General features: G+C 51.6%; 2 protein-coding genes across 9 annotated transcripts; one reads left to right on the forward strand and one right to left on the reverse strand.

Moving 5' to 3' along the window:
* The first annotated feature begins 20,825 nt into the window (after positions 1–20,825).
* PDE2A (phosphodiesterase 2A) lies at positions 20,826–85,156 on the forward strand. Of its 7 annotated transcripts, none has more exons than XM_036861955.1 (31): positions 20,835–20,989; positions 31,944–32,005; positions 53,666–53,755; positions 57,111–57,199; positions 64,258–64,367; positions 65,127–65,182; positions 70,481–70,540; positions 71,148–71,301; positions 71,455–71,507; positions 71,705–71,779; positions 71,882–71,923; positions 72,457–72,525; positions 72,780–72,910; positions 75,559–75,670; positions 76,150–76,189; positions 76,331–76,394; positions 76,854–76,926; positions 77,075–77,252; positions 77,475–77,587; positions 78,269–78,346; positions 79,222–79,344; positions 79,804–79,874; positions 80,155–80,277; positions 80,604–80,691; positions 80,923–80,970; positions 81,999–82,073; positions 82,243–82,342; positions 82,600–82,712; positions 83,101–83,139; positions 83,276–83,382; positions 83,728–85,156. In XM_036861955.1, exons 1-31 carry the CDS (start codon positions 20,971–20,973, stop codon positions 83,936–83,938), a joined length of 2,766 nt encoding a protein of 921 aa, XP_036717850.1. In that variant the 5' UTR covers positions 20,835–20,970; the 3' UTR covers positions 83,939–85,156. The 7 variants fall into 7 exon arrangements, with proteins under 7 accessions (XP_036717848.1, XP_036717847.1, XP_036717850.1 ...); XM_036861954.1 differs by lacking the exon at positions 65,127–65,182 and adding an exon at positions 69,360–69,418 and having other exon boundaries at positions 20,871–20,989; XM_036861953.1 differs by lacking the exon at positions 31,944–32,005 and having other exon boundaries at positions 20,826–20,989.
* A 36,492-nt stretch (positions 85,157–121,648) lies between these two features.
* Positions 121,649–128,972, reverse strand: LOC118899688 (T-cell ecto-ADP-ribosyltransferase 1-like). 2 transcript variants are annotated; one of them, XM_036861539.1, is made up of 4 exons: positions 128,774–128,972; positions 126,650–126,730; positions 125,054–125,792; positions 121,649–122,352 (listed from the first exon to the last, which is right to left on the reverse strand). In XM_036861539.1, the coding sequence occupies exons 2-4, from the start codon at positions 126,710–126,712 to the stop codon at positions 122,276–122,278; spliced, it is 879 nt and encodes a 292-aa protein (XP_036717434.1). In that variant the 5' UTR covers positions 126,713–126,730; positions 128,774–128,972; the 3' UTR covers positions 121,649–122,275. The 2 variants fall into 2 exon arrangements, with proteins under 2 accessions (XP_036717434.1, XP_036717435.1); XM_036861540.1 differs by having other exon boundaries at positions 126,650–126,748.
* Positions 128,973–140,960: the final 11,988 nt, after the last annotated feature.

The raw sequence follows: 140,960 nt of genomic DNA on the forward strand, positions 1-140,960 counted from the left end.
TTTGCAGTGAGTACATTTTGTACTGCCACCTTGGATCCAAATCCACACCCTGCTGCTGAGGCTGGTGGGGCAGGCCCTGGTGAATGTTGGAATATTCGAGGCCCAAAGGTGAAGCAGCCTCCATCCCTTCCCTCAGGAATCGCTCAGCCTGCTGTGTGTTGGCGGGTGCAGGGATAAAAGGATTAAGCCATAATTATGACTCTTCACACGTTCACACAGAAGTTTACAGCTTCCAGAGTACTGTTTTCACATCTATGATCTCATTTAATCCTCACCACAAACCCCAGAGACTGCTGTCTTCTGGATGAAGAGACAGGATCTGAGAGGGGAAAATAACTTGCCCAGAGGTATTCAGCTAATACCGAGAGAACAGGTCTATCTGCCCCCCCAAAGCTCCTGCCCTTTCCATGGATTATTGTCCCAGATGGCAAAGACCAGGCCTCGAAGGACAGGCAAGATATGGAAAATTAGACATCTCAGCAAAGGAGCATCTGAGCAAAGACCTGGCTCGAAAGTAAGAAGCAAGGGCTGGGCTCTTTGGGATATGAGACTAAGAGATGGACTGGCCAGCCCCAGAGACCTAACTCCAGGCTGAGTTTGGACTTCTTGCTGTGACCCACTAGGACTTACCCAAGGTTTTGAGCAGAGGCAGGACCTGATTAGAGCTGGGCTTTGGGAGAATTGAGCTTGCAGTCCTGGACTGATTGGACTGGAGTAGAGAAACCCAAGAGAGCCTGAGGCTTCTGAACTCCATTCTTGATGCTCCCAGAATTTTGCTCCTCTTCTTCCAGCACATTTCTTCTCAAGTTCTCCTTCTTCCTCTCCCCCTTCCTCTTCTTCCTCTCCCTTCTACCTATTCCCCTCCACCACAGCCTGGGGAGTGATGACCATGTGTCATAGAGCTGTGCTGTAATGCTACATATCTCCAGCAGGGGTGCTGTCACACACAGTCCATTCTAGCCGCCTTTATGTTTGAAGAGGCTGGATAAGGAGCAGAGATGAAGGGTGGGGAGAGGGCAACCCACTGTTCTCCACTTGTGTTGTGCTGGGAGTGAGAGAGCCCTGCTGAAATGGCATAGGGAGGAAGTAGGCTGGAGAGACTGGACCCCACACGGCAGGGACAGACGCTGGAGGGGTTGAACCTAAAAACAAGAAATTTTTTCCTCACAGTTCTGGGGCAGGCTTAGATTTGGAAATGGATTTAGATTGACATTGCAGTTGGTGTCTGGATTTCTACTGGATGATGATTTTCTTGATACTGAGATGGGGGCGAGATTGGTTGGTTTCTTTGTGTTTCTGTGTGTGTGTATGTGTGAATGTGAACTTCCAGTTGTACATGTGTGTATATGGTTCTGAGAGGGTGAGAGTGTGTGGATCAGTGTTTGTATAAAAGTGTGGACATATTCATATGTGTGAACATGTGAGTGTCCATTTTTATGCCCAAGTTATTGGTAGATGGTGGCTTGTTTGTATGTGTGCCTGTGTGTAGAGTGTTATGTACATTGTTCTAATAACACTGTGTAGATGTATATGTCTGTGTATGTGGGTGAACGTGTCCGAGTGGGAGAGCACAGATGAGTGGATGTGTGTGAAGGTAGCTGCTCTGCTGACAGCAAGGCCATGCCCAAGGTATAGCTACTCAACACTTTCTCTCCTGGGTACCACCTGCCTAAAGGGAGAGACAAGATGTGTGTGGACTTAGGCTGAAGGGGCTGTCATGTGTGGGGCTGGGCTTCCCCCCGGGGACTCTGGCCCGCTTCTAGTCAGTGAGGGCCCTGGAAGGAACAGATTGTCTCTGTGTCCAGGCTCAGGTGGGGCCAGCCAGGATCCTGGGCCATCAGACTGAGATGCTGGACATGGCTGAGAGGTGTCTAGCTTCCATTCTCCCTGGGAGTTCTTAATGTCTGTACCTGTTCCCCGCTAGAGAGTTTCAGGGACTCTCAGTCCAGTCTTCTCATCTTATAGATGCAAATATTGAAGTCCCAGAGTGGGGTTAGTGATTAGGCCAAGGTTACACAGCAGGATCCAGGGAGGGATGGCAGGGCTTGGAGCAGAGAGAGGGAGTATGTCTGGCCTGGAAGGCCTCCCTCCCTCCAGCCTCTGGAGCAGGCAGGGAGCTCAGAGTAGAGATTCAAGTCTGTGACATGAGGCCACCTCCTGTACCTGGGCATTTCCACTCCTCCTGGGCCTCAGATCTCCTTTGAAGTTTCTACCAGAGCTTCTGCTTGCTGTGAGACTTCTCCCAGGAGCTTGTGAAGTCTGTCATTCCGTGGAGTATGGAGACTCGATGGAGAAGAGTCCAGCAGTGGGGTGGAACCAGGGAGGGGCCTCCTCTAGAAGCCTCAATGTCCTTATCTTTGTATCAGATGTCTTTTTAGGTTTCTATTGTTCTAACATTCAAGGCTTTCCCTAAAATCTCTCCTTGGTCTCCTAGTACTGAGACTTTGCTGGGATTTGGGGGAGTCCTGGAGGCCCAGCTTGGCTCAATGTGAGGGGGCCAGGGTAGCCCCGTAGGGAAGGGGCTGCCCTGGGAAAGAAGGATGAGCTTCCTGTCCATGGGGTAGGGAGGTGAGAGCAGGGGCTGGGCAGCCTGGTTAGGGACGTGGAAGATGAGACTCCTGCCCTAGCAGGGAAGTTGGTGGCAAACTCTCTGAAGTTTGTTAATCTGTAGCTGCCCTGGAGGGAACAGAGGACATGCCTCTGCCCATTCTGCAAGGGGAGGTTTGAGCCCCAGAGTGCTCCCCCTGACGGCCTGGGCAGTGGGAAGGTGTGAGGTTAGACCATCCAGCTGGAGGCAGGGAGATACCCTTCCTAGGGGGAGCTGGAGAGAAATTTGTCTTCCTGGAGATTTGGGATTGGAGGCAGGGGGCTGGATGTGAGGACACTCTGGTGGAGATAAGAGTGGGATGGGTAGGACTGGCCAACTCTGCGGTGGTTTTGCTGGTTCAGCACTGGTGGGGAGGGAGCAGACAGGCAGACAGACACGCAGCTTCCTTTGTGCTGAGTCGTTGGGGGCCTAGGGTGGGAAGCCCCTGGCTGGGGGCTCAGACATTGGATCTGGGTGGAGCAGGGATGGAGGCTTTCTGTTGCTGGGGGCTGGGCGGGAATTAGGGTAGCAGAGGAGAGGAGCAGGCAGCCCAGTATTGCATCCTTCCAAAACCAGAGAATTATCTTTTCTTTTTTATAAATTTATTTGTTTATTTTATTTTTGGCTGCATTGGGTCTTTGTTGCGTTGTGCGGGCTTCTCATTGTGGTGGCTTCTCTTGCTGCGGAGCATGGGCTCTAGGTGCGTGGGCTTCAGTAGTTGCAGCATGCGGGCTCAGTAGTTGTGGTGCATGGGCTTAGTTGCTCCGTGGCATGTGGGATCTTCCCTTACCAGGGCTTGAACCTGTGTCCCCTGCATTGGCAGGCAGATTCTTAACCACTGTGCCACCAGGGAAGTCCCCAAGTTATCTTAAAACTTCAAGTGGGGTGGGGTTTAGGGACTAGATGGAGAGAACAATGTTTACAGAGTGCCCTTTATGCAGTTGTCCCTCGATATCCTGGTCCCTCTGTGAACACCAAGCTCCGAGAATGCTTAAGTCCCTTATTTAAAATGGCATAGTATTTGCATATAACCTCCATGTACTTTAAATCATCTCTAGATTACTTATAATACCTAATATAATGTAAATGATCTGTAAGTAGTTGTAAATACAATGTAAATGCTATGTAAATGGCAAATTCAAGTTTTGCTTTGTGGAACTTTCTGGAATTTTATTTTTTTTCAAATATTTCTGATCCATGGTTGGTTGAATCCAGGGATGCAGAACCTGCAGATTGGAGGGCCAACTGTATGTTCAAGTCACCTCCTTCAGTCACCTCAACTAGCCTTCAAGGAGCTAGCCCTATTTTGTAGAGGGGAAACAGATGACACACTCAAATGGTTTAAATGAAGGCAGTTTGATGCAGCAACGATTACAGAGGTGGGGTAGGATTAAGGGAACCAACAGGGCATGTGGAGGCACTTAGGACTAGCATCTGAGAGGCCCAAGGAGCAAGGAGAGTGCTCCAGATCCAAGCCGGGTCCCGGATGAGGGCTGCCCTACAGAGGCTGTCAGAGGAGGTGGGGTGGGAGAGGGTGTAAATACCCTGAGCCCCCTCACTTCTCTCTCTGCTCTCCTGCCCTCACTGGCAGAACTGGATTGGAGGCTAGAGGGCAAGGGAGCTTGACAAAGCCGCGTTAGAAGTCATCCTCTGGGGCACAGAGAATGGCAGAAAAGGGTGGAGATTTGGAGGGACAAATGGGTGATGGGAAACTGAAGCCCAGAGAGGGTGCCGACTTGCCCAAGGTCACACAGCCAGTAGGTCTCAGAGCTGGAGCCAGAAGTCAAGCCCTGCCTCTGAATACCCACTTTGTCATGTCCAGTGAGGCCTGGTGAGTGTACCCAGTCGTCTGCTGTTGGGTTGGAACTACTTCCTGCCATGACTGCCCTGCTCCCTGTCTGGGCAGCACTGGGGCTGCTGCAGAATGTCACTCAGGCCATGGTCAACTTCAGGTTTAGGAAGCTCCAAGTGAAGGGTGAGTTAGAGGGGCCAGTGAGGAGGCTGGTGTGGAGACCCAAGTGAGAGGCAAGAAGGCTGCATCAGGGGTGGCAGAGGATGTGAGTTGCATCAACAGGTCAGGGGAGGAGTGACAACGCCCACCCCCCAGCTCACCTGCCTCAGCTATGGCCCTAGTTCCCCAGTGTCTGCCCACCTATGCAGCGATGCGTGACAACTCTAGATCCCCCTCCAGGGGCATTCCTCCCCGCCTCATCCTCCCTGAGGCTTCCACACTCCAGAGCACCCATCCATGGCACCCATAAGCCATCCCCTCAGACCGTGGCCCCCGAGAGTAAAGCTGTGTCACTGCTGCCTCATCTCTTAATAACACTTATGACCTGTCTACTGCCAAGTCTAATTAAAGTCCTCCCTTTTGAGACCTTCATGCTGGAGTTTGATCTCAGTCCTTCTTGCTGTTCAGAGCTTGGGCCTCGGGCCTCCCTGGGGGATGAGTCAGGGAGGTGGCCCCTCCTGGTGCTGGGGCAGTTAGGGGCCTTGACCAGCCAGCTCATCCGAGTGCCCTGTGCCAGTGGGGACCCACTTTCAGCCTCTGCTGGACCTCAGGCTGCTGACTCATTATCAGTGGTAATTAGTATCTCCAGTGCAACTTTCCACCCTACTAAGTGCTTGACAGTCGTTAGGTGCTATTGTGAGCGGCTGCATGCCGGCTCTAGCACCCCTGGCCCAGGCTTCTTCTCAGGGACCAAGTGCCCTGACCACAAAAACACAGCTCCAGGCATGGGAGAAACAAACCCAAACAAAGAGAAAAACAGACACAGAAGCCAACATACAGAGAAGCAGACCGCAGACCACAGCCCACAGACATGGAGAGTCCCACGACACAAACACACAACACAAATATCAATACACACTGAGAAACAGACACAGGATGAGTCTAAAGGTCGACCTAGACACGGAAGAAACAGAATGAGCCACAGTACCCTTGCATATAACCCAGACATACAGACCGCAGACATGCAACACAGATGCGGATTCAGCACATGCATGGTGCACAACCACAGAAACACTCATGCTAAGCATAAACACAGAACACCCATCAGGTAGCCAGATCGAGCTACCTTGGATTCCCCACCTCTTACCTCTGGACTGTTGCATATGCTGTTCCTTTGGCCTGGAACACCCTTCCTCGACGCCCCCTCCCTTCACTGGCTAACTCCTATCATTCAATAGGTCTTGGTGGTCCTTCCATACTCCCCAACCTCGGAGCTCTCCTGTGCCACATGGCATCACTGCTATGTTTTCCAACCAGTCTTTACAAGTTTGGGGATGAAGGCTTTTGGCCTGTGCCCCGTGAGATGGTGACTGAGTTCTGAGTGGGCTATTAGGGCCGAGAAACTAGGCAGAGAAAAACTTTGGGGGGAGTGAGTCAGGAATAGCAGCGAGGAGCCCTGGCTACTCAGGGCCTGAGCAGGCATTTAACTCACTGGCTGGCACAGCTGGATGCCCTCTGCCTCATTTTTTCAGACTCTGATTGCTTTTGCATTTCTTCCAGGCTTGTTACCTGACCCAGTTCCCTCCTTCCCAAAGGTGGCTCTGCCTCTTGCCACCTCTCCGAGCTCACACACACACGATCACTTGCCATCTTTGCTTGGGTGTGCTCCCCTCTACTTCTAAGCCTAGTGAAAACCTCATTATTGGAGGCCTGGGGTCAGAGGCACGACTTCCGTGCATGGCTTCCTAACCCATGCCACTTAGTGTGGGAAAGGGAGGTGGTAGAGGCGAGTGATTATGAGCCCAAGCCTTGGGGACTGCCTCCTGGTTCAGCTCTCAGCTCCTCCACTTCTTAGCAGCAGGACCTGTGCTGAGTTCTACCACCTTTGTCTCCTTGTCTGTAAAAGGGGGATGATAATAGAGCCCATCTCATTAGGGCTGCTGCGAGGATTAACTGAGACAAAGCTTGTGATGCACATGGCGCGCGGTTCAGCTCCCTCCCTGGGCCACGTGAGAGCAGGAGGAGAGCTAATGAGATCAAGTCAAGTGCACCCAGGAGGTGTCTAGTGAGTCCTTGCTAATTGGAACTGAATGAAACCAACATCTACAGTGTGAGCACCTACTATGTGCCCTCTGTAGCTGGTTCTCTGCACCTCCCTGCCTCAGTTTCTGCATGGCTGCCAATTTTGCACAGCTGTTATGCGATGGGGACCCAGAAGGTGGGGGTGTGACTGCTTTTAAAAAATTTTTTTACATTCATTTTATTGAGGTATAATTTACATACAATAAAATCACCAATTTAAAGTATATGATTCAATGAGTTTTGGTAAATCTCTACAGTCATATAACCACCCTTTCAATCAAGAAAAGCATATTTTTATCATCCCCCAAGACTTCCCTTGTGCCCTTTGCAGTCATTCCCCATTGGAGGTGACTTCATCTAGGGCTGTGAGAGGTGCTGGGGTTTCCTTGAGCTGACAACCTGGGCACAGAGAGGGGACTGCCTCTGTATGCTGGGAGACACCAAGGAACGGCTTGCCCTTTCTGAGCCTTGGTTCCCGTGGACTGGTAGAGGCCAAGAGGCAAGAGGCCAGGGAAAGGAAGGGATGCTTAGGCCATAGTATCCTGAGGGCAGGCTCTGGGTCTGAGGGCTGGGTCAGCTGGGAGTGGTGGCCTCAGAAATCTACAGAGTGGGTGACAGAGATGAGGGGGTTGGTGTTCCCCAAAACCCGCCCCTGCACGGATCAGGTGTGCCCTGTGGCCCAGGTGGAAATGGCCATATATATTGGTCCAGACTGGAGCAGGGGCTTGTCCGACATGATTCCACTTGTTTCCTTATCTCCACCAGGGGCCATAAACTCCCCTGGGGACTAGCAATTCCCCTAAAAGAAGGGGAGCTCTTTTACTCCCCAGTCCTAGACCCAAATATTAAAGCAATTATGTAACTAGCAATAAATTACTTAAAGTAATGACTCACTCAGCTTAATTAGAGCACGAGCAGGGAGGGATTAAGGTATTTTTAGAGCACGCACCTCACTCCCTCCTGTGGAGGGAGACCTCTGTGCAAGGTAGGGGTGGAGAAAGGGCTGGGAGCTCATGGAAGGACCCCAGGTGTCTGCAAGGGGATGAAAGCTGGTCCTCTGCCCCACTGAGGTCCCAACAAAGAGAGGGCAAGTCAGAGCTGCAGCAGGAGGGATTCAGGTAAGACTCAAGGAACACTTTCCAGTGGTGCTGATTGGAGAACTGGGGCAGGTAAACTAGATTACGAACTCTTTGTGGGCAGGGACTATGTCTGTGACCCCTTCTCCACCTAGGAACAGAATAAGAATGAGACTTGGGGTCAGTCAAGCCTCAGTTTGAATCCCACCTTTACTCGATACTAGCTGTGTGGCCTTGGACAGTTCCTTTATCACCCTAAGCTTCCATTTCCTTCACTGTAAAATGGGCATAATAATATCCACCTTTGTATATATTGTAAGGATCAAATGGGTTAATGTGACATGTAAAACAAACCACAGTACTGACTTTACAGAACCAAAATCTCCAAAAGGGCAGGAATTAGGTCTGTTTTGTTTACTATTGTATCCCAAGCTCCATTCACAGGGCCACGCGTAGTAGGTGTTCAATAAATGCTTGTTGAGTGAATGCATGTTAGTTTCATTTCCATTCTCCAGCTCCATATGGGTTCCTTGTTTCAAGGTTTTGTGAATAAAGGAACTAGGTGAGAGGAGGGCAGAGGTACCTCACAGGTGGCATCTGACCTTTCTCTCGCAGGCTGAGAGGAACAGGTGACTTCCAACAGAAAGAACCAGACTTTCAGGGAAAGGCCTCGGAGGGTTCAGGACCACGGACAGCCCCAGCCTCTGTCTTCCGGTTGCCAGGAGAGTTGCTGGGATGAAAGGGTCCACCGTGTGTGCCTTACACAACCCTGGCTGGGAGGAGGAGCCAGCAGTCCAGTCTGACTGGGGAGACCAGAGCCTTCACTCACCATCACTGGGAGTTCAGAGGAGGGGGTATGAGTGCTGTGTGGGGCATCCTGAAAGGCTTCCCAGAGGAGGGGATGGAACTGGCCGGAAGGATTTAGACAGAGAGAACATCCAGGCATCTGCAAAATGCAGTAATAATTCCGACCCTGTAGGTTTTCTGGGAGGATTAAATGAGTTACTTCTTAGGAATGCGTGCTTGGAGAGGGCACAACATATGGGTTTACTTCCTTCCACCCCTTCTCAACCCCTGTGACATGAGGAGGGATGTCCCCCTGCTCTACTGAGGACAGCAGGGCCTGGACACTGCTCACAAGCCCTGGGGTGGGGACTTCCTATTCCAGCCTTCACTGACCCCCACCTCTGAGGTTGGACTGAGATGGACAAACAGAAGGTGCACAGGACAGACTGGGGAAAGGTCTGGGCCCCTCCTTCCTACCAGGGCATTGGGAGGCTGAGGGAAGGACACAGCTGGATCGGGCCGTTAAAGTTTAATCCCTGACCCTCCCCCAGGCCCACAGCCCCAAGGCTCCTGCCCCAAGTGGCCACTCTGATCAGTTCTGACCAGCTCTCCTCACACCTCACTGGCTTCCCAGGGCCTGGGCGATGAATTACTGATGACAGCATCGCAGCATCACTATGACGACCAGGCATTTTCTTAGCCTCCAGTCAGAATGCAGCGGCAGAGGCCAGAGACCTCTTTGACTCTGGGCCTTTGTACTGGTGTGTGTGACAGGGGCCAAAGGGGAGTGGGAGATGGGGCAGGACCAGGCATGGGGGCTCCATCTGGAGTGGACTAGAGTTCATTCAGAGTGTTAGATCCAAGGGGACCTTGAGGACAGTTGTATCTCTCTGTCCCTCCTTTCTTATCTCTTTCTTTTCATTCCTCCCTCCCTTCCTCCTTCCTTTCTTCCATGTCCCTAAGCCCCTTCCCTGTTGGAGGCCCTGAGCTGCCCACCACCTTCATCCCCTGGGAATGAGGCCCAGCCTGACCCTCACCCTTGGGAGCTCAGAGTGAAATGGGGACATAGACACTTCCTGGTCTAGGCTCCAGAGAAGGTGTGTCAGCCACTGGTGGCTCTGTTTGGGGGGTCTGGCTTAGCTCTGCCAGGGGCTGTGCAAAAGGCTTTGCAGAGGGGGTGATACTTCTTCTAGCCCTATTGAGCGAGGAGGGGATTTTCCAGTGGAGAGACAGAGGTCCAGGGAATTCCCTGGCTGTCCAGTCTTTAGGGCGCAGTGCTTTCACTGCCGGGACCTGGGTTCAATCCCTGGTCAGGGAACTAAGATTCTGCAAGCCAAAAAAAAAAAAAGAGAGAGAGAGAGAGACAGAAGTCTGGAGGTGAACTGGTGAACCACAAGGCACGAGTCCAGAGGTGAAACCTAAAGAGGGACGAGAGATTGATAAAAGTCCAGAACAGCCTAAGTGTGGGGTCTGCAGTGGGGAGCACGAGAGGAGTGGAGCCTGGGGAAGGACTGGGAAGGAGTGGACACAGTGAGGAGTTTGCAGTTTTTCCCACAGGGTAAGAGGAGCCCCTGAAGAATTTTATTGTTGTTGCTTGTTTAATTTTAGGGATGGGAAAACTGAGCCTCCGAGAGGGAAAGTGACTTGATTAAGCTCAATGAGGTCCTTAGAGACAGACTGAGACTATGGGCTCTGCCAGGGTCCAGCTAGACCCCAGCTAGGACCTCTTGCCCCAGATTTGCTGGCCAGAATTTTTCCAGGTAACCACTACCTCCAGTGGGTGGGGAGGGTCCATGGGTGACTTTACCCTCAGTTTTAATGAAATTTGCATAGGCAAGGGCTGTGCTTATGGCCCTTCCTGCCTTGGAAGGATTGGGTGTGGGTGGGAAGTTAGTTGGGGAGGGCATCCAGGGAAGGACCTGGAGAAGTCAGGGGCTTGGCTAGGGTCAGCAAGAGATTAGGGTCAGAAATTGAATCAAACTTGGGTCTTTGGGCTGCCAGCCCTGACACAGTGCCACATCCCCTTACTCCACACCCTCAGGGATCCTTGACTGAGTTGGGCACTGGTATAAGAGGTAAGGGCATCTCTGAGCTCCTCACATTCTCCCCAGGGCTCTCCCTGGCCCTCGCGTCTGATATTGGGCCTGCTGAGGCTGGAACTTATCTGGGCAGAGAGAGACATTTAGCCCCATTTTTCTGATGAAGAAATTGAGGTCCCAAGATAATCACTCAGTAACGGGTCAGCACTAGACTGGGCCTGGCTGCCTGGCCCTTGGCTCGTCTACACTTCCCCTACCTGAAGCTGTCCCTTGCTTCTCTCCGTCCCGCTGTGCAGCATTGCTGGGCCTGCCAGCTTTGATGGATGGCCCCATGGCTCAGTCTCCCTCCCATTCCTTTCCGGATGCTGGGCCGTTAGCCTCCTAATCACCAGTCCTACCTGGTGGCCGCCAAGCCATCCATCTCTCCTGCACAGCCTCACCCAGCACAGGTGGGTTTTTTGGGGTGCAGCAGTTCTCCCTTCTCTGAGACTGAGCTGAAAGTGTGGCTGCAGACCCTACTCTAGGGGAGTCAAGGGTTAGGGAGCAGTTTACACCCCCTTGCTAGAGTGCCAGAAATCCCCCCTGGACCTTCCAAGGGAACCTACACATGCATACATGTGTATATACGCGCATACACGCTCACAGTAACAGTATTAAAAGCTTTCATGTATCAAAAAATACTGTATGCCAAGCATTGTGCCAGAGCTCTGCATGTATAATCTCATTCATCCTGTTAGTTGAGTACTATTGGTAACCCCACTGTACAGATAAGGAAATTGAGGCTCAGAGAGGTTAAGTAACTTGCACAGGGTCACATATCCAGAAGATGGAGGAACTGGGATTTGAACCCAGGTCGCATGGCTCACTTTTGTATTTGCAACTCCTCTCTTCTACTGACTTAGCACATGCACACACCAGCCTCCATGTCAGCCCCTGCACTGCCCATCTACCTGGACCAGGTTCCTGAGGAATAGGGAGAGTGCTGGGCTGAGGAAGAGATGAGGGGGCACTGCTTATTGTCCAAAGGCGGCCCCCAGACTCTCACCCTGGCAGTGACACTGATCAGCCTGAGAGGCTGCATGGAGGAGGCAGCCTCCAGGCAGCAGGAAGAGGTTGAGAGGCAGTCGATCGATCATCCCTGCAGCGCTGCCTTCCAGGAACTTAGGCCCAGGGGAGTGTGGCGCCGTGGGTCAATCATCCGGGCTGTGGCCCAGGTTCAGTGTGCGGGGGGTGTGCATGTGGAGTGAGGCTGGCGTGGGTCCCCTGCCCGCCCCTCCCCCTGCTTTCCCTTTCCCCTCCCTCTCACCTTCAGCCTGCCGACCCTGCACCTTCCCCTTGCTCTCCCCACTGCCCCCCACCGTGGGCCCTGCAGCTGAGAATGAAACTACCAGTTCCCAGACACCTATGTGTACCTATTGCTGTGGGGTTACCCTGCCCCAGAGGCTGATCCTGGGGTGGGTGCTGCGAAGTTGGGGGAGGGCAGGCAGGGAGGCCAGGGGTCAGGAGCTGCAGGAGGTGGAGGCGAGCCTTCAGAGACCTCAATGGACAATTTAATGAGATAATGAATGTAGAGTGCTTCTTATCACCAGGGCATGCAGTAGGCACTTAGTCTTTGCTGGTTCCTCCCTCAGGAGTCTGGAGAGAGTGAGGCTGATGGGGGCAGATGGGGCGCCTCTGAGGGCACACGAGCTCCCAGAGTAGCTGCCAGGTGCCACTGACAGTGTTAACAATCACAGGAAAAATTAGCTCTGAGAGAGAGAGAGATTAGTACCTGACAGGTGACAGAGTCTAGCCAAGCACTATCATCTTTCTGACATGGGGAGAGGGACAGCTGGTGCTGGGAGGAGTGGTGGCCAGAGCAGGGCTTGGGACCCTCCCCACATTCCTACTGGGAAGTACCCCTGAACAGGCCTAGATAGCGCCCCCTTCCTGGAGCAGCTGCTTCCGCCCTGGCAGAGGGGCTTCCGCCAGGCCCTCCAACTTTCACTAACCCCAAAACACCTGGATTCAAGTCCTGGTTCAGGCACCTGCTGGCTGGTAGTGGTTAGGGCAGTCGCTTTCCTGTCTTCTCATCTGTAACAGGTTACAGTGAGGATTAAATGAGATGTTCCCTGTCCAGTTCCAGCCATTTCCCTGCCCCCAAGGGGCCATGCCCTTCTGAGTTCCCCAGAGCCTGTCTTCCCTAGTTGCAGCCCTGAGAGGGAGAGCTGTGGGCCATCTCTCCACTGGATGCTGTCTGCTCCATCCTTGGGTCCCCACTGCCCTGACACAGGGCCTGTTGTTGAGGAAGAGGGAAGTAAAGGGGGTTCCATATTAGGCTCTGTCATCTTCTCAGTCACTCTGGTAGGGGGACAAGTGTGCCTCTCTGTACTGATGGTGCCTCCACAGGTAACCAAGGCCTAGTCTGACTCAGATGGGGGTGGGGAGTGGGCTCTGGACTGGGATTCCCAAGGCCTGACTTCCTGCTGTTCCAGATACTGCCTCACTGTACGAGCTTGCACGTGACCTGTCCCTGGGGAGTAAGAGACACATGGAACCTTTCTGACCAGCCTCTTTTCTGAGCGTCTGTTCCTAGATGATTCTGTGTTCTGGGGGAGAGGCAGGGTGGTGGGCTGGTGGTACAAGTCTGGTGACGCCCATGCCACAGATGGGCAGACCCAGGAGGAGGGGCTCAGGACGGGGGCCAGCCCAGGACTCTGTGCTCTTGGTGCCCTTGTCCTCGTACTGCCCCTGCCGCTGTCTGCTCTGCCTTCCAGTCCACGTTGTGTTGCCCCGCCTGCCCCTCCATTTCTGGTCCTCTCTTGCTTTATTATCTGTCTCTCTATTGCCTCCTGCCTCAGGCTTATCTCCTCCTGTCACACTTCCATCCATCTCTCTCATTCCCCTGTGGCTTCCTCCCTCTCCCTCCCCAGGAGTTGGGCTTGTCTGGGAGTCAGTCCCTCTCTGCCGCTTGTCTGTCTCAGTGGTCTCTGAGTCTCAGCTCTTGTCTTCTTCCACCTTCCTGAATCTCCCTCTCTCTGATGGTGTCTCTGCCTTTCGCTGTCTCTGAACCCCCTTAGTCTATCTCTGTAAGTCTCTCTCTGCCCTTACCTCTGGGTCTCTGTCTCTCAGAACCTGCCTGGTCCTGCCCCCTCTGCCTCCCTTCCTCCCCTTGCCAGCCCAGCCAGGGCAGTGGGTCCAGCCTTCCCGCCAGGAGAGCGGAGTGGTCCACCCTCCCTCTCTTGCTGGCAGCCTCCGAAGCCCCTGACAATTGCCCTCCGCCCTGCACCACGCGGGGCCTCGTTGCTAGGCCTTGGGCTGGCAGCACCTGGCTTCCATAGCGACGGGTGCCTAGAAACAAAACGCCAAGTCTCCCGGTCCCACACGGAGTCTTTGCAGATTGAGCTCCTTTTGATCAATCAGGACAGGAAACGTGGCCGACTCTGGGCTGCCTCCAGCTTGGAGAGGCGAGAAGAGGAGACCACGGTCTCTGCCTTCTGGAGCTTGGGGGGCTGCTGGGGTGGGAGGAGCTGCTCCAGTGTGGCCCTGAAGCCAAAGAGGGAGCCCCCTCCCCCCAGGCTCTTCTCAGGAGTTGGCCTGCTACTGGGAGGCATGGGTTTGCAAGGGACCGGGTTTGGATCGCTGTTCTACTGTTTCTAGCTGTGAGACTTTAGACAAATGGCCTCATGTCCCGGGACCTCAGTTTTATCAACTGTAAAGTTGGGCTAATAATATCGTAAGAATTAAATAAGAGAATCACCCGGGTGGCCCTGGCACTCAGTAGGTAGTCCCTGACGGCATTGCCCTCCCTTGCCCCTTTAAAGTTGTCTAAGATTTAATTAGCAGAGAGGAGGGCGATGGAACCCTAGGCCTGGACAGTAGTGTGAGCAAAAGGTGGAGGGTGGAAGGCAAGTGCAGGGGCTCACAGGGGCCCTCACCTCACCAGGTATTCACAGAGACGCAGCCCACAGACCATCAGGCTCTGAGGGCTGTGGAAACCCTGGAGCTAGAATCCTGGAGTCCCGGCACTACAGGCAGTTAGAGTAATAGAATGTTAGAATCTTGGGCTCCTCCATTCTCAGGACTCCAGGCTCTCACATTCATAGAATGTAAAAAGCACAGACTCTTCTAATAATGGGATTTATAATAGAGGCTCTGATTTTCTTAGATCACAAAGCTCTGGGAGTTCTTGGAACCTGGAAGCCACAGACTGGGGCTCCCTCTATGACAGTGTCTGAACTGGCAGGGAGTTTTCAGAGCATGGCGCCTCGCGTCCCTGTTGCTTAGAATTTCTTGTGCCTTGGCATTCCTCATGGGCTCAGCTCTGAGCAGTCCTGGGGTGTGTGTGTGTGTGTGTGTGTGTGTGTGTGTGCGCGTGCGTGCACGCATGGGGGACTGGGGTCAGTGACCAACTGCAGCCTGAGGCACCTCTGGAGCAGGGCCAGCCCAGGAATAGCTGGTGAAGGAAAGCTGGGCAGCTTGTGGGCTGCAGCTGTTCAGGCAGGGCTGGGTGGGACTCTGGCAGCCAGCCTTGGCTGAGGACCTACTCGCCTTCATCCACCCAGCCTGCCCAACAGGGCTCAGGAGGAGGCATCTCCATGGGACACTAGAGGGCTGGAGTTAGAGCAGTCCCGCAAGGTCCTGTAGACTGGAGGGCAAGAGGCCCCGGTGAGGGGAGGAGATGGGGTGTGGGGCGGCTTGAGGGATGAGAGAAAGAGTGCGCTCAGTGAGGGGATGCGGCTCAGTGGAGTCTGCTGAAGAGTTTCTCAGCACTGCACTCTCTCTGCACTGCCCCAGACTCCTGGGGAGAGTGGTTGGTGTTGCGGAAGCCTGAGCACCTTGAACCTACTTGCCTATAGTAGCCTGGCGCAGGCTGAGAGCCAAGAGCTCCTTTTCCCACCTCTGCCCAAAGCTGGGAAGGCTGGTAGAGCTGTTGGGAAAGCTGGGATCTGCTGCTCCTTTTGCTCATCTTCCTTCCCGTTTTCCATGGGAATCATGGCTCAGGATGATCAGGATTTGACAGGATGGCGCTGTGGGAGGAGTCAGCACCAGGCAGAGCCATCCCACATGGGAAGGGGTTGGCTGCAAAGAAAGTGAGCTCCCTGTCCCTGGGAGTGTGCAAGCAGAGGCTGGATTGCCAGTCAGGGTGACTTCAGAAAGGGGCTCGGATGGGGGAAGGTGGTCAGGAGGGCTCTTCTCCGGGAAAGGTGGGCTTTGTGTGATTGGCCAAGGTGGCCGCCCCTTCTAGACATCCCTGTGTCTCGTTTAGGGTGTCACCATCTGCCCCCCGTACCCCACTCCTGCTGTGTGTGCCTGGCCCCATGCTGGATATGCTGCATACGGACACGTGGAGCTGAATCAGACCCAGTCTCTTTTGGGTCTGATGGGGGAGGCACATAGGGAAACAAATACAGTTGGGCAGGTCCTCCATAAGGAGGCAGATCAGGTTGGAAGGAGGGTTCTACCACTGATTCCTATAGTCCACAGATGTCTTCTTGAGCAATTCCTCTGGGTCAAGCCTTGTTCTAGGTGCTGGGGCCACAGCGATGAGCAAAATGGAAAAAGAGTCCTGCCCCCTGGAGCTGACAGCATAGTGGGGAGGTCAAGTGCCTCGTAAAAGTACAGAAGTGCTGGTTGGAGGATTGGTGAGCAGTGAGGGGTGTGGCCAGAAGGCAGAGTGTGGGGCATGAAAGGATGGTTTGGAGGCGGGATTAAGGACCAAGAAGGCCAGGACCGGGACTCCAACTTTATCCTGCGGGCAGTGGGGACCCGTGCGGGTATGGGTGAGGCAGGGTCAGACTTGAGTGAAGAAAAGATTACTACAGCTGGTATGGGCATCGGGGAGAAGGAGACACAGTGGTCCCTGAAGGAGGTACTAGGGCAGGTGTGCCCACCAGTGTTCTATGTGCAGGAGCTGTGTGAGCAGGCATATAGGGATGTGAGTCTGTGTGTAGGAGTGTGTGTGTGTAGGAGTGATGGGAGTGTGTGTATCTATGGAAAGACAGTGAGTGTGTGGATGATTGTGTGGCCTGCGGCAGCCTTGTGTGCAAAAGGCTCTTGGGGTTTGCAGAGGATAAGGAGCAGATACCAAGGTGTGCCAAGGCCTGAGTCCCCTGGACCTCAGCCCCGATGTGAGCTGGCAGGTCCTGGACTAGTCCTGGACTAGAATCCTCCAGGCTCCCTTCCCCCGCTAGGGTCGTGCAGCTGGCCATCTGCTGCAGACAAGATAAATGTGTATGCAAATAACATGGAAATGGACGAGACCTGTGGTTGACCCACCCCTCTCCCCTCATCCCTTGAGCCTGAGCTCACTCAGCCTGTGCTCTTTCCCAGTTAGAGCTGCTGCGGGGGCTCTGGGAGCAGGCCCTGCCCACTCGGAGCCCAAATCCACATTGTCCCCAACACCTGCCTGCGGCCAGATCCTTTCTCTGTAAGGGCCACTGCCACATCTGGAGCCAATGCCAGCGGACACACAGAGCTGACCGGGGCTAGTGGCCATGAGCAGCACCTCTGTTAGTTGTGAATTTGAGTACATGCAGACTCACACATTTGCATCTATGTGCCATACTTGGACTCTTATGCACACACACAATGGTATACACATACTTACATGTGTGCATACACACACCTGTGCACACATACCTGTCTGCACACACACACACATGCACATTCCTGTAGATACACACACATCTGTATACATACACACAAGCTCAGCTGTACAATGAAAGCATCACATATCCTTACAAAGATACAAACTTACAAAACTGTACTCTGCCTTCACCCACATCATGCTCACAGACCTGCACGCAGGACCTTACACACATGCACACACCAGGGCTAACTAAGGGTGGCTCACAACCGTGCCCTCTCCGGGGCTGAACACTGCAGATGGGCTCTAGCTGGACACAGAACCCACAGAGATGTCAACTTCCTCCTGGGCCCTTCTTGGACTGTCCCCGGGCAGGGCCCCTCGGATGGTGGAACCCTCTTTTAGTCCATGGGCTCCACCTCAAGTCATGGAGACACTGAGCCACACACACTGCCTCCTGAGGAGCCCCCATGTTGGGATCTGGCCCTCGCTCACAGTCCTTGGGCCTGGCATGCCCGGGCAGGCCTGCCTGCCCCAGAGAGCTGCCTTCTGCCCTGCTGGGCCTACCTGGATCCTGCCTTCCTCCACCCGAGCTGCCTGAGTCCTCAGAGAGAACCAGGCCAACCTTCACAGGGCCAGAGCCTTGCATGAGGTCACCCAGCATGTCAGGGCAGGGCTCAGGTTTGAACTTGGGCTTCTGGGAGTCTGACCATGGCTAGCAGCAAGAGGATAGAGGCACGTCAGGCACACAGACAGGCTCCTGGAAGCAGGACACATGGTCATGGAGGATGGGAACAGATTTGGGGTCTTTGGAGGGCCTGCTGGTGTCACGCTCTTATATGGAGAGATGACGAGCATGAAAGTCTGCTCACCAGTCCTGGGTGAGGAAGTAATTTGTAAGCACAGTGGTCCAGAGAGGGGTCATTGTTAGGAACAAGGAAGGGCTGGTTCTTGGACAGGGCCTGAGGTTGAAGGGCCCAGTACCCAGGTTGACAGGCTGTCAGCTGAGTCACCTTTTCCTAAGATACCGAGTCTGAGGTAGCTGGGCCACTGGACAGCTTAATGTGGCCTGTAAGGTGGGGAGATGAAAAGAGGTGGCTGTGGAGCTGAGCCAGGTACCCCTGAAGCTGGGCTTCCTCATGGCAAAGGCGGGCCGAGGGTTCAGGGGCTGGGAGTGTAGGACACTGACTGCATTCTTGGGGACAAAAGGAGAGGTGGGTGAGAGTTTTTCTCACGTGCCTTTCCTCAAGAGGCAGAGAATGAATATAAAGCACAGATTGGAGCCAGATGGCCTGGGTTTGAATTTTGGCTCTACTACTTATTAGTTGTGTGACTGTGGGCAAGTTACTTAGTGCTCTGTGCCTCAGTTTTCCTTATCTGTAAAATGTGGCTAATAATGGGTCCTACCTTATAGTGTTGTTGAGAAGATGAACTGTGAGTCACAGAGTAAGTGCTCAGCAAATGTTAAAGCCCAAGAGATGCTGGCCGTGCCAGGCCAGGGTTGGCCCTTGACTGTGAGCTCTGAGATGGCCTCTCCTGAAGAACAAACACCTCTGGCGAGTGGCTGTAACAGATGCCTCCTGGATGCCTTTGTCCCACCCGCACTATCCGGAGCCCAAGACTGAGCTGATGACAGATGCTCAGGATTTACCAAGAGATTTGTGCACTGGCCTCAGACTCAGTCCTTATAATAGCCCTTACATTGGTCACTCCCTTTACAGAGCAAGAAACTGAGGCCAAAAAAAGAGAAGGGAGGCCCTTTTCTGGGCCAGAACCTTTACATATCTTAGCCCATGTAATGTTTTCTACAGCGTTAGTAAGTAGGACAAATTGCCCCCAATTTGAAGATGCAGTAAAATAAGATGCGGTAAAATTGCCCCCAGACGTGACTCTTAGGAAAGATGCAAGAAGGGGGACCCAGAGGACTGAGGTAGCATTCAGGGAAGGCCTCCTGGAGGAGGTGGGCCTCTGACTGGCCCCTGAAAGATAAGCAGGCTGATAGGATCTAGAGGACATTAGGGTTGGGGTGGCTGGGTAAAAGCCTGAAGGTGAGAATGAGTCAGTCACCCATCTGAGTAGAGCAGGAAGTATAAATTTAAGGAACGGTGGCAAGAGGGTCAAAGCTGAAAAAACAAGTTGGGGCTAAGTCATAGAGGATCTGCCATGTCAGGCTGAGGGTTGGGACTTTATTGTGCTGATGGTAGGGAGCCACTGAAGGTGTATGAGCAGGGGAAGAGGCATTGTCCAGAGTTGGCCCTCAGAAAGAGAGGTGGGAGAACTCTTGGCATGGAGGGCTTCCCCCTGAGTTGTGACACAGCTAGGACTCTGCCCAGCCTGTGTGCCAGGTGCCTGGACTGTGCCCAGGACTGGGCTCAATGACTCAACCTTGAGGAAATCACTCCCCAGGGAGAAAGGGCCCCGATGAATCAGCCCAGTGAGGTGGGGAGCTGGGAAGCTGGAGGGTCACTGAGTCACCCTCCAAGAGGGGTGGCGGGTGAGGGTTAAGGGGAGAATTGCAGAGAGAGGGGACCGCAGTACATGGGAAGGATTCAGGTCAGACCACAGCGAGGGCTGTCAGGGGACTCTGGCTGCCTTCGCACCATTGTGGGGTTGATTCTCCTGGCAGTCTTGTGAAAGAGATGGGAAGACTGAAGCCCAGAAACCAACTGGGGAGGGGATCTGACCAAGGTCATGCAGTAAGTAGCTAGCCGGCAATGGCCAGGAGACACCCAAGAGCACCCTCCAGTCCAGACACGTCCCACCGCCCCAGCCGACCTCATGCCAAGCGGAGGCTAGGAACCGGTTGGGTCCAGGCAGGGAGCTGGCCCAGGTGACCCCTTTCCCCTCCGACACCCGCCCCTCCCGCGCAGATGGCAAATCGGGCCTGGCTGCGCCGCCGCGCTGGGACAGCAGGGGGCGCAGGAGCGTCACGGCTGCAGCGGGCGCCTGAGCACAGAGGCCGCTCTGCGGTGAATTGCGCTTCGGGGTCGCAAGTCCCACCGCGGAACTGTGGACTGTGTGGCCCTGGGGCCTGCACCCTCTCTGGCTTGCGGGGACGCCAACGCAGACCTGCCTGCCCAGTGCCCCTACCCACAACTTGGGAATGGTGCGCCTGTGTGTGCGCTCGCGTGTCTGTGCGCACGTGTCTCCCTCTCAGATTTGCTACTGCTCCCAGGGCCTGTCAGACTCGGAGCGACCTCTAAAATTTCCCCTGATTTCCCCCCTTTTTCCTGGAAGAAGAGCAAGCCCAGGGCTCCTTGTTCGTGCCAGTGGTCCCTTCCCCTCTATCTCCCCCTCCGGACCGCCCCCCCCCCCCGCCCCCTCACTGCGCTGGTCTCTGCCTTGGGACTGTAGCCTGGCTTCAGGACTTTATAAGTAAGTGGTGGAGGGAGAGGATGTGATCAGGAGAGAGGCTCAGAGAGGCGACCCTTGAGAGGTAGTGAAAGGAGTGGCGAAGGGGCAAGAGAAGGGAGCGAAGGCTGAGAGCCGGCTATCAGGCGGGGGATCCTAATAGCGCACAAGCTGGAAGAATCTTGAGAGCGGAGAGATAAGGGAAGTGAGAGCTGGTGGGGGGCCCTGGTGGGGGTGGGAAGATTGGACGAGCTAAGAGGTGCTGTCCACGGTTGCGGAAGGTGGGCGGGGCCGGGGCGGTCGGGGGGCGGGAAGTGGGCGGTTCGGGGCGGGGCCAGGGCGGACACTCGCGCGGACCAGGCGAAGCTGTCGCGGACGCCCTGGCCAAGCGCAGCGGCCAGGCCGGCGGGCGGGCGGGCGGCTGTGAGCATGGTCCTGGTGCTGCACCACATCCTCATCGCTGTTGTCCAATTCCTCAGGCGGGGCCAGCAGGTCTTCCTCAAGCCGGACGAGCCGCCGCCGCCGCAGCCATGCGCCGACAGCCTGCAGGTAGGGCCCCCCCCCGCCGGCTCTGGGCACGAGGGGAACGGGGTGTTGGGTGAGCGCCCAGCCGGGTCCTCCGCGGAGCGTGCTGTCGCCGGTCCCATGGTCTACCCCGTCCCTGAACCCTCCTAGGGTGGGGACCCCTCCCCTAGCTGAAAATCCCACTTCTGTGCTGGGACTGCAGCCCATACCCAGAGACATTGAGTCCTCAGCTCACAGTTCAAAACCTCACGCCAGACTCTGAACCCTCTTCAGATCTGGGACTCCACCCCCAAGCACTGAACTCCCAATCCACAATGGGACCCCTGTCCACACCCAAGAGTTCTGTTTGAGCCTGGAACCCCCTGCCTCCCAGATTAGTAGAGGACCCCTGCCCATACCCCTGGACCCCCAATATATTTATCAGACTCCAGGCACACCCAGAACACCTGAACCCCCGACTCTCAACCAGGACCCCACCTCAGAGCTGGGGCCTCATCTCAAGCCCCTGAACCCCTACTCCACAGGCCTCATCTGTGCCCTCACCCAGATTCCCACTCAAACACCTGGACTTCAGTCCTCACACCAGACCCCACCCAGGGTCCAAATGCCTCTTTCCATTACAGTTTGTCTCTCCTTCTCTGCAGGATCCCCCTCCCACCCTCTTCCTGCTTTCCCTCCTCCCTCCTGTATAGAAGATCCTAGTCTTTTCCGGCTTGTCTCACCCTCTCCTCTTGTTTCTCTCTGGGTATGGTGGCCCCAGTTTCTCCTCCGGCTTCTCTGAGTCTTTCTGGGCATCTTCCCCCTCTGCTCCTCTATTTCTTTCTTGTTTGGTCTCTTTTGCCCACGTGCCCGCCTCTCTCAGTCTGCCCATCACTCCCCCAATTTCTCTAGGTTTCTGTCTTTGTTCTAGGGCCTTTCCCTGTGGTCATCCTTCCCCTTATATCAGCCTCTACTTTGGGGTGGTGAGGGGACAGGCTCAGAATGCCACGCTGGTGTCCCCAGGACCTCTACCCCCCCCCTGTTGTCAGGCATGGCATGGTGTGGGTGCTGGTGGAAGGGGCTAAACATGGAGCAAGCAGCCCTTGGGCGGTACCAAGGGATTTAAGGTGGGTGGGGATTGTGCAGTGAGGCACTGGGGTTCATAACTTATAAACCCCCTCATCCCTGCTGAACTGGACTTGGGAAGCCGGGGGCTTGGGATGAGGGAGGGGAGGAATAGCCTGCAACCTGGTGTCAGTCACCTGTGGTGGGAGGTGTCCAGGGCTGGGCGAGTCTGGGTGGTATGTGTTTGAGTAGGATGAGCTGGGTTGTGTGTGTTGGGTGTGCCTTGTGTGTGATCATGTGTGTTGTGTCATGTAGTATTGTGTGTGTCATCAGCAGTGGGATTATTTGGGGGAATCTGGGGGGGCTTATGATGAGTGTGAGGACTGTGAGTGTAATGGCGTTGCATGGCGTGTGCAGCTAGGGAGGCCGAGTTGTGAGTGTGGAGTGGTAGATGTATGTATGACTGTTGTGTGTGAGGGGAACTTATGTGTATGTGGTTATGTGTCATCGTGGGGTGGAGTAGTTGTAGGGGCAGCTTATATGGGGGATTGTGTGTGTATTTGTGTGTGTTATGGACTGTTGTGTGTAACCAGGAAGAGCCACTGGAGGGGTCTGATGAAAGGTTTCATTGGATGTCTTGGTAGAGGGGAGTTGGGGTGGGAGAGCTGTGTCTGAGTGCGTTTGCAGCCTAGGTGACTGGCTTCGAGTCACCGAGTTACATCCTGGAGTTGCTCGGGAAATATATTGGGACGTGTGTGTTGGTGTTTGAGTGTCATGTGTCTGTGTGATGACTGTTTGTACAGCTCTGGGTAGGAAGTGTGCAGCAGCCAGGGTCCAGGGGGCCAAGGCAAGAACTTGTTGACTACGTGTGTGTGTGTGTGTGTGTATGTGTGTGTGTGTGCGTGCCCAAGTGCATGTGGGGAGGAGGCAGTGTGCAGGCAGGACTGTCTGTGCTAAGGAGCTGTGTGTGCCCACAAACATTTGACATTTTGGTGTGACATTAGGTGTGCACATTATCTATGCAGGGTGTGTCTCTATGCCTAGGTGATGTGTGTGTATTGAATTTAATTGGAACTGTGTGTCTGTGCTTGGAGAGGTGAGTGTCAGGTGTGTGAGGTGCGCGTGGGAGGTTGAGTGTGAGTGTGGCATGAAGTGTGGGTGTGTGAGCTGGCTGGCTTTTCGGTGTGACACGTGGATTATGTGATCTTCTCTCCCTGTGAGCTGTTTACGTGTGAAGGGTATCCAGTTAGCTAGGGTATGTGTGGAGGGAGGGGGGGTGGAGGGCTGTGGAAGGTGCTGCAGGGGGTGAGGGAGTGGGTGTATAAGGTGTGTGGGGTGAGGAATGAGGTATGTGACGTTCGGGTGTGTAGAATACAGCAGGTGTCCCATAAATGTTTGTGGAGTGACGTGTGTGTGCAGGGAAAGCTTGGCTGCCATCCTGTTCTCGCTTCCCTCCCAGTTAGGTCCCCTGAGATGCCCAAGCCAGGCTGCCTCTACCCTTTGCCCTTCATCCTCCTCGCTTTCACCAAGGCCTTTGTCTTGGATTTCCGGCTGAACAGGCGCTGGACAGGCGGGCGGCGGGCGACGTGGAGGTCCTGGAACCTTTGTTCTTTTCCTCTTAGCCTGTCTCATGTTTTGGGCCGGGATTGGAAGGGGCGGAGAGAGGATGCACGTGTCTCGGGCTCACTGTGTTTACTACCACCTCATGGTTCTCCGCAGAGGGTGGGGGTCCAGGCACAGGCGCTGAGGCCTGGGTGGTATCCCCGGTGGCGCCTCCTCGGCGCAAGAGCAGCTGGGGCTGGGCTGGGAGTTAGGCAAGTTTGCCAACCATGATGTCTTAGTCCCAAGTGTGGCCCAGTGCCCTTCCTTCTGTCATCTCCGGGGTGCTGAGAAGCCAAGTGCCCCCTTCTGCATGCTGCCCGGTCCTCTTCCCTTCTCTGTGTGGCGCCCAGAGAGGGTCACTGGGCTGGGAGGCAACCAGGAAGACCTCAATCTATCTCCACTTGTTGACCCCATATCTGATGGGGGGATAGTTCCTTTCCTCACAGAGACCTTTTTCTGAAAAATGAAGCCAGATCACACCTTTGGGGACCCTCTAGTCTGATCGACCCAGTAGGAGGATCCAGGTCATACCCTCCAGAGAAAGCTATGGGGAGACCTTAGTGGACAGCCTGCCAACAAGGACTCGAGAACATGAAAGGCCAGGACTCCTTGTGGTTGGAAGGCACAGAAACCATCACAGTCAGTCAGGGGAAGGGGCTCGGGGCCAATGCCTCAGCACCACATTCCAGAAGGTTCTCTGAAGTGAGTGGGCTTGAGCTGAGCCTTGAAGGGGGTGTTGGATGGGCAGAGAAATGTGGCCTGAGGCTGAGGAAAATTCTAGCCCAACTGGAAGAAGGAATCTTGAAGGCTGTTGATCATTCCCAAGCAATACTGTCTGGTTTTGGATGGCCATCCCTGGGCCTCCTACCTTCTCAAGCTTTCATGTCCAACCTTTTCCCATCCTGTTGTCTTTGGGCAGAATCATCATTGTCATCATCTTCATCATCACCGTTTAGGCAGCTCTTTCCAAATTCCAAGCTCCTTTCACAAATGTCTCCTTTAACAGGAGCTCATTCTGTTGTCTGAAAGCATTTATTGAGCACCTGCTATGCACCAGGCAGGCACAGTGTTAAGTGCTGCAGTCATAGCAGTGACTAAATAAGCCTCATGGGGGTCCCATTTTCTGTGTCTAAGAAACCCCATCTTCGTGGCCCAGCCACACTGTCAGCCCCTCAGGCCTTGGGCAGACGGCCCTCCCTTCTGTTTCCCGCAGCCTGACATGCACATGATATGCTCCAGGCATGCATCCCATGGTGTTGGGGTCTGGCTCCTGCCAGAATTCGAGCTCTTGAGAGGCTGGGCTGGGTCTGCCCATCCCATGTGTCCTGAGTTGGGCTCAACATAGATGCTCATATTGATCATCAGAGGTCCCTATCCCCCTGTAGGGGTGGCAGCCCTGCTGCCATCTAGGGAAACTGAGGCCCAGAGCAGGGAGATCTTTAGGGAGCCTCCTCTTAAGACCCTCCTTTGACCAGCGTTACCAGAGACCAAGAGAGGCCAGGTGACTTGTCCTGGTTTCACAGCAAGGTGGCAGGACTGGTCCTAGAATACAGCTCTCCTGGCTGCCAGGCTGGGCTCCGGCCCCAGCTCCATGCTGCTCCCTGGCTAGCCTCCGTGCTGCCTGTGGCGGGTAAATGATTATTAATGACACCCCTGGCAAGGAGACAGGAAACGTTTCCCAACCACAGCTGGGAACCTGCTCCCTGCCAGCCCCAGCCACCCATACCCACCCTGGCCATGGTGTCAGCACTGATGTTATCTCCATGCCGCCTTGGCCTTCTTTCTTTCCTCTTGCCCATCCGAATCCCACCTCCCTTTCCTTTAAGGGGTAAAGGACAAGAAGGAACAGAGCTTTCTCTTTCACATCTCTGTCTCCAACCTGCTTCATCTCCACCGTCTCCCCTGCCCCAAACCAGCCAGAAGTAGCCCCTCCTCCAGGAAGTCTTCCCCTAATGCACCACCAGCCCCTCCAGTGGCCCTGTCCTGGGCTCTGGTCACTGAATCTCCCTCATTGCAGACTCTGGTCCCACTCTGATGGTTTGCCCTGATGGCCCTAAGGCTGGCTGGGGACTTCCTGTGGCCTGTCCTCAATTGCTGTGTTAGGACTGACATGTGGAGGATCATCCCAAATGCTTCCTCCAGGAAGTCCCCAGCCCAGCCCAGGGACTCTCACTTCCTCTGAGCACCCCAGCCCTCCCTGTCCGTGCCACACACTGTGTACTGCCAGGCCTTAATAGGTAGACAGTTAGTGAGCACCTACTCTGTGCTCAGCAGAGAGGGTAGGTAGAGAGAGCATGGTGGGGGCCTTAAATTTCGGCCACACATTCTGCCAAGTCTGAGCAACAAAGCGTCTGCCTCTTGGCAGGTAGGCAGACCCAGGCACCAGGGCCAAGGGTGGACAGGTGATAGGGTGGCGGAGGGGCACAGACAAAGATTGATGCTGGTAGATTGTGTGGGGGGAAGGCAGCGATGGGGAGAAACTTGGGGGCCATGGTGGGACAGAGCAGGGGCCCCGAATTCAGCCCAGGATGGGAGGGAGGGCAAGTTGGGAAGCTTCCAGGAGGAAACATTTAAAGTGAGAGCTGAGGAATGAGCCAGGAGAAAGTTCTGGACAGAGAGAAGGAGAGAATGGCGAATGTGAAGGCTTGCTGGTGACAGACAGAGGGAGGGAAGCATTCCATGGAGCTGGGTGCTGGACAGCCAGGGCGGCTGAGTGATGGAATTGGTGTGTGTGTGTGTGTGTGTGTGTGTGTGTATAGCATAGGAGACGAAGCTAGTGAGGCTGGCAGGGGCCAAATTGTGCAGGACTTTTGTGCCATGTCAAGGAATTTGGACTTTCTCCAGAGGGAACTGGGCACTAGGGGAAGAGATGAAAGCAGGCCAGGGACTGTTCAGACCTGCGTGTTATGAAGCTCCCTGGGCCATGGGGTGGGGAGCACATAGAAGGAGTGAGGCAGGAGGCTGAGGCAGTGTGGTTCAGACATGGGATGATGAGGCTGAACAGGGAAAAGCCAAAGTTGGAGGGGAGGGGACAGAGGGGGCAGAGGTAGAGGAGGGAGCCGGTCAGCTGTAGAGGTGAAGGGAGAGAGAGCGCCACCCCGGGGTCTGGGTGGCCACATGAGGGAAAACAGGGTTTGAGGGCACATGCCTGGGCCTGGGTCAGGGCCCTCTAAGGAGCAGAAGGTCTCAGAACGGCGTCCCAGGTCAGGAGCTTTGAGGCTAAACAGAAACCAGGGGACCTGGATCCCACTGGGGGCTGCTGCGTCCTTGTCTGTAGCGTGGGGATGTGGGATCTGCCCTGGGCGAAGAGCGTTCAGAATTCAAAAATTAAAACAATCTGTAAAATATAATATTTAATAAAATTCAAATTCAAAAATGTATGAGTACATTCCAAAACGAGTTAAAATGTAAATTTATGAAAACGCTAAACATACATCCCTGATGGTTTAATATCAGCGGTAAGCCTTCACTGCTTCCCTCCTCTTTGATTCCAGCTTCCTTGAAGCTGCTGCTTCTGGTGCGGCTGGACCCCCAGGGGGTCCAGGACGTTCTGGTCTCTTGTTCAGGGCACCTCCTCTGGGGAGCCTGCTCTCTGGCTGGTAGCTTCAGGGGGCAGGCATTTTGCTTTTCTTGTCCTCCACCCTGAGGGACTTGACCCCTCGAACTTCACCCATCTATTGTTGTGTTTATTTGAGGGGCCTGAGTACAGACCCAGGGAGGGGGAAAGGTGAGGGAGTTGCAGGAACCAAGGGTAAGAGGGGTGGAGAGATGAAGTGCCAGCTGCAGGGCCCAGTGGGGGTGAGGTTGGGAGGGAGGAGAAATGAGCAAAGCTAAAAGAGCAGCATCACTCCAGCTTGAATATCTGTATTCCCGAAAGTAAAAGTTGCGCCATTTCCGGAAGACTGGGTTACTGAGGTCCCATCTTGCAATCTCGGATCTGGGCATTGCTTGGCTCCTACTGTCCAGTGATCTTGCATAAGGCCACTTTCTGGGCTGCATTTTCTCACCTGTAAAAGGAGGAAGTTGCGGTGGATGAGCTCTCTGGAGAATCTGGCATTGTCAGTTTGTGGGGTTCCAGCCTTCCATGACTTTCAGCTCCCGGCCAGGGCTGTGTGGATGCGTGGTTGTGTGATTCCGACATTCTGTGACTTTAAGTTGCTGAGACTCTAGGAGCCGAAGAAGCAGACGTTCTGTGATTCCAGGATTCTAGGATTTGATGATTTGATGATTCAATGATTCTAAATGGGGTTGCTGGGAAGAGCTGCAACCACCTGCCTTGTTAATGTCGATGTTCAGTTATTAAAAACATAGCAAAAAGCAATGGAGACAGCTTGGGGGCGGCGGGGTGGCCCCCACCCCCAGGGAGGGAGGGGAGGAGGGGCTGGCTTGGTGTCAGTGGGGAAGGAGACCGTCTCAACCTGGGTTGCACAGATAGTTTCTCCTGCCACAGCAGAACTGGTGTGCGTGCGTGTGCAAGATCCACCACTCCCTAAGCTTTCAGGGTAAGGGGTCATTTCCTTCATCCCTCTGCCTCCAATCTTCAGTCATTTCAGACTATGGCAGAGAGAGGAGTACCCTTTCCTTCCAGCCCCTAAAGCCTCTGGGAGAAATGACCACAGTGGAGGAAGGAGAGGCCTGCTTACCCCCACCCTCTCCTTCCCTGGCAGCCTCGGCCTGAGGGGGAAAACAGGACATGAACACTTCCTGGACACAGACACGGGAATGCACGAAGCCCTGCCTGTGAGGGCCCAAGTACAAAGGGCCTCCGCCTAGGGCAGAGGCCAGGCAGCCAGAGGGGCAGTGTGGACATCGGCTAGGGGCCCATCGGCACCCCTTGAGCGCAGGCCAAGGAGGGAGGACCCTGCTTGTGCCCTGGGGGTGGCTGTGAGAAGGGCTTACGGAAGGGAGGTCCCAGGCCAGGGGGCCTGGAGGGCTGATGACCGATGGGGGCTCCCTTGTAGCACAGGCCTCCCGCCCAGCACAAGGCCAGCTCCTTTGTCCAGCGGCTTGCTGCCTCTTGGATTGTGCACAGTCTCAGCACCCACATCAGAGGTGGGGAAAGAACCTCCAGGCAGGAGAGAAGGATCTCAGCCCTCTAGAGAGCCCGCCCTGGCTGGGTCCCTCAGAACCCAGTACTGCTGTGCAAGACCCAGCCTGCTGGGTTCACAGATCAAGTGATGGAGGCTGGGAGTTGGCCCCGATCCCACAGCGCAGCAGGGCCTGAAACACGGCTTCCTGATTCCCAGTCCTGGGAGCTCCCCTTTGCCTGCAGCTCCCCCCTTTCCCCTGGAACACCTGGAGAGCTGGAGTGGAGGCAGGACTCAGGTCAGGGGGGCAGAACATTTGTCTGTTACCCACCATCTTTCTCCTCCCACAGACCAGGAGACAGGTGGGGTGGTGACAACTGCTCCCTGTCATGCTCAAGGCTGCATTGTCTACCACGTCCTGTCTTGGCCCTGAGGACAGGGTCCCCAGCAGGGAACCCCTCCCCAGCTCCCTGACCCACGATGGGCCTCCCTGGGGTTCTCCTCTCTCGTCCTCCTGCCATCCCACCCCTCGCTCTCGTCTCTTCTTCCTTTTGGGCTCTCTCCCCATCTCTATAAGGTTCCATCTCTGGCTGTCTTTGTGTGTCAGTCTCTCCAAAAGATTGTTAGACTTGTAAGGGCCCTAGGAGGTCATCAAGTCCATTCCTTTTATTCTTCAGATGAAGACAGTAGCTCAGAGAGGGGAAGGTCCTGTCCAAAGTTGCACAGTAGGCTGTGGCAGAGCCCAGGTCACGGAAGCACCCTGTCTTGGCATCAGGCATCTAGGGTTTGAGGACTGACTGTGTCATGACCAACCCGACAGGCTTCTCTCCTCAGCCCTGAGCTGTTCTCCCTTCTTTTTCTTTGTCTTCTTCTCTGCTGCCTGGCTGACCCCTACCTCAGGCAGACCCTGCCCTTGGGACACAGACCAGAGCTGGGGACTCCATGACTGGGATGCACACCCATGCACACATGGACACAAAGACACTTGCAACTACATACAGGTCCCAGGTACAAACCTATACCACGTAGTTAGGAAGCTGTCCTGGAACCTAGTGTTCTCTTCCTGTGAGGTACCACACACCTCCTCCAGGAAGCCCCCCAGGACCTCTCTGCAGAGTCTCCATCCCACCAGCCCCTTTGTGACAACTGAGCCCTGTTGAGCCTAGATTCCTCCTCTGTGATCGCAAGGGCACGGCTGAGTCTCTCTCTGGTCCTGGAGCCCCTCCTTCAGTGTTCCCTCCTTCTGTCTCAGGAGGGGCTTAGCTTCCTGTGGCTGGGTGGGGAGAGTCCTGAGGTCCCCAGAGGACAGTGGGACAATGGGGAGGCGGTGACAGATGAGACATTGCGTCTTTCCCAAAGTAGGCTCCACCCTACCCTGACCTCCTGGCTGGTGTCTGGGGCACAGTCCTGGCCTGTGGACCTCTTAGGACTAGGGTCCTGGTCTGACACGCCACCCCCTGCCCTTTCAGTGCAGAGATCAGAGCATCAGAGCCCCTGACCTCCAGCAGCAGCTCTCTAATTGGAAGCTGTGGAGTCCAGGTCCCCATGGTACCAGCAGCGTATTAACAGAGTGGTGTAGATTCTTGGGGCCTCTGGGAGGGGTGAGCTGCTCTGAGTATGGGGTAGGCAGGCGGGTGGTAAACGCTGAGGCTGGGGCGGGATTATGGAGGTGCTGTGAATGCCTAGCCAAGACCCCACTCATCCTGTCCACCTTCCCTGTTCTTGAAGTGGGTGATGGGGACCCAGAGGGCGTGGGGCAGGAGCCTCTTCAGGGAGTGGTGGAGAGCCTGGGGGGCAGTGAGAATCAAGTGAGACTAGCACTGCTTCTCAGGGGCAGGGGAAGGGGCTGTCCTGGGGCAATTTGGTGGTGGTGGGTGGACCATTGGAGGCCAGGGTTAAGTAAAGAAGGCTTAGGCTTTCAGACAAAAGGGATGGGCCCTGAGGTCAGGCACTTATCTTGGTCCGCGTCATTTCCTCTGCCGGACATTGCTGGGTTAGTGGGGTCATCGCACAGAGGGAAGGAACTGGGCGAGCCAATGCACACGAAGCCCTGCAGTAGACTCAGGCGCATGCGCGACCTTGCCATGCCCTGGGCTGCAGACAGTCCCCCATCAAGGCCCAGCCATGGAGCCACAGTTGCCCTGGGAGATGGTCCCGTGTAGACCATCGTCCCCCATCCCCCCCAGACCCATGCATCCTGGGCGACGCTCAGGCCCAGCTGAAGGCACTGCTGAGTAGAGAGAAGCCCACAGGACACAGGGACACGTGGGACAACCAGACACCTTGCCACAAGCATCCACACGCTAGGTGCAGCTACTGTCACCCCTATGGTCACCACTAAGGAAAACCGTAGATTCCAGCAGTCACGGGCAGGTGTCCAGAGCCTGAGTGAGAAGACAGGGGCACCAGGCAGGGAACCCAGAACCAACCCCGCATGCTGGCTTGTGCCCTTGCCCCAGCTCGCTGAGCGCCTGAGGCTATTTCCTAGCAGGGATGGGTGTCTCATCCCCCCTCCCCCTCCCCATCCCCACCACACGCTTCCGAAGCTGCCAAATCAAATCAGCCCCCGCGCCCGCACCAGGCTGGCATAGCGGCCAGCAGCTGACGGGAATGAAGCCAGGCTCAGAATATCCCGCCGCCTGTGCCTGTCTGATGCCTGGGTATGCTTGTGGATGGGGGTGGGGAGGGACAGCCAGCCCCTGGGTGGTGCCTCCCAGAGCGGCTGGGATTCTGGATGCCACCCAGGTGGTGGGCTCCTGAGAATGAGGAGCTCCTGAGGCAGTGGCTTCTGTGTGTACCAGCCCTTGAGAAGCCATGGAATAGTACTTATAGGATGCAGGTTGGGTGTCCGATTGGAGCCCAGACTGGGCTGAGGACTCCCACGTATGGTCCCATTCACTTAGGATTCACAGCAACCCCAGCTGGGAGCCCAGCCCAGTGACTGTGTGAGCTGGGCACTACAAATCCCATTTTGTAGATGGGAAGCTGAGGCTTAGAGAAGGGAAGTGAAGGGAGAGAAGCAGAAGTGGAGGGGACCACAGAAGGAGTAAAAATGTGGTTTTCCACTCCTGAGGAGCCCCGGGCTTAAGGAAAGAGTTTAGCTCTGTTCTCAGAGTTGGGGGACTGAGAATACACCAGAGCCAGAGGCCATGGGAAGCAGGGTGCCCTCAGGCAAGGCTCCCTGGAGGAGGCCACCTGTGGGAGACAGGAGGCCCCAGGTCTGCTAGGGGCTGGGGGAGGGGCAGCCTGGGGAGAAGGGGAGAAGGCCTGGCAGGCCTCAGCCCCTGGCCTTCTTGTCTCTGCAGCCAGCCGGGACCTCCTTGCACAGGAGCCAGTGCCCCCAGGGAGTAGAGACGGCACACTGCAGGTGAGAGCTCAGTGGAGGGAGGAGTGGGTGGGCTTGGGGGGGTGGGGGGCGCAAGCTGGGGGTCAGTCTGAGCATTGCCCCCACCCCTGGGAGGACTGGGAGGCTGGAGCCGAATCCCAGCCCCACCCCCTCCAGCCTAGGGTCACCCCACACCAAGACCACCTCTCCCACCCTAGAGTTCCCTCCCCCTGAGGATTCGTCCTCCTCCCAAGTCACCTGGGTGTCATGACTCCTCCCTTGTCCTCCCCACCCTCACCCAACAATTCCCTATTGATTCTCTGCCCTAAGTATTTCCTGAACTCCTCTCCTGCTCTCCCTCTGCCTGCCCCAGTCTGGGACTGGTCATCCTTCCCCTGGACAGCCACTGGCTGTCTGCTTTCAGTTGCCCCCATTCTCCATGTGGCTGCCAGAAGGATCTTTCTAACACACAAACCTGAACTTGTCACTTTTCGGCTTAAGAATTCTCCATGCTCCCCCTCCCCCTGCTCCCTCTGCAGCCCGGGCAGGTTGCAGTGCCCCCTTCATCCACTCCTGCCTCCCTAGAACCACTGCTGCTGGCCTCTTCCCCCCTCAGCTTCCCAAATCCTTCTGGGCTCAGCTCTAGCCTCCCCTCCTCCAGGAAGCCCTCCCTGCCTCTCACGCTCCCTCCTCTGAGCTCTCCTGCCCCGGCCATCAGCCGCTGGGGCATTCTGCTGTCTGTGCCTTTAGCACCCTGTTTTCTCCATTATGTGACTCTGTGTGTCTTCCCCTCTGAACTGTGAGCATCTTGAGCCCTGCCTGGGATGGGCCTTTTTCATTCGTGGGTCTCCCACCGCCCTCCAAATGGTACCTGGTGAGGGCTCAGCAAGTGCCTTTCCTTTGAGATGAGGGGTGCCATCCCAGCCCCTGACCATGCCTTTGGGGGGCCTCATAAGAATCGTCAGTGTCCATGGGGCCTTGAGCAGCAGAAATGGGGTGGGCTGGGGGTGGTGAAGGTTGGCACAGAGGAGGGGTGTGTATGAACTCGGACCAAACAGCAAACCTCAGATGAGCCTCCTTTGTGCCCAGGGCCTGGCTGAGAGGAAGGGGAGGCTGTTGCCGTATCGGCCCCTCCTCTGGGCCAGGAGCTTTAGACACACTTCCCTGTTTAATCCCCACAACCTCCCTGGGAGGCAGGGGCTGTTATTCGTCTACTTTGGGGAAGCTGAAGCCCAGCGGGGTCACACAGTGAGTGAATCGGAGGCAGAGCTGAGAGTGGAGCTGTGTCTCGTGCCCAACCCTCGCTCTCTCCCTGCCCTCGGGTGAGATGGCAAAAGACGCTCACACAGGGCCTGGTGCCTAGTGGGGTCAGCGTGGGCTCACTGCTGGGACATGGAGGCCAGCCCTGAGAGTGTGCCTGCAGCTGGGCGCTGGGGAAGGGGGAGAGAGGAGGGGAACAGGAAAGTCATTATTAATTTATTTATGGTTACGGCATTCCCCATGGGGCGGGGGCTCCCCACAGAGCTGGGACAGATGGTGTTCCTGGGAGCCAGCAGTGTCTCAGCAGCTGCTGCCACCCGCTAGGAAAGACTGGATTTGTCATGCTCCCAGGAAGTGGAGTGGGGAGAGAGCTTTGGAGAAGCTGAGACCATCCTGGGCAATGGGAGCTGGGTCCCAAGGGAAGGAGTAAGGCCCAGGCTTCTTGTTTATGCCTCTGTTCATAGCCTCCTTTCCCTAGGCCCTTGGCCATGCTCCCTGCAAATTCAAGTTCTGCCCTTCCTTTCTCCCCCTCCCCATGAGGCATCCCCAGATCATCCACATTTGCTCCCTCTGCCTTTCCTTGGCCTGGGTCCTGCTGCCCCCTCTCTCATACTGAGGATCTTGGGCTTTGAGCCCCTCAGTTCTTAGCTCCGTCCTGCCCCCCAGCCCCACACCCACCACAAAGATGGCAGGTGTCTTCCTGGCCTCTGGGCAGAGCCTGCTCTGTTTCTGGGTTTACTTAGCACCCTTTCCCCAGTACCCAGGCCCACGCTCAGCCCTGCTGGGGAGAGACAGGTTGATGCAACATAGAAAGGATAGGACTGGAGAGAATAGGGACCCTAGGGTGTTGCTCAAACTATTGGGACCATTGGAGGGAAAGAGGGAAGAGGGATGGGAGACTGATGAGGAGCCCTCCTGAGGGAGCAGAGCCTGGGGAGATGACGGCATCATCCAGTGAACAGACCATGGGGTCAGATGGGCATGAGTTCAAGTCCCAGCTTCACCACTTCCTAGGTGTGTGACCTTGGGCCAGTCCCTTAACCAGCCTGGGCATCAGTTTCCTCACCTGTCAAAGGGGGATAAGAAGCTTCATCATTATTGGACATAATCACTATTATTGGGCATAATCACAGCAAAGCTGCTGGGAGAAGTTACAAAGACAGTATGCGTGAGGCGCCTGCCTCAGGCCTGGCCCACAGAAGGTCCTTGGCGGGAGTTGGTACCCTCCCTGCTTCCCTCAAGGGTGAGATCCTTGGAGCCAGGTCTAGACAGCTGTGCTCTGTGAGACAGGGTGCATTGCAGGGCTGGGCTGGTGTTCATGGAGGTTCTGTGGGTACAGCACGTTCTCCTGGCACTGGCAGCACGACAGCCACGAGAGCAGGGCTGCCAGGACCCATTCCCACCTAGCGGGCGTCTGTTCAGCACACCGGCTTGGGATGGCTCCCTGGCCCCTGTGCCAGCTGGCCGGCTTGGGGGAGGGGCTCTTCAGGCACAGTCTGCAATCATCCTTCAGCGCCAGGGCCATTACTCTCTCTGGATGTCGGGGCTCAGGCAGCTCAAGTAGTAAGCTGAGCACTCTGGGTCCATGCCCTCTCTGTGCTGGCTCTCAGAGCCTAGATGGGGGCTTGGGAGCCCCAGCTGGGGCAGGGGCTGGGGAAGAGGCAGACATGGACAAGGGTACTGGTATCCACACTAAGCACCCTAATGCTCTGCCTGGCACTGACTCCTCTATTCTTGCCCATGGGATAAGGAAAGACCACACCCTTGTCATGGCATTGCCAGCCATACCTGCTGGACCACCTCATGTCCATCCCTTGCCCCCAGACATGGCAGTGCTCACTTCCAGGACACCCACTCTTCCTGACCTCCCTGACTTTGTTCACACTGACCCCTCTCTCTGGAATGCCTTTCCTTTTTTTCTCCACCTACTCCCTTTTCAAGCCTCAGATTAGATGCCACCTCCTCTATGAAGTCCTCTCAGATTGCGTCCTCCACCCAGCTCAAGTCAGCTTCTCCTTTTTCCTGGGCACTCACAACCCCAAGCTTCCCTGAGCTTACAGTGGGATAACTTGTTACCCCATGTGGTTATTTATTCTTTCCCACATAGTTGTAATGGCTATATATCCTTTCCCACATAGTTATAAACACCTGGCAGGTAGGAACCAAGGCTGAGTCCCCTTTTTCTCTCCTGGGCCCACGTGGTATATAGTAGATGCTCAATAAATGCTTCCTGATGGAATGAGAATGGCTGTGGGCGGGGGGTGGGGGGCGGTTGGAGTAGTTCTAAGAAGGGGGCAGTTGCTGTATTGGGTGCAGTCTTGGAGACTTCCTGGAGGAGGCAGCCTTGGAACTTTGAAGGATTGGGGGGGTCAAGGTCCCTGATGAGACCAGAGATCAGCTGGATAGAGCCACATGGTCGACTTCCGAGAGAACCTCCTGAGGGCAACAAGGACCAGCACAGGACTGGGACCAAGAACACAGAGGAGCCTGGAACAAGGACTCAGGGCGTGTTGCAGGAGGCTGGCTCCATGCTGAGAACGCAGCTCCAAACACCCCTTCGCCCCTGGGTCCTGGTCTGAGGAGCGCTTGGTCTCAGAGTCTGGAGTGAGGCTGAGGCCAGCAATGGTGAATAAATGGGCCCCCGTGGTGGGATAGCCATAGGCAGGGGCAGGAGCCCAGCTGGTCCTGTCCGGTAGGATTGCTGTGGGGGTTGGGAAAGGCTTTGTAGGTGAGAGGAGCAGCTTGTGCAAGGGCTTGTGGGAAGGGTGCCCCCAGGTCTCCACAGGAGAAGGCTGACATGTGAGTGGAGCCCTGGTTACTATGCAGGGAGCATTGGGGCGAGGCTGGAAGGGCTGCTGCAGGCAGCACTTTCCAGGCTCATATTTAAAATTCTTAAATGAATGCTCCTAACTGGCAGATGTGCCAGCCTCCTCCTGGATTCCGCACATCAGGAGCAAGTGGCCTCCATGATGCCCCACAGCCCCAAGGGAGCTGCTGACAACAAGTTGGCCATAGCATCTGGCATCCCTGGGGGCCCGAGGCCCTGCCATCTGTCTGGGCCCACCTGTCGGGCTGCACAGGCCCAGGGTGTGCAGGAACTTGGGCCAGGGAGGTGGTCTCAGCTGCCACCACAGCCTGTTTCTCTGTCTGTCCATCCATCTGTCCACACCCCTGACTGACCAAGGACAAGGCAGAGATGGGCAGACGCAGGTCCTGCCGTTAGAGAAGCCTAGTCTGAAGGGGGAGGCCTCAAGCACCAGGGATTTTCACCCAGAGAAGATGCAGCTGAAGCTGGGCCAGGCTTGTGGGCAGGCCAAGGCCCAGGGAGGTCCCCTTGAGGGCTTGCAGTGGAGGTTCAGAGAGAGGTGGGGACTGACTCAGAGTCACACAGCAGGTCTGGGGCAATGCTGGGCCAGATGCTGTGGGCCCCAGGGCTGGACGAGGTTCCTCTGGCTGGCCCCTCCCCTCCCCCCACCCCGCCTGGCCCTTGGCTGTAAACACAGAGAGAACAAGTTCCGTTTCCCGGGAAATATTTATCTTCGGCCGTGTGGGGAGCGTGCGCTGGCCTCCGCCTGTCCTTCCTGCGGGCTGGCCTGGGCAGGAGGTGAGGGGGCTTGGCGGCCTTGAGGGGCAATCTGGGGGGCTCGAAGGCAGGGCCAGGAAGGGCGTGCCCTGTGGCTCCGGCCTGGAGCTGGAGTCTGAATGCTGGTGTGAGAGAGAAGGGAGCAGATGGGAGAGAAACCGTCAGCCTAACCTCACCCCCTCTCACATTCCTATCTTCATCCCTGCCAACCTGTCTCCTCCGGTTCCTGCCTCCAAGCCTTTGCTCCTGTCTGCTGCCCACACCTTGGGATGCCTTTTCTTCCACTTCCTGGTCTGTCCCAGCTCTCAGCTGGCTTCCTCTGGGAAGCCTTCCCTAACTCCCTAACCCCCTAACCCTGTGTCCTCCCCCTTTCACGCCCAGTCCCTCTCCTCTGGCTCCCAGCAGCTTCAGTCTGAGCCCCGCAGACCAGCTAAGGTCTTGTCCCAAGCCGCTCAGACAATGCAGACAGCTGCGTCCAGGCTGCCGAAGAGTCCCCCTTCTGGGAAGCACAGGCCTGGGCACTCTGGGAGTGGGGCAGGGCCCAGAGGTCACCTCCTTTCAGTGACACAGCACAAGCCCAGGTACACGGGGGATCCAGGTTGATTGAACAGGGGAAAATCCCACGGGCCCTGCGAGGACAGGGGCAGGTAGAGGGGCCCAGGGCTCCTGCCAGCCAGCCGGCTCTTGGGCTTTAGGCTGTGTACCCAGGCTGGGCCAGGCCTGACTGGGGCCCTGACAACAGGAAATCCTTGAAGGAACAGGCAGTGGCTGAGGACTCTGAGCACAACAACAGGAAACAGCCTTGACATGGGGCAGCAGCTCTGGCGACTGGACCCAGCAGGGTGGGGGTGGGGGGAGCTTGTGGGACCCAGGGCGATGCTGAGGGTGACACTGAGACACTGATTGTGGGGCAGCGGGTATTCTGCTGTGTGATACTGAGCTTGTGAAATCATGGGATACTGTGTGAAGAGTGGGTGAGTCACTGAGTGTGACACTGAGTATGTGACACTGAGTGATACCGAGTGTCTGACACCACTTGTCGAAGACTGTGTGAGACAGTGGATGTGCCACCAAGTGTGTGACACCGATACTGTGTGATACTGATTTTGTGATGCTGAGTGACCAAGTGTGACACTGAGGGTGTGACACCGTGAGGATGAAATATGTAAACACAGATGAATGACACTGTGCAATAACAGGTGTGGTCCTGAGTTTGGGGCTCAAGTGTCTGACACTGAATGGTCAATGTGGGCCCCAGGCATATGGTGAGTCTGAGTGTGCAACCAAGGGTGTAACACAGAGTGACATCAAGTGTGTGAAAACCAGGGTGTGATACTGTGTGACCCTGACCCTGACATTGAATGTGTGATGCTGTGTGTAATGGTTGTGACAACGTGAACTGTGGGCACACAACCCTGTGTGTGATACTGTCATGGGAAGAGCCCGATGGGTTCAGGCAGGGAAATGACATGATCCAGTCTATGGTTTTGACAGAGTCTGTACTCTGGCTGCAGAGTGTATGCGGGGGACCAGTTGGAGGGGCCAAGAGGAGACGGGCAGACGGTTGGAGGCTGCTGCAGCCGCCTAAGCAGGAGATGGTGGTGCCTGGGCTAAGGGGTGGGCAGAGTTGGAGAGAAATGGACAAATCTTGGAGATATTTGCAGGTAGAAATGACTGAACTTGCTGATGAATTGGAGGATGAAGCAGAAGGAAAAAGGGAGGATGGCTGCCAGGTTTGTGGCTTGAAGAACCAAGGGATGGTTGGTGGAGATGTTACTGGGATGGGTAAAGACTCGGGGAAAGTCAGGGTTCATGGGATGGGGGAGGACAAGGAGGCAGAAACTGACAGACCTGTTTCGGATGTAAGTCAAACATCCAGGTGAAGACGTCCAGTGGGCAGCAGAGGCCAGGCTGGGGATATATTTGGGAGTCAGCAGGCAGAGCTGGTTTATTAACCATGGACCTTGCTGGGATGACCTAGGGAGAGAGCATAGTGAGAGAAGAGGTGAGGACTGAGGACTGAGCCCTGAGGTGAAGAGGAGCAGCAAAGAGACAGAGGAGGAGCTGCCAGGGAGGTGGAGGAGACCAGACAGGTGAAGCCGGAAGTCACGGGAGGGGAGAGGTTCAACAGGGAGGGATGCTGCCATGCTGTCAGGTAAGGTGGGATCAGGGAGATTGTGCTGGGCTGGGCCACGTGCTTAAATAAGCCTGACAAGAACCCTGTTGGTGATGGGGTGGGGCCAGAAGCCAGATGGCCTGGGCAGGTGGTAAGTGGAGGTGAAGACAGAGCATAGTCAGCCCTTTGGAGACCTTCCACTGTGAAGGGATGCAGAGGAGAGGCATGGTTGCTGCAAAGAGGTGTGAGGTCAAGGGAGAGTACAATTTTTTTTATTATGGAATATTTTAAACACACAATAGGAGGGAGAAGAATACAATACGCTTGCCATACACCCATCACCCAAATCTAGCAGTTATTAAGATTTAGACATATTTAGTTCATCTACCCCTCTTTTCTTTTTATTTTCCTTTCTTGAAATACTTTATTTAAAAATTTTTTAATTGTGATAAAATGCACATAACATAAAATTTACCATCTTAACTATTTTTAAATGTAGAGTTCAGTGGTGTTAAGTACATTCACATTGATGTGCAGCCATTTTCCAGAACGTTTTTCACTTTGCAAAACTGAAACTTATACCCATTAAACAAACTTCCTCTTCCCCCAGCCCCAGGTAACCACTATTCTACTTTCTGTCTCTATGAATCTGACTATCCTAGGTACATCATATAAGTGGAATCATACAGTATTTGTCTTTTTATGACTGACGTTTCATTCAGCATAATGTCCTCAAGGTTCATCCATGCCATGTTATAACATATGTCAGAATTCCCTTCCTCTTTGAGGCTGAATAATATTCTATTGCATGAATAAACCACATTTTGTTTATCAGTTCATCCATTGATGGACACTTGGGTTGCTTCCACCTTTTGACTCTTATGAATAGTGCTGCTGTGAACATGGGTGTGCAAATAGCTCTTTAAGATCCTGCTTTCAATTCTTTAAGATATATAACCAGAAGTGGAATTGCTGGGTCATATGGTAACTTAATCTTTAATTTTTGAGGAACCACCATACTGTTTTCCACAGCAGCTGTACCACTTTACACTCCCACCAACAGTGTACCAGGGTTCCAATTTCTCCACGTCCTCACCAACACTTTTTTTTTTAATAAATTTATTTATTTATTTATTTTTGGCTCCATTGGGTCTTCGTTGCGGTGTGCGGGCTTCTCATTGCAGTGGCTTCTCTTCTTGTGGAGCACGGGCTCTAGACGCCCCAGCTTCAGTAGTTGTGGCTCACGGGCTCGGTAGTTGTGGCGCACGGGCTTACTTGCTCTGCAGCATGTGGGATCTTCCTGGACCAGGGCTTGAACCCATGTCCCCTGCGCTGGCAGGCAGATTCTTAACCACTGTACCACCAGGGAAGTCCCTTCATTGTAGTTTTGATTTGCATTCCTTGATTATTAGTGCTGCTGAGCGTCTTTTCATGTGCTTGTTGGCCATTCGTACATCTTTAGAGAAATGTCTATTCAAGGCCTTTGCCCATTTTAAAATCAGGTTGTTTGTTTATTTTGTGGTTGAGCTGTAGGACTTCTTTGTATATTCTGGATACTAACCCCTTATCAGATATATGATTGCAAATATTTTCTCCCATTTTGTAGGTTGCTTTGCTGAAGTATTTTAACACAAATCTCAGACATGATGTCATTTCACCAAAGGTGGATATTTTTAAGGTCAGAAGGTCCTGGATGATGCTGAAATGAGACAGTGCAACACAGAGCCAGCTTGGAACTGTGTGTGTGAGGCTGTGTGAGGGTGACACTGGGGACCTTGAGACATAGTGTGTGACACTGAAGGTGGGCCACCCTGATTGAGGGCAAAAGTGATAGTTTCACTGTGTGTGGCCCCGTGACAGTGATGTGTGACACTATGGACACCGTGAAATGATTGTGTGTCACTGAGTATGTGGGACATGCCATATGAAGGTGACAGTGATCGTGTCGCCCTGAAGTGATGAGTATGACACAGAGTGGTTGCTGCATGGGAATGAGAGGGATTGCGGTGTGTTGTGGTTGACGGGGGTGTGTGCAATCGTGTCGGATCAGTGCCAGCCTCAGCTGCTGACCGTCAGACGGAGGACAGATGTCACAGAGTGGACAAGGAGAAATGCTCGATGGGGACAGAAATGGTGTCTGGGCCCAAGTATGAGCTGGCGTGAGGCCTGTTCCTTTCTCTGAACTCTCCAGGAAGGCTTCCTGGAGGCAGGGTGGGAGCACGGTAGTGGGACGCCGCAGGTACCTGTTAAGCTCTGGTGTCAGACAGCCCTGTCTGGCTGTGACTTTTAGCAAGTCATTTTATCTCTTGAGCCTCAATTCCCTCAAGTATAAAATAGGGCGGTTGGGAGGATTACGTGAAACGGTGCTTTTAAATGAACACAGTGCCTGGCACTGAGCAAATGCTCAGTGGTCTCTTGGGGAGACCACCCCTGAAATCCTTGTGCCCAGGCACCTGGTGTGATGGGAGCGCCAGTGGGTGCGCAGAGAGGGTGCACAGAATGAATGATGTGTTCTATGCCCACAGCCCTCCGCCCTCCCTCTCCCGCCCCTTCTGTCCCCTGTTCGGCATTGTCAGGGCCTCCCCACCCCAGCTTGCTCCCCCCCACTCCTCTCCCTGGCTCCTGCCGTCCTCGCCCGCTCTCAGCCTCCAGTCCAGGCTCCTGCAGCCTCATTCAATTAGGCCGATGCAATTTGCTCAAGAAAAAAATGCCATAATTTGGTTAATCACACCAGTAGGGGATCTGGCCCTGGTGGGGTGGGTGGGGATGGGTAGGAGATCCACCCCAGTAGCTGAGAGCACAGGTCTGGAAGTGCCTGTCTCTCGGGAGAGACCCACCCACTCCCTTGGGCTCCATTCTGGAGCCAAAAGAGTCCAGAGCTTGGGTCTCCCCAACTCCAGCCACAGAGATCTTGAGACAAAGGCTTGGAATGACTGGGTTCACTCGTGTCCCTGGAGGGTCCCTGGCCCTTTCCATGTCTCAGTCTCCCTGTCTGACAATGAGAGTGGGGTGGGGGGTAGTCTCTGAGCCTCTGGCCAGCATAGCTGGTCTCTGCATCCCAGATCTGGTCAGTGCCCCCTTATGGCTTCTGTAGGGCCTTCCCTTGGGCTTTGGAGAGGGTGGGGTAGAGAGTGGGTGAAGGGGACAGAACCCTAGGGGGAGTTAGGAGGGGGCGGGTATCCTCAGAGCCTCATCTCTGTCTAGAGTCAGAGACCCTCTAGTCCCAGGCTGCATACCTGGAGCGAGGGCAGGAAGAAAGGGAGCTAGTATTTCTTGGTCACCTGCAGGGCCACAGCTTCTAACCTCGCAGGTTGTACCTTGCTTGCACAGGGCTCCAACAGAGGCAGGGTGGCACTAAAACCCAGCTCATTCTCCCCTACCAATCCTTGCCCCTCAGGCTGCATTCGCCCAGAGGGTTGGGGTCACCTCTTTGTAACTTGCACAGAGGTGGCCTAGCCCCTAGCTGGGAGCAACTTAGGCAGGACCTCATGGTTCCACTTGAGTCTTCTCAGTGGCTCTGGGAGAAGGCACCATTTTATAGATGAGGAAACTGAGCCCAGGGAGGTGAAAAGCTTGTCCAGTGCCACACAGGTGGTGTGTGGCAGGGTAGGGATGTGAGCCCAGGTCTGGCAGAGGTGATGGAGGAGGTGGTGGGGTCCACGGGGCAGGAGAATCAAACCCCCCACAGGCACAGATGCCAACAGTCAGCCATAAACTCATTCACTTGCTCGGAGACAAAACCAGCCACTGGTGCACTCACAGTTCCACAGACAGCTACACACTTGCTGCACACACCCAGGCTCACACAGACACTGACAACCCACATCACACATGCATGGGCACCCGTACGTGCAGATGGCTCGTGCACAGATGGTGCCTCAGGGGTGCTCACACATTTACACTTTCACACACATTCTCCCAGAGTCACAGACCCACATGCTTTCACACAGATATCCTCCTAATAACCCAAGGGTCATATTCTGCTGTGGTTACATGATGGCCTGTAGGGACATGCATTATGGACAACTAATGGGCAGGCCACACATGTGCTTAGGTCACTAGCAAAGCAGGAGTGCCCTACAAAGTAGGAAAAAAAGTCAGTTGTGATGAGTGTATTCAGAATTTTGCAATCAGAAAAGTCACACAAATGTGATTTTAATGTTCATTTCCAAGACAAAATTTATATAAGGTCTGGTGAGATTGGGGGACATCCTCATCTTTTTAGGGTTTGGGGGCCTCTAAAGGACCGGCACAGATTCACAGGCACAACAATCACGTGAGATCTCCTGGGCTCACATATTTACCTGGCCCTGGGCTCTGTGTGTGTGTGTGTGTGTGTGTGTGTGTCTGTGTGTGTGTGTGTACACGCACTCAGTTGCTCCCGGATCCTTGAGATATGAGGATATGAGGAGGGAGAGTAGGAGAAATTCCAGAGACTCCGGATGTTTGTTCTGTGGCTTCCTGGGCCCTCCAAAGGCAAATGATTTTGGATGCCAGCCTGCCTTCCCCGGGCGGGGTGGGTGGGGTGGTGGGTTGTGTGAGGAGCCCTGCCTCTGGAGCCCCAACGAGGGGGACCCTGCATAATGATGCGGTGTGACCGAGGCCCACGGCCAGCTTCCTGTGGACTTGTGGACCCATCACCGCCCCTCTCTGGGGCTCAGTTCCCCCATCTGAAAAATGGAGGCAGAGAGGAGGTGAGACTAGATGGGCTTTCACCTGGAGACTGAAATGGAGAGACATTCCAGGCCCAGGGTGCAGAAGAGAAAACCAAAGCTGAGGTGGGGAGATGGAGGGGCCAATAAGGTCCAGGGTTCAGGGCAGGGCGTGGGGCCCCAGATCCTGCAGCGTCTCCCCAGTGTCCCCTTCCCTGGAGAAGGGCTGCGCCTCAGAGCTTTGCTTGGGGCAGCGGTGGCGTGGAGAGGCTAAGCCCTTGCTGATCTGCCAAGGGGAACAGTGGAGGGGAGGTGGGGATGAGAACAGGACCGGGGAGCAGGATAGCACAGCGAGGGGTGGGCCACTGGAGCAGACCTGGGCTGAGCCTGGAAGCAGCGGTCCCCAACCTTTTTGGCACCAGGGACCGGTTTCGTGGGAGACAATTTTTCCACGGATGAGGGCGGGTGGGGGGGAGGGGGGAGGATGGTTCAGGCGGTAATGTGAGTGATGAGAAGCATCGCGGCAGATGAAGCTTTGCTCACTCACCCACCACTCACCTCCTGCTGTGTGGCCCGGTTCCTAACAGGCTGCAGCCCAGTACTGGTCCGCAACCCGGGGGTTAGGAACCCCTGCCTGGAAGGACAGGAGGGGAGAAGAGGGGACATCTGGTGCAGGAAATGGAAAAGGAGGAGCCAAGGCCTGGAGGTGGGGGGATGAAGGGGTTGGGGGGTTAAGGTTGGAGAGTTGGGAAGAGTCTAGAGCGTGAAGCCTGGACCAGGGTGTCAGCAGGAACAGCAGTGCCCTCGTCTGAGGTGCTTCACAAACAACTCCAGCAGGTCCGGGAACTCAGAGCCTATCCCAGGGCCCTGGGAGCCGTGGCAGGCTTCTGCAAGGGAGGAATGCAACACTGCAGCTATGGGTTGGGGGAGGCTCAGAAAGGCCCCCCGCTCTGGACAACAGAGTGGTTGGGAGCCCAGAGGCAGGGACATGCCTGAGATGAACCCTGCCCAGAAGATTGCTCATTCCAGCCCCCAATACAGTGGGACTATTTTTAGGAACAATTAAAGTGCTCACACATTCCTGCTGGGGCAGGGAGAAGGAAGGGGGGCCAGGAGCCAGTGCAGAGGGAAAGGGTGGACCCCGCTCCTCCCTCCAATTCTGGCTTTGTCCTCAGGACTGGGGAGGCTTGAAGACCCTGGCCAGCCCGGCCTCCCCAGCCCCGTCCCCAGGGTCCCCTCCTGGCTCTTGTGTCTGTCCCTCTGCCTCTGAATCGGTCCTCATCTCTGTCCCAGTCTCTTTCTCATACTCACCCTCCCTCCCAACCCCCACCCCCCCCGCCAGGATTTGGGGAACAGCTGGGATGGGCCAGGCCCTGAAGACAGAGCCAAATACAGTCATGGGACCCAGCAGTGAGGCTGTGGGAGAGACACATACCAGAGAAGAACAGACTGAGAGAAAGAGGGACAGATATGGAGAACCCAGGAAGGCTGGGAGGGAAACAGAGAACTCAGGTCAGAGCCAGGAGAGCCCCATGGCAGTGGCAGCCGCTCTGTCTCCTGCTGTCGGTCTTGTGCTGGAGGAGATACTCTGCCAGACCTGCCCGCCCTTCACCCTCAGCAGTCCCTCCCTAGGTTAGCCCTTCCTCCCTGCCCTCTGCAGGCCCGCACTGACCCTGGGGTCAGTGCCATCCAGCATTTACCTCCCACTGTGGGTACTGTGTCTGGCACAGAGGGAGAGACACGAGGCCCTGTCCCTGGCCTGGAGGAAGACACCCAGCCCCACCCTGCACCTGAGAGGGGCTCAGCCCATCCGCTGGCCAAGGCAAGGTACTGGAGGGGCCACTAAGACAAACAGTGCATAGCAGGGAGGGAGCCTAATGTGTCCTGGAGGCCTCTGGACTGGGGCAAGGGCCTCCTGGCTCCACGTGAGACCCTGGGCAAGTCCTGTCCTGCCTCTCCTGGTCTTAGTCTACCCTCATCAAGCCGGGGATTGGGCTCCATGGGTCTGGGGCCCTGTAGACTCTGATCCTGTGGGAATTCTCAGGAGGCCTGGGAAGAGGACAAGTGACCCATCCAGGAAGGCTGCCTGGAAGAGCCTTCATGAAAGAAGGTGATAAAGATAGTGCTCCTCTCGGGGAAGAGCCCCTCTTTCCTGACATGCTGTCCCCTGCCCTGCCTGCACTGGGAGGTGATCCTGAGGCAGAAGAGCCTCCTGGCCTGCAGAGATGCCTTGGAAATGTTGCCAAAAGTTCTCAGCACAAGGCACCCTCATACCTTAGGCTCCTCTAAGACAGTCACTGTGCCAGACTTGGGAGACTTTGAGAGGGTGCAGCTGTCTCCCCAGCCTGGGGACCTCCGGGAGTCATGGGGTCCACCCCTCTGCTTGGTAATTGCATATACCCTTCACAGCCCAACAGCCCTGGGCACTCAGGAGTCCAGTTATCATTTTATAGCTCAGCAAACACCTCCTGACACCTGTGACAGGCTGCATGATACTGGGGTCCCCAGGAGGAATAGGGCACAACCTCTGCCCTCTAAGAACCCCCAATCTGATGGGGGAGCCAGATGGACAGTAGTGGCAACTCTGCATGCCATGCCATCATGGGGAGCACAGGGCTGTAAGAGCCCCTGGGTGGGAGGCTCAGATTGGCCTGAGAGAGGGAACAATGACAAAATGTTCCTGGAGGGAGGCCCAAATGAGGGAGGCTCATTTATTCATTCATTCATGTATCCAATTGTTCCTTCAGCCATCATTTCCTGAGAGACATTAACTCTTTTCTGACGCTAGTCCAGTGGGTCACTCGGCTCCATCCTCCTCTCCAGCTTGGGCCACTGTGCCTGCCTCTCAGAGGCTCCTGGACTTGCTTTGTCCAGCTCCCAACCCACGCTGAAGGCCATGGAAGGGGTGAGACTGAGGAGGGTTTGAAGACATTAAGAGTCATGGAACCCAGAGCTGAAGGCCAGCCAGGCTCATCAAGTCCTTTCTCATGACACAGACTCCCTAGCAGGGCCCCTGTCCTTGTTTGCACACCACTGGGGTCGGGGAGCTCATCTCCTTCCTGCCCAGGCTTCTCCTTTGTGGTATGACTGACTCACAGCCAGCTTATACCTGCCAGCCCACTGTGCCGAACTCTGCCCACACGGGCCCTTGGCCAGGAATCAAGGACAGTAGAGGCATCAGGTATTTGGGACAGCAGTGATGAGGGGATGCTACTGATGTGCTTGGGAGGAAGACTGGCATCGAGAAGAATGTGGGCAATGGGGGTGGAGGCAGCTATTGGCTCTGCCATGTGGATGAGGCAGCAGGACGTGGGGGGCTACGGGAGAAGCCCTGAGCCTGTCCTGGACCCCCCCGAGGCCATCTTCCCCCTCACACACTCGGCTCTGCCCTCCCTCCCTCTTCCCACTCAGCTGTTCCCTCACCCCATCCTTTCCTCCCTCCAGACCCTGTGCTAGGGACTGAGGGGGCCCAGCGAGTCAGGTCCTCGGAGAGCTGACTGCTCATACAATTCCTGCCTTCCGTCCCCAATTCCTTCCCCTTCTCCTCCTTCATCCAACACCAAACCTAGCCCTTGAGGAATCCAGGGGGGCCTGGGACAATTGGGAGGGCATTTTGGAGGAGGCAGGAGCTAGAGTAGAAGCTGAGACTGGCTTAGAAATGGTGAGGGGCCCGGGAGGAGCTGTCTGTAAATGTTGGAGGGAAGGAGCCCGCAGGATGGGGCCGAGCTCATCAGGGAGGTCGGGGCACGGCGTGGGGGAGCGCCAGGACCAGGCTCAGGTGTATTCTACAGTGCACGTGTCTCCAGTGTGGCTCGGAGGCTGGAGACGCGGCCCTGTTGGAGTAACAACTGAAGCCAGAGTCTGCGAAGGGTGGGGGAGGGGAAAGGGGGGACCCAGAGGAGGGAGGAGAGGAAGAGAAGGAGAGGTAGGAGGAAGGGGGAAGGGCAGGTCCTGCCTTTAGGGCTGGGCCCCTGAGCTCCAAGAGGCCCCTTCCACACACCCCGGTCCCATGTCACCCCACTGTCCCCCCTCACTCCTTCCAGGACGCCTGCCTCTGCCTTCTTTGGGGACCTTCTCTGAGGAGTCCCCCTCATGTGGTGGAAGTGGCACGGGCTTGCTGCCAGAAGCTGGGTCCTTCTCACCCGAGCAAGGCCCCTCCCCTTTGATCCTTAGTCTCCTCACCTCTAAAACGAGGTGGTCAGAACCGGTGCCTCCCAGGGTTGGAAGGAGGATTAGAGAGAGTGTGTGTCGCTGGGTCTCAAAGTGTGGTCCCTGGGCCGGCAGCAGCAGCAGCATCTAGGAATGTGTTGGAAATGCAAATTCTTGGCCTTATCCAAGACCAACTGTATCAGAAACTCTGGGGGTAGGGCCAGCAATCCGGATATTAACAAGCCCTCCAGGGGATTCTGGTGCACAGTCAAGTTTGAGAACCACTGATGGACGCCTCTAGCACACAGTAGGTGCTTGAGAAAGGTGCCTTTTCTCCCCCAAAGCCTGATGCCCCACTCAAGCAGGGCCCTGACATGTGAGCTTGTCCAACTGTGGCCTGGGTCTCTCTCCTGCTGCTTCCTCAGATCAGGTCTACCAAGGGTCACCAAGCCTCTTTCCTCTATTTTCCTGCCCCTGGTCCAGCTCAGCCTTGTTGAGGGGAGGTCTGGGGCTGCAAGATCTTAGCACTCCTGGGCAGCTCCTCGCGTATTTAAGGCACCAGTGTCTGTTAGAGGCAGCTCCTGGGCGGGCGGCAGGTCTGGGCCGGCAGGAGGGGAGGGAGGAGGAGGGGCTGCCTCTCCTGCTTCCTTGCTGTCTCCTGATTCTACAGGGCCAGGCACGCTGTGAGGACTGTGAGAGTCACAGAGTGAGCTTGGGGTGCTCGGGCTCGGCTGGGGTCTGAAGCCCAGCCCACGGGGGCTTCTCTGGCCTGAGCCTCCAGGAGGCCTCCTTTGGGGGAGCTCTGCCAGTCACCCCGGTGGAGCAGATGGGCTTGCAAGTGCCAGGCACATGCTGGACTCAGAGACAGATGTGCTCCTTTACCCTTGAAGGCCCTGTTCTCTGGGAAGAGAAGAGACTGTGTATAATGCCCACCAGAATGGGAGGCAGGAAGCAGAAGAATAGATGGCATCTGCCCTGGCAGCCCTGGTTTCTCTCGTCATGGCCACTTTCATGGGTTCCCTCGTCCTGTGGGTGCCCATCTTGGGTCAGGGGCTTTCTCCCCAAGTTCTCGAGGTAACCACTTAGAGGTTTGGGGGAGGAGTGGGCAGGAGAGCCAGGAGTTGGGGGGAGGGACAGAACCATACAGGAGAGAGAGGGCAGAAGCCATCTGAGAGGAGAGAGGATTTGGAGGTGGGAAAAGACGTTGAGGTTCTTGGAGACGAGACAGGAGAGCAGCCTGTGACAGAGATGGGCGTCAACTGAGGGAGGCATGGAGAGAAGGAGAGAGACCCACTTGGAGAGATCAGGGAGACAGAGCCTGAGAGAGAGACACAGCCCCAGAGGGAAGGAAAGAGGAATAGAGAGGGAGAGGGGCTCCAAAGTCCTGGGGGACCTTGAAGGTCCCCCCTTTAGAGAAAGGGACACCAAAGCCCAGAGAGAGAGAGCGCCCGCAACCCCAGGCCACACAGGGGACCTGGCACAGGCAGAGCTGGGTAAATCAGTATGTGTGGCCAGTCCCGGTAACACAGCTTGTCTTAGGAGGCCCCTGACTGCTGGGTTTGATGTTACTACCTCCTTCTAGGCCGCCGTGGGGGCACTAGGAGGCTTCCCTCCAGAGAGCGAGGGGTGAGCTCTAGGTTCCAGGCAGCGGGGAGAGCAATAGAAGGGTCAATGGAGGTGGGGAAAGACATAGAGACTCATGGAGACAAGGCAGGAAACTAGCTTGTGACAGTGACACTGACCTTCAAGAAGGCCATCCGTGCCTGTGCTAGTGGCTCCAGAAGGGATAAGGCCAAGGTCTCTGGCTTCATATAATCCATTAAGGAGTTAGAAGTAATTTTGTCCAGACCCTCTCCCCTGTCCAAATGAGTGCAGAAAGGCTGAGCCAGCCCCAACGCTGGCTCCAGAGGAGCCCTCACTCAGAACCGACTCCCCTTTCTTGGTATCTGAGGTGAAAGACCAGCGTGTGGGAGTGGCACTGTCTATAGTGCTGAGTGGACCTACCTCCAACAATACAGCTTCAGGTAGGGAGCTGGGGAAAGTAGAAAGGCTCCATCCACCCACCCATCCATCCACCCACCCACTCATCCATCCATCCATCCATCCATCCATTCACATATCCATCCACCCATCCTCACTGAATTAAAACACAAAATCATAGAACTATATGTTGCAAGCTGGAGGGGCCCATTTTTACTAATGAGGAAACTGAGGCTCAGAAGAGGAAAGGGCCTACCAAGGCCACACAGAGCTTCCGCAGTCAATCTGGGACAGGACTGGAAATCGCTGCTCTTTCCTACACACCACAGATTCTCCTCTGGGGTCTGGGATTGCTGGTTGTTATGCTGATATTTATACTGATGGCTGTTCAAAAAAGCTGCAAAAGCAGGAAATGTGACCTCTTTCACCTCACCCTGAGCCTGGCTGTGTGTGTGTGAGTGTGTTTGCATGTGTGTGTGTGTACATGCCTAAGTGCATATTTATGTGTGCATTGTATATAGGGTTGCATTTTTATCCGTGTGTGTGCGTGTTTGTGTGAGGGTGTGTGCATGGCAGTATGTATATGTATGACATGTGTAGATGTTCATGAGAACAGGTATGGCTCTGTTTGTACTTTTCCTTTCCTCATCTTTTTAAGATTTCTGGGGTTTTAACCTCTGACTTGAGCCTTGTTAGTCCCCACCTGGGCCTCCAAATTGGGAATTTTCCTACTTTCCATTCTCAGCTGCTCCCCATTAATTCTCTTCTCCTTTCACTGGGGCAGCCACTCTGTCCTCTGAGCCCCCCATGGACTTTGGAATTTGAGCTATTTCCTCCCTGAGTTGATGCAGGAGGTGAAGTTGCTTTGAGATCAGGGAAGATTCAAGGAGAAGGTGGCATGTGAGCAAGTCTTAAAGGCCAGGTATGAAGTGGCCTTTCCCAGCTGTGGTTCCTGCACTCAACAGCCCCCATCCTGGGGCAGGCAGGGCGGGGCCAGGAGGTGGGTGGACAGAAGGATTCCAGGCAGAGAGCACTGGGCTTCATAGGTCATGTCTGCATCCAGCCCACTCAGGGCCCCCTCCCTGCTGCTGCCCCAACTCTCCCCAAGTTTCCTTTCCCATTCCCCCCTCACCGCCATTATCCTGCCCTCTGCCTGAGGAGTCACAGAAAACTGACCAATCCAAGCAAAGGCCAGACAGGCACCCACCAATTCCAGTAAAGGACAGTTCAGGGCATTCCCCAATCCAAGTAAAGGGCAGGTCGAGGAGCCACCAATCAGAACAAAGGACAAACTATTCTCTCTAAGCCCCCTGAGGAGGGAGCTGGGGGTCGGGTGCAGAGCAGGAGCAAGAGAGAGGCTGGAGATCCAGAGTCGTGAGTTCTGGACCTGGCTGTGCCCTGACTGGCTGGCTGACCACAGATGGGGCATTGCTTCTTTTTGAGCCTCAGTTTCTTCATCTGTCAAATGGGGACACTTAGCTGTCCTAAGCCTATGGCTTTGAGAAATGTCTACCCCTACATGAGAGCTTACTCCATCACCTTGGCCCCTCTTCTCCAACTTCCACACTATACACATAAACTCCACTGGAGGGCAGGGACCCTCAGGGCTTAGCTTGTGCATCCCCACTGTCTCCAGGCAGGAACAGGCCTAAACCAGCACCACCCTCTGGAGCCAAGCCCTGGGAACCCCAGTCTGAGGAGCCTGGGTTCACAGACTTTATTCTGGGATTATTTGGGGCATCAGCTCTTCCTCCCTGCTTTAGTCTGCAGAATTGACCTTGAAAGGCCACAATAGCCCATGTGTATACTGTGTGTGCTGGTGTTGCTGAGTCCTGGCCCTGTGACTCCATAAGGAAGTAGCTGCACCTGTGTGAACCTGTACGTGTACCTGGAGGGTGTCGGAAGGCAGGCTGGGGCGTTTCTGAGAGGACGTGAAGGTTTATGGCTGTGTGGCTGGGTATGTGTGGTGCTGAGGATGTGTGAACTGTGATGAGGAGTGCCTAAGGGTCAAAGGACAATTGATCCAATTTGGGGATTGTATTGTTTGGAATGTGCAACTTCTGATGTCCTAGGATGGAGACACATCTTCATGACCAAAATGTGTCTTCACTTGAGCAGTGAGCGGGATAAAAGAGCAGTTGGGGGTTCGAGAAAGCAATGCCAAGTGAGCATTCGGGGAGAAAGCCCACTACTGCCCCCCATCCTGCAACAAAGGACTGGGTGGGAGTGGGAGGGGGGGTAGGGGAGGAAATTGAAGCCAAGAAGACACAAGGTGAGATCTGGAGCTGATGCCTAGACCCTAGGCTTCATCTGGACCCCAGTGCAGGACTCCCCTCTGTAGCCACTCTGAAAAATGGGCATCTAGCCAATTTTTGCATACCCCCAGGTATGGGGAGCTCACTTCCTCTCTCTCTCCTGGTGGCCTCTGCCTGTGCAGTGTGGCTCTGCCTGGAAGAAGTTCTTTCATCCCACTGGGCCAAGGCCAGCCTCCTGTGAAATCCTATGGGTCTCCAGGCTGTCTCCAGGGCCACAGAGTCCAGTCCCCCTGCCCAGGAAAGCCTGAGATATTAGAGTCAAATACTGAGACCCCTGGGTTCTGCTCTGCTGCAGACTAGGCACCCCTAGATTCTCCAAGCTTAGTCACATGCAGGACTTGATTTCCAGTTCCCTCCTTACATGGGTCACCTCCTCTGAATGAGTCTCATCTTGTCCTTACCTGGGACACAATGCACTGAGGATGATCGAATCAGCCCCTGGACGTGGAGGAACTCTCATATTCCCTATTTAGGCTAATGGATCTTTATTAATACGGCCTGCAGTTTCAGCATTTTAATATGTTGCCAGCCACATTTACACTACGGGCTCATGCTGAGCCTGTGGTCCACAAAGACCCTCAATCTCATATCACTTTCACAAGAATGGGGCCACACCATGTGTCCTGCATCCTACAGTTAATCACTTTGCTTTATGAACTCAGCCATCCACAAGGAAGACATCAGAAAGAACTTCCAGGGGCTAGCGGGGAAGGCATAGCTGAGTGGATGGTATGAGTCACAATTCTGCCTTGGCCCTGGATCCTCTGTTCCATTACCTTTCTCTTTGATCCCCATGGTTCTGGCCAAGTTAATAGAGCGAGAAGCAGGGACCTTTCTTGTCTCTGTTCCGGCTCTCCAAGGGCGAGGACTGTTCCTGGGACGGGAAGGCTGTGAGGCAGTCAAGGCTGATTTCTCCTTCCCCTTCTATCTTGCCAGGGGCTGGCCTGTGTTTCTCGCATCTTGTGGGCTCATGCACCCCTTGGATTCTTGCTACTCCCAGCCCCTCACTAGGCTGACAAATGAGACTGTGTGAACCACCTCCCTCCTCAGGAAACTGAGTGGGACCCAGATTCAGCAAATGTTTAGCTGAGCACCTACGTGTGCAGGCACCCTGTGAGGCACTTCTAGGACTCAGTTTCACTTTATCTTCACATTAGCCTGTAGGGGGAGATAGCCTCAGTTGCCCCCAATTTACAGATAGAAGACTGAGGCTCAGTGACTCGACCAAGATGCACACTGCTAATAAATAGTGGAGCTAGGATTCAAATGTGGGATTTTTTGTTTGCTTGTTTTGCTTTGTATTGATGTGGAAGCTTGTACTTTCCCTGCTTTCCTGAGTTGTCCTTGTCTGAAGGACAAGAGACCTGGGGTCTAGTCTAGACTTGACCTCTTGACTCACTGTGAGCTCTTTGCTAAGTCCCTGGCCCTTCTCTGAGCCCCAGTCTCCCCATCTGTAAGATGAGGGGACTTGGACATTCTAGGGCCTTAAGACTGGTTGGATTCTGAGATCCTAAGATCCTGGGATTCAAGTGTCTGCGAGCCTTGGGCTCTGGTTTAAGCTGGGAATTTGTGTTCCCAGCCGCCTGGGTAGGGGGGTTGCCCTGGCCTGCCTGGAAAAGGCCCTCACTGCCCTTTCCTCTCTTTCAGGATGCTTTGCTGAGCCTGGGCTCCGTCATCGACATTGCAGGCTTGCAACGGGCTGTCAGAGAGGCCCTGTCAGCTGTGCTCCCCAGAGTGGTAGGTGCCTTGTCCCACGCTTCCCCTGCCCCCCTAAACCTTTGCCCAGCTCCTTGCTGTACCTACAGGGTTGAGAAGGAAAGAAGAAGCAGGGCCCCCCCTCCCCCCGTGAAGGGTTTGGGTGAGTGTTCTGAGAGGGCTTCCTGGAGGAGGAGGACTGAAGCTAAGCCCCCAAAATGAACTTATATAGGAATCCTGGAATGTCTGGGACAAAAAGGGCTTTAGAACTTAATTGGAAAGATCATGTCTCAGATAATGGAATGGATTCACCTAGGATAATAGCTAGGACATAGTGGAGTCAGGTGGGCTTTGGAATATGTACAGCAGGAAGGATTGAAAGTAGACATGCAGAAGAACTTCCTTGATGCCAGGTCTGGGAGGTGCTGAAATGGGGCTCAGCCTAGATGAATGGATCTGTGCCAAGTTAAAGCGTCCTGTCTGGAGTCAGGAGACTGGACAAGATGTCTTCTAGAAACCTTTAAGCTTCTCTCTGACCCATCCCAACGCCATAGATGAGGTTGCAGACTGGGGGAGACTGTGACCCTCTTCAACTGCCCCAGGCCACTCCCCAACCTGGCTCCAGTGGCCACTGTCCATCCCTTAGGCAGTAGGATGGATAAACTGGCCCTCAAGACCCAAAGCAGAAGTGTCTCAGTTGTGCCAGATAGAGGGAAGCAGGGACTGTCAGTCCAGGGAGGGAGACTGTGACTTACCCTAAGGCACATGGAAGACTTCATAGAGGAGGAGATGCCTAAACTGAGTCCCCATAGCCTAGAATGTCCCCTCCCCTACTCTAGACATCAGCCACCAGCAGAGCCCATTGTGTCTGAATCTGCTGGATGGATGAACCACCCGAGGCCCAGAGAGGGAGGGCACTTCCCCCAAGGTCACACAGCATGACAGGAACAAATGGGGCTTGGCACCTAAGCACCCCCATCCCCTTTCCTCAGCTCTGCCTTTTCAAAACCTCCTGGAAGTTCAGAGCCCAGGAGGAGGGCTAATGAGTGAGCTTTATTGACTGTGAAATTGGTAGGAAGTGGGTGGTATGTTGGCTCCCAAAATAAATCCTCCCGGAGATGGGACTGAAGCAACATCTGGCCTGGGGTGGAGAAACATCTGGAAAAGAGGAGGTGGGGAGGTTGGCAGGTCAGCGTCCGCGAGGCTGTGGGAGTGGGGAGGAGGATGTGACTGGCCTGGTCTTCACAGGCAGGATGCCTGGTGGTTGTGCCAGCATAGACGCCCTGTACTGGATTAATCGTATCCCCAAAGCTGGGGGTTGGGAAGACAGCTCTGGTCCAGGTGACTAGGTTCCTGGGACAGTGGGAAATGTCTGCCTTGGCCCACCCCGGAGACCTGTATGAGCTAGGGAAGCCCTGACTTTGCGGAGCCCTGCTGCCTTGATTGCATGGAGGGGCTCAGCCCTCCAAAAAGGGGTGGGGAGATGGGAGGTCTGCTCTACCCCTAGGGAGGGGTGAGGAGATGGGGGAGGGGTCTCCCTACCCACCCCCCCAGGGAGGGGAGTTGCTGGCACCTGGCTCCCTCATCAGCACCCATTGTGGCAGGCAGTCATAAATGCAGATGGTGCTGATGTGTCTGAAATGGTTCCCTCCTTCTCTGCAATAAACTCAGCTAATTTTAACCCAGAGGGCTGTGAATGAGGGAGTGGGAGGCTCCTCCCTGCCTCCCACCCTCAGATTGCCCACCCCTCTCTCTGCCAGGGCAGGACTCTCTGTGTGACCCTGGGTGCTGGGTAGTGTTTTAACCTCTTTGAGGGGCCAAATCCTTCAGGCCCCTCCCAGGCTGCTTAAAGAAGAAGGAGGCTGGAGACAGATGAGGCGTGGGTGGCTTCCTTCCCACTGATTTCTTCATCCCTGAGCTCCTCGACTAGACCCTCACCCAGGAGGACAGAGGGGCTCCAGGTCTTCCTGTGTCTGCCCTTCTCACTCTCCTCAGGCCCTATCATTTCCGGCCCACACCACCACTAAGCTTGGCTCAGAGTCTCTTGAAGTGAGACTGGGATATCTCCTGGGGGTTGGGAGAGGGTGAGGGGCTGGCTGGGGACAGCCAAAGGCAACAAGAGTGTCTGACCGGATTGTGGACTGTCACAGTGGTGAAAGGCAACTGCTTCTGCTGAGAAGGATTCCACACTTACTGAGGGTGGGCCTTTAACATTTAGCTCCAATGTCACCTCCTCCAAAAGCCCTCCCTGATACAGTTAGCAGAGAGGAGAGCCCTCCATTCTCCCACTGAGAAAACAACGCCTCTCAGGATACTTAGCTGGGCACAAGGGTGCCCCCTCGATGGGGTGTAGGCTCTGCTGAGCCTCTGGGTCTCCCTCATCACCTGCAATGCGGGCAGTGGAGATGCTCTGCAGGTTGTGTTGGTTGTGGGTCCCTAAGTGTAGCCAGTCCTGCTTGGAGGGAATGTGGATTTTCTCCTGTGGGTCAGTGAGGGCAAGTGCTTCTGCCAGGACATGGTCTGGAACAGAAGGCAGGACTGCTCTGGGCCCTTGGGGAGGGCGGATTGACAAGCTGCAGGCTTGACATTCTTCAACCAGAGCTTTGATCTCACTCTGGGGAGTGATCATTCCAAAATACAAATCAGCTCCTGTCTCACAGGGCTCACCAGCCCCTCCCTCCCCAGCAGCAGCCCCTCCCCCTAACACCCTCCCCCAGCTCCCTTCCAGCTCAGCACTGGGCTGACCCCAAGCCCACCTCTGGTGCCTGCTGCCCCCACCATCAGGGCTGTCAATGCTTTGGGCCCTTTACACCTACATATCTATTACTCGGCCCAGGAGCCATTCTTCTGTGCCTCACCCACTCCCTGAATGTATCTAATTCCCACTCCAGTTACAACTTTAAAGTCACTCCCTCCAGGAAGTCCTCCTGGCTTGGGTCACAGTTTGTGATTTCTTGTAGAGTTGTTTGTATATCTGAGGTAGGAGGGAAGCTTCCAGGGTGTTCCGAGCCTCTCCTGCAGTATGGCCCTGAGTGGACACTCAGTTATTGTTTGCTGAGGCTGGAGTCTTGGCAGGGAAATATCTCAGGGCTGTGGGGTTGGGGGGATTTGTCTGTACCTTCAGCCCTTCAGACCCTCCCCAGCGCCTTGGATGTGGGATGATAGGTAAGGAAAGCCAGCAGGGTGATGGGTCACTGCCTGCCCAGAACCCCTCCAAGAGGAGAGAGTGAGGTGCTGAGGTCATAAGGGAGCTTTCCTACCCTGACTGCACTTAGGATCACCTGGGGAGTAAAGACAAACAGATGCCCGTGAACTTGTCATCCAGACCTGTGTCAGGCTGGGACTGGGCAGCTGGGAGGGCTTCTCCTCAGGATCTCATGAGTGCCTTCTGTCCTAGGAGACTGTCTACACCTACCTGCTGGATGGGGAATCCCGGCTGGTGTGTGAGGAGCCCCCCCATGAGCTGCCCCAGGAGGGGAAAGTGCGGTGAGCTGTTCTCCACCCATTGCCTCTCACACAGTCAAGGGTGACCACAAGGTCTGGTCTGACCCTCCCCATCTGACCTTGACCTCAGCCTCCCTGCCAGGTGGGGTTCCAGTGGCCGGGTCCACTGTCTTCTCTTGTGTTGTGTTGGGGGAGTGGATGGCACAGGGAAAGCGCCAAGTGGTAGGCTTTCTCCTGGAGAGCTGTTCTAAATCGCTGTAGCCTCCTCAGAGCAAGTCTCAGAAGATTGGGGCTACAGTTTATCGGTTAGAACCCCAGCAGGCTACGAGAACTGCCTGGCAGGTTCTCACAGAATCATAGAATTCGGAATCACAGAATGCTGGACCCGCATGGTGTCAACTCTGAGAACAGGGAGATCAGAAGCAGCGTCCCGCTGTGGGTTCTGGAGCCCAACCGCTTGGGTTCAAATCCCAGCTCCCATTTACTACCTAGGGCAAGGTACTCAGCCTCCCTGTGTCCTGATTTTCTTGCTTGTAAAATGGCAATAATAATAGTACTTACCTCATAGTACTATTATGGGAGGATTCTTGGGATGATTAAATGAGTTTAACACATGTAATGCACTTAAAACTGTATCCATAATGAATGCTAAATGTCTGTTTTTATTTTCATTATGATAGAACATTGGAATCACAGACTTTAGGAACATGGGCTCAGCACCCTATGGTCCCTTGATACCTCTGAGCTTACTGAATTCAGCCTCCCTATTTTCCAGATGGGCAAACATCGTGAGACGTGTCCAATGCCACATACCTGGTGTGAGGCAGAGCCAGGTCTGGGACACGGTCTCCTGGCTCCTGGCTGTCTAGGGGACAGTGAAGGGAAGTGGAGCTTGTCCAATGAGAAAGTGTTGACGGGCAGGGGTGCTGGTTCAGAGGAGGGCAGGCCATGGAGGACGTGGGCACTGCCTTCTAAGCACCGCAGGGCCATTGTGGGCCCAGAGAGCACAGGGTCAGGTGCTGAGGGCTGAGTGGACACCAGCGGGGGTGTTACCAGAAGGCAGCACTCCACTCCAACAGGCCAAGCAGTCAGGGATGTGGCTTTTTCAGGTAGTAGCTGAGGCTGGCAAGATACTCACCTTTCACAGAGGCTGTGGAAAGAATGCCAGAGGTCCTGATGCTGGGGATGCTGGTGGTCCTGAGGCCCCCCCTGGCACTCGGAACCCTGGATTCCTTGATGCTATTCTCTCCTCTGTCGCTTCCCCGTGGAAGGGGCTGGCTCCCCTCCAATAGCTCTGAGCCTTCCCACCTCCCGTTCTCCCATTCGATTCCCTCATGGGTGGGTGGTGGGTGACACTGTCCCCTTCAGCATCTCCTGACAACTCCTCCCCTCGAGGACAGTGTGAACCAAACCAGCCATGCCCCTCTCTGGCCTCTAGTGTCCCATCTATAAGACAGCAGGATAGGGCTGGGAGGTCTTTGGAATCTTAAGGGAAAAAAATCCTATAATGTCCCTTCTGAGCCTTCCCTAATTAGCCCCTAATCCTCAAGAACTTTGCTTAATATGAGTTTGTCCGATCCAGGAAGTTTCCTCAAAGCAGCCTGGGAAGGCTCTTTTGGGAGAGGGATGCAGGATCGTGGGCTCAGAAGGCAAGAGGTGAGCATCCTTCAGGGTTTGCTCTGCTCCTGAGCCTGTGATGCTCCCCGTAGGCTTTCTACTGTGAGCTGGGGATGGGATGGAGGTGGGGGAGGGCGCCTGTGGTCCAGGCATCTTTGAGGGGGCTCAGATCCTCTGCATCAGCCCTTTCAGTATCCCCGCCCCCAGCCACCTCGGATTCAGTAAAGCCTTTGGAAAAGGTACACACACACACAAAAAAGCAATTAAAAGTGAATGTTCCAATGCAATTAGCCCAGAGTTGAGTGGGGAAATGGGGAGGCCTGCTGGGAGATGGGACTCAGAAATCCCAGGAGGCCGAGGAGGTGAGGTGGGTGAGGGGGCAAGAGGGGTGAGGCAGTGGGGCGTCCCACCAGCAAGCATTGGGGGTGAAGGTTCAGGCCAGTCCTCTCTTCTGAAATCTGTGCTCTGCCCACCCACACACCCACCATGTGTCTGGTGGTGAGCCCACCTCCTCGGCTCAGGCTGAGACTGAGGTTTGTGGAAGAGGCAAGAGCACTTGAATGGCAGTCAGACAGGCCTGGATTCTAGCCCAGCCCCATCCCTGCCCCACTGTATCCCCTTCCAAACCTGTTCTCTTATCTATGGAATGGAGCTAACAGTGGGCCCTGTCTATTAGCTTAATGAGATCATAGCTGCCCAGGGCTTAGCCCCATGCCAGCACACAGTAGGAGCTTAATGATTGCTGACTGCCCTCCACCCCCAAGTCCCAACACATTTACTCATTGGGTGACCTTGAGAAAATTACTTCCCTACCAGGGTCCTTCCAAAGGTGACCTCTGTGGCTCTGGCCCCATCAGGAGACCAGGCACCAGCCCCAGGCTGAGGTGGAGCCTGAGCTCTGGCCATGCCCAGTGGAGGGGGCACTCCTCCAGGAAGCCCTGGAGGGCCAGCAGGGCTGGCAAACAGCAGCAGGTGTGAAGTGGAGGTGGATCATAAAGACAGATAAGGGCCCAGGGTGGTGTGGGGAGGCAGGGTGGAGATGGGCCAAGGGGGAGTGAGGAGGCCCCATCAGCTACCCAGCCTCTCCTGCCACTGCCCTGTACCCCTCCGTGGGCTCACGGATGCCGTTTCACCCCCCAGTGTGTTTTAGATTCCCTGCCTCCTTGTGCTTGGCTCGTGCTCTTTCCTCCCCTGCAAAGTCCTTCCCTGTACCTTCTCCATCTCTACCAGCCCATTTCCCTTCTCTGCCACGGCCTAGCCAGAGGGCCGCTAGGAGGCCTGCTCCGTAGATCCCCGGCACTAAGGAGGATCCAGTTTTCAGAAAAGGTGTCTGGGTCTTGGTAGCCTCCCTCAGGGATGGGTCTGTCCACGAGAAGAACCCTGGGCTGGGAGCTGGGACAACATGGCTGCAATCACAATCTCATGCACTCTCTCTGGGCCTCAGTCTATGCTTCTGTGTGGTGATAAGATGGGACACTGTGATGTCTGAGGGATGGTCCCACTATGAACCCTGAGGGCTGCAAGGGGGCTTCAGGGCTGGAGGGAGAGAATCCTGGAGGGCTGACTGGGTGAGAGGCTTCCTGGAAGCCTTCGCCTCACTCTTCTTGCTGCCCCAATCTCCCAGCCTATTTCAGTCCCCAGCCCTGCCGCCTTCCTCTTCTCATTGTGTCTCCTGCCATCTTAAAGCCTCTGATTATTTGCTGCTGAGTGCAGTGAAATCTGGGCCTTTCAGGCTGCAACGGAGATACCGCCCACACCGGCCCCAGCTGTTTGTCTCCTTCTGCTACCATTTGGGGGGCCCAGGGCCCAACCTCGAGAAATTTCTTCCTCAGAGCTGACCTGGTCCCCAATCACTGCAGAATCTGTCTGTCCCTCTGATTTGTCTCAAGGGACACAGAGAACAGTCTTTTCCCATCTCTGGAGTCTTACATTCTGGGAGAGGGAGAGGGAGAGAGAGAGGAGGGTCCGGGGTCCTGGCCTGAATCATAATTCGTCTCCCAGAGAGATGAAAGGGTGAGAGTGAGGTTGAGGCCCCCGGAGAGGGGGGCGGCTCAGTCAAGGGGAGGGGGCCTCACCTAAGAAGGGGTTCAGAGGAGTGGAAGAGGGCCTGGCACTCTTTCCAGGCCATTGACTGTACTCTCCACTAAGCAAATAGTTGTTAAAGGGACGGAACTGTCATAAAATCCACGCCTGTTCCTCTCCCCACTTTGTGCCCATCTGTCTTTATCTTCACTGGGGCAGCCCACGACCACCCAGGCACCCAGGGCTGAGTCACTAGCCTTCAATCTGGAGAGCGGGCCCTGGGCTTTGGCTGGGCCGACCCCAGCATCAAGGTTCACCCCCCAACATCAGCCTGGCAGGGGAGGGGACCATCAGGAGGGGAGAGGAGGCAGAGCAGGGGCTCTGAGTTGAGGAGAAGTCATAGGGGATGCGAGCAGTAGATGAAGCCCCCAGCCCCAATTGGGTGGGGGAGACACAGCCTCAGAGTCCCCTCCCCCTTCCGATATCTTTGAAACCTCCAGGGGGACAGCAGTTCTGGGAAGGGTGAGGCAGAGGAAAAGGGCTCATATAGGGGTGGGTTGAGGTGAGCATGGCCTGGTGCCAAGGTGTGGGGACTCCTGAGGATGGAGGATCCTTGGAGGCCCCAGTGCTTGGTGGAAGATCTGGACCCAGTCAAGGTTGACCTGCCCCAGCCCAGCCTCTCCTCTGCTGTCCAGGGACCGCTGAGACTACGGGGCCCTCACTGAGACCCGGTTTCTGTCTCTCAGATTCTCCCTCTCCAGTGAGAGTTTTACGCAGCAGCCAGCACGATCAGCCTGAAATTGAACCTGACCTTCACCTTTTCCTGCTCAAGTCCCTCTCAGGGCTCCCACTGTCCTCAGGATCAAGCCCAGCTCCTCAGGGCCCCGGCTCTCTCCAGCCTCGCTCCCTGTTGTCTGGCCACACCAGCCTCCTTGCTGTTGGACCATCCAGCAGACACACATTCTTTCTTTCCTCTGAGCCTTTGCCCATGCAGTTCCCTCTGCCTGCACATCCTTTCCTGTCTGCTCTGCTTGTCCTCTAGGACTCAACTCAGGCATCTCCTCCTCCAGGAAGCCTTCTCTGACCCCACTTCTGTCCTGCACCTGGGTAGGCTGGGGCCCACTCTTCCTTCCTTTCTCAGAGCCCTTGTCCCTGCACTCAAGTGTGGGTCTGTACATCATTCCCCGCACGACACCACGACTCCTCTTCTTATCTTAGTCCTCAGTAAGGAACCTGACCCAGAAGGACTCTGGAATAAATAACCACTCTGTGGAATGACTTTAAGTAGAATGTTCCCATAAGTATTTTAGTTGAGAACACTTGCCCTGGCTCTGGTTGGGGGGATGGACTTCAAGGACCCGACAGGAGGCAGGAGGCAAGGGGAGAGGCTGCTGCAGGTTCAGGGGAGAGGTATCTCTGTTTCAGCTGGGCAGTGGCTTGGGAATGGAGAGCAGGGGACAGTTATGAGAGATGCATGGGAGGTGACTCACCCATTGGATGGGGGAGGTGAGAAGAGGGAGGCAGCTAGGACAGTTTGTGGACAAGCCACAGGGGACCCGGTGGATGGTTGTGCTACTTCGGGGGAAGTGGTGGAGACGATAAGTTCCAGTCGGGACTTGGGGCCTCTGGCAACTTCAGGGACACCCAGGGCAGGCCTCCAGGAGGCCTTTGGGTATCTGGGGTCTGGAGCTTAAGAGACGGGGGAGCTGGAGAGTCATGAGGCCATGAGCACAGAGGAGTTCTGTGCAGAAGAGAAGAAAGGCTGAGGGCAATTCCTTCATCAGGGTCCCGGGAGGAGGAGGGGAGAGGCCAAGGCAGCCCACGGTCTGGGGGTGGGAAGAGAGGAGTCAAGGGTTAGTGAGATGAAGCTGCGGCGCTTACTGACCAGCAGCGAAGGGACCAGCGCCACCTTGTGGCTGCCCAATAACCAGATTGTCCAAGGCCAAGTGACTGGGTGGGGTCCACTAGAAGGGGTTTGGCTGAAGGTCAGTAAGGCCAGCCCCCTGCCTCCACGAAGCCCCAGCCTTTATCAACTTAGTCACCAGGAAACGTGGCTGCCATTGCCTCCTGCCACCCTAGCTCCCTATTCCTTCCTAGGGTGATTGGCACAGTTGGACAGCTCAGAACTGGAGCCCAGCCCTCCAGGAGCCTAAAGGGTTAGGTGTGAGGGCTGGAAGGTGGGAGACACCACTGGTTATTGTAGATTCTGAACCAAGGAGCCAGGAGTGAACCGGCTGGGTTCAGAATGTTGCGTGACCTTGACTGAGGCATTCAACCTCTTTGGTCCTCGATTTCTCTAGCTGCTGTGACCTCCTGATCTGGTGACTTGCAGGCTGCCCCCTCTCTTTTCCTCACCTGACCTTTGCTGGGCTCCCCTGAGTGACCCCACATGCACACACCAGAGTCCTAGGCCCCCAAGCTTCTCTTCTCTCCAGGCCAGGCAGTTCCTACAAACACAATTAAGTGGAGGCAGCATGAGGGATGAAGAACCCAGGACAATTAATCATTAGGGAGTGACATTTGGTGAAAAATCAGGCGCTTAATTAAGCAGGAAGAGCCAGAGGCAGGGATGGGGTGAGAGTGGGGGTGGGATGTGTGGTGAGGGCAGAGAGAAACTCATTCTTCTTCCTACTGCAGCCTCCCCTGTCTCAGTTCCCACCTCCCCCCGCCCCCCCATCACACCTATGCCCTTTGCCTCCTCGACATTCACGCCAGTCCCTGTTGGAGGCTCAACCCCCTCAGGTCTTTAGGAAGACTCTAGTGTACTGGTTAGGAGTATGGGCTCTGGTGCCAAATGCCTGGGTTCAAATCCTGGCTCTACCACTTACTAGCTGTGGGACCTTGGACAGGTTACTTAACCACTCAGCACCCTAGTTTCTCCACCTGAAAAATGGAAATGATGGTAATATTTAATCCATAGGATCACTGCGAATTCTGAGTTCATCTATGTCAGTTGCTTGGACGTGCATTGCCCAATAAACTCCTGAAGCCCCCTTCCTGTGCTTACCACCAAAAGTTGCTCCAAAATGATTTTCTGAGGATGCTGATGTTTAGGATTCTACTCTCTTCACCCTAGTTCTCCCTGGGAGGCTCAGAGAGGTTAGGTCACTTGCCCAAGATCAAGTAGTAGCTGTGGCAGGTTTTAACCCAGACAGCCTAGCTCTGAGCCTTGGCTTTACTCGCTCTGGGGGATTTGTGAGGGATCCTGAAGGTGCCTTTCCCATATCTACCAGCAGGAGGCACCAGAGGCCAGACTGTAGCTGCCTGCTCCTCTACATTGGGAGGGGAGAGTCAGGGTCCGAGACTCTTTTATTTCTGCCCTCCTCATATCCACCCTGCAGTGGGTCAACTTGTCCAGATCCTCTCAGATGTGCAGGGTTCAGCCCACTGTGTGTCCCCAGGCTGGGGCCTGTTCCTCTTTGATCCAGGGACTGAGAGGTAGAATCATATCCTCTTTTCAGAGAGGCTGTGATCTCCCGGAAGCGGCTGGGCTGCAATGGACTGGGCCCCTCGGACATGCCTGGGAAGCCCTTGGCCAGGCTGGTGGCTCCACTGGCTCCTGACACCCAAGGTAAGGGCTGGGAGCTGGGCAGGGGCAGGGAGGGACTGTGGCCCCTGCTCCCCAGAGCATATCTGTCTTCTATCCCTGTCTGCATCTCTCCGTCTCCTTTCTCTTGCTCTGTGTCTCTAGCAAACCTGCCATCTAATTCTCTCTCTGTTGCGCTACTAACGTCTCTGAGCCTCAATTTCCTGATCTGTAAAATGGGAACAACAGAACCTACCTTGACGGGGTGTTGCTTGTGCTGGTTGTTAGACGGGCTGTAGTTGTCATGCTCTCTCTGTCACTGTCTGTTTTTCTTTCTCTTCCTCTCCATGCCCCCTGTCCGCCATGTCTCTCTGCCTCATGTCTCAGTCTCTCTAGGTCTCTGTCCTCTGTCTCGATGTGGAAAGTGCACAAGACTGGGAGTCAGGAGACCTGACTTGCTGTGTGATCTTGGGCAAGTCACTTCCCCTTTCTGGACCTCAGTTTCCCAATCTGTAAAATAGGGGTGCTCAGCCTTACCTGCCTCCCTCCATCCCAGGGTTGCTGGGAGGATCACGAGAAAGTTGTCAAGTGAGGGGGTTTCCTTCTATGCAGGGGTCGTTGCTGTGGTCATTGTTTTCACTGCCTCAAGACCCATCTCTCTGTCTCTCCGGGTCTCTGGGTCTCTCTGTGTCTCTGTCCTGGCCTCTGTCTGTCTGTGTCTTTGTCTCCCTCCCTGGGTCCTGGCTCAGTATCTCTGAGCCTCACTGGCCCCGCAGGACCACCTCATTGCCCTCTCCCCCTCAGTGCTGGTCATACCGCTGGTGGACAAGGAGGCCGGGGCTGTGGCAGCAGTCATCTTGGTAAGAGCAGTTGTGGGTAGGATGGGGGGGAGGAGAGCAGGGGAGGGAGCAAGGGAGAGAGCACTGGATGGAGCCCCACTGGGGTGTGTGTGTGTGTGTGTGTGTGTGTGTTGAGAATAGCATGCTGGGCTGGAGCTGGGGAAAATGGGGGTCTGGGAGGAGCCTGGGAGGAGCCCTCTGCCCCACCTTGAATGGGCAGAATGAAGCCGCAGGCCCCGTCAGCAACTTGCGGAAGGATGTACAAGCCCCATCTGAACTCTTACCACCACGGAGCCCCTGACACGGCCCTGACCCTACTTCCTCTTTGGCATCCTCCAGGATGGGTTGGGGGCAGTGTCCCAAGAGGGCACGAATGCAGCGAGGTGGGAAAGGACTGAGAGGCGCTGAGGAGGGATGGGCAGATATGACACCAACAGAGACAGTGTGGGAAAGTCAGTCAGAGATGGGGTGGCTGGAGCTAGGCGGCTTGAGGAGAGGAGGCCCACGGGGCAGGGCTCCTGGGAAGGCATCCAGCCCCAGCCAGACCTATGTCCGAGGCTGGGACAGACGCCAGGCAACGGGGCGGGCTTCCTGGGGCGGGTGACGGAGGGGCAGGGGCCTCAGCTAGAAGGGGGGAACCCTAAGCGGGGGGAGTTGGGCGGGCAGTCCGGGCCAGGGCGCCCCCCTGCTGCTCCCTCGCGGAGCTCCCCGCTTTGGGCTCCCCCGTGGGGTTGGCAGAGCTTTGTGAAGTCCGGGTTCTTGAGGTTCTTCCAGTCTCTCCTCCCGTGGGGAAGTGGGCGCTCAAAATCTTTGTCCAGTCCTAAGAACCGGAGGGTTAGCGCCCCCAAATCGCCCTCACTGGGGATCGACTTCCGCGGAGGCGGCCGCCACCCCAAGCGGGGGCGCGGACAGATAAATGAGCCGGTCTCGGTGCGCCCGCGGCGGGGGAACTCCTCCCGACCTCATTAAAACGGAATTAAAGGTTTCCGAGGCGCCTGACCTTTCCCCAGCTGCTGGCGGGGGAGGGCGGTGGGCGTGGGGGGCGGCCGCGGGGAGAGGAGAGGAAGGAAGGGATACTTACTTGGCTTGGTCTCCTCGGCGCCCCATCTGCCTGATTGAGGGGGATGCGGCCCCCTTGGTTTCTCCCGAAAGCTGCTCCCCCACCCCCAGCTTCTGTTTCCCGAAGGGAACGGATCTGCTGTTGGCACCGCGTTCTCAGCGCAGCTTCGCTCCCTCCTTTGGTCCCAATCTGTACCAGAGCTGGTGGCTTGGAGGAGGACCGGGACTAGGAGCACTGTGCAGAGGTGCACGTGGGAGGCAGTGACTCAGTCGCCCACCTCTGTTGACGGAAAGGGGTCTGGGGGTGCCAGGTTCCTAGAAGGACTTCCTGTGCTGGGGCTGCGAGGGCTGGGTCAGTAAGGAAGCAGCTCCTGCAATGGGAAGATGCTTGGAGGGTTGTCTTGTGGGCAGGAGGATGGTTGTTGTGACCGTTGTTCACCGTGGCTCAGGTCTGGCTGGGAGTCCAGGCTTCAGCCTTCTCCTGGGGGTAGGAAAGGCATGTGTGTGTTGGGAAGCGGATGGGTCAGATCAGTTGAACTTACCCCACCCTAGCAAAACTCTGCTCTGGGCCCTGTCCCAGGACAGGTGCTGGGGCAGAGAGAGGAGTCGGACCCATTTCTGCCTTCTAGAAGCTCAGTCTGGGGGAAGGCAGGGTCACCTTCAGACCACCACTGGCCAAATGAAAGAATGCTGCCAGCAGGAGCTCTAGTGGCAGAGGCTGGAGCACCAGGGGGTGCCTCACAGTGCAGACAGCATTTGAGTGGGACTTTGGGACACAGGTAGGGGGTGAACAGGCAGAGAAGAAGGAGACGGATATTCTCAGCAGAGGGCCCAGCATGAGCAGAGGCAGGGTGGTGGAGTGCTGGGGGAAGAGTGTGATCCCTGCAAGGCTGAGAAGGGGGGTGCATGCTGGTGAGCAAGATGCTACCTGTGGCTTTGGCTGCCAAGAGAAGTTCCCGATTACTGTCCCCTCACCTTCTCAAATACCCTGGGCAGTGAAGAGCTCTTGAAAGGTATTTGGATTGTTTGCCATCTGCCTCTCCTCCAAGCCTGAGCCTTCCTACTCAAGTAGAAATGTTCTTCTGTGGGACACCCCCTCCCCGGTGCATACACATCTGATGGATCCCGTCCTGCTGCTCCACCCCCATGCTCCAGGGGCCACAGGATCTCACATCCTCTGAGAGGCAGCATAGGCAGCCCCAGACCTCCCAGCTGTTGCCAGATCCTGAGGACTGAGGGTCTAGAGGGGAAAGGGGGTGCCGCAGGACAGATCTATCGGGAGGGCTGACTCACCAGCTCCTTCCTCAACAAGCCCCATTCCCCTCTCTGGGTCTCTGCTCTTGTATTCATCATCCCTCCATCCATCCACTCACCCAGCCATCAATTGAAAGCATATTTCTTGAGCACCGCCAGGCACTGTGCACTGGTGCTTCAAACACAGCAGCAATGACTGAGACAGACCAGACAGGCCCTGCTTTCACAGACCAAACAGTCTGGAGGGGTGGGCATGCTGGACATTAAACAAGTGAGCAAAATAAAGAGAGAATTGCAAATGACGGAAGTGCTAGCAAGGAAACCAGGGGGCCCTGCAAGGACTGTTGGGGCCTGATAGAGATGGGGTCAGCAGAGGGCGCTCTGAGGAATATGCCATCCTGTGCAGGGCTGCCTGGCTGAGCTCTGGGACTCTGCAGCTCGCAGGTCGAGGTGCCTTAATTGCAGATTCTTCATGTGGAAAGAGTCTTTGGCTCTGTTATTCAATTATGGGATAATAAGTCCCTCTGAGGAGCGGGCAGCCCTTGGTCTCCGGCATTTGATGTGTGATTTGCGCCCACTCTTCCCCTGAGCTGTGCCAGCACACCAGATCCTTACATGGGGGTGTGGTGTCCATTAGCCACGGTGAACTTGGTGAGGGTGAGGGGGTGGGAGCTGTGCTGGGCTTTCAACCTTCTCTGCAGCCCCAGTGCCCACTCTTGAGTGCTCCCACTGGGACCCAGACCCGCCCCCTGGTTAGCAAGAGTAGGTGCAAGAGTATGTTCTGTTGGTGAGAAGGGAGCCGTGTGTGTGCTGGTGATTGTGTTTGCATATCGGTTGGGGGTGCAGGCAGAAGCGTGTGCATGGCTCTCGGGTATGTGAACACAAGTATCCTGTGTACGGGTATGAATGTGCATGTGTGGATGGTAGTCACTGTGAGTGTGGGTGTGTGGATGTCTTCGAGTCTGTGACTGCACTGTGTGTGTGTGTGTCTATGTGTGTGCAGGTGCGCACATGCCTGAGTATCTCTATGGGACAGTGAATGTATGAGTGTGTGTGTGTGTGTGTGTGTGTGTGTGTGTGTGTGTTGGGGGGCGCTAAAGGTCTCCATGAAGTGTGTAGTGTGTTTGTGCACATGCTGGGTAGGGATGGGCTGAGGCAGCCCAGGAGTGTGTGCAGGGAGGGGTAGGTCCAGTGGGTGGAGGAGGACTCCATGATTCCTTCCTTCCCTCCAGCCCTCTGAGGCTCTCATTCAGTCTCCCAGCTCTGTACTGGGACCAGGCTATTTCGCCAGCCCAGGAACCCCACAGCCCTAGAGAGGTCCCAACTTTCCCTTTTCCTGAGAGATGAGTCCAGGTGGAAAGAACAAGAAGGATGTCCTCCCCCATCTACTAACAGTAAAATGCCCACATGTTTCTGTAAACCATATGCAAATGAACCATGCTCCCAGCGCCTTTCAAAAACCTGTCTTATAGGAGTCATAGATGGAGCTTCATCCAGAGCTTAACCTTCAAACCACCCTTGGCGGCCCAGCCCTCTTCCAGGTCTTCCTGCCTCCAGTCTTGCTCCCCCCAACTCCCCCTACCTTGTAGACCATGGTCCGCAGATGCTAAAGTCTGCTGTGGATCCCCAGTACAATCAAGCTAAAGTCCAATTCCTTAGACTTGCACCCGCCCTGTGGTACCATGGACCGCACCACTGCCCGGGTCCTCATCTCCCCATACCACCTACTACCCAGCACTGCCAGGACAGCCTCCCTCCTGCAATGTCCCCTCCGGGCTCTGCTTGTCTTCCCAGTTCTGGAAGGCCCCCAGGTGCCCTCCCCTCTCTGAGCTCCCACAGCCTATAAGTTCCCACCCACTCAATCTGCCCTCTCCTTCTTCCTCAGGTATGAAGTTCTGCACCCCCTTCATCACATCCACCACTCCATCCCACCCCAGCCAGACTGTGAGCTTCCTGAGCACCTGCTGGTCTCCTCCTCTCCATCTGCTCCTGGCAGGGGACTTAGAGCAGAGGCGGGCAGGGGCTGCTGAGTGGGGAGGGAGGATGAAGGAGGGGACCCCAGTGCAAGCACTGTGGTGAGCCCTGCAGGTGGTGAGCAGCTCTGAGTAGGTGCCCAGGAAGCTGGTGACGCAGGTGGGGAGGCTTGCTGGCAGGGCCTGCAGTGCTCCCCCCTTCATTTTCCTCACCAAGCACCCAAGCAGGGCTGGGAGAAGGGACTTCACAGAGCATGAAAGATGGGCTGAGGGGATTCCAGGTGACTGACACAGGGAAGTTGGAGAGGGACAGGATGATGGGTGTGATGGTGAGAATGGATCTGGAAAAGGGAAGGTGTGGGCAGAGAAGGGGAGGGAGTGGGTGGTGCTGTCCCAACTCTGCCACTTTCTGCTGTGTGACCTTGGGCAAGTCACTCAAACTTTCTGGGCCTTGGTTCATCTGCAAGGTAGAAGCTTGCCTTACTTGTTGGTGAGAATCACATGCAAGGCAAAGCACCTTATCACCCCATTCATTCATTCCTTCATTCATCCTCCCAAGTTCTTTAGGCACAGCAGATGCATCATAAATGGTGGACCTCTTCCCCTACCCCAGACTTAGGGGCAGCTCAAATCCCAACTTAGAAAGGATGGAACTGGGAGGCTGAGGCTAATACCACTGATTCCATAATCAGGGCCTGAAGGTCCATAGACTGAGAGATGGAGAGGGGTCCAAGGTCACCCCGTTTCCCTCACTATACACCTGGATTGTGCTGTAGATGGAACAGTAGCTGAAAAGGCAGAGATCAGAAAAGTTCCACTTCTTTGGATTAGCCCTCGAAGGCTTCCTGGAAGAGGGGATTTTCCTGAAGCCATCTGCTTGGTCAGAGGATGGGCTTATCATTGAGGCCCACAGACTGGAGTGTGTATGTGTTGGTGGGGACAGGTGTGTGCCGGGCATGGGGAGGGCACTCTGGTAGAGACAAGAGGCTAGGGGAGGTAGGTCACAGCTGGTCCCCTTGTCACTCCCCTCCAGGTGCACTGTGGTCAGCTGAGTGACAGTGAGGAGTGGAGCCTGCAAGCCGTGGAGAAGCATGTGAGTGGGGGTAGGGCCGAGGTAGGATGAGGGCTGCTGAAGACCCTCATCACAACTGATGGGAAGGTGATCTGGCCTGGGAGATGGACAGACCTGGGTTCCAGTCCACTACCTTTGGGCTGTGTGACCTGGAGCAAGTCACTTAACCTCTCTGAGCCTCAGTTTCACATCTGAGAATGAGGATAAGGATAGCACTGACCTACTGAGGGTACTGGTGAAATAGGGGGAGTCAAATATTTTGTTAATACTTAGGAAGGGCTATCTACATAATGATATTGAGGCTCTTCCTGGAGATTTTATGATTTTGTGACTTAAACAAGAACTTACGACTCCCCGTGGGTGCTAGAGACAGAGAAATCTGACCCTGTTCTGCCTTGTAAGAGTCTGGGGGCTAGGCGTGGAGACAAACCCTGCACTTATCTGATCATGGACCGAGGGGCGCTCCGGGGGCAGTGGGAGTCCACAGGAGGGTGGAGCGCTGAGGGATGAGTTGTTTGGGACGCGGGTGGGGGGTGGGGGCGATGGGCACCGCCGGCAGAGGGAAGGGCTCGAGGAAAGGGCGATAAAGGTGGGGCGTGTGGCTTGCTGACCGCTCCGCCCGTCCCAGACCCTGGTGGCCCTGAAGAGGGTCCAGGCCCTGCAGCAGCGCGGGCCCAGCGCGACCCCGGAAGCGGTCCAGAATACTCCAGAGGGGGCGGCGGGAGACCAGAAAGGTGGGGTTCCGTACACAGACCAAGATCGAAAGATCCTGCAGCTTTGCGGTGAGGACCCGGCTGGGGCAGGTCCTTGGGGGCGGGGAGGGGCGGGGTCGAACCTGGAAGGGAGGGGCCCATGGGTGGGCGGGGCCTGAGGGTGGCGCGCACCCTTGGGGGATTCTGTGGGCCCTCTCTCTGACCCGCGCCCCGCCATTGCAGGGGAACTCTACGACCTGGATGCCTCTTCCTTGCAGCTCAAAGTCCTCCAATACGTGAGTCCCTGTGCCCCTCCTACTGTGCTCCTCCCGGGACCGAGGTCCCTGTGAGCCGTCCATCTCAGTTCAGATTCCCGTGTCCTGCCCCTCTTCTCTTCCCTACCTACCCGAGGAACCTCAAAAAGGCTAGAGGGTGGGGAGTGGGTTTGCTCCCAGACCCACTGTCAGCCTCTCGCTGTGTCCCTCCCTCTCAGCTGCAGCAGGAGATCCAGGCATCCCGCTGCTGCCTTCTGCTGGTATCTGAGGACAATCTCCAGCTTTCCTGTAAGGTGAGGGCCCAGGTCCACTGTGGAGCAGGGCGAGGGACTGGGGTCTCTGAGAGGAAAAACCTTGCCCATCCTTTAACCAGTCCGCATCGCTCTGCCCATCAGGTGATTGGAGATAAAGTGCTGGAGGAAGAAATCAGCTTTCCGGTGAGTCCTGCACCCCCTGTGTGGGAGTCTGCAGAAGCAGTTAAAGTCGTCTAGGCTCTCCTAGGATCTGCCCAGAGAGATTGGGATCTGCTAGAATCTCTTGGAATCTGATGGAATTATCTGGATCTTGGGGTCTACTTAGAAATGTTGTGAGAGATCACAGCCTCTCATGATCAGGAGCCATTAGGAGAAATCTCTCACAATCTACAGAAAGGCTCACCTGGGACCAGTTCACTTCTGTTGGAGTATTTCTGGATTTGGCTCTCTTAGAATCTGTTAAGATCAGTGAGAATCCTTGGATTCTGCTTTCCTCTCTCCTAGTTAGGGAAGACCCTCAAGTCCTCCATAGGAGATTCTGGCCAAGAGCCTACTCCCCTACCCTCACCCAACCCTCACTCCTCAGTGTTGACTCCATCCACAGTTTGGACTGACTGAAGAGGTAGTTGAAACTTCCAGACTTGGGGGGTAAGAGGTCTGACATCGCCTGATCTTGGGAAGAGCTGGGCCCTGACTGGCTCTCCTCACTCCCCCAGTTGACGATGGGACGACTGGGCCAGGTGGTGGAAGACAAGAAGTCTATCCAGCTGAAAGATCTCACCTCTGTAAGCCATGGCCTGGCTGGACTGGCGGGGAGCCAAGGGGAGAGCCCACTGCCCAGTCCCCAGGGCCAGAGTCTCTGGGCCAGGGCAGCCTAGGAATTGGGGGAGACAAGACCCCACCCCATGTCATAGCATTTCCCACCCTGCATGAGCTCTTCAGCCCCTCCTGTTGCAGAGTGTGGTAGAGGGCGGGGGGAAGGAAGCATATTCCCTCCTTCCCTGCCCTGACTTGCCTCCCCCTTGCCTCCCCTTTGCAGGAGGATGTGCAACAGCTGCAAAGCATGTTGGGCTTCGAGGTGCAGGCCATGCTCTGTGTCCCTGTCATCAGCCGGGCCACTGACCAGGTCGTGGCCTTGGCCTGCACCTTCAACAAGCTCGGAGGAGACTTGTGAGTCTGGGTGGAGTGATGTGGATCAGGAGACGGAGCTGAGAGGCCGGGCAGGGCTTGACTAGGGTAACAGTGTGGGAAGGGTACTGGGCAGGGATTACTATTCCAGCAGTGGTAGGTTGAATGGTTTGTCTGTGCAAGAGACTGTGAGATTATGGGAGCGATAGACCCTTGCCGCTGCTCCATGTTGACTTTGTAAAATCTTGTTGCAGTCCAGGCGAGTTCCCCTTCTCTTTGCCCACTTCCTGCAGTTTGGATTATCCACTTTTTGGTACTGGCCTTTCCCCCACTTGCCATCCTTTGTTTTGGCATTTCTGCTGGGAACTGCCTGATGGAGCAGCGATGAGCTCTAGGATGGGTGAACTCTCTGGGACTCGCAGAGCATCACCGACCCAGTGGACAATGGCTCAAGGGAATAGGCATGGGGGCTGGGCTAAGCTGAGGGTCTTTAGAGGCATTGATAGGGCAGCTGTAAGAATCGCGTGAAACAGAGGGGTAGGCAGGACACAGAGTCAGGTAAACAGGCTTAGTCCATATCTCAAGAACTGAGGTCAGATTTGAGGTCTAGAAGTGGTATCATAGATTTCATGTCCTACACCAACTCATTAATTGGTAGCAGCTGCCTGAAGCATTGTATTAGTTTAGTGAGAAACAGTGCTGTGATTGATCAGCCATGTCTGTCCTGGGTGCAGCTTTAGGATGTGAATGTTGCCACACTTGGTCCAGCAGGCCTAGCAGTAGGGCGTAGTAGGCAGGTGAGGGGTTGCATTCTGATTCCAGGATGCAGAGAGATGCTGTCAAGATGCTTGGCCCCTGGGGCCCAAGCAAGCAGGCTGGGTCTGAGGGCTCGGACCTCCTGCAGGAAGTGGAGACTGGAGATGTTGGGACTAGAGAGTGTCAGAAGCCCAGGGATGGGGCCTGCAGGGGTGGGACAGAGATCTGGGAGTCAGAGATCTGAGTAGCAGGACCTGCCAGCATAGAGCTCTATTGGCAGTTGGATGGGCCTGGGAAAATAAAGACAGGGACAAGGCAGAACCTGCTGAGGCAGGGGGGATATAGGATCTGTGTCATTTGTCCCATCCTAGTGGTGGGAACATTTGTGCCATTCAATAAACACACATTGAGTACCTACTGTGTCTGGCCCTATGCTCCCAGAGGGGAGGGTCCAGCAGGGTTTGTGACCTCTGGCTGCTAGCTGTAGGCTTGGGTACTGAGGTGGCCCTGGACCTGGAGGAGAGGTGGTATCAGAAGGGAAACGAGATGGGGACTTGGTGACAGCCCTGAGGCCCAGGGCAGGGGCAAGATCATCTCTGGGTTCCACATATTTCAGGGAGTGAGTGCTGAACAACTGCATGAGCCAAGGTGGCGCTCAGCTCAGAGCAGACACTGCGGAGAAGCTGCCTGGAACCCAGAGAACAGGGACTCCAGAATCCCTTTAGCTGGGAGTGTGATGGGGTGGGTGGCAGGGGCAGAGGTACGGTTACAACATTTAGCAAACACTTTTCAAATATCTCCCCTGTACCAGGCTCTGTATTAGACAGGGGATGATACAGTCATGGTCCCTGCCTTCAAGACTTGATGTTTATTTTTAGGGCGTAGAAGGAGGAGGGTGGGAAAGGTATTCTAGGCAGAGCGAACAGTGTGGGAAAAAGCATGAAGGTGTGAAAGAGCCTGAGGTTTTCTCAGAATGATGAGGATCTCACTGTGGCTGAAGCTGAGAGACGCCCATAGAAGAGGGGAGAGAGGTGGGTGGGACTAGATGGAGAGGCCTCAAATGCCATGGGAAGGAAGGTGGGCAGATAGACACAGGGTGGTGGGGATTGGGGTCTAGATCCGAATCACTGGACGGCAAGCACTAGTGGAGGATACCCCGGCAGAGAGGACCACTGAAGGCAGCCCCCAAATGGGGAAGGGACTAGGCAGGGAAATCTGGGGGCTGAGAAATGGTCAGAATCTCTGAGGAATGCTCCATCTCCCCATGATCCCCATCTGGAGGAGCTTACCCACATCCCCAGCCCAGGTCCCACCTCCAGCTTGGTCCATCCAGTCCCGCCAAGCTCCCTGGTGACAAATCATTTGGTGACCCCATTGAATGACCTCCTGAGGATTTTGGGCTGATCTTGTCCGTTGTGAGCCAGCTCCATGAATCTGATGGGCACTGCCCTGCCCACAGCACCATAGGACTTGTGGAGGCAGCAGATCGGGGCCTGCAAAGTCCAGGGAGGAGGGTAGGACAGTGACAGGAGCTGGAAAAGACAGGGCAGTGCCACCTCCCCTCCCTGAGGCTGGAGGGGCCCCTGGAGAAGAGCAGAACACCCAGCCCCAGTCTGAGGGAGGAGACTCAGCCTCAGTCTGGGTAAATCTGAAGTCAGAGGAGGGAGACATGGCTCTGGCTTCGAGAAGCAATAGTCTGAGGAGGAAAACACATTTTGGTCAGGGGAGGATTAGAACTCCCTCCCTCAGGAGCCCCCAGTCTGAGGGGGAAGCTGGCCCAAGCCACCTGTGCAGTGAGCAGCCCCAGCAGAGGAGAGTGAGTTTGCTGGTGGATTTCCAAGTGGGCTTCCTGGAAGAACGGAAGTAAGGCAGAATGGGGCGAGCAGTCCGTGGTCTGTCCCTCTCCGGTGACCCCCGCCACCCCACCCTGCCAGATTCACAGACCAGGATGAGCGTGTGATCCAGCACTGCTTCCACTACACCAGCACGGTCCTCACCAGCACCCTGGCCTTCCAGAAGGAGCAGAAGCTCAAGTGTGAGTGCCAGGTGAGTGGCCTGCCTTGCGCCTCTCTCGGGGACCAAGTTGCTCAGCTCTCAGCTCCACAGAGTCAGCCACAAGGGAAAAGCCCATGTCTTTGGGGGCTGGTGGCAGGGAGACTACCTATGCTCTGGCGGCCTCTTAAAGAGGGCGGACAGTAGCTCTTCAAGACGGCACCTCTGGCTGCAGGCACTGTATGCGATCGCCCTCTAGTGTTCAGATTGGGCCCACAGCAACATCTGGGTGGCTAGAGCTGGAGGTGCATGCGCACCTGAGACTCAGGATGTCTATGCACCCTCACTGGGGCTATTCCTCCCACTCCTTCACTTAGTAGCCAAATGATATAATTAGACTCTTCCAGTCTCCAGTCTGTCCAGAGAGCCCTAGGGGAGGAATGAGAAGACCCTGGAGCTGATGGAGGCAGGGGGCTGGAGAGGGTGACCCCCTGCAACCTGATTCCCTGTGATCTCCATTTTCTCCATTCCAGGCTCTTCTCCAAGTGGCAAAGAACCTCTTCACTCACCTGGGTGAGTGCACTGCCCTCCTTCATGCCTAGCTGTGAGGTGGGAGTGGGGGGGGTGGCATTTTGAGGAGGGGAGGTGGGCGGGCTTGGCCTCAGCACTCCAGCCTGGTCTCACCACTGTCCCCCATGCTTCTTGCTCCCCCAGATGACGTCTCTGTGCTGCTCCAGGAAATCATCACAGAGGCCAGAAACCTCAGCAATGCTGAGATGTGAGTGAATCCACCCTGGGGTAGGGCGAGAGAGGCCTTGGGCCTCAGTAGTGACCTCTTCTTTCCTCCCCTCTTTTTTTCCCCTCCATTGTCTTCTTGTGGGACCCCATCACGTTTTGTGTGATTCTTTGTTTCATGCCTGTGTCTCTCACTAGACTGTAACATCAAGTGACAGCAGGGGTGGGGCTTACTTTGCTGGCCATGGGTCCTCAGCTCCTAACACAGTGCCTGGCACAGAGTAGGCGCCACCAAAAAAAAAAAAATCATCGATCTGGACTAATGTCTGGAGTCAACCAGCCCTGAGGAGAGTCTCTCACCACGGGTCACTCCCTCCAGGCCTCAAAATCCAGGCTTTGCCTCTAGTCGTGAGATTTGAGGGGTGGCGGGAGAGGGGTGGCGGGAGAGGGGTGGCGGGAGAGGGGTGTCAGGGCCCTGTGGACCAAAGCCATCTCTCCACAGATGCTCTGTGTTCCTGCTGGATCAGAACGAGCTGGTGGCCAAGGTGTTCGATGGGGGCGTGGTGGATGATGAGGTGAGGCAGGGCCTTGAGGAGGGAGGGTGTGGCTGTGGTCCTGGGGGCCAGGAGTACGCAGTGGGCGCTGGGGAGCAGGCCTGATGGTTGATGGTCCGCTCTGCGACCGGCCACCAACTTCCTCTCTACGCCATCCCTGGCCCGGCAGAGCTATGAGATCCGCATCCCGGCCGACCAGGGCATCGCGGGCCACGTGGCGACCACGGGCCAGATTCTGAACATCCCGGACGCGTATGCACACCCACTTTTCTACCGCGGTGTGGACGACAGCACCGGCTTCCGGACACGCAACATTCTCTGCTTTCCCATCAAGAACGAGAACCAGGGTGCGTGGTCCTGGCGGCTCCGGGAGGAGGGGCGGGGCGGGGCCTGAGCAGGATGGGGAGGAGCCGAGCGGAAGTTCCACAAGCCTTCTCCACCACCCTAGCGTCCCTAAGCCGAAGGGATGGGGTTTCCCAAATATGTGACGTCCCTTGAGGACACCCTGGGAGGGTAGATCTCCGTCGGACACATCCACTGGTTCATCCTAGCCCCTCTTTGGTCCCCAGAGGTCATCGGTGTGGCCGAGCTGGTAAATAAGATCAACGGACCATGGTTCAGCAAGTTTGACGAGGATCTGGCGACAGCCTTCTCCATCTACTGTGGCATCAGCATCGCACATGTGAGGAGGACAGGGGCGTGCAGGACCCTCTGTTCTCCTCTCCACATTGGCTCTCCTTGCTCTGTCCAGACCTGCCCTGGTCCGTGCCCTGCCCTGGGGCTCAGAGCCCTGCTGCTGGGTTGCTGTGCAATCTTCAGTACCTACTGGTCACCTCTGGCCTCAGTTTCCCATCAGAAAATCGGAGATACTACTTCCTGTCCTGTACAGTTAGCCTCCCAGGACTATGGGAGATCTGTATTATTTCCCTCCGTTCTCTGGAAGCAACCTCAACCCAAGCTCCTGGTTATTCTTTTTGGGATATGTTGGGTCTCACTGTCCAGGGCTGGGAGCTCTGGCCCAGGAATCCAACTCCTAGGCCCCCGGCGCTGTACCCCCTTCCTTGCTTCTGTCTCTCTGTTGTGGGCCTCAGGTTCCATCACTGAAGCCTGGGGCAAGCTCAGGAGAGTGTGCAAAGTGCCAGCTCAAGTGCTAAGAGGCACTGGGAAGGAGGAGCAAGGGGAGGTCTGGATGAAAGTTGGAGGGGGCTCCCTACTCTGGGCTGGAGCTTGAAGGCTCAGACTGGGCCCAGCATGGGACAGGAAGGGGGCAGGGGTTCTATCTGATCCCTTTGCCCCAGTCCTGGACATTCTGAGATTTCACAGCCACCTTGCCTGAGCCCCATCTTTCCCTCTCTCCCCCCAGTCCCTCCTATACAAGAAAGTGAATGAGGCCCAGTATCGCAGCCACCTAGCCAACGAGATGATGATGTACCACATGAAGGTGAGCCCTGCACGGAGCTCCTGCCTTCCTTGTCAGGGCCCCAGGGTCCCCTGAAGCCCACCTGTTCCTCCCCCGCCTCCCCAGATCCTCAGGCGCCCAAGACAGGCTGGGCTTTCTGATCATCCTCTCTTGAATATAAGAAGATAGACCCAGAGCAATGCCTCGCCTTTTGCTCTGCCGCTCTCCTTCGGGGCAGCCTGCCTTCAAAGCAGTTTCTGGTTCAGCCCCAAGGCTGGCAGCAGGACTTAGCCCAGGGAAGAATTGGTTCAGCCAGGTGTTCCCAATGTCCAGGGATAATTCCCATCCTGGGAATTACTGAAGCCTGGGAAGCCCACCCAGGGCCCTTCTGACAGATCCCTTAAATACAGTGGTCATGCAGTCCTGGGCAGTCCCATTCCCAGACCTTGTGTTAGAAAAGCTGTCCCAGACTTTAATTCAGAGTATGTGGTGGTCATTGTTCATTTGAACATTCCTCTCATCTGTGTCTAAACCAAAGTCTCACAGACTTTGTGGCTACGGTCAAAGCTGTAGCAGGAAGGATTGAGGTTAGACTCTGGGATGGTCCTCCCAAAAGAAGGAATCTTTAATTTATTGTCTATGAAAGGCTACCCATGCTGTCATGAAGAGGAGTTCTCTGTCTTTGACAAGGATAGGCTGTTACAGATGAGGGTGGTCACAGGAAAGGAGGCATAGTAGGTGGGCTGCAGGATGGTGAGGGGAGGGTGGTGTTCTCCTGCCCAGTGATAACCCACGGAGTGGATGGCCCAACTGGGGTGCATTCTGAGTGGGAGGTCCCTGCCACTGTGGGAATTTGAGGTTGAAGACATTGGATTGGGTGGAGGCCGTCTTCTAATACCCCGGCTGGTTCCCTCTAGGTCTCTGATGATGAATACACCAAACTTCTCCATGACGGGATCCAGCCTGTGGCTGCCATTGACTCCAGTTTTGCCTGTTTCACCTACACTCCTCGCTCTCTGCCCGAGGATGACACCTCCATGGTGAGCTGGCCTGTCCCGCTTGAATGTGGAGGTGGAGAGTGTACGGCCGGAGGTTGAAGTTAGATGTGCATAGGAACTTCCTGGCAAGACAGAACCATCAAAGAAGGCTATGGAGTCTCCTCAGAGATGGAGGGGGCATGTGGTCTGCCAGCATGGGCCGCAGGGCCTGCCCAGGGGCCAGGGGCTGGGCTGGAACCAGCGATGGCCTCAGGATTGGCACCTCCCTCCCTGTTTTTCTAAGATTTTGTGTGAACTTGGTTCCAAGAGTTCTTAGATGTCATATTTCTAAGTTCATGGCTCTGAGAATGCTTGGCTCTACCATTTTATAGTTCTCTAGTTTAGATCTAAAGTTCCAAGACTCCAAAGTTTTGGAGGCTCCAAGAAGGGCCAAGGCTGGGGGCGGGGCAGCCCATCTTGAAACTGACGATCCCTCTGATCCCTCCCTTCCACTGTCTCCAGGCCATCCTCAGCATGCTGCAGGACATGAATTTCATCAATAACTACAAAATTGACTGCCCGACGCTGGCCCGGTGTGTGTCCCCAGCCCTCCCCTCCGTGCAGGCAGCCCCGTCTCTGCCTCCCTCCTAAGTCTACTCTCACATCCATTGCCCCCCGCACTCTGGGAAGGACTCTCTGAGGATGACTAGGGGAGGCGCACTCTTGTGAGGGTGGGGAGGATCTGTGAGTGAGAAGCAATTCACAGACACTGGGACCACGAGGATAGGAAAGGAATGGGGCAGGGCAGAGCCTGGAGGGTTTCCTGGAGGAGGAGAGCCTGAGGCCCGTGTGCTGCCCTCTCCCCTCCCCCAGGTTCTGTTTGATGGTGAAGAAGGGCTACCGGGATCCCCCCTACCACAACTGGATGCACGCCTTTTCTGTCTCCCACTTCTGCTATCTGCTCTACAAGAACCTGGAGCTCGCCAACTACCTCGAGTGAGTGACTGCACTTCCCCCCATCTGGTAGCTGGTGGGGTCCCCTTCCCTGGAACAGGGCAGCACCTCCTGTGTGGCAGGCTTTACACACACTGCCTCACGGGACCCTCTTAACAGCCCAGTTAGAAAGGTACAAGGCCCCTTTCCAAGAAGGGGACCCAGGTGTCCTGAGCTCCTGTCGAGGTGGTTCCTGGACATCTGCAGTCAAATACTCAACCACTGAGCTATTCCCCTTATCCTGGACATCTCATCCAGCTGGCCCTCCTTTGGAAGTGTGGGGAGGCAACAGTGGCTGACCTCCTTGTCCTCTGTCTCCTCCCAACCAGGGACATGGAGATCTTTGCCTTGTTTATTTCCTGCATGTGTCACGACCTGGACCACAGAGGCACAAACAACTCCTTCCAGGTGGCCTCGGTGAGACCCTGCCCTCATCACAGTGGGCACCCTCCCCGAGGTGTCTGGGAGTCTCCCCCCTCCAGCCTGAGGAGAGGCGGGAGTTGGTGAGACCAGGAGCCAGTTTAGAGATGGGAGGAGGCTCTCCTAGGCTTTGGGAGATGGCGGGAGGAGCAGGGCAATTCTGAGCCTAATATGGCAGCACTTGCCTCTGGATGTGAGGAGTGATGGAGTTTTCTCGGGCTTTTCCAGAAATCTGTGCTGGCCGCGCTCTACAGCTCAGAAGGTTCTGTCATGGAGGTACCACCATTCTGCCCAATATCCCCGTTCCCACTGTCCCCTTAAGGCCAGTGACTTAAAAAGTTAGACTGTGGCCCAGCTCCTCCCCCTCCCAAGCCCTGCTCCTCAGACAGGCTATGAGAACTGCAGCCACCCCCAGGGCACGTCTGGCTCTTGTTCGTGGATGGGCTTGGAGGGGTGCAGGTGTGGCTGGGGGTATGAATCAGGCAGCAGTTTCCGCCTGAGCCCAGGTTTGCCAAGGGAGGACTTGGATTTAGCATGTTTCTCTCTGCATGTCTGGGGACACCCTATGAAACCCCCTCCCCGCCCAGCCTGGCACGGGCTTCACTCCCATCATACTCAGCTTTGCCTTAGACTGATGTGGGTCTGCACACCTCCAATGGGAGCTCCTGGGGGCAGGGACAGAATCGGGGACATCTCTGAGTTCCCTGCACCTGGCACAGGGCTTGGCACAGTGGGAGTCAAACTTCCAAGCTCGCCTTGCCCCACACGGCCCCCGCAGCCCCCCTCCAGAGCTGCTCCCGCTTGCACACCCCCAGAGACGAGGGGCTCACTTCCTCCTGGGAGGCCTGGTGGCAGCCCTGCTTCTGCCCTCCATGCCCTGGGCTTACCTGCCCCTCCTCTGAGTGACAGCCCTTCAGCATCTGGAGACAGGGGCCTTGCCCTCGCCTCACCACCCTTCCTTGTCAGCACACAAATGCTGGCTGCATGAATTAGTGTCCAGGACTCCGAGGGATCATTTCAGAATCGTTCCAGCTTGAGAGGCCCTCAGAGCTTACCTTGTTGTGTCCCTCCATGTGACAGCTGAGGAATCCAAGCTGGCCAAGGTGGCCAGGGACTTGCCCAGGGTCACATAGAGGGTTGAAACAGAGCCCAGAAAGGGAACGGGCCACCCCCCAACTCCCCAGTTCTGCCTGCTCAGCTCACCTTGGGGGCCGGGGCTGGGCCGGGCCTGCTGCCTCTCTTGGGGTCAGTGAGGAGGGAAGCCCCCCACCCCAGCTGGACCCCCATCACTCCTCTCCCCCCAGAGGCACCACTTCGCTCAGGCCATCGCCATCCTCAACACCCACGGTTGCAACATCTTTGACCACTTCTCCCGGAAGGTGATGAGGCCGGGGGTGGGGTTGGGGGTGAGGGAGTGGGAGCTGGGAGCTGGTCTGAGATGGGAGAAGGAGTGAAGCTGAGGGATGGAGGTTCCTGAGGTCTGGGGGTGAGGGTGGGGTGTCTGGCCAGAGGCCTTGACACCCTCCCCAACCCCCGGCCCTGGCCCAGGACTATCAGCGCATGCTGGACCTGATGCGGGACATCATCTTGGCCACAGACCTGGCCCACCACCTCCGCATCTTCAAGGATCTCCAAAAGATGGCCGAAGGTGCCTGCCTTTAGCCCAGGCCTCAGGGTTGGGGAGGGACCACCAAGAGGGGGATTCTCCTGGAGAGCATCCCCAGGGGTTTAGATCCACCCTCTCTGGCATCAATCCACCAGGCAGACCCAGCCCTACATCCCTGGCTCCCATCCAGGGTGCTGAATTCCCTGGACCACTTTGGGATGGGCCCTGGGACCTTGCCCTCAGAGAGAGGGTACCAGGATGCTGGGGCCCTCTCCTTGACCCCGTTCTCTCCCCAACAGTGGGCTATGACCGAACCAACAAGCAGCATCACAGCCTCCTTCTCTGCCTCCTTATGACCTCCTGTGACCTCTCTGACCAGACCAAGGGCTGGAAGACGACGAGGAAGATTGCAGTAAGTGCTGCCCCAGCCTGGGAAGGCGCAGGCTGTACTCCCTGCCTGGCTCTGTGTGGCTCCTGCAGCCTGAACACCCTCCCTGTGCTGAGCTCAGCCTGTGGGGGAGACAGAAACCTGGACCACCTCAGGATGACAGGTGGGGAGATTCAGGGAGGGGCATGGACTCACTGGGCGGTCACTCATAGCAAATCAGTGGCTGGTGGAAGGTGGGCCAGAACCCAGCCACTCCTCCCCATCTGGGGCCCATCCCCCTGCCAGCCCGGGGATGGTGAGGGCAGGTCCTGAGGTCACAGTGCCGCAGTTTGCCCCCTTGGGAATGGGCTGTGGAGGAGCGTGGGTGGATGGATCCCACTCACAGGAGGTAATGAGAGTGTTGACCTTTCAGGAGCTGATCTACAAAGAGTTCTTCTCCCAAGGAGACTTGGTATGTGGGGAGTAACCGCAGGGTGTCCAGGTTGGGGGAGGGTTCCTAGCCTGGGCCCCGGGAGGGGCTGGGTTAGCCTGATCCGGGTGCTTATGGAGGAAGGAGAGGGCCAGGCCTGACGACTTGATGCCTGCAGGAGAAGGCCATGGGCAACAGGCCGATGGAGATGATGGACCGTGAGAAGGCCTACATCCCCGAGCTGCAGATCAGCTTCATGGAGCACATCGCAATGCCCATCTACAAGTGAGCGAGCTCGTGGGGCCTGCTGGGGACCCCAGCCAGGGACGGCAGGGTGGGTGGGATGGGGCTGGCTGTGGCCGTCACAGCAGACACAGGTGCTGGGCTGGCCTGGCTCTGCTCCAGCTCATCCACTCCCTGCCTCTGGGCACAACCTCTCCTGCTTTGCCCCTAAATGGGCCCTTCACTTCATCCTTGGTCCCTTATGGAAAGAGACCGCCATGTTCTCCTTGTGCTTCCAGTCCTACGCCTCATACTCTTGTGGAAGTTCTACCTGTGGTCCAGCCCTAATCTTTCTTGCTGCTCACAGTCTAATTTCTGACCTCTAACCCTGCCCCCGCACATCCCCAGGCTGCTGCAGGACCTGTTCCCCAAAGCAGCAGAGCTGTATGAACGTGTGGCCTCTAATCGTGAGCACTGGACCAAAGTGTCGCACAAGTTCACCATCCGCGGCCTCCCGAGCAACAACTCGCTGGACTTCCTGGACGAGGAGTACGAGGTGCCTGACCTGGATGGTGCTGGGGCCCCCATCAATGGCTGTTGCAGCCTTGATGCTGAGTGAGTCCCTCCTGGGACTCCTCTTCACCCAGGCCTCCTCCCACAACTCTCCACTGGCCTGGCCACATGCCCTGGGACCAGAGCCACGGGTCCTGGATTCTAGACCAGGACTTCCCATGTGACCCCGGGCAAGGCTGACCTTCCCCGGTCTCAGCTTTCTCGTCTGTATAATGGAAGACTTCCAGCCTCACCAAGACTTTGTTATTTGTCCTCTGAGAGCACAGGGATGACAATGAGCAGTGCGCCCTGCTCTGCACCTCTGACCACACCTTGGCAAGTGGCCCCCCCCCCCAGGCCACTCCTCTGAGGCAGCCTGGATGGTTTCTCCTGGGCCCCATTCCTGCCCCACCAGATCTGTGCCCTTTTCCTCTGAGGACACCCCCTGCCCCCAAGGATCCTCATGCAAGAAGGTGAGACATCTGAGTGGGCAGAGGGTTGGTCTTAGAGACGGTCATCAGCTTGGCTGGAGGACTAGAAATAGCCATGGGGCCACAGGTGGCCCTGAGGACTGCCACTGTACTTATAGTGGAGACTGGGACCTGGGGAGATGAAGGGGGTCCCATAAGGAAGCTGCCAGGGGGGCAGCTCAGTGCTCTGGGAGAGGGGGCTCAGGAAGAAAGCAGGATAAGAACAGTGGGCAGGAAGGATCCCTGGGCTGGGAGGCAGGCCCAGCATGGGTCAGCAGTGCTTCATCCTGGCTGTCCCTGGGCAAGTCCCTTCCCCTATCTGGACGAAACAGGAGAGTGAGACAATCCATTCTCTAAGACCCCTTTTAGATCAAAGTCCCCATAGCTCTGTGGAGTCCCAGGAGAGGCCATGGAGTGTCCCTGGCCCCCTGGGGCAGAGAGCCAACACTGAGTCCCTCAGTGGCCCCCTGAGTGTACCCCCTTAGCCCGAGCCCCTCCTGCATTCCTGCAGCCAGAGGGGAACCTGGCCTCAGCCCTGGTAGGGCTTGTCTCCTCTTCAAGGCCATATCCACCTGTGCTCCGGGGCTTGGGAGACCCCATAGGGCCGGGCCTCTGGGGTCATCCCGGCCGCAGGTTCCTCCTTTCTCTGTTTTGTTCAGTACGCGTTGTGGGCTGGGAGGAGGGGGCCACCTGCCTTACCTATTCTGAGCTGCCTTTAGAGAGATGCGTTTTTCTAGGACTCTGTGCAACTGTTGTATATGGTCCCGTGGGCTGACCGCTTTGTACATGAGAATAAATCTATTTCTTTCTACCAACCCTCCCCCACAGGGCTGTTTGCAGACTTTGTACGTGGGGTTGGAGTGGGGTGTGGGGAAACAGCCCTGAGGGAGGCAAATGCCTTTTAGAACTCTCAGGCTACTGGAGCTCCCACCTCTGCTGCCTAGCCCCTCTTCTGGGGGAGTCCTAGACCTGTTGGGGTATCCCCGGACCAGTCCTGTGACAGATAGTGGGGACTTAGGTGTGGATGGCAGATACAGAGGCCTGAGCATGGGGCAGCAATTGTGGACTGGAAAGGGAGAATTGAGGGGCTGAAGCAATCAAGGAGGCTGCCTAGAGGAGGTGACCTGGTGCTTCTCCTAGACCCTCTGTCTGCTGGCCTTCCTTAGTCATGAGTGCCCATACAGCCAAGGCCTGGGCCTCTGAACCCCCTCCTAGCCACGGGGATGCCTGTCTGTGTCCCTGTAAATCCAGCCAGAGGGGTACCCTTGAGTCTGACTCTACCTCAGATACAGCCCTGGGTTGTGTCTGCGGGGTGTGTTCCCTGCTCTCCTGGCTGTGAGAGTGTTTGCTTCTGCACAGATAGAGAGGGGCAGGTCCCAGATTGGGGACCATGAGGAGGCTCTGACTGGCACAGTCTCCATACCCCACTCCCCACCTGCCTATACCCCTCCCATCTTCTATCCCTGTTCATCTCTCCCAGATCAGTAAAGGTTGGCATGTTAAGGGACTGAGCACTGGGCTCTCCTTTCCTAGGAGAGGGAGGGCTGGGAGGAGATGGACAGGAGCATCTTGAGACCACCCACAATGGCCCCAGGGTGCCATCCGTGCCTTTGGGACCACAGAGCCTGTCTGCTTCTTCTGCCCCACAGTCTGTCATGCTTTGGAATCTGCTCCTCTGGGCTGAATGGTCCCAGGGCTCTAGCCTCCCCTTGGGGCCATGGGGTCCAGGCCCCTCCCCAGCCCAGCCCCTGCTTTGGGCTCCCCCAGTCTGTCTGCCCTCTCACAGCACAGGACCCAGGCTGACCAGTGGGCCCCCAGGTGGGGATGAATGAGTTCGTGGCCCAAGGCTGACACGGGAGGACTATTCTAATGGTGCCCAGCTGATGCCAGCGTCGGTGCGGGCTGACATAGGTGCTCCTCTACCTGTGACCCCCAACCCCGAATGTGTGTGTGTGTGTGTGTGTGTCCTCTTCCACAAGCCTTTGGCAAAGCCTTTGGGCAAAGTGGAAGCACAACCTGGGTACCCACCCCTGGGCCTTACTCCCCCTCCCTTGCATCTGCTGTCTCCAGCCCAGCACTCCCTTGAGGACATTTAATCCCGTTCGAGGCCCTCCCTCCTTGCCACCAAATTGAACAACTCACAAATATTTCCTCATGCACTCGGGACCCTATGCTGAGGCCCAGAGCTAAATTCAGCCTTGTCCCTGGTCTGGAGGGTCTAACAGCCTGGTGGGGGAGACACAGGCCATGATACCTGTGGTCCCAGGCAGGGGCCTGAGAAGAACAGCAAGGTTTGGAAGATGAGCAGGCGTTTTCCTGTGGGCAAAGGGGGTTGGGCACTCCTGGGAGAAGGAACTGTTCCTACAAATGCACGGAGGAGGGGAGTGGAGTGGCTGGCACACGGGGAGTGGAGAGTTGGAGGGGGAGCTAAGGCCAGATCAGGGAGGGCCATGAAAGCCAGGCTGTGCAGTTCGGCTTGATTTTGTGGGCAGTGGGGAGCCAGGGAAAGGTTTTCAGTGGGGAGTGGCTCAGACAAGCATTTTAGAAGCTCCAGCAGGAGGGCAGAGCAAGGACTGGGCGGGAGAGGTTGGGCAGGGATCATTCTAGGGCGATGCTCCGTGCCCTGGGCGAGGCGAGGGAGGAGGAGTTCAAGACGCATTGGACTGACAGAATTTGTGACCAATTGGATGGGGGCGGGGGCGGAGGGCGGACTGGCAAGTGCCCTGGAAAATGAGCTGGAAAATGAACCGGCTCATGAACAGCCCTGGGCAGATTTTCAGCACCACCTTCACCGGCCACCAGGTGTTGGGTGGAGCCTCTAGCTGGAGGTGAGCTCCCTGGGAAGATGGGCGGGGCAGCTGTTTGGGGCTGCCAGGGGAGGGGGCGGGAGGAGGGGTGGGAAGACAGATGGGAGGAGGGCCACGCATCTGCAGAGCCACGGGCAGCCCTCACCAGGTCAGAGAACCCAAGGCTTGGCCCCAGGGCTTCAAGTAGCTGCCCTGCTGTCCCAACTTAATGGTTTCATTTTACAGGAAACGTCACGAAACCTCACGATTCTTTTTTTTTTTTTTTAATTTAATTAATTTTTTTATACAGCAGGTTCTTATTAGTCATCCTTTTTATACATATTAGTGTATACATGTCATCCCAATCTCCCAATTCATCACACCACCACGCCCCCCCCCGCCCCTCCGCCACTTTTCCCCCTTGGTGTCCATACGTTTGTTCTTTACATCTGTGTCTCTATTTCTGCCCTGCAAACCGGTACAGATGAACCGGTTTGCAGGGCAGAAACCTCACGATTCTGTGGCGTAGATACTATTATCTCATTCTGTAGCCAAGAAGCTTGAGGTTCAGGAGGTTAAGTAATCGGCCAAGGTTGGTGTGTGAGCCTGACTCCTCTCCAAGGGCTCTTTCTCTGAGATAGAGGAAGGAGATTCAGGAGGGCAGGGTCTCCATCTGCCTCCGCAGGACTGTGGTGGGTAGGGGTGGTGGGCAAGTTGGCTGGGGCCCCAGAGAAGGGTCTGGGATCAGCTCTGTGTGCCTGAGTTGCCAGGGAGGGTGGGGCACGAGAAAAGGGGTGAAGAGGATGGTGGCCTGTAGTGCAGCTCGTGGCCACCAGGTGGCGCCCAACCCTTGCTGTCCTGACCTCTCTGGCGGTCTGAGAAGGGCATGTGAGGGAGAGGGGTGTGATGGGGGCTAACCTCACTCCTGTCCACTCTCTCACTGGGGTGATGAGTTCTCTGGAAGGCGAGGCCTTCAGGGTACAGGAGGGTGTGCTGGGAGGCCACCGTGTTCCAGGGAGTTTGTGTGAGTAAAATCTGCTCAGAGACGGCACAGCCAGATTGTTCTCTGAGGGCATAATAGGATGGGTCCGTACAGGATGTGAAGTACACCCTCAAGTCTGAAGACTGGCAGGGTAGATGTGAGAACGGAGGTGTTGCAACTTCCTGACAAGATGGCTGCCACTCTCCATTCCTAAATCATCCCTGGAGAAACCATAGGACTGAGCGGGAAGCGGGAAGCATGGAATTCTAGGAACTAACAAAAATAGTCTGGGGTGCAGTGGGGTGGGGGGAGTTGGGGAGAGATATAAGCGAGATGCTGGGTCAGCAGAAAGCACTTGCCTCACCCTTATTGCCTTGGACAGTCAATCATTGCCTGTCCCCTCACTTCTGCACAAACTCCTGGGGCTTCTTCATCTCCTCTTGGCAGTAGCTGGAGGAAAAGAATGATCTCTTGATTGGGAGGCTCTCCCAAGGATGAACAGGGATTATTGTCCCCTTTGTGGTCTAGAGAAACTGAGGCCCAGAAGCTCAGCTGGTGGGAACCTCCTTCAGAGTAAAAGGAGCTTAGCCTCCCCAGGGTCAGATGAGGAAACTGAGACCCGGAAAGTCTGCACAAAGATCTAGAGGCAGAGCAGGGATGGGCACCAGCTCCCACTTCCTGGCCCAAGGTTCTCCCCCTTTCCCAGGGATGGCAGTCTTTGCTTCCTCAGGTCCCACCTGGAACTCACACTGCAGGCTAGACCTGGGGAGCTGGTCTATGTCTCCCACATCACTATGTCCCCACATCCACGCAGTGCTGGGATCAGGGTCGGGAGGGGATGGTGTGGGCTAGAACAGTGGACCCTCTTTTCTATTCACATCTGCCCTGAACCATTCCTCTGGCTCTCAGCTTAGACTCCTCAGGTGGTGTGTGCCTGCTGAGTGCATGTGGTTTCTCTCCTCCGTTAGACTGGGAGCCTGGTAAGGGCAGGAACAGATCTGCCTCAGCTCTGGTTTCCCACATCCCTCCTCAGTGTTTGGCACATAGTAGGTGCTCAAAACAAGCGTGTTGATTGACAGAAAGTGGCAGAGTCAGGACTCCAATGCATGCATTGGTCAAAACTCAGCTGAACAATGAGGGAGACCCTCTGAAAATCTCCAGAATTCTCTCTCTCTGCAGCTCTTTCATCTCTGGCACTCTGCCCTGTAAACTCTAGCCAACTAGCCTCTTCAGACTCACAGCTCCATCTCCTCAACTCAGGGGGACTTCCAGGCTTCACCTGGTTCATCTTGCCTGCGTGGTGGCCTGGAAACTCTCTCCAGGCAGTGTGGGCAATGGTAGGGTTTACATGTGTTCTCTGCCTCTTAAGATCCCAAGCATTGCCTGATAACCAATGCCTTGAAAACCTTTATTTCATACATTTTGCCGAGTTTTGTTGTTGTTATTTCAAGTAGGAGGGTAAATTTGGTCTTTATTACTCCATCTTTGATGGGAGTGTAAGTCTATTTTATAACTTTCATTGCAATATAGTACACCATGTAGGAATGTTGACAGACATTTGGATATTAATGTTTTGGCTATTAGAAACAATGACCACATGACTATTCTTGTATATGTATATATTTTGCGTATTCCATTGTATGAATATCTTTACTTCTATTGTTGATGTATATCTTCTAGCTTCCATCTAGGACCATTCCTTTTTATCTATGAACACTCTTTCAGTATTCCTTTTATAGCAGGTCTGCTGATGATGAACTACCCTGGTTTTTGTTAGTTTGAAAATGTCTTTGTTTTTCCTTTATTCTTGAAGGATGTTTTTGCAGCTATTGAATTCTAGGTTAGGGAAGTATTTTCTTGTAGCACTTTGAAGATAACATTCTATTCTCTTTTTGACTTTCATTGTTTCTGATGAGAAGTCAGCTATCAGTCTTTTTATTGTGCCTTCAAAAGTAATGCATCTCTTTCACTGGCTGCTTTTGAGATTTTATCTTTGTTTGTGGTTTTCAGCAGTTTTATTGCAATATGCTTAGATATGGTTTTCTTTGTATTTAGCCTGCTTTAGAATCATAATGTGTCTTGAATCTGTGATGATTTTCCCTCCCCTCAATTCAATCTTCATCAAGTGTAGATAAGTCATTTCTCATAATTCAATGCATGCTAAGAACATTCTGCAAAATTTTACTGAAATCCTGGGTTAACAAGAAAGAAATAATGATGCAGAGGTGGGGAAAATATTTTTAATCAACCACTAGATTCTCATCCTTGGGGTTCAAATTCACATCTCTCCTTAGGAGAGAAGGGTCACCAGTGGTGGTCTCTCTCCTTAGCTCCTGATCTATAACTGAGGATCTGTCCCTGACCAGACATCCCTACCTGGAATCAAGACTTTCCACCATTTGTCAAGTGGCTGATAAGAGGGAAAAACTACTTTCTCTCTGTCTCTCTAAATTTTGCCTCTTAGTCAACACATTTTAATGCAGAACAGTTCAGTATTTAATTGTTTAGAACTTCTACATATCAGAATAGGAGTCTGGATTTACCATCTAAGGGAATTCCCTTCATGATAGTAAGTAGATCCCAGAGTGCTGAGTTCTAGCCCAACAGAATAAAGAAGGGCCAGCAGGCAGCCAGGGTTCCCCTGCCCTGGCAGGTTTCTTACTCTTTGCTTTGACCATTAGGCTTCAAGTGCACCTGTATGTGGAGGTAGGAAGGCATCAAGGAGCAACCGTCACACTTCTGTCTCTATCTCTGTCAGCTCATTTGCTGTTTCAGTGGTGAATCAAAGTGGAAGCACCCTTGTACCTGGTCTGAGTCACCATTCTCACCAATCTTTGCACCTGGGCGAACACTCTGTGATCTCTCCCAGCTCACTGGTCTGTATATCTTTTCTGAATTTCAGATACAAACATCCAGTTGCCCAGTCCCTTCTGGATTGCTTTCCTGTGTTATAGAAGCTGGAAAACTAAAGTAACATTTCCCACATTCCACGTGGGTTTCACGTGTAACCTGGGTTCCATATAGAAGGTGTTCCTTTCTCTTTTTTTTTGGCCACGCTGTGTGGCTTGTGGAATCTTAGTTCCCTGAACACGGATTGAACCCGGGCCCTCGGCAGTGAAAGCACAGAGTCCTAACCACTGGACCGCCAGGGAATTCACAGGTGTTCCTGATAAGACATGGAGGTGGAAGGAAATTATGGGCACTGATGTCTGCATGCAGGTAGATAAGATCACCTGGAAGGCATCTGTGATGGGGGTGTCTGGGTGGTCTAGGGGCATCCGTGGAGGAGTTTTTAATAGCCATCACCTCACATAGGTGCCAAGCAACAGATGGCAGGCTGGTGATATTTCCACTAGAAAATTCCCCTGGTGTGGATGGGTGTTTGGGCTGATGCTCTGGCCCTGACCTTTAACTGTGTAGCACTGAGCCTGATTCTCTTCTCCTTCTGTTTAAACCTGTATGGATTATGGTGTAGACAACCAAGAACCTCAACTGACAGTTCTCTTGAAGCACTGATCTCATTAGTTGTGATTATCCATCTCCCCCAATAAAATGTGAGCTCCCTGAGGGGAGTGACTAGTACCCAACACAGAGCCAAAAACAGAGTAGGCACTCAGAAAATTTATTGACTGCTTAAGTGAAGTGTTAGGCATTATAAATCCAACCGAAGTGACTGCATCCTCTGAGGGGTCTGGGGCTGACCTGCATATCCTGAGGGGTATCTCAGTAGTGATCATGGACATGTAAGAGTTACCACATTCAACAGAAGAAAATAGTCTTCTCAGTAAAACCATGCCTGCGTGACAAAGTCAGGCCTCCCATCAGAGGAAATCATGTTCACAGTGGAATCAGGCTTGCGTGACCAGCGCTGAACATCAATCAAAACAAACTGGCTTCCAGAACACCGGCAGGCTCCAGGATGCGAAAGGATATTCACCAGGAGTAGGCCTGTAAAAGTAGAACAGAGAAAAATAACTGAATTTATATTACATCAATCATCAAATGAATTTAAAACTATCACCAATGGAAAATTCCTCCCTAAAGAAATGTCACCCCAAACTACATCTTGTTTTCATCTCTTCATGTGACCTGTGACTCCTTATCCCTAGGTCCTCTTAACAACCAAACCCAGGCCCCCAATTCTGTGTTCTCTCTTATCTCTTAGCAGTTTTCTCATGACACTCTTCTAAGTTGCCGGATGGGTTTACCTGGACCCTCTTGGCGGCTAGCAGATGTACCACCAAGGGAAGCAGCTAGGCGGTAGAGTGCGGTGGTGAAGGATGTGGTGTCTGCCGTCAGGCAGACCTGGATCAAGTCTCTGCTCTGCCTGTTCCCTGCTGTGAGACTGTGTGTGAGGCACTTACCTTCCCTGAGTCTCAATTTCCTCGTCTATAAAATGGGAAGAATGGTAAATCTTCTTGAGGTTGTTGTGAGGATTAAATGAGAAAAGGCAGGAGAGCCTTTGGCCACTGTCAAAGCTGCCAGCTGTGGAATTGCAGGGCTCTATCAGGGTGCATTTCTGGGAATGAGGAGCATTGCTTCATTTTTGGCAAAAGCTGAGGGGTCAGGGGAGTGGTCCCAGGAAGAAGGCTTCAGTCTCAGATACAGAAAGGGCAGGTTCAAAAGAGTTTGAAAGAGGTAACTGTGGCATTCTGGGTTAGTGTATTGAATTGTGTCCCCCAAAAGATATATTCAAGGTCCTGGACTTCCCTGGTGGTCCAGTGGTAAAGAATCTGCCTTCCAATGCAGGGGACACAGGTTCGATCCCTGATCGGGGAACTAAGATCCCACATGCCGCAGAGCAACTAAGCCCGCGTGCTGCAAACTACAGAGACCACGCACTCTGGAGCCTGTGCGCCACAACTAGAGAGAAGCCCGGCTGCCACAAAGAAAGATCCCTCGTGCCTCAACAAAGATCCCGCGTGCCGCAACTAAGACCCAATGCAGCCAAAGAAAGAAAGAAAAATAAATAAATAAAATTTTTAAAAAAGATATATTCAGGGGCTTCCCTGGTGGCGCAGTGGTTGAGAGTCTGCCTGCCAATGCAGGGGACACGGGTTCGAGCCCTGGTCTGGGAGGATCCCACATGCCACGGAGCGGCTGGGCCCATGAGCCACAATTACTGAGCCTGCGCGTCTGGAGCCTGTGCTCTGCAGCAAGAGAGGCCGCGATGGTGAGAGGCCCACGCACCGTGATGAGGAGTGGCCCCTGCTTGCCACAACTAGAGAAAGCCTTCGCACAGAAACGAAGACCCAACACAGCCATAAATAAATAAATAAATAAATAAATAAATAAATAAATAAATAAATAAAGAGTGGATCTGTGTATAAAAAAAAAAAAAAGATATATTCAAGTCCCATCCCATCCCTCGGTACCTGTGAATATGACCTTATTTGGAGATAGGGTCTTTGCAGATGTCATTAAGTTGAGGTCCTTATGAGAAGAAGGAAATGTGGACATAGAGACACACAGGAAAAAGGCCATGTGAAAACAGAGGCAGAGATTGGAGCGATGCTGCCATAGCCAAACAACGCCCAGGATTGCCAGCAACCACAGAAGCTAGGAGAGGGTCAGGAAGAACCTCCCCTAGAGCCTTCAGAGAGTCCTGCCAACCCTGTGATTTCAGACTTCTATCCTCCAGAGCCCTGAGAGAATACATTTCTTTTGTTCGAAGCCTCCCAGTTTGCGGTATTTGTTACAGCAGCCCAAGGAAACAACACAGTGGGTGAGGCAGGGGGCAGGGGACTTCAGCTCACAGGGCACAGATGGATTGGAGGGAGGAGGGGACATAGCTGACCATCATTTTCCAACTTTGGTGTCTTGAGGCCAGCTGGCAGGACACCTAATCACTGAAGACTATCTGGGACATACACACAAAAGCCTGGCTGTCTTGCCTCAAAATGGGACAGCTCTGCAATACAATCCATGATTTATGCTCCAGACCCTCCTTCCCCACCAGGCTGAGGCTAGGGTCCCCTTAGACCACATCTGTCCTCAGTTCTTTCCCCTTTCCTGTCCTGCTTGCCTCACTCCCTTCCAGGTTGTTTCTGACAAACACTCTCATCCCCATCAACCATGTGGCCACCATCACTCAGAGCGGTCAGTACACACTTCCCCAGGCCCAGTCATGTGCTGCCTGCTGGGGGGTGGTGTTGGTGCAGAAAATTTAAGGCAGGTCCCTGCCCCGAGGGAGCTCACAGTAACCTGGGTGAAACATTAATTTATTGATTAATCAACTAGTTAATTAATTAAACAAACACACATTTGTTGAAAACATACTATGTTCTGTCCCTGGCTGGGCATTGGAAAGGCTGCAGAGAGATCAACGAAACCGGACAACAAGCTTGTGGAGGGATAAACAATCAAACTGAGATAGGCTGGGGCCTGGGACCCTTTAGTGCAGTGCTTGCACCTGGATAAATGTCTCTTCAAGCAACAGAATACAAAGAAAACATAAAGACTAAAAGTAACTACACGCATGCGCAGTTGAGGCAATTAGGACCAACAAGCTACAAAAAGGCCACAAACCAACTGCCAGTTGGGAAGTGCCAGGAGCAAAAGCAGGGACCGCGCCTGATTCCTGCACACAGCACCACCAAGGGGGTGGGCAGACCACTTAAGCCACCCCTCTGGCCTGACCCACTAATCCGCCCCTACCCTCACCCCATGTAAGGAACCAGCACCCCCTCCTCGGGAGCGAGCAAGGGCACCTGTTACTTGTTTTCATTCCCTTGTGCCGCAGCACAAGTCCCAGTAAAGCCTTGCTTGAATTCCTCATCTGGATTCTTATCAATTTCTATTGATTAAAGAGTCCAAGGACCCGAATAGGTAACATAACAAACTCACAAGCAAGTGTAGAACTGTAACAATGCCAACTGGGCCATTAAGGAAAAGTAGATGTTGCTACAAGAGCCTTTGACAGGGGGATTTGACCTGGTCATGGTGGTTAGCCGAGTCTTAACAAACAAAAGGAGGGAGGCTGGGCTAAGACATCAGGTGGTAAGAGTTAACTAGGCAAAGAGGGGAGGGAACAGCATGTGTGGAGAGCGCCCATGGCTGGAGGAAGCACAACAAGAAGAAGGGACTTCAGCAAGGTCAGTGGACAGCGTGGCTGGGAGAGTATGAGAGGAGGAGGGGACTGTGTGTAAGGCGCAGGAGGCAGGCAGAGGCCAGGCTGTGTTAGAGAATTTGGGCTTTATCCCCAAAGGAATTAACATTAAGGGTTTCCAGTAGGCAGGCTACCTGGTCAGAAACGGAGACACCCACTCTGGCTGCAGCACGGGTAAGAGCCCTTAGGATGGCTTCAGTGCTGTGGACAGAACAGTGAGGGAGCTCTTGCAGTGGTTCAGGTGAGAATGTGATAGTAACACGGGTCATGGTCACGGAAGATGGAAAGAAATGCACAGATTTGAGAGACAGCCTTGGTGATGGGTTGGATATGATGTGTGGGAGGGAGAGAGGTGGGTTGATGGTTACTCTGCTTTTCTGGCTGTGCAAACAGATAGATGGTGGTGCCATTTGCTGGGAGAAGGATCCCTGAAAGAGGACCAGATTTGAAGGAGAAAATCCTAAATTCAGGCAAAAGTCCTTTGTAAACCCTATGGTTGAGGGATGTCAGCTTTTACCATCTACTCATTCAAAAGTTATTTAATAAGCACTTGCTGGGCTTCCCTGGTGGTGCAGTTGTTAAGAATCCGCCTGCCAATGCAGGGGACACGGGTTTGAGCCCTGGTCCGGGAAGATCCCACATGCTGTGGAGCAAAAAAGCCCATGCGCCACAACTACTGAGCCTGCGCTCTAGAGCCCATGAGCCACAGCTACTGAAGCCCGCGTGCTACAACTACTGAAGCCCACGCGCCTAGAGCCTGTGCTCCGCATCAAGAGAAGCCACCGCAATGAGAAGCCTGCGCACCACAACGAAGAGTAGCCCCTGCTCGCCGCAACTAGAGAAAGCCCGCACGCAGCAACAAAGACCCAGCTCAGCCAAAAATCAATCAATCAGTCAATCAATCAATCAAAAAAAAAAAGTGCTTGCTGTATGCTGGGCCCTGTGCCAGATGCTGGAGATTAAAGGGAAGGGAATTAACATTTGGTGCACAACTCTGCGAGGAGGTGGGGTAGAGAGATTAAGATGGTCATCACGGTATTAGACAGACTTGGCTTTGAGGCCCGGCTCTACAGCTTTCTAGTTGTATGACCTCAGGCAAGTCACTTAAACTCTTTGTGTCTCAGGAACCTCTGTAAAATGGGATTCATCAATACATCCCTATCTCCTAGAATGTTGTATGGGTATGGTGACAACACATGTAATGCCTTTAGCACAGTGCTTGGCACACAGTAAGTGCTTAATAAAAAGATGCTATTATTGGTTCTCTATGTAAGGCACTGTCATGTGTCATTCTGTTCAATATCTAATCCTTACCACAGCATCATGAGGAGAGAATTATTGCTGTATCTCATTTCAGAGAAAAGGCAGCCCTGCTGATTGTCTCCCCAACAGCCTTTCCCCTCTTCCTCACTGTAAGGAAGTAGGTTTTGTTTGAGTGTTCATCATTCTACATTCAGGAAAGCTGGCTCCCTCTCTTGTCTCAGGGTGTAAATCCTGATTAGTCTAAACCAATCATGGTAAGTCCACTCCCCTATCCAATGACTGACTTAGGCAGTCATAGGGTCCATTCCTACCCAGTTATGAACTCATTCATGTTGCCCAGGAATGTCCTGGTTTTAGTACTAGTAGTGCTGATTCCCAGGAAACACGTCAGTCCTGGGCAGACTGGGTTGGTTGGTCACCCTGCTTAGCCACTGAGACCTGAGCAGGAGACTTCTACAGGTGTCTGTGTGTGTGTGTGTGTGTGTGTGTGTGTGTGAGAGAGAGGGAGAGAGGGAGGGAGGGAGGGAGAGAGATGGGGCATCTGGAAAACTTTCTCTTTGCTAAGAATAAATGGTAAAGGCATATGTGGGAGGACACACCCTCTTTGCTGGATGTCTTTGTTTCTATATGCTATGCTTGGAGTTGCTGTAGCCATCCTGTGACCACAGAGGAAATAAACGACATGCTGAAGATGGCAGGGAGAAGAAATGGAAAACACCTGAGACCTTGAGGAGACGGCTGGGCTGGAAGTGCTTAGCTCAGGAGTTGTTGCTATGAGACTGATAAACTACAATATCTACTGATATCTGTCACTTGCAGCCAAAAGCATCCTGGTGCAAAATGTCACCCAGCTGGGTATGAGCCTGTCTCCATCCTGATGTTCATATCTTAATACTAAACACTAGGACAGAGATAAGACAGACTCTGGGAACAATTCCATTTGCCTAGGACAGTATTTCTCAAAATATGTTTCTTCCATGAGATGCTCTTTGCAGAAGGGTTCCATGGTCAAGTGGGCTTGGGAGACGTGACATGCAATATTCTTACCAATACATATTAATCTTGGGTTAACTCAAGAGTTTCTCAAAATCATTTCAATGTGGAATTTTTAGTTTCTTTTTGTTTTTGTGAAGCCCTATTGATATCTCCCAGGTGCTCCACAGAACACAGTTTGGGAAATGGTGAGGTAACAGACGAAGAAGCTGTCTGGAGCATCAGACCTTAGTGTTGGGCTCTGGATAGGAGACCACACAGGCCTTGGTTTGCCTGTTGTCTGTTGTGATTATCAATGGTGCCCCCTTTCCCTCTTCACTGTGTCCCAGTTTGGGATGATCAACGGTGTGATCACTCAGCTCTGGATGAGGAGGAGGGCTTCCCAGGCAGAGGAGGAAGTGAGGGGCCCCTTAGGATGAGAGATCACTGCTTTCCCCCAGGGAGCAGGATGGTGTGGCCAGAGTGTGTTGGCTGGGGCGATGGCACAGCCCGTCAGGAAGAATGAGAGAGTATGAAGTTGAGCTTCTGCACACACTGTACATGTGATGCAGAAAGGGAGGTAGGGAGGTGGGGCGGTGGTGCAGGGTGATTAGCCTGGCTGGGCAGAAAGGAATGGCACTTTTACGTATAGTACTGTACATTTTGACATGTACCATTCCAGGCTTCAGTATACAGTCAGGTCTGTTCTTCACAGTGTATCTTTGTAATAAATAAGATAGATCTGGCAAAAAAAAGAAAAGAAAAGAAAAGAAAGGGATGGCAGTGGCTTGCAGGCTGCAGCAACACGGGGTTGGCCTGGGCACCGAGGCTGAGCACAGCACCCTTGGCGGGTGTCCTCCCAGGCCCGTACTCCCGCCAGGAAGCAGGGCTGGCTAACGAGTCACTTGGGCCACAAGAACCCAGATGTGTAACCAATCTGGGAAGGCAGAGGCCTAAAGGGAGCTGCCCAGGGCTGAGTTTGTTAATCCTGCCCCCTCCAGCCCTGAGTTTTCCTTTCATTTGTCACCTGTCTCCCTCATTGGAACAGAAGCTCTCCAAGGTCAGGTAATGTGTGTGTGCTGCTCATAGTTGTATCCGTAGCACCTGAGGCTGTTCCTCATCCGCAGTAAAGGCTCAATAATTATGTGTTGAATAAATGAATCTGAGAGGGAGAAAAACATCTTCCTAAACCACCTGGTATGGAGAATCAGAAGGGCATCAAGACTTAATGAGTCTCTACTGCGCCCTGGAAGCTTGTCAGCAGGTTACCTACTACAGCATCCTCAGGCCCCATGGCAGAGGTCATGGATGGGCTAATGATATGTCACCAAATCCCATTCATCTTCTGAGGCTCAAGCCCCTCAACTCCAGGAAACCTTCCTCTTCTGAGCCACTTCCCCTTCGCTGAGCCTCCTCTCCTCCAAGCTTTATAAAATCCAGCTCTTGACTGCATGCTGTTCAGTGTGGTATTTCATCAGACTGCCTCCCACTTGACTATAAACACTTTAAGAACAGAGGCTACATCTCTTGTTTCCAAGTCTCCCCCACAGAACCAGGAGCTGAATTGAAGAACAACAACCCTCTGTATTCCTTAATTGATAGGTTTATCTTTAACACTGGTCCCAGCACGACCTTGACTCAGAGCTCTCTTCTGGCAGTTAGTTCCTGCTGCTCTGTGTATTCTCTCTGTTAGGACTGCTTTCTGCTCTGCCACAGAACACCTGACAAGCAGTGTCTTAAACAATCAGATCACTTAATTATCTCACACGAGGAGAGGTCTGGAGGCGGGCAGCCCAAGGCTGGGGCAGTGCTTCTAAGATGCCATCAGAGGCTCAGACTCATGGAGGCTTTTCGCTCTGCCCCCCTTAGTGTACTGGCTGGTTGCCTCATGGTACAAGGTGGCTGATGAAGTTTCAGGCATCACATCTATATTCCCGGCAGGAAGATGGGAGATAGGGGTGAGGCCAGCTAATGTGTCCTTTTGATCAGAAAATCAAAAGCTTTCCCAGAAACCTCTAGCAGACTTCTGCTTCACCATACTGGCTACACTAAATATAAAGGAGCCTGAGAAAACAAGTTAGGTTTTCCCACCTTTGTAGTTAAGGGGACAAAGGAAAAGTGGTTTGAGGATGAGTGTTACATTAGCCATCAACAGTGATTGCTATACAGTCTATAGAAAGAAGAGAGAAAAAAATAATCAGACTTGTCATTCTCTCAGACTGGCCATTCTGAAATCTCCTCATGCCAAGCAGGACCCTGCTTAGATTTATTTGTTTCCAGAGAGACACTCTAAGTTCTTGATTATAAATAAACATAAAAGGCATGGTCCACGCCCTTCAGGGTCACAGAGGCAGGTGGGGAGGATGTGAAGGGCTGGCGGAGATAAAGCAATCTCCATGATGTGTGCTCCATGATATGGGATGAGGAGGATCTAACTTCTCATTGGGGATGGTTAGGGAAGGCTGCCCAGAAGTAGTGACATATGAGGTTGAAATGGCAGGTAAATATATGAGGAAGGGGCTGGAGAGGATATCCTTGATAGAAGAAAGTGCGTAGGCCAAGGCGTGGTGTTGGAAAGAGAGCATAGCACATGTGAGGAGCATCAGAATGTCTGTTTTGCTGGAGCATAAGGTGCCTGAAGGAGAGAGATGAGGTTGGTGGGGCCAGGTCATGAAAGGCATGATGTATCCAGCTTGGGTGCCTGGGTAGCTGGTGGTGCCATTTTCTGAGATAGGAATTACTGAACTTAGCTTGGCAATGTTGACTTTGGGGGTCTCAAGCTGTTCTTACTCTACAGGATTTCTCAGTATAGTCTCACCTACTGCCTTGACTTCAGTTACCATCTTCTGACTCCTAAATCTCTATGCCCTGTTCAGATCTCTCTTCTATATTCCCAGCCTGCATATCCAATGCGGCTTCTTTTGCTACATGACAACCGTGTCCCAAATTTAGTAGCTTAAAACTAGAACTGCTTATTTAGTTCCTGAATCTGTAGGTTGGCGATTTATTTGGTCTCAGAAATTAATGTCTCCCTTAAAGACTTAAAGGATACAGGAGTGGTGGCTCCCATTATATCCCCCACTTAGTCTACCTGTATTAGTATCTGCAAAAACCATTTGGATCATGCTAGATCATGTTGGATCTGTCAGTGTGTTCTTTTCAATCCCCATTAGTAAGGAGAAGCAAGAGCATTTCAGGTGCATATGGGAAGAGTAGTCATTCATTCATGGTCATGCCCCAAGACTATGATAACTCTTCTGCTCTCTGTCACAGTGTAGTCTGCAAAGACCTCGGTCATCTTGACTTCACTTCAGAGCATCACTCTGGTCTACTATATTGATGATATCATGCTAATTGGACCTCGTAAGCAGAAATATGGTGTTACTCTGAATGTCCTAATAAGACACGTATGTGCCAGAGGATGCGGAGATAAACTCTACAAAGATTCAGGAGCCTACTACATAGGTGAAGGTTTTAGGGGTTCTAGGTCTGGAGCATGCTGGGACATCCCTTCTGAGGTAAAGAACAAGTTATCGCACCTTATACTCCTCATTGATAAGGAAGATGCACATGTTTTATGGGTCCTTTGGATTTTGGAGGCAGTATATGTCACACTGAGAATACTACGCCAATCCATTGATCAGGTAGTTAGAAGTCTAGCAATTTCAAGTGAGGCCCAGAGGAAGCGAGGCCTCTGCATTAGGACCAGGCTGCAGGACAAGTTGCTCTGCCACTTGGCTATAGGGTTAGAGATGTCTCATGAGATAGGGATGCTGGGCGGAGTGTCTGGCAAGCCCCAGTAGGAGATGCATGGCACAGTCCTCTAGCTAGGCCATGCCTTCTGCATCAAGGAACTATTCCTTCAAAAAGCAACTCATGATGGACCAGTGGGCCCCATTAGATGCTGACCAGGGGACAGACACCAAGTGATTATGAGACAGGAGCTGCCTATCATGAGTTGGGTATTATTAGGTCCATCAAGTCATAATAAGGTCAGGCAGGCATAGTGGTAACCCATCGTATGATGGAAATGGTACATTCAGGCCTGAGGAAGTCCAACAGGCACAAATGAGTTACACAAGCAGGTGGCTCAGAGGTGGCCCATGTCATGTAATCTGTTGCACTGATGCCTCTCCTGCAGCTCACACTTATGGCCTCATGGGGGCTTCCCTATGACCAGATGATAGAGAAAGAAAACATCTCGGCCTGCTTCATGTATGGGTAGGCTGATGTGAGCTGAAAGTGGACTGTTGCCACTCTAAAGCCCTAGGCAGTGGTGGCCCTAAAAGGCAGTATAGAAGGAAAATCCTCCTAGTGGGCAGAGCTCTGGGCAGAGATTTTGGTTGTATGCATTTGATGGAATGAGAAGTCGTCGAAGGTAGAGATAGACGCTTCTTTTCTGAGCAGCAGTGAATCACTGGCTGGCTGGTCAGTGTCCTGAAAGAAGCACCATGGGAAGATGAAGGAAGAGACATGCAGATAGGCCTCCCGGGGTGGGCACCAATGTGAAGACGTTTATGTCTCACATCAGTGTTCACTAGGAAGCATTGACCTCAGAGGAGGTACTCAACAGCCTCGTGGATGGGATGACTTCTCTGGCGGATGTCAACCGACCTCTGTCTTTAGCCACCCCGGTGCTGGAGCAATGGACCCATGAATGGAGTAGTCATAGTGTCAGGGATGGAGGCTCTGCACTGGCCCAACGGCATGGGCTGCCGCTCACCAAGGCTGTTCTAGCTGCTGCCTCTGCTGATTATCTAACTTGTCACCAACAGAGCCCCCAGTGCCGCTCCATCCCTCAAGAAGATCAAGCAAGTTGATTGCATCAGATCCCTTCTAACCTGGAGGGGGAGTGATTCTTCCTCATAGGAACTTAAACTAGCTGTGGGTATGGGTTTGCCTTCCCAGCTTACAGGGCCTCTGCCAGGACCAGCACAGAGCTGATGGTGTGACTGATTTCCTGACAAAGCACTCTGCCTCACCCTAACAGCCCCATTTCATGAAGGTGTGCCCCATTTCACACCTTCACCATTTGAAGGTGTGTCAAAGGGCACATTCCCATGGGATGCACTGGGCCTCCTATAGAATGTGTCACCTGAAAGCACCTGGCCTGAAAGTCTTAGTGAGGGTGCTAGCCTGGGGATGACTCCTTGTGGGGTCGAGTGCTGTCCCGGAGGATGTGTATTCCTGTACTGTGCTGTCCTGTACAATGTATATTGAACCAATGGCTGTTATGTGGTGCTCTGTCTCCACCAGCTGGAATACAGGAGTCCAGGAACACAAGTGTAGAAGGAGAAGCGGCCCCTCTTACCATCATTTCCAGTGACTCACTTGCAAAAGTTTTGCTTTGTGTTCCTACAACTTTAGGCTCTGTTGGAAAGAAGCCATAGTTCCCAGGGAGGGGTAAGCTCTTCACCAAAGGACACAGGAGGGTTCCATGTAACCTGAAACTATAACAGCCACCTGATCACTTTTGGATCTCTATACCAGCGATGCAGAAGGCAAAAATGGGTTTGTGATGGTGGCAGGATGTTATCAACCCTGATTGTCACGAAGAGGCAGGGCTGCTGACGCTTAGTGGGGCAGAAAGGAGAGTGCCTGGAGCTCAGATTCCCTAGGACACATCTTAGTGCTTCTGCGCTCAGTAAAAACACTGCCTGGGCAACTGAGGCATCCTTGGTCTGACAAAGACAAGGCCACAAAGGGCTCAGATCCCTTGTGGACAAAGGTCTGGGTCATCCCCTTGGCAAGCAGCCTGAGGGTGAGAGAAATTTAGAATGGACTGTGGCAGGGAGAAATGTTAAGTATCAGTTAGAAGTGCAAATTCACACTACACTGAGAGACCATTTCTCACCCATCAGATGAGTATAAACCCCACAGTTGGACAACAATTTCTCTTGATGAGGCTGTGAGGAAAAGGCACACTCACACATTACTCGGGGGCGGGGGTCGCAAAATAGTACAGCCCCTCTGGAGGGAACATGGCAACACCCAGCAAAATGACATGTGCATTTACCCATTTCTAGGAATCTATCCCAAATACACACTGGCAAAAACCTGAATTGACATTGGCACAAGACTGCTCACTGCCATACTATTTGTGTTAGCAAAAGACCCAGAGGAACATCATCAAGAGAGCTGCACTTCTTTTTTGTGGCAGCTGTTGGGAAGGGTTGGAATCCGGACAGAATGCTGGGTGATTTATTTGTTTCTAACGAATGTGTACTGAGGGCCTGCTATGTGCTTGGTAGCTTACATATGTCACTCCATTTAAACTCAACAATCTTTCATACTTTCTGGAAACACATTTATATCTGCAATCTCTAACACAGAAATTCTAAGAATACATCATGAAAAAAATGGCAACCATTTTTTATGCACAAAGTTGTCTACTGCAGTATTATTTTTCAGAACTACTTTTTACATTTTATCAAAGTTATGTAGGTACATGGTTTAAAAAAAAAAAAGCCAAGCAGTACAAAAGAGCTTATAATGGCATCAGCAATCCCCAGCTCTTCATCTTCCTGTCACAGCCTGGCCTCCGGAGGTGGCCCCTTTGAACCATTTCTAGTTTTGTATCTTTAAGAGGTTCCTTCTGTATCTTTAAATAAAATGTTTGCTTGTGTGACTCTGCTTTTAGCAAGTTTAGATATTATGTATTGGCTTTCTGCTGTAGATTACATTAGGGCTTGTTCAAAAGCAAACACTACTTTTTATTCTCTTTAGAGCCCCAGGACCTGACCTTGGGCCTGGCAGGGAGTGAGTATTAAATAAATATTTGTTAAATAAAGGAATAACCTGGGTAGTTAGGGGTGGGGGGAGGAGGGCATTGGAAGCAGAGAGAAAAACATGAGCAAAAGAACAGAGGCCCTTTCTTTCTGACTAATAGGACCTGGTTCTAGTTCAGGGTGGCTATGTTCCACCTAAAATTGCTCACCTCCCATACTCCCTTGCAGCAAGTAGAGACCATGCCGAGTACAGCTTCTGGGAAAGGTTTCCAAAGGAAATCTGAGGTAGTTGGTGTATCTTAGGCTCCTTTTTGCTCTTCCTTATTCTTCCTTCCTGGAATGAGGATGTGATTTCCGGAGGCTAGGTAGCCATCTTGCAATCACATTCTAAAGATGGAGGACCAAAACAGGGGAAGGAGCTGAATTTTTGAGGACATCATGCGGTTCGACACCAGCCTGGACTACCTATCTCTAGACTTTGTTATCTGAGACAGAGAGTGCTTTTATTTGTTTAAGATCATGTAGTTGGTTTTTCTGTTGCTTGCTGCTTCATGCATTCTTAAGGGAGGGAGATGGAAAAAGAATGGCCAAAAGTTGGTGGTTATTGTTGGTACCAAAGGGATCCTGAAAATTTTAGGTAATAAAAAGTTTAAAAGAAGTAAGGACGTAAAAAATACATATAAATCATCCTTGTAAATATGATTTCCAAAACATTTGGCAAGACATCTGGGCTTCAGAGGTTGTTGCTATGTCTTGTAAGCACACCTTAACCTCTAAAAAGTCTGGGTTTTTTCTGACCGTGCCGCGTGGCTCGCGGGATCTTAGTTCCCCGACCAGATTGAACCTGGCCCCACGGCAGTGAAAGCATGGAGTACTAACCACTGGACCACCAGGGAATTCCAAAAAGTCTGTGATTTTGATTGGTTGTCTTAATGTTTTATGCTGGTGATGACATTTAAATTGACATCTCCATTTTGGGGGGTGAAACAAATACCTGTGAATTATCTCTTTTTCACCAGAAGGGGCTCATTGGTATAGCATCTTCCTCAAAATTATACATGAGGTAACATAAAACCACTCTGCAGAACTTCTTATTTAAACAAAGAGTTTGAGAGTTTTAACTCATTTAAATTAATAAGCTAATGAGAAGCTAAGAGCAGGGGTTGTTGAGCCCATGCAGAGCTCAAATATATGAGCCAACCAAAGGGAGGCAAAATTCATCCTCATGTATTGGACTCTTGCGCCCCACCTCACACCCTGTTGGTCCAGTTTTGACTCCGGCCAAATTGCTGCTGCAACCAGATCTGTGTAGGCGTAATCCAGCATGCTAGGCCTCAGCTGTATTGTGTTTCTCTCACTTTCTGCCCAGGGCTTCTTTGAAGCCACAGTGGGAAAAGCCTATGGGAACTCACAGGCCCTCAGGCATATGAGCCCTGAATGTGGGTGAAATTAACACTCCAAGGGGCAATGCTTAACTAGTAAGGGATGAGATGCGTCAAATGCTCCCCAGTTCTGAGATGCATCTTAGAAGGTCCAGTGGGATCAAACCAACTCATCCGCTCAGCCTTGTACTGTTTTTCCCCCTCTGGGGCTAGCTCTCCACTTCCTATAGTGACCAACTTCTCCCAGTTTGCTTGGGACTTTCCCAATTTTAGCAATGAAAGCCCTGCCTCTCGGGGAACACCTCAGTCCGCAGCAAACATGGATGGTTGGTTACCCTGACAGTTCCTCACTCCTGTACCCTGGGATCACCTCCCAAATAAATCCTCTCCATGCAAGTCCTTGTCTCAGGCTCTGTTTTTAGAGGGAACCCAGGCAATGACAACCCATTTGGATCTCATTGGGGTACCTGCTTGTCTCTGAGATCTGTTTCTTTTCTTTTCTTTTGGAATAATTATCAAATCCCTTTATTGTCTCCCAAGCAGCTTAATTTCAGCTGTGACTATCGCGTGCCACAGTTCCCAGAGCTCCCCCATCCCTACCCAAACAGGTCTTTTCCTAATACCAAGGTTTTGGGAGGGTCCCCCATCCCCCAGTCCTTCCCCTGACTCCCCAGCATGCATAAGCTGTGAGTCACCAGACCATATTGGTTGCCAAGGAGACACACACCATCCCAGTCTACCTGTCCCTTTGGGTCTGGGGCTGCTGCTCCCACTCTACACATGGAAGTTGGGGGATTGTGGTGAGGCTGTGAATCACCTCACCCTGCCCCTTGGTATGCTCATCACCCCTCTGGGTCTGGGCCCCGCCAGGGAGTAGGGTGCTGATTCCCCTTATTCTCTGAGACCTGTTTCTAACCAGTTTGAGACAAGGACATCAAGTTGCAGCTGGCTGAGAACATCTATAGAGCATCGGGACGTGAAAAAGTACAGTTTCTGCTTCCTGTTGTTGTGGATTATTGTCTTGTGGTTTTTGCCAGATGTTCATGGGTATGAATCCAGAGAATACAGGTGGAGTCTTATCTGTGAGCCTGCCAGCAGTCAGAGCAGATGGAAGGGCTCTGGTGCTTCTGACTCCTGGAATGAATGTTTCTAGTTTCTAGGTTAGAATTTTATCTGTTTCGAAGCTGGAGTGATTTCTTTCTGTTCGAATTAAGGCTCAGCTAAGTGAGTTTTCCCTGGAGGCTCCAAGAGGCAAAACTCTTGGACCAGAGAAGACTGTTTTCCCCCAGAAACAGGGAACTACCGCCCCCTAGAGGATAAATAAGTATATGATGGTCAGGGAAGCTCTGGGCAGCTGTATATTTTTCTGAATTTATGCAGGGTTTCTTCTCCTTAGATGGAAAAAATGCTATTGCTTAATCTTTAGATTGTCCAATAATTTAATAACGTCTTCTGTTGTTTGAGTGAGAGATTGGCTCCACTTGCAAAAGCCCAGCTGTGTTGTGTTTGAATTGGTATGAATTGAGGGATTGGGAGTGGGGACCCAAGGATTGGAACCCCAATAGATACAAGCATTCAGGGATCTCTTGAAACCAATACAAATAGGAAATCCACTGAGGTTGAGAGACATTATAGAAGTGTTTTCTAAAAATCTACAGAGGGGGCCTAATTAATTCAGAAGTATCTTTGATATCAAACTCATTACTGTGTCATCTGTGGAATGTCCAGAACAATCCTCCAGAAACAAGCACTTGTGTAAGTCTAAAATAAAGGGATAGGGCTTCCCTGGTGGTGCAGTGTTTGGGAATCCGCCTGCCGATGCAGGGGACACGGGTTCGAGCCCTGGTCCAGGAAGTTCCCACATGCCGCAGAGCAACTGAGCCCGTGCGCCACAACTACTGAGCCTGCGCTCTAGAGCCCGCGAGCCCCAACTACTGAAGCCTGCGCGCCTACAGCCCGTGCTCCGCAGCGGGAGAGGCCACTGCAATGAGAAGCCCGCACACCACAATGGGGAGTGGCCCCTGCTCGCCACAACTAGGGAGAGCCCACTCGCAGCAATGAAGACCCAGCGCAGCCAAAAATAAATAAATAAATAAATTTATTAAAAAACATAAAGGGATTCAATGTGTGTTTGGGGGGGGTGGGATTAAGAATGCAAGCCACACCTCCAGTACTTTAAATGTGCTAGCCCTTTATGAAAAGCCCTCCGCTGAAAGAAAAATAAAAGAAAACCTTCCAAATTGCAGAACACCATGTTTACAAAGAGGCTTGAGCCATAAATTGCACTCTGTAATTTATGTTAATACATTTAAATAAATTAATTAGTTTTCAAAAGAATGAATTTTTTTTCTTATTTATTTATTTATTTGTTTGTTTATTTTTGGCTGCGCTGGGTCTTCATTGCTGCACAAGGGCTTTTCTCTGGTTGCGGCGAGCAGGGGCTACTCTTCCTTGCGGTGCACGGGCTTCTCATTGCGGTGGCTTCTCTTGTTGCAGAGCACAGGCTCTAGGTGCATGGGCTTCAGTAGTTGTGGCACGCGGGCTCAGCAGTTGTGGCTCACGGGCTCTAGAGCACAGGCTCAGTAGTTGTGGCGCGTGGGCTTAGTTGCTCTGTGGCATGTGGGATCTTCCCGGACCAGGGCTCGAACCCGTGTCCCCTGCATTGGCAGGCGAATTCTTAACCACTGCGCCACCAGGGAAGCCCCAAGAATGAATCTTTTTAACAGTTTTTAAATTAGAAAAATGACTTCCAAGTGACAAAGCGAAACTACTCAATTGAGTATTAAGACCTTTGGGTAAAAGGTAAATTTTATATTCTTAAAAGAATAAAACAGAATATGTGAAATAACCTTGGAAAATAAACTAGTTTGTTAATACAAATTTAAACACTATTCCTGTTTTCAAATCTAAGCCTTTTCTTCAACATGTTTTTGGATGGGAATCAGGAAAATCTAACTTTGGTTTAATGGCTTCATGATTCCTGCTGAGTTTCAAAAGAAATATGCAGATCAGGCCCAATGATATGCAAATTCACACCAGGCCAAAAATTGGTAGTCACAAAGGTTTTAAGAAACGCTTCAGTACTAAGACTTCTACTAAGGTTCAGAGAATTCTGTTTCTCTGTAAAGTAAATATAAGGAAGCCCTTGATCCCCTCTGCCAAGTGGCCTGTCCACAGCCACAGCCCAGGCCCTCCCAGGTCTGGAAATTATGGGACTTCCTTTTGCTGCTTTCAAACATGACACCACCGCCCAGCTTATAGTTTACTGAAGACAAAGAGATTCAATATAGTCTCCATTTGAATTCTCCTGTTGGGAACCCCCAAGCTTCCTCATTTCCTCTCCAGAGTTCCCTTTTTTCTAAAGCAATTTGTCCTTTGTTTAATTATCTGGAACATATTACCCGCAAATGACAATGTGTTACACAAATCACTGGCAATGCTTTTCACCTTCTTAGTTTTAGTCTCTTCAAGGGTGTTTTCCCCTTATTTATGTTGATGACCCATCTTTTTTCCCAAGTCAAGGGAAACAAGCTACTGGCCTGCCTGAGAGTTCCAGAACCACTTTGAAAGACTTGTGATAGATGCTCTGGGTGTTGAGAAATGCGAGTTAATGTACACAACACGCCCCCTGGTGGCTGCACTTGTCTACGGTTTGAACCAATAATGACAGGCTACTGTATTAAATGTGAATTAGCTGGTTCTGTTGCCAGTACAGCCTGGAAGAGCTCATAAGTGACTGGATGAGGGCTGGATCTCTCACTCCTTTGATGCAAATGAACACCCTAGTGAGGCAGGAGATAGATGAGCCCCAAGCTGAGCAGCTGGAGTTTGTCCCCTGTGGACAGATACTCCAAGATGAAGATAATAGCAGGAGGATAATAGGAGAGGCTGAGCCCTTCCCAGATAAACGACAGAGACCACATATTTCTCATTCTCAAGGTCAAGGAGACCTTCCCGACTATACATGTGCAGAAAGGCTCCTTGGAGGTCAAAAGGGAGTAATGTCAACCTTCCAGCTCTTTGCTGGAATCCATCTTGGCTAATAGATGCACGCGCACACATGGGAGAACCCTGAGATAAACCAAATACAGACTCACAGCCAGGCAAAGCAAGATAACTGGCCAGAGGAAACCCGGGAGAAATGCCGGTAGTTTGAATAAGTGATTCAAACTACCACGAGGGCGCCTCTCTCTGTCTGAGCCCGCCTGTGTGTGCCTATTCACACGTACTCTTTTTCCTCCTAATAAACACTTTACATTTCACTACTTTCCTTTTCTTTGTGGGAATTCATTTCTACAAAGCTGACAGTCCAGGGGCCTTGTCACTGGCCACTGGTCCAGTGGCTAGGATGCAGCACTCTCACTGCCACGGCCTGACTTCAGTCTCTTGCCAGGAACCAAAATCCTGCTTCAAGCCGTTGCAGGCCTAGGCCACCTGAGAGCACTAGCATTTTCTAACCTGTACACAAAACTGCTCTGTGGGTGGGAATGCTTCTACCCTCTCCTGCACACAAACGCTTCAGCCAGTGTGTCTCCTGAATGTTTCCCCATTTTATCATCTTCTAAGGAAATATCTGGAACAATTAAGTTGTTTGAATTCTAAGAGAAAAATGTTGGTTTCTGCTGAGTGGGTATTTGGAGTTTTAATTAGCTCAGCTTTCCCTGCAGCACAGGCCTATGGTGTGTTTCCAAAGATGGAAGGACCTTTACTGCCCAGTAGTGGGGTGGACCAACTACTGATTCTGTCCCAGCAACTCTTACCCTCACCCTTAGGGAGTGTCCTCTGAATGTTGGTTTTGTTTCACTGAGAATCTTGCCAGAATCTGAAATCATGGACTTGTGATCTGCATGGGTCCCTGAGAATCCTTGCGTTTAGGAGAAAGAACGTGTTCTGGGTATGAATGTGCATTGTGTATGACCCTTCTCTGTTGCGGAATTAATCTTAAACAAGTATAACAGAAGCCCTCACGGCCAGAATGGGGCTGGATGGGACAGATTAGTCTGTGAAATCAGCTGCTGTTTGTGATTTGGAATTGGAGGAGGAAAGAAAAAAGAAGGAAGTAACAGCCATCTAATCTTGCCTGTGTGCATCATCAGATGGAGTTCTGCTTTATATGTCCCCCAGGTATTTTGTAGCAATGTGCCTCTATCAACTATGAGTTTTACAGGCAAAGTTCTCAAACAAACAGACATAAAATGGAAAAGTAAATAAATACCAGGAAATTAAATTCTAACACATGTGCCCTTAGTATTTTCGGTCAAGGCAAACCCTTTGAGAAAATAAATTATACTGTGAATTTTAGTTAGAAGATGACTATAGGTCTTCTCCTTGATTTTACCACAGTGGGAAATGAAAATGCAAATGTGGTATTTTAGTTCCTGCAAGACTTTGAATTTAATTTCTTGATCCCCCCCAACCAAAATCTAAATTAAGTGGAAATTTCAAGTTCCCTGATTATTATTACTTACACTAATATTTGAGTATGTAAATGAGTATTAAACTAAATTTAATTATTTTACAGAACCAGTATTTTATAAATTGGTTCTTGTACTACTGGAACTTGTGTAATATTTATATAATATTGCAAATTATGTACATCTACAGTTTTCACTTAAAATGCATAATGTTTTATCACATTTCTCTTATAAATTCTTATAATCAACAGTTATTGTTTACTGTTAACTTAGTGTATTTTCTAAAATCTGTAAATGATTCTGAATCATAGGTGATGAAATATTAAGCAAATTAATAAATTACTATTGTTTATCTGGAGATTTTTAAAGAAATTAAAATCCAGAGAGACAGAGAAAATAAAGTATATGGTTACCATATAATCCCCAGGCAGATTTCTAACCTATGTATTAATTTTCTGTGTATAAATACATTTGGTCTTTGAAATATTCCAATGAAGAGGGTAAATTAATCAAAGTATTATAAACATTGCTTTATTATGTGATTGATAATATTAATTATGATTTAAAAAACTAGATATTGTCATTTAAGCATACAGTTTGGTGTGATTATATGTGAGTATGTGTTTAACCTCAGACATGGGCTTGCATTTGAAGGGGATCAGGATATGCCAACCCAAAATATGCCACTTTAGCATAAGAGCTATTTTGGCCTGAGGCATTTGAGTTCCTGGAATCCCTTATCTGCCTAAAAGCAGAGCCTCCCAAAAGAACTCAATTGTCATAAATCCCTTCCCCAGGAGCAACTCTAACCTTGGAGGCTGGAAGTTGGCACCACATCCAACCAGACTTTGTCAGAAGACTATCATGTCTCCTATTTATTCTCCTAAGGGCCTATTTATCTTTATAAAAAGTCGTTTGTTTTCTCATAAGTGCCCTTTCTCGTCCTTCTCTTCACCTACTAAGTTAGGTATATAAGCCCCAAATTCTAACCACTCCTTTGAATTGCTCAATCAGTAGCCCTGCATATATGCGCATTACATGCAGAAATAAGCTCTTTTTTCTCTTGTTGATCTGTCTTTTTTCAGTTTAATTCACAGGCCCTATCACTGAACCAAAGAGAGTAGAGAAAAAGTTGTGGGTTTTTTTTCCCTTCCCCTACACATTCAGGCAGCTTATTTGGGAAGTGATCCTAAAAGCAGAAGGGCAAGGCCTATTAACACAATATTGTAAATCAACTGTACTTCAATACAATTAAAAAATAAAATTAAAAAAAAAAAAAGGGCAGGGCCTAAAAGTTGGAACAGGGAAGGAGCAAAGCCAACATAAGAATGCATAACAGAGTGGACCACTGCTGTGGGCAACTGGGGCTTGATCCTTTGGGGGCCTCTGAAGAGCTTTATGAAATGAGCCTCAGAATAGTCCAACTGTGGGACAAAAGAGAGACATGTTTATCCTCTGGCTTATGACCTCTGTTGGTTAGGGGTTGCCCCAAGGAATTTTTTTTTTTTTTTTAATTTTATTTATTTATTTATTTATTTATGGCTGTGTTGGGTCTTCGTTTCTGTGTGAGAGCTTTCTCTAGTTGCGGCAAGTGGGGGCCACTCTTCATCGCGGTGCGCGGGCCTCTCACTATCGTGGCCTCTCCCGTTGCGGAGCACAGGCTCCAGACGCACAGGCTCAGCAATTGTGGCTCACGGGCTTAGTCGCTCCGCGGCATGTGGGATCTTCCCAGACCAGGGCTCGAACCCGCGTCCCCTGCATCGGCAGGCAGATTCTCAACCACTGCGCCACCAGCGAAGCCCCTAAGGAATTTTGACTTCCCCACACTTCTGGGTTGCAGAGGTATGAATGCAAAGTGGGTTCTCCCAGGCATTCTGTGCCTCTGTGTTAGAAAAAGCTAGAGGCAGGAAGCGAGAGGCACAGCACATTGGGGAGATGTGTGTCAACAGGAGCCAGCATGGAACTTTTCACTACAGATGTGATGGGAATTGTTGGCGAGGCTGAGAGAGTGTGAGGTGGTGCACGAAATGTGCACATGCGTACATTATGCACATGTATGCACATGCATACATTATGCACATGTATGTACATGTATACATTAAAGTTAATGATTGAAAAAACCTCCAGAATAGTGACTGGTTGTCCAGAGAAAAGGAAAATGGTCTTTGGTTATGCAGTCTGCTCTCAGCATGAGGTAATAAAATTTTCTCTGTATTTTCTGCTCTGGTAGCAAAACTTGTGTCCCGTGAATCTGTAGTCTTACTTCTCAGAAGTCCGTTCCCATTTGTTTTGGTTCTTACCATGCTTTTGAGTACTTCATGACCTTAGACAATTTTGGGGGGAAAAAAACACTATCTACTCACTAGTGAATGAACTAAAATTTCTTATGGTGTTTATGTTACCTTCTACTATGGCTATCATAATATAGTTGCTCTGATTAATAACTGAATAGGCTATAGCCATTTCCTCTTCTCAGGCACTTTTGTTCTCATTTGCAATCAACTTACATTTTTCAGCATCTCCTTCAGATGTTGCCTCACTCTAAGATCAGGCTCTATACTCATAACCTTTGGAGACTGACCAGGGCATCTTTTCTCCCAGGTCACCTTCAGTGTTCCCCAAATGGTTGGTTTACAGCACCAAGGGTTTTCTCTTTCGTCTTGTACATGTCACCCATGGCATGACACCCATAGCACAAAGGGAATCCAGGAACAACTAGCATGTTGGAATGCACCAGAATTTTCAGAACTGTTCAACAGTATTTTTTTTTTTTTTAATTTGGTTGCACCGCATCTTAGTTGTGGCAGGCAGGCTCCTTAGCTGCAGCTTGTGGGCTCCTTAGTTGCGGCTCGTGGGCTCCTTAGTTGCAGCAGGTGAACTCTTAGTTGCGGCATGCATGTGGGATCTAGTTCCCTGACCAGGGATCGAAGCCAGGCCCCCTGCAGTGGGAGCGCGGAATCTTATCCATTGTGCCACCAGGGAAGTCCCTCAACAGTATTTTAAGAACTACACGTTTTTCAAGACTACAATGTGGGGGGAATTCCCTGGCGGTCCAGTGGTTAGGACTCAATGCTTTCACTGCCAAGGGCCAGGGTTCAATCCCTGGTCAGGGAACTAAGATCCCACAAGCCACTCGGTGTGGCCAAAAAAAAAGAAAGAAAGAAAGAAAAAAAGATTACAGTGTGGGGAAAAACGTGTTAAGACAAAGAGAGAAACTCAACTCCTACTCCCCCACTCCCCCACCCTGTCCCAACTTGGAAAGATAATTTTATACACATGAATAGAATTTAATAATTTTAAAGCAAGTCCAGGTGCAAGAATTGATACAATGTCTGTTGGCAAAGAGTTCTAAAGTTTTTCTAAAGGCTTATTCTTAAGCTTGGATTAACTTTGTCTATGAATAGTTTGTAAAGGCCTATTGAATCATGAAGGCCTTATATGGCTCACGTTTGTCTGGAATCAGGGAAGGTGGTGAAACTTCACAATGGAATTCTAGGGACTTCCCTGGTGGCGCAATGGTTAAGAATCTGCCTGCCAATGCAGGGGACATGGGTTCTATCCCTGGTCCGGGAATATCCCATATGCTGAGGAGCAGCTAAGCCCGTGACCCACAGCTACTGAGCCCGCGTGCCACAGCTACTGAAGCCTGCGCGCCTAGAGCCCGTGCTCTGCAACAAGAGAAGCCACCACAATGAGAAGTCGGTGCACTGCAATGAAGAGTAGCCCCCGCTCGCTGCAACTAGAGAAAGCTCGCGTGCAGCAACAAAGACCCAACGCAGCCAAAAATAAATAAATGAAATAAGTTAATTAAAAAACAAAACAAAACAAAATGGAATTCTAAAGAAGATTAACTGGTCAGGGTTTAAGCAGAAACTGAACTAGAGTGGCCAGATGCCCGTAAAAGCATGACATCTACCACAAATGAAGGCTGGGACTCTTTGCACCTGATCCATCCATGGGAGGCCTGTGCAATTTTTGGTTACTCCCCCATGGCCACTCCCTGGCAGAGCATTTGTGGGCAAGATGATGTTGTGTTGATTATTTCAAAGCACTAGTGATGCACATCTAAGCATTCTATTCCAGGTGCAACTACAAACTGACCTCCATAGACAGAGGAATGGCAAAAGCTGTTGAGATCACACAATGTTTATCAAAGGAAGACATCACTGGAACTTCATTGGAAGGGACCTTTTCAAGCCTTGGTAAGTACTAAACTGGCTGACAGGTGCCAGATCCTTCAGTCTGAGATCCCACGTTCTCACTATAAGAAAAATGTATCCCATCCGTCTAACAGATTTTTGCTATGAACCTCTGTTTTTCTCTTAAACACAGGGACCAATTGCTTCTCACTCGAGGTCCAGGGAGGATAGGACAGCTTCCAGGAAACTCCTGGTAGTGTTACAGAGCAGCAGGCTTGTCCTCTACTCTAACCCTGACCTGTGGTTAATTGGATTTCTATATGAAAAATGATGAAATTTGACTTCTCCTTCAACTATACTCCAAAATCAATTCCAACTGGGTTGGTGATCTATATGTGACAAAATAGCAAGCCTTCTAGAGGATAACATTGGAGAAATTCTTGTTCTTGGGGTAAAGAAAATTTTCTTAAATTGAGCATGATAAACACCAACCATAAAAGAAAAGACAGTAAGTTGGCCTACATTAAAATGAATACTTTCTATTTCTGTTAAAATAATACAATTAGGAGAGTGAAAAAGTAAGCCATAGCATTGGTGATAATATTTGCAACATATATAGCCAACAAAGAGTTTGTTGAAAGACTGTATAAAGGACTCCTAAATATCAATAAAAGAAATACAGAAAGCCCAATAGAAAATAGGGCAGGAGGCATGAGTGGCATTTCACAAAAGAGGATTCTCAAATGATCAATAAGCATATGAAAAAATGATCAGCTTCTTTCATGAGAGAAATGCAAATAAAACCACAATAAGATGCCCACCAGAATGGCCAAATTATAAAGATCAGCAATAGCAAGTATGGATAATAAAATGGAGCAACAGGAAATTTGTTCACTTCTGGTGGGAACGTAGACTAATAGACCATTTTGGAAAATTGTTTGGCTGTATCTACTAAAGTTGAACACCAACTTATGGGACATATATCATATGTCCCAGCTATCCCACTCCTAGGTATATACCCAAGAGAATTGAGTAACGTGTAAAAATATGTACACACGTATACAACAGGTACAACAATGTTCATGGTAGCATTATTCCTAAGAGTCAAAATTTGGAAAGAACGAAATGCCATCAACAGTAGAATGGGCAAATAAATTGTCATATATCCATACAATGAAATATAATAGACCAATGAAAAGGAATAAAATGCAGCTATATGCAACAACACGAATGAGTTTTAAAAATGGAATTTTGAGTGAATCAAGTCAGACACAAAAGAATACATTCCATATGATTCCATTTATATAAAATACTAAAACAGGCAAAATGAACTTCCAGGTTGGTGAACACGTGGAGGTGCTGGGATAGTGGCTCAGAGCGGGCATGGAAGCTCCCAGTCCCCCATACCATGCCTTATGCATCTCTTCCATCTCACTGTTCTTGAGTTATATTCTTTATTTTTTCTTTTCTTTTCGTTTTAAATTTATTTTTTAAATTTATTTTTGGCTGCATCAGGTCTTAATTGCAGCACGCAGGATCTTTGTTGCAGCATGAGGGATCTTTCTTTGAGGTGCACGGGCTCTTTGTTGTGGTGCGAGGGCTTCTGTCTAGTTGTGGCGTGCGGGTTCCAGAGCGCGTGGGCTCAGTAGTTGCAGTGCACGGGCTTAGTTGCCCTGTGGCATGTGGGATCTTAGTTCCCTGACCAGGGATCGAACCTGTGCCCCCTCCATTGGAAGGAGGATTCTTACCCACTGGACCACCAGGGAAGTCCCTTGAGTTATTTTCTTTTATAATAAACTGGTAATCTAGTAAGTAAAAATAAAACAGGCAAAATGAATCTATGGTGTTGGAAGTTATAGCAGTGTTACCCTTGTGGGATGCAATGACTAATGGGTGCACAGGGGCTTCTGGATTGGTGGCAATGTTCTCTTTCTTGATCAGGGTGCTGGTTACATGGGTGGGATAATATTGTGAAAATTCATCAAGCTGTACCTTTATAATTTGTGCACTTTCCTGTATGCATGCTATACTCTAATAAAACATTTAAAAAATAATGAAGTCCCCACCCCTCCCACACCCGCATTGCCCTTGATAACTCCAGATCTGCCTCTTTGGCTGGGTACCTTGAGGTACCTATTAATTTCTCCTCTAATAGCTTTCCCATTCATAGAATGAAAACAATTTATTTCTTCAGTAAAGTTTTCCCAAGCTCCTAATACATGCCAGGCATTATTCTCAGTGCTTGGGATACGTCAGTGAAGTAAACATACAGAGATCCCTGCCCTCTTGGAGTTTAAATTCTAGAGATGAGAGAGAGACAGGCAATAAATAAACACACACAAAAAATAAATGATACAGGATGCTTGTAAGTAGTAACTGCTATGGCAAAAAGAAAATTTAGGACAAGAAGAACCAGGAGTATGGAGGGGGCAAGTTGCAATATGAAATGGCATAAAAAATACATGTACAGTATTTTAAATTGTGACAAGTGCTAAGGGGAAGCATAGAGCAGGAAAAGGGAGAGAGAGAGAGTGTGTGTTTGTGGCAGGGAGGCAATTACAATTGCAGATGAACATGGCATACCTCACTGAGAAGGGGGCATTTGAGTATAGCCAGGCAGATGTCCGGGGGAAGTAAGCTCCAGGCAGCAAGAACACAAATCAAAGGCCCTAAACCAGAAATATACCTGCATGTTTCAGAAATTACAAGGAGGTCAGTGTGGCTGGAGCAGAATGAGCCATTTGGAGAGGTAGAAGATGAGATCAGAATGTTTATGGGATGCCGAATTGGATATGGCTTTTTCAGACACCGTAAGGACTTTGGCTGTTAGCCATTTGAGGATTTGAGCAGAGAAATGACATGTTTAGACTTAAGTTCACAGTCATTTTGGTGGGTGAGAGTAGAAGCAGGGGGATCAGTTAGGAGGTTGTATCAGTCGGGGTTCCGTGAATGAAACAGAAACCGCCCAGTTACTTTAAACAGAAAGGGATTCAATATAGGGAATTAGGAGTTTACAAAATTGTTGGAAGGGCTGGAGGAGTAGAAGTCAGGAGTCCTCACTGGCATTGGTCTTCAAAGTCTCACCACTGTGATGAAACTCAATTATTAAAAAGCTGATTCTAACTCCTGCAATTATTCCTACACCCAAAACTGGCTCTCACACCCATGAAGCTGGTGGAGAGACCTTGGAAGGAATAAGGAATCAAGAATCTGACCACCAGGGCTTCCCTGGTGGCGCAGCGGTTGGGAGTCCACCTGCCAATGCAGGGGACACGGGTTCGAGTCCTGGTCTGGGAGGATCCCACATGCCATGGAGCAACTAAACCCGTGTGCCACAACTACTGAGCCTGCGCGTCTGGAGCCTGGGCTCCGCAACAAGAGAGGCCGTGACGGTGAGAGGCCCGCGCACCGCAATGAAGAGTGGCCCCCGCTCGCCGCAACTACAGAAAGCCCTCGCACAGAAACGAAGACCCAACACAGCCAAAAATTAATTAATTAATTAAAAAAAAAAAAAAAAGAATCTGACCACCAAAATAGTCCTGTTTGTCTACATTGGCTTGCCAGCAGTCACAGCAGCAAAAAGATGACCTCCACTTCCCACCTTCTATTGTATATTTTGTGTGTGTGATTATTATCAGGAACTAATTGACAGACCCTAATTGCAGTGGGGTCTGGGAAATATGGTTTTTAACTCTCCAACCTCTCCAAGAGTGAGGAGAGCAATGAGGGAGTTTGAGAAAGACAATCTGATTACTATCTACAGCAGAGGTCACTAAAACAATCCAGGTGGGAAATAGTGGGAGCTGAGACCAAGGTGGTAGGGGTGTAGTGGTGAGAAGCGGTTGCATTGGATTCAGTATATAATTGGAAGGTAGAAACAATAAGTTTTGCTCATGGCCCAGATGTGGGGTGTGAGGGAAAGAGAGGAGTCAAGGCTAACTCCAAGTTTCTTAGTCTGAGCATTGGGAGAATGAAGTTGCAATGTCCTCTGGAGGGCGTGTTTAAGTTAGAGCCAGAAGGTGAAGGCAACATTTAGAGAGAGGTTGACGACCTGAGGCATTTTACTAACAATTCACCATGAGTTCAAGGGGCACAGTGGAAGCAATTCAGAAGGTAAAGAAGTGTGGGATATGGGGTTAGAGATGGGAATGTGTAGAGCCTTATATGGATGACCTGGGAGACCTGGGCTTCATAAGCAGAGGTCAAGGGCAAAATGAGATTGGTCCTTATAATCCCCAGGCAGAAAGGGGTGGTGAGGCTGTGAATGTTGTGGTGAGGGAGGGGTGGGAGTTCTATCAAAATGTTCTGGGCCTCCCCCTTGACCCTTGCTGCTGAAGCCTTGTGAACCAGGATTTATAACCAATACCCTAGGTCATCCTAACAATAAGGCCCTTGGGAATATAATGCCACCTTGTTCCTAGGTAAATAACAAGGCCTGTCTGTGCCTCATGACCCTGGGAAGCAGTGGTAGCAGTAAGTACCTAAGCCATCTCTCAATTCTCCTACCTGGCTCTCTAGGCCGGCATTGGTGAATCCACAACAACCAGCAAGATTTTGTCACGAATTGGGCCAAACTCCCACAAGCATCTTTGCTCAAGAATATCACCACCTTATTTCATAAAGCAGCCTCCAGCTGCTCCCCTATTATGAAATATGTTCCTCCAGAATCCTGCTTCCCTGCGTGACTATGAGCAGAGCCCTACTATGGCCTGAATTAAACATGAACAAGAATTAAACCTTTTCTTTGTTTGCTTGTTTGTTTGTAAGAAATATTTTTCTTCTCTGAGTTAAAAAAAAATTCTCCTACATTTTTGGTAATAGTTTTGGGGGTTTATTTTTCATATTTAGGTCTTTAATTTCTTTGCAATTACTTTCACATATGGTGCAATGTAGGAATCCAATTCTGTTTTGTTTTTTTTTCACGTAGAGAGCCAGTCATCCCAATACTGTTCATTGACTCATCCTGTAATAGGGAAGAACAATCTGACTCCACATTGGATCTGTTTCTTTTACTTTAACCTTCCTATTCTATTGCTTTTGCTACAAGTTAAGAATGTTGCCTATGGCCTGAAATATACAGGATAGCCAGTTCTAAAGGCTCTGACCTTTAAAGGTATAGCACTTTCCCCTTCATATAGAGATAAAAAGTTGCCAAACAGAGAATAGCATTTGTCTTTGTTGGAAGTTTACAGGAATATGTGACCTGACCTATGTGGACAGCTGCAAGAACAAGGAATTCTGACCCCAAGAAGTTTGCTACAACCAGCCACACCCCCTCCCCTTTTAGTATAAACGAAGCCTGAATTCAAACTCGGGTAAGATGGTTCTTTGGGACACTAGTCCACCATCCTCTCAGTCTACTAGCTTTCCAAATAAAATTGCTGTTCCTTGCCCCAACACCTTGTCTCTTGATTTATTGGCCTGTCGTATGGCAAGCAGTACAAGCTTGGACTCGGTAACAATCCTTTCCTCTGATTTGTGAGGCCCTCCTGCCATATCTGGAGTGCCTGTGCCTGCATGGGTCTTTTTCTTGACTCTTTATTCCCTCTAATGATCTTTTGTCTATTATTATGCCATTTTATTATATGGTTTTACTTAGCAATTCTTTGTAGTTTGTCTCAATAGTTGGTAGGCCAAGAGCAGGGTACTCTTCAGGCATGCATGGAGAGTGGGGAATGGTAAGTGAGTTAAGTTCTGTGCCTCTTAGCCAAAACCACCCTTGGTGAGTAGAGCGCCAGGCTCTGGGTCTAGACTTCCTGGCTATCTGCATATCAGAACGTGCCTGTCCATTTCCCCAGGGATAATCAGAGTGAGAAGGAAGGGATAGATTTGGGAGCTATTATTAAACTTAATTGACAGGGCTTGGTAAGTGCTTGGCTTTCTGGGAGGTAGTATAAGAAGAGGGATTTAATCTAAGACAGCTCTTACATTTCTGGCTCAATCAATCAGGGCTGCAGGGTTATCTGTGACAAGCATAAGAAATGAACCTGCTCAACTGTGAAAATGCCAGCAACAAATATGATCCTTTGGGAGAATTTCTTGAGCAAATAATACAACCTGTAGAAATATATAGTGACAGAAAAGCAAGGTGTGATTATAAACGGTTTATTTCTTTCGATTATAACATTCATCACGGGCTTCCCTGATGACACAGTGGTTAAGAATCCACCTGCCAATGCAGGGGACACGGGTTCGAGCCCTGGTTCGGGATGATCCCACATGCCACAGAGCAACTAAGCCCGTGCACCACAACTACTGAGCTTGCGCACTAGAGCCCGTGAGCCACAACTACTGAGCCAGCATGCTGCAACTACTGAAGCCCGTGCACCTAGAGCCTGTGCTCTGCAACAAGAGAAGCCACCGCAATGAGAAGCCCGCGCACCGCAATGAAGAGTAGCCCCTGCTCGCTGCAACTAGAGAAAGCCTGCGAGCAGCAATGAAAACCCAACACAGCCAAAAATAAATAAAATAAAATAAATAAATTTTTTTAAAAACCCACATTCATCACAATGAAATTGCATTTTTAAGACTGCTGACAGTGCATAAAAACATTGCTTTTTAATCATAGCAAAGTGTCAAGAGACTAGAGACTTATCTCAGGTAGTAAATTTGAAGACGGAGTGCACACTTTTGCAGTCAGATCCAGCAGATCCCTCAGATGTCTTGGGGACATGAGCACTAATATGCGCCACAAAAATAATCCCGTGTCCTACCCTTCCTAATACAGTCGTCCCTCAGTATTTGCAGGGAAATTGTCCAGGACTCCCTGCAAATACTGAAATCCAAGGATGCTCAAGTCCCTTATATAAAATGGCATAGTATTTGCATTTAACCTATACACATCCTCCCGTATACATTAAATCATCTCCAGATTCCTCATAATACCCAATACAATGTAAATGCTATGTAAATAGTCATAAATACCATGTAAATTCTATGCAAATAATCGCTGGGTGCGTGGTAGATTCAAGTTTTGCTTTTTGGAATTTTCTGAAATTTTTTTCCCAGTATTTTCAAACCGTGGTTGGCTGAATCTGTGGATGTGAAGCTCCAACTGTACTGCTGATGCTGGCAAGCCAGTCAGCCCCCTGCCGCTTTGCCTCCCTCCCACACCCCTCTTCACAAACCCCACGCAGAACGAGGCATCATGCAGGGGAGGGTTACAGCTCAGCAGGGAGGCGCAGCAGGATGAGGAGGCCAGGCAGCAGCAGAAGGAATACAGGGCTTTCTCTCATTCCTGCAGATGGGAGGAAGAGAAGGAAAGGTTTCTGTATGGGGCTGCTCAAGGTGTGGGCCTCCCAAACTTTCTGAGCTTTACACCATGATCACAAAACCAAGAGGGTGAGCTCTAGGGGCTCCATATACTTGGCAAGCAATGAGACACTCCTCTTGCCTTTCAGGGATTCCTGAAGTACTCAGGAACACCAGACAAAGAGTGGAATACAAGGACGCATCCTTTTGGTTCTCTGAACTTAAGGTCACCCCAAGTGGGCTGAGCTCTCAGGTCTGATGGGCCCTTCAGCCTCTCCCACAGCCTTGTGCTCTAAGATATAGGTACCTGGGTAAGAGAGGTTTTTCCTGCCTGCGGCCTGCAGCTCCATGGCCATTGTGGGACCCCCTCTATGTTAGTCTTCGTCCACTCAAGAAGATGTTTCCTGGTCTAGACTCCACGGAAGTTCATCTTTTGCACCAACATACATATTCCTTTCTCTACTAACCAGTGTTAACTGTAGTCTGACTCTTGGTGGGATTTGGCTTCCTCTCCTGGGGTTCTCAGCCTGCTTGAATGAACATTAACCCAAATCCAGCTTTCCTCTTCTGGATTGTTTACCTGGCTATCAAGTTTTCATTAGGCTTGATCCAAATTCAAAATTCCTCCACGTAAAAGCTTGGAGTCCCCCAGTAATCACTCTCTGTGGTCCCATTTCTACCCCCAAACATTTCTCTTGTTTCCAGGACCCTTTTAGAGCATAAAGACTAATTTGGTTGAAACTTGTTGGATACCTTGTCCCTTTGCAGCTCAGTTCCACTTCTGGCTGGATCCTGGCATCTCAACAAAACTTAACTTACTTCAGCAGCATGTACTGGGGCCCTGATTCAAGCCAGGAATTAAGGACAAGCTCTGGATGCAAATGGAGCAGGGAGACAAAGTCTCTGGCATTAAAAAGATCACCAGACTGTAAAAAATGGTTATCATAGAGATGGTGAGTCGTGGCTGACATGCGTACAAAGTTCTCCATGGGAAAAAAGACGGTACTTGTTAAGCAGTATCTATGTGCCAGGCAATAAGCTATAAACTTCTCTCTTTTAATTCTCACAGAAACACTACTATTTATTATTTTGTCCTCATTTTGCAAATGAAGCAATTGAGACACAGATTGCTAAGGTAACTTGGCCAAAGTCACAGAGCCAGTGGTGGTTGAGCCTGAATTACCACTGAGGTCGTCTGACCTCAGACCTGTGGTATGGATCATAAATTTTGCCTGAAAGTACCAAGGAAGGCTCAACATTGGAAGTGATATTTGAGCGAGGTCTTAAAAGACAGTTACTAAATTGATACTGTCTTAGACTGGATGAAATATGACATGAAATCAAAAAGACTTCAGGCCAGAAGGAGCAATGGGTGTAAATGCACAGAAACCTGAGAGCCAGGACACCTTGGGAAAGGTTGGGTCAAGTGGAGGCTGCTCCTGGTGGCACTTCTCACCCATCTTGGGGCTGGAGAGATGACAGTCTTTCTCTATGCTCTCCATGGCTATTTCCAGCCATTCCTGGTATGTCTTCACAGAGGTTTGTGTCCTCTGGTCGTCCCATCTCTAACCTTCATCAAGCCAGGCATCATCCCAGTGTGTGTAGTCTCCTACATGGCCCTACTCATGCAAAACCTTTCAGATCTTTGATCTCCTTAGCTCCAACACTATTCACCTACTCTTCGCTCTAGCCAACTGCTTTGATGAGAATGTCTTCTAACCTACTCAGGAACTGCAAACTATCCACACTGGAAATCTCAAGGTTCATTATCCTCATCCTCTTTGTTTTTGTTTTTTTTTTAATCAATTTATTTATTTTATTTATTTATTTTTGGCTACGTCGGGTCTTTGTTGCTGCGTGCGGGCTTTCTCTAGCGGCGGTGAGCGGGGGCTACTCTTAGTTTCAGTGCGTGGGCTTCTCATTGTGGTGGCTTCGCTTGTTGCGGAGCATGGGCTCTAGGCGCGTGGGCTTCAGTAGTTCTGGCACACAGACTCAGTAGTTGTGGCATCCAGACTTGGTAGTTGTGGCTTGCCAGCTCGGTAGTTGTGGCTCGCGGGCTCTAGAGTGCAGGCTCAGTAGTTATGGTGCACAGGTTTAGTTGCTCCACGGCATGTGGGATCTTCCCAGACTAGTGACCGAACCCCTGTCCCCTGCACTGGCAGGAGAATTCTTAACCACTGCTGCACCAGGGAAGCCCCTCATCCTCTTTTTTGACCACACTCCTCAGTCTGTCCAGCTTTCACTCTCTTTCTCCTGGAACACCTCTTCCCTGGCCTCTTTTGATCACCACCACAGCCACTGCCTCAGTTCAGGTACCTGCATATTTGCCTGGATTACTGCAGTGGCCACACCATTCTGCCTAGAACCAGCTTTCCCAACTCCCCTGACTCTTCATTGCCACACATTCTGGTACTTTCCATGAGTCGTGTTTCCTGGTGCCCAGCAGATCTTTTTGATCTTTTGGCACAGCAGGGAGATTGGGAGCTTAGCTAGACTAGGAATTGCCATGGGTCTCTAGGCCTGAGCTTTGATTTCTATTCTGGAACGCTAGCTGTCTGCTCAGGGACCAAATGCTCCTCAGTTGACTGGAAGCCTCCCTGTTGTCTGCTCTGGGTAGCTTCTGGTAAAACAGCACTCCCTTCCTGATGGCCCCACCACTCCCATCTCAAGCACAGACCCTGACTCACCTGAAGAGACTTCATAGAAGTAGTCCACACTCCTATTACTTTTCAAGCTATTATAGAAGCAGTTGAAATTGCTCTTATCATTTTTGGGATTCTCAAGTGTAATTTCAAAGTATTTTTCCTTTTCGGTGACGTTGACTTTCTGATATACTTCATACCCTGGAATCATTACTTCCACTATATGTGGATAGTAAGAATATTCTTTAATAGGAACACCCAAGCAAGTGGTGATTTTAAACACATTCCACTGCCATTTTTTCAAAATAAAAGGACTTGTACCTCTTCTCTTAGACAAAGTTGAATCGATAAATCCCCCCAAACGAACATTTCCAGTCCCATTGTAATGAAACCTGGGGATAGAGCGTTTATATACAGTATAACAATCTCCTTGATTAAGAAGTTGAAGAGCTCTTGTCAAATAATAATGCAAGGCTTTGAACTGACAATTGTCTGAATTGCTGCGGAATTCTCTTATGGCTCTATTAAATTTTACATTGTCCCCACTAGAAGAGGCTACTAGAGCTGTTCCATGAAAATCATTGAGTTTCTTTGAAACATTATTTGTGTTCTTTATGTAGTTCCATGTCTCTGATGCCCATTTCCATTCGACTGAAAATTCTTTATTTGCCTCCAGTTCTTCTTTTAACAGCTGGGGTGCCATTTCCTCCATTTCTTCAGTACAGCCAATATATTGATCATCAAATGCATCGTCAGCCATGTCTAGGTCAACCTGGTCAGACACCTATAAGGAAGGAGCAGTGTCCTTGAGAACAGAAGGGGAGCAGAATATGCCACCCCCAAATGTGCCACTTTGGCATGCGGATTATTCTGAGGTGAAGGCAATCAAGAACCGGCAGACTCAGGAAAAACTTTTACCTCTCCCTTAACTGCCTAAAAGAATTTAGATAGGGAGACTGTACTAGAGAAGGAACTATTCCCAGAGATAACCTTTTTTATCTGAAAGACTACTTCTACATTGCAGGGCAAACATTTGATTACCAAATATCTGCTCTTCTAATCTTCCTGTGAATTACTCTCCTCCCCTTTGAAGCTCCAGGTCCCTATCCCATTTCTTAGCTCAGGATGGTATATAAGCCCCAACTGTGTGATTTGCCTTTGAGTCTCATGTCTTTGTCGACTCCTGTACATACATAATTAAATGTGTTTTTCTCCTGTTAATCTGTCTTATGCCAGTTTAATTCTTAGACCAGCCAGAGAACCTAGAAGGGGAGAGAGAAAAGTTTTCTGCCCCTATGCCCTCATCATATTGACTGAGGAACTGGCATGTACTTGGCACACCATAGAACCGTTTACGTACTCCTTGCTCAGCACGATGTACCTGTCACGTGACATGGTCACATATCTCATGAATGACACATGCATGTGTGCATGACGGCTGCATACTAATTATACTCTGAAATAATTAAGCTTTGTAGCTTTTATTTAGCTTCTTGATTTTTATGTTTAAAATTCTTGAGATTTGCAATTTCTAACAGGCCCAGTTTACAGAGCCCACCCTTGGAGGCCTCTTGCCTCCCTATGCTGTGAGAGGAGAGTAGGAATCAGCAGAGGTGAGGATTCATGGGCAGGAAATGTTACCTGTACTTTTAGACACCAAGTTAGGATCAAAAAGTGAGCCACTGCACTGAGAACAGATGCCATCCTCAAGGTCAGTTGGGGCTGGAAAGGAACATAAGACTGTGAAAGTAAAGTGTGAAAATGTAGCTTCATTGTAAGTATGTCAGTGCATCCCTTCAGTGCTAACAAAGCCTAACTTCAAATCTATGATGTAATATTCCAGACTCCTATGTCTCCCCTCTAGCCTAGAAAACTAAACTTGATGTCCTAGAAACCACTGCCTGAATCTTACACACAGGGATTGGGTGAACCTGGCTTTGGAGCTGCCTGAGAGAGGGCCCCTGATGAAAAAAGTGACCCTCCCAAATAGACAGCTTTCTTCGTGCACACTACCAGTTAGAGAAAATGATAAGATCTCACAGGCCCTCTAAAGACTCCTCATGTTTTCTCCCCTTAGATGAATACTGTGACTCCTTTCAAAAGTACGATATCAAATGTTTTTAAAAGTAGTTATTGAAATTTGCTAGCCCAGGCCTCAAATTAATTTAGGGCCCCCAATATTTCTCAGAGTTATGAGTTTCACCATGACCAGCTTGCCTCATTACTTATTATATCTACAGCAAAGGCGTGATTTTCCACTCTCCTTTTCTGGTTATAAAAAAGACACATTGGGATTCCCTGGTGGCACAGTGGTTAAGAATCCGCCTGCCAATGCAAGGGACACAGGTTTGAGCCCTGGTCCGGCAAGATCCCATATGCTGGGGAGCAACTAAGCCTGTGCACCACAACTACTGAGCCTGTGCTCTAGAGCCTGCGAGCCACAACTACTGAAGCCCATGTGCCTAGAGCCCATGCTTCGCAACAAGAGAAGCCACCACAACGAGAAGCCCGCGCACCACAACGAAGAGTAGCCCCTGCTCGCCTCAACTAGAGAAAGCCTGCATGCAGCAACGGAGACCCAATGCAGCCTAAACAAATAAACAAACAAATAAATAAATAACTTTTTTTAAAAAAGACACATTTAACAAGACTAGTCAAGCAGTTAAGATGAGTTAGTCATCAGTCCTTTCTTCATGCAGTGGAAGGGGAGCAGAATATGCCAACCCATAATGTGCCACTTAGGCATAATAATTATTTTGAATGAACGTTACTTAAGAAATAGCCAGTGAAGAAAGACACTCTGACCTCCTTTGTCCCCCTGAAAGCAATAAAAGGTACCCTTCCTAAACCAGGAAGAAGAGAGACATCCTTATCACCAGAGATAGGGAATTTATGGCCAAGAAGGCTGTATCAACAAACCTTATTACTCCTTTACTAATTAACTACCCCAAGCCCAAACTTCTTTGTCTTGTCAATTCTTCACAAATTTACTGTTTCTTTGTCTAAAATGTATAAAAGCATCCTGCTTTGGTTACTTCTTTGAGTCTCATATTTTTATGGGCTCCCTTACATACAAAATTTAATTTGTTTTTTCTCTTGTTAATCTGTCTTATCAATTTAATTATTAGGCAGCCCAAGAACCTAGAAGAGAAGAAGTGAAAAGTTTTCCTCCCCCACCCAGCTCTTAGTAAATGATAAGATCTAATTGTGAGTATGTTTTGTTTCTTTCCATAGTAATGTGACCTGGCCTTGGCAGAAGATGGAGCAACCCAGAACTCAAGAAAGACAGGGGTAGCCGGGGATGCTACTGTAGTTGTCCTACCTCCTCTCCACTGGGTAGGACTGCCACAGGGAACTCTGTTTCTGAGCTGGTTTTGATTCCAAAGGCTTTATTGTTTCAAGTAGGGATCCAAAACTGAGCCTTTCCATTTTCTCCCCATAGAAAAATACCATTACCCTTTCAAAGATGTGTTATTAGTCTTCTTGACAAACAGTTCTCAGCATTTGTTAATATATGGCTTTGATTTTATGTCAACACAACAGAAAATGTTTCAATGTTGTAATCTCTTGCTCAGACCCAAACCGCCTGTGATTAACTGCACCTAAATAAAATCCATTATTTCTTTTTTAAGGACACAAACCACATACCTAGCAAGGTGAGACAAAGATCTCAGGAGTGAGAGCCACCCAGCTTCTTCTTGGTGAGCCTATACCTTATTCCTTCCTGCATATCCCTCTTAGCAAATAATAAATTTTAACTCTCACCGTTTGTCTGTGATCTTATTTTCCACAACAATCGAGTATATTCTTGGCTGCATCTGGAAGAACACAGAGCCTGTGATTCGTGGAGGGAGTCTGCAGTGTAAGGACCAAGCACACACACCAACTCTTTTGCTGCCTGAATTTCAGTTCCTCCCACCTTCTTTGGACTATTTCTTCACCCTCATTTTGGAGAGCTTTGCCATTTCTCATAGAGATTGTACACTGAGTCTCCCCACATTTTATCTTTCCTATATAACCTCATAAAAACATTGGGAGGAGTCTGCAACCAAAAGAAGAACAAATAATAGCATTTTGCTCACCATGCAATTCTACAGAGATTAATTTACCACAGTAACTGACAAACTGTGCTTCAGACAGAGGAGATTAAGGCAATGTTATAGGATGAAGCAATCTGTGCTTTGGAGGAAGTGAAAGAAGATAACAGGATGCTCTGTACTTAGAACAAGCAGGCCCCTTAGATAATTAGATGTATCTCAGGAAGAATTTTAATGAACCCAGCTTCTTGCATCTTTCCATATACAGAAAAGCACTATAATTATTAACTTGAGATATCTGTTCCTTGTGACTAGCAGTAATCTTTTACCAAGATGTATACTTGACTGCATGTATTCCCCAGCCAAAAATCATATATAAGCTAGCCTCCCCCATCCCTTTGGAGCAGTTTCTCAGTGCTACTGAGAGGCTGTCTCCTGGGCTATAGTCCTCAGTAAGACCCCGAATAAAACTTAACTCACAACTCTTACATTGTGCATTTTTCTTTCAGGTGACAAGTCTTAACTCTGCTCAATGTGTGTAAGGCAATTGTGGTCTCTGGTCTTTAAAATTTGTTTAAGATAATGGAATTGGTATAAAACATGAAACAGGTGATTCAAAATTAGAATTTGCCCTGTGGTTTCCTTCTCATTGTAAAATAAGAAACATATTTGTTCTTCCCTTCTCCTTCCCAACCTTCCCACCCCCAGAGTTCCTAAAACCCTTGGAATTTCCTGAGTGATAGGAGTGTCTTTGTTACTCATAACAAGCCTCTTTCAATCACAACTAAGTTTAAGCTAATGAGGTGACTAAGGATGAGGTCCCTCATGATGTGGCTGGTCACCAGAAAGACTAATTGATTAGAGGGTTGGAACTTTCAGCCCTGTTCCTTGACCTCCAGAGAGGATAGGATAGGGGTGGGGGGTAGAGATCGGGTTTAAAAACTCTGAACAAAGAGATTTGGAGAGCTTCCAGGTTGGTGACTGCATCTATGTCCTGGGAAGATGGTGCACCCCAACTCCACAGGACAGAAATTCCTAGACTTGGGACCCTCTGGACCTTATCACCCAATGTATCTCTTCATCTGGCTGTGTAACCGAGCAGGACCCTATGGGGCCTTCCCGGGACAGCCCTTTCCCCCATATCCTCTGCTTTAGCTCCTCTCTGAAGTATCCAGATAACAGTATTTGATGCACATTTCCTGAGTTGTTTTACAGATGTGAAAAAACCCCTCCAAATGGAAGATATTAACTACTTGATAACCATGAACACAAAAGCCCAGGCCTCCTGGAGCCTAAGGACTGATAATGTTAACCCCTGTGACACCACCCTGTTACCTCACCACCAGCCAATCAGAGAATTATGCATGAGCTGATCACATACCCTGAGAACCCACTCCCTTGCCTGGCTTTTAAAAATGCTTTGCTGCTGGAACTTCCCTGGTGGCGCAGTGGTTAAGAATCCGCCTGCCAATGCAGGGGACATGGGTTTGAGCTCTGGTCCGGGAAGATTCCACGTGCCATGGAGCAACTAAGCCCGTGCACCACAACTACTGAGCCTGCACTCTAGAGCCTGTGAGCCGCATGTACTGAGCCCGCAAGCCACAACTACTGAAGCCTGCGTGCCTAGTGCCCGTGCTCCACAACAACAGAAGCCACTGCAATGAGAAGCCCGCACACTGCAATGAAGAGTAGCCCCCGCTTGCCGCAACTAGAGAAAGCCCGTGCGCAGCAACGAAGACCCAAGACAGCCAAAAATTAATTAATTAATTAATTTTAAAAAATGCTTTGCTGAAACCCTTCGGAGAGCTTGGGGCTTTTTAGGGCTTGAGCCACCCGTCTCCTTGCGTGGCCCTGCAATAAACCTTTCTCTGCTCCAAATTCTGACGTTTCCATTTGTTTGGCCTCACTGCCCTTACAGCTGTTCATTTGTATCTTTTAAAATAAACTGATAAACACAAAGTGCTTTCCTGAGTTCTGTGAGCTGCTTTAGAAAATTATTGAAACTAAGGAGGAGGTGGAAACCCCTGATTTGTAGCCAGTCAGTCTGGCCTGGGACTTCTTTTGACTGGCAACTGAAGTGGGAGGCAGTCCTGTGGGACTGAGCCTTTTAACTTGTGAGATCTGATGCTATCTCCAGGTAGATAGTGTCAGAATTGAGCTGAATTGCTGGACACTCCATAGGTGTTGGAGGATTTGAGTATCACAGAGTTCCTGGGACCATGATTCCTGAAAAATCAGAAAATCTGAAATACTCCATCTTAGCAACTTAGCAAAGGGAGTAATGGTATATGTGGGAAAATAAGACTTACGTAGGGGAGGAAAATTAATTTTCCCTCTATCCTTTTAGATTCTTTGGCTGAGAACCACTCCTGTAATGAAAGACACATTAACTAGAAAACAAAACACAGAAGTTTAATAACATGTATACCTACTGTATACATGAGAGATACCCAGGAAAACTACCCCCTTCCCCCGAAATGTCCCAAGCCACAACCTTAAATACCATTTTTAGCTAAAGACAAAAGAAAAATGTTAGGGAAAGGGGATGCCCAGTTATGGGAGGTTACCAGGAAAAGCACAGTAAGCAAGGGTAAGGTTGTTATGCAGATTTAAGCCGATGTCGTCTCCACTGATAAGAGTTTCTTATGATTGAGAATCATCCTTGTCTTCCTGGTACAGAGAGGGAGACACTTGCAAATGGAAATTTCCTTTATAAATTAATTGTCCCTGACAAAACGACAACTTCTACTCTGTTTTCAGAGCTTCTCCTGTGCCGGCTGTTTCTCAAAAATAATCAGCTCAAAATAATCCTTATGCCAAAGAGGGATATTTTGGGAAAGCATAGTCTGTTACCCTTCATTTACAAAAGAAAGACCAAATCATTGACTGCCACCCACGTAAGTACCTAAGAAAGGTAAAAAAAACTACATTAAGGACCTCAATAAAAAGAACTCAAACTGAAGCCTTTTATGATATCCTTTTATTTTTAATTTATTGGAGTATAGTTGACTTACAATGTTGTGTTAGTTTCTGCTGTACAGCAAAGTGAATCAGTTATACATATACATATATCCACTCTTTTTTAGATTCTTTTCCCATATAGATAATTACAGAGTATTGAGTAGATTTCCCTGTGCTATACAGTAGGTCCTATTAGTTATCTACTTTATATACAGTAATGTGTATATGTCAATCCCAATCTCCCAATTTATCCCTCCCTTCCCCTCCCCCCCGGCCCTCCCCCCCATAACCATAAGTGTGTTTTCTACATCTGTGATACTATTTCTGTTTTGTAAGTTCATTTGTATGATATTTTTAGATTCCACATATAAGCAATGTCATATGGTATTTGTCTCTGTCTGACTTACTTCACTTAGTATGATAATCTCTAGGTCCATACATATTGCTGCAAATGGCATTATTTCATTTTTAAGGCTGAGTGGAATATTATAGTAATATTGTATATATGTTATATGTTATATGTTAATATTGTATATATGTTATATGTGTATATAAATACAACATCTTCTTTATCCATTCATCTGTTGATGGACATTTAGGTTGCTTCCATGTCTTGGCTGTTGTAAATAATGCTGCTATGAGCATTGGGGTGCATGTATCTTTTTGGATTATGGTTTTCTCCAGATATATGCCCAGGAGAAGCCACCACAATGAGAAGCCCGTGCACCACATCAAAGAGCAGCCCCCGCTCACTGCAACTAGAGAAAGCCCACGGGCAGCAATGAGACCCAATGCAGCCAAAAATAAATAAATAAAATAAATAAATTTTTAAAAACATAATAGATTTAGAATATTTATCAGTGTTGTCATCTTTTGACCTGATCAGCTTGTACCTAAAGAAAGTCCACTATCTTTTGCTCTCTTTTGAAGATATAAACCACATATCTAGTTAGGAGAAAAGTAACGTTGATGGAGTCTACACCTTGATGAAACCCATGCCTTGCACAGGTTAGCTCAGAATAGGAAAGAATTATTAAAGTTCATAATAAAATAGTTGTCATAATTTTTGTTTAAGCAAATTAGCTTCAGAGTAGTCTTTTTGTGTGTGTGTACAACTACACGAAATACTTATATCAATGTGGTATTGAGGATGGGTTGTCCAAAAGGAATAAAACGTGTTTTGCATGTAGTAAGGAATATTCAGAAACAATAAAATTTTGTTTACCTTTTTTTTTTTTTTTTTTTTTTTTGCCATACTACATGGCATGTGGGACTTTCCCTGCCAGGGATCGAACACGTGCCCCCTGCAGTGAAAGGGCAGAGTCCTAACAACTGGACCACCAAGGAAGTCCCTGTTTGCCTCTTAAAAGTAAGACATTTTAAACTAGAAACTTATCAAAAAGGAGATATTCTTTCCTTAGAGTAAGCCTAGAATGTAAAAGGCCAAAGGAGGGAGAAATTGTTTGTTTAAAGAATCCTAGTCTGTTTTTATATATAGGGAATATTTTATATGCATATTTGGAGCTTATCATGGGTCAGACACTGTTGTAAATACTTTACAGGGGACTTCCCTGGCAGTCCAGTGGTTGACTCCATGCTTCCACTGCAGGGGCCGAGGGTTCGATCCCTGGTGGAGGAATTAAGATCCCGCATGCCATGTGGCACGGCCAAAAACAAAAAAACCAGGGCTTCCCTGGTGGCACAGTAGTTAAGAGTCTGCCTGCGATGCAGGGGGCACGGGTTCGATCCCTGGTCCGTGAAGATCCCACATGCCGCGGAGCAGCTAAGCCCCTGCGCCACAACTACTGAGCCTGCGCTCTAGAGTTCACGAACGACAACTACTGAAGCCCGCATGTCACAACTACTGAAGCCCACGCACCTAGAGCCTGTGCTCCACAACAAGAGAAGCCACCGCAATGAGAAGGCCATGCGCCACAACAAAGAGTAGCCCCCAATCACCACAACCAGAGAAAAGCCTGCGCGCAGCAACCAAGACCCAATGCAGCCAAAAATAAATAAATAAATAAATAAATTTATAAAAACAAAAACAAACAAAAAAAACCCCCCATAACTTTACAAACATTAAATCACACAATCCTCATAACAATCCTATGGGATAGGCGTTATTATTATCTCCATTTTAGAGATGAAGAAACTGAGATAGAATTTAAGTTAATTTCCCCAAAGTCACACAGCTGATAAATGGTAGCTTTGGGATTTGAACCCATGCAGTCTGGCACCTCAGTCCACATACTCATCCCCTGCCTATACCATGCCATCCCTCCTAGAAAGATACATAATTGTAAGCAACTCTGTTCAACTCAATTTGACAAATGAACAGTATTTTCCTTTCAAAAAGAATTAGGGGTGTCATGATTTATACAAATGTATTATAAAGTTATTTAATTTCAAATGGTGTTCAGGGATTTCAGAGTTTCAAAAACAATTGTCTGTTTGGATAAGCATTTTCCAAAGAAACATGTTTGAGTTGCAACTATAAACCTTGACTAATTGGGATAGTCCCTGTTCTGGAACAAACAAACAAGGAGGGTTTGAACCAACCATCTTTTTTTTCTTCATTGTTTTTCTAAAACATTTACTCTTGAAAAGTGTAATGAGCACTTCTGTTTCTGTTAATACAGCAGACTACAACCTGGATCAACTCATTCACTGACAACCGCTATCAATCCTGGGTAATATATGTTTAAAGAAACCGAAAAAAACACCTTCATTCCAAGCACTGGGAATCTGGCAAGAAAGAAAGGAATTCTCAGTCTAGGGAACCCAGATAGGTATGTGGAGCGCTGGAACTAGCTTTCACTCTGAAGGCATTTGCTGGACCAGGTGAATGGGAGCCTCTGTTTTCACACTTTATGGTACGTGGGGGTAAAGGAGATGTGAGGGCCCCCTCTAGCGAGCACTATGACAGGAGATCCTCCCTGTAGAAAGCTGGGACTGCACCCTCAGTGTAAAGGGTGAAGTAGAAATACCCTGTCACATACCTCTCCCATCCAACTACAAGAAAAATCAGCCAACTGTGGTGCTGAGTGAAGATGAGGGAAAATCGAAACTTTGGGCTGTGGGAGGGAGAGGAAATTGCCACCAAGAATTTGGAAGCATTGAAAAAAAAAAGAAGAAGAAGAAGAAGAAGAAGATGATGATGATGAAGGACTTGGAAAGCAAAAGCTACATCTTTATGCTATTTGAATGACCAGAAAAACTCGAACCTGAGAATTTCATTTACAGTGATTCAGCCTGGTCTTTCACTGAGGCAGAAGTAACTTCAGTTCCTCTCTGAATAGAAGAGGCAGTCTGTTTCTGTTTTGTAAATAAGTTCATTTGTATTCTTTTTTAAATTTCACATATAAGGGATATCATGATATTTGTCTTTGTCTGACTTACTTCACTTAGTATAATAATCAACTATAGTTCAATTTTAAAAAAAGAGGTAGGTTGCTTGGGAAGCAGACTGTGATGAAAACTAGTGTGCAGGAAACTTATTAGAGAGCGCTCTCGGGTTCAGCCACCTGTGGAAGGGAAAGGAAGACAGAGGAACTGAGCAGAGGAAAAAGTTGGGCTATGATGTTTCTATGGTGGCCTCAGAATACACCCTGGGTAGATGCAATGAGAAAAACAACTTTTTTTTTCAGCCCGCCACGCAGAGTGCGGGATCTTAGGTCCCCGACCAGGGATGGAACTCGCACACCCTGCAGTGGAAGCGCGGAGTCTTAACCACTGGACCACCAGGGAAGTCCCGAGAAAAACAAATTTTGAGGAAAGCAATTTTGTTTTTCTCAATTGCTGCCTAGGCATTTTACAGTATGATACTCACACTCAGAAAATGGACATTTAGATAAGGACTTGAATTTTGGATGCTCTCCCTAAGTTCCCGCTGTGCCAGCACCTTTTAAAATAATCAGAGTTAAGCTCAGGAAAGGTTAGTGACCTCCACCCCAACCACCTTACAAGTGTGTTTGCTACCCAGCTCTCTATCTCCGGCTCCCTCATGACCTAGGACAGCGGACTGCCTCCCCACCCTCCCCATAGCTGGGTTGGCAGTGGGGTGAATGTGGGGAGCACTTCTGGGATCTGTAAGTGATAATAAATCTTTTGACTGACTCTACTTTCTTTGTGTGAGTGTATTGAAACTTTGCCTTCAATCAAAACAAACCTCCGTGGGTTTAACTTCTCCAGAGTGGAAGGTGGGATGCTGAGGGAGCCACCTGTCACCCATGTGTGGATGGCTTGTGCCTCCTTATTGAACAGGTCATAATCTGCATTTTCTTAATTCAATACACCAGTTTGGGCTTCTCAACACAATTGGCGACAAGGAGGACAGGATGGTGGGCACAGTTTGCACCCCCATTCAATGCCTTGGAGCTGTGAATGGCATACTAACTTTCTCTCCCAGACTACTCAGTCTCTCTGGGAAGGAACCAATGCTTGCTGGGAGTCTGTGGCTAAGTATTGTTACTGCCCGGTGTTGCTGGAAATCCCCACCCTAAATCCCCTTTGTTGGTGCTGTGAAAGGTCAGACTCCCCTGCAGAGACCCAGGAGCAGTCCCCAGTCTGAGGTGGGTGTGTTTCCCATTATTCTCTAAAGGAGACCACCCCCCCAAACCCCACCCCACCCCACCCCCATCGGTGTCGGTGCTGGAGGTGATGGGCTACAATCATGCAAAAATCCAGATGTTTTGCCAAGGTGAGCTAACCGGGATGGAAGGGCTCTGCCTTTTTCCTCCAGACAGGAACCAGGGCGAGGGCTCAGGTCCTAGTGTTACTGACCTGGGCTCTTGGACTCTTTAAATAAATAGAAATTGATAAGCGTCCACATGCGAATTTCAGGCAAGGTTTTATTGGGGGTTAAGCTGCAGCACAGGGAGGCGGCAACAAGAAGGTGTTCTTGCTTGTTTTTTCGGAGAGCCAGCTGGTCCCTTAAACGGGGTGAGGGTAGGGGTGGGAAGATGGGTTGGAGGTGTGGTCTGGGCGGGCTCTTCAGCCCTCTCAGGGTGCCGGGTGCAAGGATCCGCCCTTGAACGTGTGCAAGGGTCATGCGCAGTCCTTCGCCTCTACACCCGTCACCTCAAACATGGAGGATAAGCTCATTATTGCAGCCCCAGGAAGGTAGGAGAGAGGTCAAAATTGCCCCAGTTGCGCATGCTCGAGGTTGAACTGCGCATGCGTGCAGTTGTTTCAATCGCTTGTAGCTGTGGCCTTTTTGTGTCCTTTTGCTTGAGACGTTTGTCCAGGTGCAAGCACTCTGGCAGAGGATCCCAGGTGCCAGACTATTTCACTAGGAGCCAAGGAGAGTTCCTCTAGATTAGTGCTGGTAGGGGAGTCTGGCTGCTGGGTCAACTGTGTCCGTGGGCGGGACTGGGGTGGTGAGCTTGGGGAGCCAGCTGTAACCCGAGTCAGAGGCAGCTCTACCAGGGGCAACATGGCACCCCAGGGTGGGGGGATGGTGCCTGTTGGAAGTCAGCCATAGAGGGGCCGCCCCCAAAATGCCGCCAGGTACAGATACTAGCAGGGGGATTCAAGCCCTATATCTTTTTTTTTTTTTTTTTTTTTTTTGCTGCAGCCCTGCGGCATGTGGGATCTAAGTTCCCCCACCAGGGATGGAATCTGCGCCCCCTGCATTTAAAGCGCGGAGGAATTCCCAAGCTCTCTATCTTAAGTGGAACCAATGGCACATATGGGTAAAGGCCACCAGCCCTGCCCAACTGATCACTGACATCCGGACTTCCAGCCACTGGCCATTACAGTGCCCTAGTTTCAATCCTAATTGGCTGCTAGGCTTATGCAATTCTGATTCATCTCTGGCAATACAGGGTCAAACATTAAATTGTTGGGCGCATGTAACTAAATTTTCTCTAAACGAAGGCTACACATGTGCTTCCAACCTTTACTATTTATGGATGGAAGTCACCTACATCTTGGAGGAGATCACAACCCAATCATTTGCAAGGTGTTACCCTGTGGGCTCAACCCCGAATGCTGCCTCTGGAACCTTCCATGATAGAAGAGATGACACCAAGGAAGACACAGCACTGATGGTGGTGAGTACTGCCTGGGACTTGATTGCTAAACTGAACATTTGTTTATCTAAATTCCCTGCTGATGACACTTTTGAGTGGCATTTTGCAGAGTGAACTATGTGTTTACCCCGGAGCCCCTCCCCAGCTGTGGATGCTGTCACCACCACAGCATCCACCCCCGCCCCTAGGACAATAGCCACAGGGTCACCTCCCTGTACCACGCAAAGGGATCCTTCCCCAGGGTCATCACTCAGGGCTCCACAATCCTCCAATTCAAGCCCTTCAGTAGCTTTTATACAATGGGCAGAAATGGGGCTCATTTTTTGGGCCGCTGTAATTGTTGAGCATGTTTCCTGACTCAACAAAGACTGTTTCTCAAGTTAGTGGCCTGTGGGACTGATTTTTTTTTTTGGGCCATACCTTGCAGCATGTGGGATCTTAGTTCCCCTGACCAGGGATCGAACCTGCGCCCCTGCAGTGGAAGCAGGGAGTCTTAACCACTGGACCGCCAGGGAAATCCCAAAGGGGCTGATTTATTGACCCTGTCCCTGTCTATCCCACAGTAAGCACCCCATGCATCCCTGCAGCTCGCCCGGCCACTCTATACGGTGCTCAACTGTTCCCTTTCAGGACACTGTACAATACTGTATGTGACACCTGACAGGAGCCCCCACGTGCCCTTTTTATGTTCCCTCATGTCTGCACAGGCACCAACCCCACATGACGAATATGATCTACACCTCATCCCAATGAGCACAATCCCCATGGTCTTGGGCCTCATGGTCCAGCCATTGAGGGGGAATCCCACCTTATTTCACTATCCCTGATGAAGCAGTTGGTGTCCACTGTGAGTGCAGTGCCCTGGGACCACCACACATAGTGATTCTCCATATGTGCGCTTCTCTTTCCCTCCAGTGTATTTGCCTCAGTGCTGCGCACTGGGAGTCCTGTCTGTTCACACCAATGTACCTTAGTCTCCCTGAGACTACCCTTACCCATCACTGAACAGAACCCCTGATCCATGTCTCTTTCTGCCCCCTCACATCAAAAGTGTGTGGCATTCATCCTCATTATATTGTATTGCCAGTACCCTCACTGGGACTAGGCTAGGAGCTGCCTCATTGGACACACAACATCAAATCGCTAAGGCCAACACCAGCCTGTCAGTCACCCCGGCTGAGCACATTGGGCTGTTACACCAATGCCCAGCCTTAATGCAGCACCAACATGATTCTTTAGCACAGATGGTTTTGGATAACTGTTTAGCTTTAGATTACTTACTGGCCAAGGAAGGAGGTGTGTGTGCTATAAAGAGCACTACCTGTCACACGTATATTAAAAATGCTGGGCAAGTTCAGACAAATGTACAGAAGATGGCCCAAGGGGTACAAGAATACCGTAATCTCACCTAAGTTTTTAATCAAATACCTACCTTAACTTTATCCAAGCACTTTGATTTACTTTCTTGGCTGGACCACAACAGATGGGGGAATGGTTACAGACAGGATTTCAAACTATCGTTTGTGTATTGATACTGTTGATTGGCATTTTTGCTTTGCTCCAATATTTCATGCCCTCGGTGACCAAAACCCTGCCAGTTGGCTTGAAATATCTCCACTGTCCAGACGGTGTGTATAATTTTCCTTAAAGATTAATGCCTAGGCATCATGGGGTCAACTGTGATGAGAAAAACAACTTTTGAGGAAAACAACTTGTTTTTCTCAGTTGCTGCCTAGGCATTTTATAGTATAACCCTGCTCACACCCAGAGTCTGGACATCTAGATAAAGACTTGAGTTTAGAGTCATAAATCTTGTGACTCCACTTCCTTTGTGTGTTTTGAAACTGCACCTTCAATCAAAAGGGCCGAAGGGTTTTCACTTTCCCAAAGTGGGAGCTTGTAAGTCCAGGGAGCAATCTGCCCCCCGCCCCCGTGTGGTGGCTTGTGCCTCCTTATTTAGCAGGTCATAATCTGCATATTCTTAATTAAATACACTAGCCCCAGCTTCTCAGTGCAGTAGAAAACTCAGGGAAAGGTCTTGTCTCAGTAGAGGGAAATAATTAGTGCTGGTCCAAATGCCACTTTGGTCTCACCTAACAAATCCTGAAAACAAGACCCAGAAGGACCAAGCTGTTTTCAAATAATTTAACTGTGTCCCAGAACAAAGCTCAAGAATACATGCAGGAAAACAAAAATATCTAGTATCCAATAAGGTAAAAAATCACAATGTCTGGAATCTAATTAAAGATAGGCATGAAAAAAAGCAGGAAAATATGTCCCGTAATGTGGAGAAAAATCAATCAGTTGAACTGACACAGAACAGCAACAAATATTAGAATTAGCAGATAAAGACATGAAAATAGTTATTATAACTATATTTCATAAGTTCAAAACACTAGAGGAAAGATCGATCACATTAAATAGTAATATGGAAGTTATTAAATAGGCCCAAATTGAACTTCTGGAGCCGGAACTGCAACGTCTGGGATGGATTTTTGCCAACGTTTGGGAGAAATAATAGCAAGGTTAAATAACTTTTAATGTGTTAAAGGGCTACTTGTAGTTCTTTTTCTGTGAATTGGCTGTACATCTATTGCCCGTTTTTCTATGGGATTGTTGGTTTTTTTCTTTTCAATTTTTAAATGCCTTCTATGTATTAGGAAAATCAACCCTAAGTGTGTGATGTAACTTGCAAATATTTCTCTCAGTTTGTCATCTGTCTTTTTACTTTATATATCATGATTTTGGCTTGTTTTCCTTGTTGCTTATTGCTTCTAGATTTTGAGTCATAGAAAAGTTTTATCCACCCCTAGGTTATGGAGGAATTCACACTTGTTTTCTTCTATACATGTATGGTTTCACTTAGCGCTAAGGTTAATGGGCTAATCCCTTAGCCATCTGGAACTTCTTTTGAGAAAC

The sequence above is a fragment of the Balaenoptera musculus genome, chromosome 8, assembly GCF_009873245.2.
Source record: "Balaenoptera musculus isolate JJ_BM4_2016_0621 chromosome 8, mBalMus1.pri.v3, whole genome shotgun sequence".
Lineage (NCBI taxonomy): Eukaryota > Metazoa > Chordata > Mammalia > Artiodactyla > Balaenopteridae > Balaenoptera > Balaenoptera musculus.

What these genes read in the sequence shown, in the direction of transcription:
- PDE2A (XM_036861952.1), top strand. Translation starts at nt 20,870, where the DNA reads ATGGTCCTGGTGCTGCACCACATCCTCATCGCTGTTGTCCAATTCCTC. An exon ending in TGCAAGCCGTGGAGAAGCAT is followed by an intron (nt 70,541 to 71,147) that starts GTGAGTGGGGGT and finishes CGCCCGTCCCAG; the next exon opens with ACCCTGGTGGCCCTGAAGAG. An exon ending in TCTTCTCCCAAGGAGACTTG is followed by an intron (nt 83,140 to 83,275) that starts GTATGTGGGGAG and finishes TGATGCCTGCAG; the next exon opens with GAGAAGGCCATGGGCAACAG.
- LOC118899688 (XM_036861539.1), bottom strand. Translation starts at nt 126,712, where the DNA reads ATGGCATCTGTTCTCAGTGCAGTGGCTCACTTTTTGATCCTAACTTGG. An exon ending in CTTGGTGTCTAAAAGTACAG is followed by an intron (nt 125,793 to 126,649) that starts GTAACATTTCCT and finishes CCTTCCTTATAG; the next exon opens with GTGTCTGACCAGGTTGACCT. An exon ending in CTTCTATGAAGTCTCTTCAG is followed by an intron (nt 122,353 to 125,053) that starts GTGAGTCAGGGT and finishes TCCCATCTGCAG; the next exon opens with GAATGAGAGAAAGCCCTGTA.